The sequence below is a fragment of the Salmo trutta genome, chromosome 26 (assembly GCF_901001165.1).
Source record: "Salmo trutta chromosome 26, fSalTru1.1, whole genome shotgun sequence".
In the NCBI taxonomy this organism is placed as follows: domain Eukaryota; kingdom Metazoa; phylum Chordata; class Actinopteri; order Salmoniformes; family Salmonidae; genus Salmo; species Salmo trutta.
The window spans coordinates 15,636,650-15,780,828 of record NC_042982.1 but is presented as its reverse complement, the minus strand read 5'-3'; the positions used below and the strand labels follow the sequence as shown (position 1 = coordinate 15,780,828).

The 144,179-nt window shown below is 42.5% G+C and overlaps 7 protein-coding genes, 1 long non-coding RNA gene and 1 pseudogene across 11 annotated transcripts in view; 5 read left to right on the top strand and 4 right to left on the bottom strand.

The window, feature by feature from the left end:
- Window positions 1-25,303: 25,303 nt before the first annotated feature.
- Window positions 25,304-60,924, bottom strand: LOC115162809 (sorting nexin-19-like; annotated as a pseudogene).
- Window positions 60,925-74,170: 13,246 nt separating this feature from the next.
- On the top strand, window positions 74,171-75,284 carry LOC115163247 (L-amino-acid oxidase-like; the record flags this gene model as incomplete). The annotated part of the gene is made up of 3 exons (XM_029714971.1): window positions 74,171-74,398; window positions 74,590-74,702; window positions 74,914-75,284. Coding segments are annotated over 3 exons (591 nt in total), but the record flags the coding sequence as incomplete, so codon positions are not given.
- A 190-nt stretch (window positions 75,285-75,474) lies between these two features.
- Window positions 75,475-77,414, top strand: LOC115163246 (L-amino-acid oxidase-like). The gene is made up of 3 exons (XM_029714970.1): window positions 75,475-75,761; window positions 75,926-76,062; window positions 76,165-77,414. Exons 1-3 carry the CDS (start codon window positions 75,705-75,707, stop codon window positions 76,931-76,933), a joined length of 963 nt encoding a protein of 320 aa, XP_029570830.1. The 5' UTR covers window positions 75,475-75,704; the 3' UTR covers window positions 76,934-77,414.
- LOC115163248 (mitochondrial import inner membrane translocase subunit Tim8 A) lies at window positions 77,015-78,271 on the bottom strand. Of its 2 annotated transcripts, none has more exons than XR_003869712.1 (2): window positions 78,007-78,246; window positions 77,015-77,755 (listed from the first exon to the last, which is right to left on the bottom strand). XR_003869712.1 is itself a non-coding variant. In XM_029714972.1 (2 exons), exons 1-2 carry the CDS (start codon window positions 78,103-78,105, stop codon window positions 77,587-77,589), a joined length of 252 nt encoding a protein of 83 aa, XP_029570832.1. In that variant the 5' UTR covers window positions 78,106-78,271; the 3' UTR covers window positions 77,015-77,586. The 2 variants fall into 2 exon arrangements, 1 of the variants encoding a protein (XP_029570832.1); XM_029714972.1 differs by having other exon boundaries at window positions 77,015-77,739; window positions 78,007-78,271.
- A 1,699-nt stretch (window positions 78,272-79,970) lies between these two features.
- LOC115163245 (succinate dehydrogenase [ubiquinone] cytochrome b small subunit B, mitochondrial) lies at window positions 79,971-88,456 on the top strand. Its single transcript, XM_029714969.1, has 4 exons — window positions 79,971-80,075; window positions 81,021-81,131; window positions 83,428-83,578; window positions 86,811-88,456. The coding sequence occupies exons 1-4, from the start codon at window positions 80,027-80,029 to the stop codon at window positions 86,974-86,976; spliced, it is 477 nt and encodes a 158-aa protein (XP_029570829.1). The 5' UTR covers window positions 79,971-80,026; the 3' UTR covers window positions 86,977-88,456.
- A 124-nt stretch (window positions 88,457-88,580) lies between these two features.
- LOC115163244 (uncharacterized) lies at window positions 88,581-92,776 on the bottom strand. 3 transcript variants are annotated; one of them, XM_029714967.1, is made up of 6 exons: window positions 92,557-92,776; window positions 91,429-91,524; window positions 91,245-91,256; window positions 89,982-90,119; window positions 89,385-89,542; window positions 88,581-89,041 (listed from the first exon to the last, which is right to left on the bottom strand). In XM_029714967.1, exons 2-6 carry the CDS (start codon window positions 91,496-91,498, stop codon window positions 88,820-88,822), a joined length of 600 nt encoding a protein of 199 aa, XP_029570827.1. In that variant the 5' UTR covers window positions 91,499-91,524; window positions 92,557-92,776; the 3' UTR covers window positions 88,581-88,819. The 3 variants fall into 3 exon arrangements, with proteins under 3 accessions (XP_029570827.1, XP_029570828.1, XP_029570825.1); XM_029714968.1 differs by having other exon boundaries at window positions 91,480-91,524; window positions 92,557-92,775; XM_029714965.1 differs by lacking the exons at window positions 91,429-91,524; window positions 92,557-92,776 and having other exon boundaries at window positions 91,245-91,412.
- Window positions 92,777-102,260: 9,484 nt separating this feature from the next.
- Window positions 102,261-108,149, top strand: LOC115163243 (beta,beta-carotene 9',10'-oxygenase-like). Its single transcript, XM_029714964.1, has 12 exons — window positions 102,261-102,685; window positions 102,947-103,136; window positions 103,276-103,487; window positions 103,604-103,719; window positions 103,952-104,054; window positions 104,225-104,362; window positions 104,604-104,764; window positions 104,937-105,104; window positions 106,893-107,030; window positions 107,191-107,373; window positions 107,523-107,633; window positions 107,738-108,149. The coding sequence occupies exons 1-12, from the start codon at window positions 102,664-102,666 to the stop codon at window positions 107,858-107,860; spliced, it is 1,665 nt and encodes a 554-aa protein (XP_029570824.1). The 5' UTR covers window positions 102,261-102,663; the 3' UTR covers window positions 107,861-108,149.
- A 1,342-nt stretch (window positions 108,150-109,491) lies between these two features.
- Window positions 109,492-110,353, bottom strand: LOC115163961 (uncharacterized). The gene is made up of 3 exons (XR_003869847.1): window positions 110,264-110,353; window positions 109,842-109,947; window positions 109,492-109,603 (listed from the first exon to the last, which is right to left on the bottom strand). It is a non-coding gene; the product is annotated as an uncharacterized LOC115163961 (long non-coding RNA).
- A 9,041-nt stretch (window positions 110,354-119,394) lies between these two features.
- The window catches only part of LOC115162808 (sortilin-related receptor-like), a 52,540-nt gene continuing 27,755 nt past the window's right edge, over window positions 119,395-144,179 (top strand). The window contains exons 1-5 of the mRNA XM_029714229.1: window positions 119,395-119,754; window positions 126,139-126,255; window positions 127,689-127,823; window positions 141,257-141,418; window positions 142,081-142,148. Coding sequence (XP_029570089.1) covers window positions 119,413-119,754; window positions 126,139-126,255; window positions 127,689-127,823; window positions 141,257-141,418; window positions 142,081-142,148 — 824 coding nt within the window. The 5' untranslated portion in view covers window positions 119,395-119,412. The remainder of the gene's footprint in view (window positions 119,755-126,138; window positions 126,256-127,688; window positions 127,824-141,256; window positions 141,419-142,080; window positions 142,149-144,179) is intronic.

Here is a 144,179-nt window from a genome sequence, read left to right as displayed (position 1 = left end):
CTTAAATAATAATGCCAATAGGAATGGCTGTCTAAATGCTGAGCTGGCACATGGGCATAGGCACCGCCTGTTGCTGCACGGTGTTCCAAAACCAATCACTCTTTAATAGAACAGCTGATTCCTATGGTCTCTGACTCCTATGAGACCATAGTATAGTTGTAAATGGGTATAGATGTTGTAAGTAGCCTCTTCATTTCCTATTCCGTCCACCAATGGTAACACAGCAATGTCATCCTGATATAGGAAAAGTCCATGATATAACTTTTGAATCAATATCCTCTGCTTAGATTGGAAAGCGATTGGGAGGAAGCATATGCTTCCTAAAGCTATGGCAGCTACAGTATGTGATGTTTATGGTGAAGTAGCTTGCGAGAGCCTTGTAGCATTAGGTCAACTGACTTGGTGGAGAAGTTAGAGCATCACCTCATCAGATTGGGCAGCCAAATGATCCAATGTGTCTTGGTCCTGTATAGTCACGATTCAACTGCCAAGGAAAAACACTACAAATATGGTCTGGATGACACAACATAGTTACATGTCATGAATATTGGAGTAAATCAGCACACAATGGATTCCAAACACTTGACAGATGCAAGCAGAAATGCTGGACACACAAATACAGGATTCAAGCTTTTTGATTTTTGAAGAATGTTTATTAGCTCCCCAAGCTAATATCTAGGCTTTTGCTTCGAACCCAAATATTGAATGACTGCAAAAAAAGCTTTTGCCATGTTTTCTGATGAATATGGAGGATTATTAATGGTTATTTTAAGGTCTTATTCTACGGGACTGACAAGAAAAACAGAATCTGTAACATTACAAATAACTGCCTAACCAGTCTGCTACCCTGTCACTCATCAAGTGTAACAAGAATTTAACTCTTTCTCTAAACTTTTATGTCATTTCCTGCATTACTGACCCCATCATGAACAACAGCAGGATTAGCTGTGTCACTCCCTGATCTGTTTCACCTGTCCTTGTGAATGTCTCCACCCCCCTCCAGGTGTCACCCATCTTCCCTATTACCCTCAGTGTATTTTACCTGTGTTCTCTGTTTGTCTGTTGCCAATTTGTCTTGTCTTGCCAAGTCAACCAGCGTTTTTCAAAGCTCCTGTTTTTCCTAGTCTCTCTTTTCTAGTCCTCCCGGTTCTGACCTTTTGCCTGCCCTGACACTGAGTCCGCCTGCCTGACCATTCTGCCTGCCCCTGACCTAAAGCCTGCCTGCCGCCCTGTACTGTTTGGACTCTGACCTGGTTATGAACTCTTGCCTGTCCTTGACCTGCCTCTTGCTTGCCCCTCGTTGTTCAATAAATATCAGAGACTCGAACCGTCTGCCTCCTGTGTCTGCATCTGGGTCTCACCTTGTGTTGTTATAGTACGAACTGGCCATGACTGACCCAGCAGACTCGGACCAGCTCCGTCACGCTGTCTCCCTGCAGGGAGCCACCATTAGAAAACACGAGGAGCTACTTCAGGACCTTATGGAAGGGTTCCAATCTCTGGCAGAATGCCACGACCAGGGGTTCAAGGCGTTAATGGAGCAGTTCTGTGAATTGTCTCTCAGGCAGCATGCCACATCTGAGACATCCCAGTTGCTCAGTAATGCCCCTACCAGTGGTGGGTTTGTTCAGCCTACCCCGGCTCCCCGAGAACACCGCTTACCTCCTCCGGAGCAATATGCTGAGGATCCTGGAACATGCCGGGCGATTCTTTCCCAGTGCTCCCTTATTTTTGAGCTACAGCCATCTTCGTTCCCTACGGATCGGTCGAGGTTAGCGTATCTTATTACGCTAATGTCCGGAAGGGCGCTCTCCTGGGCTACGGCCGTTTGGGAGTAACAATAAGCTGTTTGCTATTATCTGAAAGATTTCATGGTGGAGGTGAGGAAGGTGCCCGGTAGAGAGGCGGTCCGAAAACTACTGAAATGACATCAGAACTCCCGTAGTGTAGCAGACTACGTGGTAGATTTTCACACATTGGCCACCGAGAGTGCCTGGAATCCAGAGGCCCTGTTTGATACCTTCCTTCACGGACTATCAGAAGAGATAAAAGACAAGCTAGCAGCTTGGGAGTTACCTTTGGACCTCAATTCCCTCATCACCCTTACCATTAGGATTGATGGGCGTCTACAGGAACGCTGGAGTGAGAGGAGTTCTCGGTCGCACTCGCTCATCCGCTGCTGCTTGCGCACCTCCAAAGGAATCCGGAAGTCCCCGAAAGGCTGCATTTCTGAGAAGATCCGAAGCCACCAGAGTTCCCTCGAGAATCATCGGCGATGGGTGAGTTGGACACACTGGAACCTATGCAACTGGGCAGAACTAGATTATTGCCTAGGGAACGTTCACGTAGGCTGAGTTCCAACTGGGAATTCTCTAATTACCATTACCCGTGCTCCTTTTTTTGTGATCCTGCTGTGGAGAGACCAGTCTAAGTCTCTCCGGGTGTTCATTGACTCTGGGGCAGATGAGAGTTTTATGGACGCTACCCTGGTATCGGAACTAGGTATGCCCACTCAACTCCTCTCCATTCCCATGGACGCTAGGGCACTGATCGGCCGCTCCATTAGAAGAGTCACGCACAGTTCCCATTAATCTGAGGTTATTTGGCAATCACAGTGAGTCTACACAGCTTCTCCTCATTGAATCCCCTCACGTCCCTGTTGTGTTGGGATTTTCTTGACTCCAAAAGCACAATCCCGTTATTGACTGTACCCCGGGTTCAATCCTGGGTTGGAGCCCGTTCTGTCACTCCCACTGCCTTAAAGCGGCGCAGCCGCCTTCGAGATGTCCTCCTCGGGGTATAAGTAAAGCCTCGGATTTCTCTACTGTTCCTGCAGAGTACCATGATCTCCTGGAGGTATTCAATAAGGCTCGTGCTACCTCTCTTCCTCCGCATCGTCCCTACGATTGTGCCATTGACCTCCTCCCGGACACCACACCGCCTCGAGGTCGGCTATATTCCCTATCCGGCCAAGGCCAAGGCCATGGAGGAGTACATTGAGGACTCTCTGGCTGGTTTTTCTTTGTGGAAAAGGACAAGGCCCTGCGTCCATGCAATGACTACCGGGGCCTCAATGACATCACGATTAAGAATCATTACTCCCTGCCACTCCTCTCCTCTGCTTTCGAACCTCTCCAGGGGGCTACCATCTTTTCTAAGTTGGACCCTCGGAATGCCTACTATCTTGTTCGGATACGCGAGGGGGATGAGTGGAAGACGGCTTTCAACACGGCCAGTGGACACTATGAGTATCTAGTCATGCCGTTTGGGCTCACCAACACTCCCGCTGTTTTCCAAGCCCTGGTCAACGATGTGCTCCGTGACATGCTGAATCGTTTTGTGTTTGTCTATGTCGACGACATCCTTGTCTTCTCCCGGGCTACCCAAGAACACGTCCTTCAGCACCTCCTGGAGAACCAGTTGTTTGTGAAGGCTGAGAAGTGCGAGTTTCACCACTCTACTATCTCCTTTCTGGGATATGTCATCGCTGAAGGAAATGTCCAGATGGATCCTGAAAATGAGAGTGGCGGTGGATTGGCCCCAACCCACGTCTAGAGTGAAATTGCAACGTTTCCTGGGGTTGGCTAATTTCTACCGCCGCAAATCCGGGGCTACAGCACCCAGGCGGCTCCCCTCTCTGCACTCACTTCTCCCAAGGTACCGTTCACATGGTCCCCAGCTGTTGACGGGGCTTTTGGATCTTAAGCATTTGTTCACTACTGACCCAACCCTCGTCCATCCAGACCCGTCCCGTCAGTTTGTGGTTGAGGTCAATGCTTCTGACGTTGGAGTGGGGGCCATCCTATCGCAGCGATCTTCCCAGGACCAAAAGCTCCATTCCTGTGCCTTCCTGTCCCATCATCTCAACTCCTCTGAGAGAAACTACGACGTAGGTATCCAGGAACTTCTGGCGGTCAAGATGGCGCTGGAGGAGTGGAGGCACTGGCTGGAAGGAGCAGAACATTTCGGTTTGGACCGACCAGAAGAATTTGGAATAGCTCCACACTGCCAAGCGCCTTAGCTCTAGGCAGGCCCGTTGGGCTCTGTTATTCACCAGGTTCAACTTCACCATCTCCTACCACCCAGGGTCTAAGAATGTGAAACCAGACGCTCTCTCTCGCCTGTACAGTTCCAATGCCACACCCTCTGACACTGAGACCATCCTCCCTACCTCATGCCTTGCGGCTTGAGTTGTTTGGGGTGTTGATACCCTGGTCTGCAAGGCACAACAGTCCCAACCGGACCCTGGAGGAGGCCCGGCTAACCAGATGTTTGTCCCTGATCCGGCCCGGTCCCAGGTCCTGGATTGGGCTCATTCCTCCATGCTTACCTGTCATCCTGGCTCCCGTCGAACCCTGGCCTTCCTCCGAGAACGCTTCTGGTGGCCCACTATGGTTCCTGATGCCTCTTCCTTCGTCACCGCATGCACGGTATGTGCCCAGAATAAGACTCCGCGGCAAGCTCCGTTGGGCATTCTTCAGTCACTGCCCGTTCCTCATTGCCCTTGGTCCCATATTTCCCTGGATTTTGTCACTGGGCTTCCTCCGTCTGAAGGCAACAGCGTCATCCTGACGGTAGTGGCTCGGGCGGCTCTTCTCAAGACCAACTCCAAGTATTGTCGACAAGTGGACCGCCACCGGACTCTGGCTCCCCGCTATCATCTTGGGCAGAGGGTATGGCTATCAACACAGGACCTGCCCCTCCAGGTGGAGTCCCGCAAACTTTCCCCCCAATTTCATTGGTCCCTTCCCCATCTCTAGGGTCCTTAGTTCCACTGCTGTTTGTCTTCTGTTACCCCGTACCCTCCGTATACACCCTTCTTTTCAGGTGTCCAGGATTAAGTCTTTGTCTCACAGCCCTTGGTCTTCTGTTTCCAGGCCCTCCCCGTGTCATCGATGGCCATCCAGCGTGCGCGGTGAAATGCCTCCTGAGTGTTCGACCATGGGGCAGGTGTTTCCAGTACCTGGTTGCCTGGGAGGGTTATGGCCCAGAGGAGAGGTGCTGGGTCCCCGCTAAGGACATCCTGGACCTGGCTCTCATCGCCGACTTCCATCGCCGTAAACCAGATATTGGCACAGGTAGGACACTAGTTGACGCATACTGTCACACCCTTATCTGTTTCACCTGTCGTTGTGATTGTCTCCAACACCCTCCAGGTGTCACCCATCTTCCCTATTACCCTCAGTGTATTTATACCTGTGTTCTCTGTTTGTCTGTTGCCAAGTCAACCAGCATTTTTCAAAGCTCCTGTTTTTCCTAGTCTCTCTTTTCTAGTCCTCCCGGGTCTGACCTTTTGCCTGCCCCTGACCTCGGGCCTGCCTGCCGCCCTGTACCATTTGGACTCTGACCTGGTTATGAACTCTTGCCTGTCCTCAACCTGCCTCTTGCCTGCCCCTCGTTGTTCAGTAAATATTAGACTTGAACCATCTGCATCTGGGTCTCGCCTTGTGTCGTTATGAGCTGTTAACACAGTGAATGGATCAGCTGCACTGTTTACGAGACTAGAGCTGTCACTATAACAATCTCTCAAGCACACATACTTCATCTACTGTACAATAAACTGTACATGATTAACTGTACAATAAACTGTACATCAACAGCTTTTCAGCTCTCCTCCAACTCAAACAAGCACCTCAATCAAACCATAGATGATGTTGATACATTTTGTTATTGTTTTCTTTTTTGCTCCTTTTCACTCACACGTCTTAAAATTTGCAGAAGCGTTCACATGACTGCCATTGTTGATGTGTCTAATGTGTCTGTGGACGGATCGGTTAACTTTCCCACCGAAAACTGTCTCTCTGTGCCTCATTGCCTCACTGGCCAACAATGTGATATGCAGGAGCTGTGATGGAGCTGCATCTGTTTAGGCCACTCAGGATTAGTAGGAGGGGGAGAGAGAGAGATCAAATTGTATTTATTACATGCGCCAGATATAACAGGTGTAGACTTTACCATGAAATGCTTGCTTAAGAGCCCTTCCCAACAATGCAGAGTAAAAAATTGCTTACACACTAAAAGTGGTATTTGAGGCACACTCAGTGAAACCATTAACTCATGTACCTAATCTTCAGACCAAAACTGCAAACACATTATCTGCTTTACACTCAGTTTGCAATTGTAAAACACACTTTTTGCAAAACACTAAACAGTTCTCTACATTAGGCACATTCAAAACTAACAGGTCTTGTGTTTCGTTTGGAAAACACTGCCATTCAAAATGCCACACTCATTTACAGATTACCTACACCCAGTGCTCACGTGTGAAAACACTTATAGCTCATTTCTTGACTTAGAAATCAGAGCTTAACCACTATAAATAGGCTTCAGGTTGGCTTTTTTTGGTTTGGACAACAATGGAGGCCAATTTTGGAGAGAGAGGAAGAGGAGTGAGAGTAAGAGGGGGACGAGGACAAGGAGGAGGCCTGTGGTGACAGACGAGGGGGCTTGACAGGGCTGGATACGCCACTCCAGACGCTACTTCCCTCGCTGTTTAGCCAGAGAGAACATCGCTTGTGATGTTGATGAGCTGCTGTGGCCAGACCCAAATATGAAACAGGATGCACTCTGTGTTTTTCTTTATAGTAACAAGCCTATTTGTTTATCTTCTACTGTCTTTTTTTGTCTGTTACTGTTCATCCCAAAATCTGGATGAAAATACAATGTTTTGAGAAAGAAATACATTTTATTTTTCCCCCCCTTGCGTTTCTGTTTATAGTGTAAATAAATACTGAACATGCATACATACTGTATATATTTGTGCACAAACATGCATGTGTGAGTGTTATGACAAACTGCCATGGACTCGTTGGCGTGTACAAGAGCTAATCATTTAACGGTTTGTGTGTAGCGTTTTGATGCAAAAACACCATTTTGAGAAGAGTTAAAGTAGTTTTGAATGAAGTGTTCGGTTTTGCAAGAGATGTGTGACGTTTTGCATGTTGTGTGTGTGTTTTGGGGTTTTGTGTGTAGAGTCAAGAGAAAAGGAGCCATAGATTCAGAAATATTGTGTAAGCAATTGTCAAAAACTGTAATAATAAAATAGTAACACAAGAAGAATAAAATACACAAGAATGGAGCTGTATACAGGGAGTACCAGTACCAGATCTATGTGGAGCTATATACAGGGAGTACCAGTACCAGATCAATGTGGAGCTATATACAGGTACCAGTACCAGATCTATGTGGAGCTATATACAGGGAGTACCAGTACCAGATCAATGTGAAGCTATATACAGGGAGTACCAGTACCAGATCTATGTGGAGCTATATACAGGGAGTACCAGTACCAGATCAATGTGAAGCTATATACAGGGAGTACCAGTACCAGATCAATGTGAAGCTATATACAGGGAGTACCAGTACCAGATCTATGTGGCGCTATATACAGGGAGTACTAGTACCAGATCTATGTGGAGCTATATACAGGGAGTACCAGTACCAGATCAATGTGGAGCTATATACAGGGAGTACCAGTACCAGATCTATGTGGAGCTATATACAGGGAGTACCAGTACCAGATCTATGTGGAGCTATATACAGGGAGTACCAGTACCAGATCTATGTGGAGCTATATACAGGGAGTACCAGTACCAGATCTATGTGGCGCTATATACAGGGAGTACCAGTACCAGATCTATGTGGCGCTATATACAAGGAGTACCAGTACCAGATCTATGTGGAGCTATATACAGGGAGTACCAGTACCAGATCTATGTGGAGATATATACAGGGAGTACCAGTACCAGATCTATGTGGAGCTATATACAGGGAGTACCAGTACCAGATCTATGTGGAGCTATATACAGGGAGTACCAGTACCAGATCTATGTGGAGCTATATACAGGGAGTACTAGTACCAGATCTATGTGGCGCTATATACAGGGAGTACCAGTACCAGATCTATGTGGAGCTATATACAGGGAGTACCAGTACCAGATCTATGTGGCGCTATATACAGGGAGTACCAGTACCAGATCTATGTGGAGCTATATACAGGGAGTACCAGTACCAGATCTATGTGGAGCTATATACAGGGAGTACCAGTACCAGATCTATGTGGAGCTATATACAGGGAGTACCAGTACCAGATCTATGTGGAGCTATATACAGGCAGTACCAGTACCAGATCTATGTGGAGCTGTATACAGGGAGTACCAGTACCAGATCTATGTGGAGCTATATACAGGGAGTACCAGTACCAGATCTATGTGGAGATATATACAGGGAGTACCAGTACCAGATCTATGTGGAGCTATATACAGGGAGTACCAGTACCAGATCTATGTGGAGCTATATACAGGGAGTACCAGTACCAGATCTATGTGGAGCTATATACAGGGAGTACTAGTACCAGATCTATGTGGCGCTATATACAGGGAGTACCAGTACCAGATCTATGTGGAGCTATATACAGGGAGTACCAGTACCAAATCTATGTGGCGCTATATACAGGGAGTACCAGTACCAGATCTATGTGGAGCTATATACAGGGAGTACCAGTACCAGATCTATGTGGAGCTATATACAGGGAGTACCAGTACCAGATCTATGTGGAGCTATATACAGGGAGTACCAGTACCAGATCTATGTGGAGCTATATACAGGCAGTACCAGTACCAGATCTATGTGGAGCTGTATACAGGGAGTACCAGTACCAGATCTATGTGGAGCTATATACAGGGAGTACCAGTACCAGATCTATGTGGAGCTATATACAGGGAGTACCAGTACCAGATCTATGTGGAGCTATATACAGGGAGTACCAGTACCAGATCTATGTGGAGCTATATACAGGCAGTACCAGTACCAGATCTATGTGGAGCTGTATACAGGGAGTACCAGTACCAGATCTATGTGGAGCTATATACAGGGAGTACTAGTACCAGATCTATGTGGCGCTATATACAGGGAGTACCAGTACCAGATCTATGTGGAGCTATATACAGGGAGTACCAGTACCAGATCTTTGTGGCGCTATATACAGGGAGTACCAGTACCAGATCTATGTGGAGCTATATACAGGGAGTACCAGTACCAGATCTATGTGGAGCTATATACAGGGAGTACCAGTACTAGATCTATGTGGAGCTATATACAGGGAGTACCAGTACCAGATCTATGTGGAGCTATATACAGGCAGTACCAGTACCAGATCTATGTGGAGCTGTATACAGGGAGTACCAGTACCAGATCTATGTGGAGCTATATACAGGGAGTACCAGTACCAGATCTATGTGGAGCTATATACAGGGAGTACCAGTACCAGATCTATGTGGAGCTATATACAGGGAGTACCAGTACCAGATCTATGTGGAGCTATATACAGGCAGTACCAGTACCAGATCTATGTGGAGCTGTATACAGGGAGTACCAGTACCAGATCTATGTGGAGCTATATACAGGGAGTACCAGTACCAGATCTATGTGGAGCTATATACAGGTACCAGTACCAGATCTATGTGGAGCTATATACAGGGAGTACCAGTACCAGATCTATGTGGTGCTATATACAGGGAGTACCAGTACCAGATCTATGTGGAACTATATACAGGGAGTACCAGTACCAGATCTATGTGGAGCTATATACAGGGAGTACCAGATCTATGTGGAGCTATATACAGGGAGTACTAGTACCAGATCTATGTGGCGCTATATACAGGGAGTACCAGTACCAGATCTATGTGGCGCTATATACAGGGAGTACCAGTACCAGATCTATGTGGAGCTATATACAGGGAGTACCAGTACCAGATCTATGTGGAGCTATATACAGGGAGTATCAGTACCAGATCTATGTGGAGCTATATACAGGGAGTACCAGTACCAGATCTATGTGGAGCTATATACAGGTACCAGTACCAGATCTATGTGGAGCTATATACAGGTACCAGTACGAGATCTATGTGGAGCTATATACAGGGAGTACCAGTACCAGATCTATGTGGAGCTATATACAGGGAGTACCAGTACCAGATCTATGTGGAGCTATCTACAGGGAGTACCAGTACCCGATCTATGTGGAGCTATATACAGGGAGTACCAGTACCAGATCTATGTGGAGCTATATACAGGGAGTACCAGTACCAGATCTATGTGGCGCTACATACAGGGAGTACCAGTACCAGATCTATGTGGAGCTATATACAGGGAGTACCAGTACCAGATCTATGTGTAGGGGTACGAGGTATTTGAGCTAGATATGTACATGAAGGCAGGATAAAGTGACTAGGCATCAGGATAGATAATAACAAGAGTAAGAATAAAGAACAGAGTAGCAGCAGCAGCAGATGGTGTGTGTGTGTGTGTGTGTGTGTGTGTGTGTGTGTGTGTGTGTGTGTGTGTGTGTGTGTGTGTGTGTGTGTGTGTGTGTGTGTGTGTGTGTGTTGGCTATTTAGCAGTCTTATGGTTTGGGGTTAGAAGCTGTCATGGAGCCGGTTGGTCGGAGAGCCGATGCTCCGGTACCATTTGCCGGACTGTAGCAGATTGAACAGTATATGGCTTGGGTGGCTGGAGTCTTTAACAATTTTCTGGGCCTTCCATTCACACTGCCTGATATAGAGGTCCTGGATGGCAGGGAGCTCTGCCCCAGTGATGTACTGGGCTGTCCACACACCCCTCTGTAAGGCTTTGCGGTCAACGGCAATGCATTTGCCAAACCAAGCGGTGATGCAGCCAGTCAAGATGTTCTCGATGGTGCAGCTGTAGAACTTTTTGAGGATCAGAGGGCCCATGACAAATATTTTCAGCCTCCTGAGGGGGAAAAGTCAGTGTCATGCCCTCTTCACGACTGTGCAGGTGGACACCAAGGAACTTAATGCTCTCGACCCGCTCCTCTACAACCCAGTCGATGTCAGTGTGGGTGTGCTTTCCCCTCTTTCTCCTATAGTCCACGATCAGCTCCTTTGTCTTGCTGACGTTGAGGGAGAGGTTGTTGTCCTGGCACCACACAGTCTCTGACCTCCTCTCTGTAGGCTATCTCATCTTCGTCGGTGATCAGGCCTACCACCGTCTTCTCATCAGAAACTTGATGATGGTGTTGGAGTCGTGCGTGGTCATGCAGTCATGGGTGAACAGGGATTACAGTAGGGGACTAAGCATGCACCCATGCCTACCCTCACCACCTGGGGCCGGCCAGTCAGGAAGTCCAGGATCCAGTTGCAGTTGGAGGTGTTCAGTCCCAGGGTCCAGAGCTTGGTGATGAGCTTGTCAGAGACAATGGTGTTGAATACTGAGCTGTAGTCTATGAACAGGATTCTCAAATAGTTATTTCCCCTCTTGTCCAGGTGGGAGTAGGCAGTGTGAAGTGCAATTGAGATTGCGTCATCTGTGGATCTGTATGCAAATTGGAGTGGGTCCAGGGTGTCTGGTATGATGGTGTTGATGTGTGTCATGACCAGCCTCTCAAAGCACTTCACAATTACAGATGTGAGTGCTAGAGGGCGATACTCATTTAGGAAGTTTCCCTTGGAGTTCTCGGGAACAGGGACAATGGTGGTCACCTTGAAACGTTGGGATTATAGATTGCGACAAGGAGAGATTGAAAATGTCAATGAAGACACTTGCCAGCTGGTCTGCGCATGCTCTGAGAACGTGCCCTGGAATTCTTTCTCCTGGTATTCCGAGAGAGAGAATGAGGGAGAAGTGAAGAAGAGGACACACATCAACACTCACAGTAGATGGAAAGACTCCCATCTGGACAGACAGCAGGACAAGAAACACAGACATGAGACATCCATCAGAGGAGGGAGACAACTACGCTCTATGACATCAGAGAGCTACTATGGCTTGTTGACCAAACTTCCCCCTGTAGGTGTGCCAGAGAAGATGAGAAATTCTTCAGTAATCACTGAAACATCTGCCCCTCCTCTTATATTCCCCCATAGAGAATATAACTGGCTTTTGACTGCTGAAACATGCTGGTCAAGTCAAGCTAGTATTATTGATGTATGGTCCAACTTCCAAGCTGTCAACGCTGTGTTTATTCCTGACGTCTTGCACTTCTGAGATTTTAACGATTATCTATGATCATGATGACAGTCTCATCTGATTACAAGTACATTGAGTGTAATAACACTGGCAAGGTATACAGAGTTCATAACGGCTTTGCTCATATTGTCTGCGGTACTACTTTGGGTAACTGCCACCAAAGTATTTCTCCAGCGAATAAAAGAGGGAAAGAAGCAAATTAGGTTTCTGTTCAGGCTTTGTTTTCAGTTAATGGATGGGAAACAATCCAGGGGGAAGAGAAACTAAATTGTTTATTTTGCATAATCACATACTTGGAAACCATTATGTGGATAATCAGTTTGATTTAAACTGAAATATGTATCCCTCCCCGTTATGGATCCAGAGATGTATAACAGATATTATGTAAGACAACTGCCTTCATTCAACCTGAGTTCCAAACTGTGTGCGGAAGAGAATGGAGTACTGCCTAGAACGGATGGTCTGTTCATTAAAATAGAATCCCCATAAGTCCTCCTGGAAAATTACCACAGTCTGAGGGGCTTTGTCCCTTCTAGTAATTATTTTCTAAGGGTCTGTTACTCAACTGTCTCGACACATGATGTATATAAACCCTGGATTGCTGATCCTATGTATTGGCCATTGAGAGGCTTTGAAGCCACGGGTCGGCCATATTGGCACTCCCCAGTAGGAGCAGTCCTCTATAAGAATGAATGGAATTCTACAGTATTTCAATTAAATGTTTCAAGTACAAAATGACATGTATTTAAGTATTATTTTGTTGTAGTGGGGATAGTAACATAATTCTTTTGAATTTTATTTAAATTGTACTTTTTTTTATTTAGCTCACATAATATAATTTAAACGTATGCAATATGGTGTCTGTAGTAGAATAAATGTGGCAAAAACGAAAACAAATGTAGACATTAATGAATACATTTCTATAGCTTCCAAAATATTTTTACAATGGTGGAAGTGCCAAGATGGAGGCACTGTGGCTTCAACACAGCACCCCTATCAGTCATCTAGTGTATATATAAATCATTGGTCTTACTCAATCTAACTTTAACATCTTAAATAACAACCCAATACTTCCAATTATTTTCTGTGATTGAAACTCCAAGGCCAGCTGAGCCTATCCTGACCTGTCTGTTAGAGGAGGATGATTGAAAAAGACAGCCGCTGCAAGACAAGAGAGTGCCATTAATCGGGAATTCAATAAACACATAGCAGACTCCTGAGAAGCAGCAACTCCACCCTTGCAGATGGTCTTGTCAGTGGTGAGACTATAGCCATACAGTGATATACCCTTTGGAAGTGGGTATCATTTTGCCTGGTCCCAGATTTGTTTCTGCTGTCTTTCCAAACTCCTGGTGTGATCAATGGCCATAGGAGTTGGCAAGACAACACAAACAGATCTGGGACCAGGTTAGGTATCATTGCATTTTGGGTAAATGATGAGTGATGGTTTGGGTGAATGGTTAAGGGTTACTTTGTAGGATGATATGGGAAGTAGAGTGGATTTCAATGCAGCAGGTCAGGTTTGATTAGACCATCCGTCACCAGAGGAAAGTGTCTCGCCACAGCTTTTGAACTGCCAGAACCAAATCTTTCCTATTTTATTAAATCAATTCATCACTGCTGCCAAAAAGTGGCAGCATGCAATTTAATTCCCTCCATCTGAGGGGGAAGATTTCTACCTTCTACTAAGTTAAATTGATTAACTTCTAAATGAACGTTTTTTTTCCCCTTGTCATGCAACTCACAACAAATTATAAATTGTACAAAATGCCACTGACTTATAAAGAAAGCAAATCTCTGCTATTGTTTTATAACAACTCTGGACCAAGCACAGAAACATAGGATTTAGCGTCTGCTTGAGGACATGCCAATAGGAGTTCACTTGACAATAAACTCATGACAGCACTGTGCAGTATTTGCTCTTTGTCGTCCGTTGGCAGATAACAAGTAATGCTCTGCTCAATCTTCTTTTAAATGGCCGTATGTAAATCTTTGCTGAGATCAAGCTGCAGCCTGACAGGGTCAAACAAGGTTCAGGCTTTGATCATCGACCAATCAGAAGCACCGTACAATCAGCTGCCATCTAAGAAGTCTATCTGATAGCCATCAGGTCTTCCTATAAAAGAGACATTTTAATAGGAACAAATTATATCCAAATAAGTCCCATTTTCTTTCCTTCGGTTGGCTCTGGGGTCACAGTCATTTGGGGTCACAGTAATGGCACCACTCATACATGAGTTAACCCCTTCTTTGCCTTCTCCTATTACCCCTACTCTGATACCTTAACTTGGGGAGGAGCTGCACGATGGAGCAGAGGTAACTCAATTTTGTGAAATGGATGTCAATTCTGAATCATTGTGTGATCATTAATGTCTGGGTTTTTTATCCTTAAGGTCCCTTACGAGCAATAAAGAGATGGAACAGAGATGAAATTAACCAGTCTTCTCTAAGACAAATGAACTTGAATTGAGATGACCATTTGAGGAGTATGATGAACAGAGATCTTATCCTTTTCCACCCAAGATTCCAATCATGTCTGATGCATTTCTCTTTAACTGACTAAAGAGCAACAGCTGAGACATCATGAGGAGCTACAGTATATTAACATGGTATCATAAATCAACAACTCACGGGCACAATAGTATAGACAGGTACAACTGGATAATACCCTCAATGGAAGTTGTCACACAAATTTGCAAACATCAGGCTATATTATGTCACTTCCAGCTGTATTCAATCTGACCTATGAAATTGTAACACATGGAAAGTTCTGTTGTATTGTATCTCTAGCTAGCAATAGTGAACACTAAACTTGTAAGTTAGAGGACACATTCTTCCAACACAGGCAACTACCTCCGATGACAGCCAAAAACAGACCCACAGATACCTGCACGAGCACAGTCACCGAATCCTGACACTGTATTCTTCCACTGTGTTGTACTGTGCTGCGCATAAAGTTAGCATTGATTGTGTTTCTGGAATGTCTTGACTATTGTATATGTATTATAATTTTTATTGGCAGCCATGTTAGATTTCAAATTTCCTTGAGCAGACAACCCACAGGGAACACACTGGTTGAATCAACGTTGTTTCCACGTCATTTCAATTAAATGACTTTGAACCAATGTGGAACAGATGTTGAATTGATGTCTGTGCCCAGTGGGAAGCAACTTTACCAGAAGAAACTGTTGATTTAATGTGAAAGAAAACAAACCTGAGTACAGCTGCATACTGGGCTAAATAGAATCCCACGTGTAAAGTGCAACCACAAATACAAAGATGGATGAAATGAGTCAGATACTTAGGTTATTCAGGAGAGTAGTAGGTTTTTGTTTCAGCATGGTATGACTAATGAGCTGTATGATCATTAGCACCAAGATCTGTGATTTGTTTGGGGCTTTCGTCCAACATTCGTTGCATTCTATGCACCTGTTAGATTTGGCAGCAATAGTGATAGATTCCATTCCAGACCGCCACTGTTGATTATAACATAACAATGTTCAGACAAACCTAAGGACAGAAACTAAATTACCATCTAATGATCTGTTATGAAGGAATATTGAAATTGCTGAGGGCATTTTCAACACCACAGTCATCAGAGCTCTCATTTTGTTGGCGCAATCAAAACAAACATAGTCCATTCGAAAAGACAGGTGCCGTCAATTATAGGAAAAAAAGAGACACGATTTTGGTCACAGCTGTGAGTGAGAGCATTTTCTCAGTCTATGATTTCCGGCCGCATTGCGACACTGTCAAGCTGATATTTACATCTGAATCCTCTGAACGAAACGACTGTATTCCTCCCATCGTGTGGTCAGCCCTTTCTCGTCATCAAACAAAGTACAACATACAGAGTACAGTGATGCTTATCTGACTGCACACGCAGAAACTAGAAACTACTAAATGAGTTGTACTACTACAGGTAGCCTAGTGGTTAGAGAGTTGGGCCAGTAACCGAAAGGTTGCTGGATCAAATCGCTGAGCTGACAAGGTACAAATCTGTTGTCCTGAGCAAGGAAGTTAACCCCCGGGTGCCGTGGATGTCAATTATGGCAGCCCCCCGCACCTCTCTGATTCAGAGGGGTTCGGTTAAATGTGGAAGACACATTTCAGTTGTACAACTGACTAGGTATCCCCCCGTCATGTACTACTACAAAAGTATTTGTAGGCCCAAGGAGGGGAATCGACTAAGAGTATAAAAAGGTTCTAAAAGGAGGTGACTGATAGAAGAGATAAGAAGTTATGGTAACAGGTGGATCCCAATGTTTTATGATAACACCTCCCCGTGGTTGATGCATAAATCCTGTGCATTTGCACTAAAACTCAACTATTTGGCTAAAGCTCCACCTAGGGGCAAATGTGCGCACTTACAACCAATAAAAATGATATGAACATAAAGATGGGCATAAGTCATTTATTTTTATGTAAAAAGTTTAAGTTGTTGCTTAAACTCTTGTGATACCAGGGCAGAACTAGTGTTTCATTAATTACCAAGATAACTATCAAACCAGCACACTACAGAGAATCACACCCTTCTGAATTTTCGAGTTGCAATGGAAATTATTTGCACAGCGTAACCTGAATATCTACACTGACATTGGAAAAGATACACTGGATACTATTTGTGTAGCTACTACGGATATAGAGCAGGTAGTTTGTCCTTGAGAAGCGAGCGACATACTGTACCTTGACCATATGACAGGAACATGATAACCACCTGAGGGCAATGTTGTACAGCAAAGTGACCCTCCTGACCCTCTAGTGCTGCCACATAGTGTGCTGAACACCCACCCAGCCAGGAATCATACCAGTCAGAGTGTGTGGCTCAGTAAAGACACAGTCATGGTCTCATGGATGACTGAAGTTTACAGTTTGAACTAATGGTATAGTGTGTTTCATCAACATTTCAATAACATTTAGTAGGAGATGTGTGGTATGGTATGCAGCAGATGTGACTCTGGTATGCAGTGGAGTCATACGTTAACCATGTTAAGTAAAAAGGAAATCATTTTCTGACAATACGGTGTAGGATTAAAGGTAATGTATATGGTAAACTATGTATACATGTTTATATTTAAGCAATAAGGCCCGGGAGGTGTGGTATATGGCCAATATACCACGGCTAAGGGCTGTGTCCAGGTTGTGTTGTGCTTAAGAACAACCCTTAGCCGTGGTATATTGGCCATATATCACAAACCCCAGAGGTGCCTTATTGCTATTATAAACTGTTTAAACTGTAATTAGAGCAGTACAAATGTGTGTTTTGTCATACCCTTGGTATACGGTCTGATATACCACGGCCGTCAGCCAATCAGCATTCATGGCTCGAACCACCCAGTTTATAATATAGCATATATCATGCTCATGGATTCTATGTATAAAGTCACTATAACAACGAACAGGAGAGAGGTTAAAATAATAGCCGCAATGTGAGACACATTATACAGAAAACATATAGGTTACAAATAAGTCCACATTTGTGGTATTACTAGTAACCTAAGCAAGCTTAAAAGAATCATCTTGAACTTCCTTCTTTTTGTGTCCCAGCAGGAATTTCTGCCAGGCACGTGTTTCTACATAAAAGAAAACAAAAGAAAACAGGCACAATGTGCCTTTCAACACTGCCAAAAACCCAAAGCGTGTCAAATACTGTTGGAGATTCAAAGTCTAGAGATTGCGTAACTTTCACTGGAAACATATGTTTTCGATGTAAATGAGGACATGAAGACTGGTGGGGTTCCTGCTGATCTTAAACAAGTCTTTCTTTTATTTACTGTATTAAAACTCGATGCTGTGTGCCAAAAACAAATACCTGTGGGCACCATCCATCTGGAGAGCCCCATCCATGCATGCATGCCTTGCATCAATGCTATGGCCTAGTCACACCCAGAACCTGAGCAACTAACTATACGGATGATCAAATTGTGTTGCGCCACTGAAAAAGTTGTGTAGTCCGAATTGTTCTTTCTTTTTCAACTTACTGTTTGCTCTCTTGGGGAAATAGCTAAAGGGTGAAATAACATAAAAGTCACCTTTGGAACTGAGTGAATTAACCTTAAAAATATACACTGTATATTTAAAAGTCAAAATGGAGACATACTATTCTATATCCTCTCCTCTCTAAATTGTTGATTTTTTCTCTCTCCTCTCTCCTTTGTTTTTTCCCTCTCTCGAGGAAGTTATTCCATGCTGGGAAACAGACATATATTTTCTCTCCCAAATGTTCCAGCTTTCTGCGTAGCGCAAATCTGACAATTTTTAATACCCTTGCTTTCCTTCTCAATGTCCCTCCACAGTAATGGAGCTTCATCTATTCACTTGTTCCACTCTCCTGTGAAGAAGAAGCTTCTGTATTGTGGTGCGGGGGGGGGGGGGGGGGGGGGGGGGGGGGGTTCACCCCAGCAACCACAGGCTTTGCTCTGGATATGTGTGTGAAGATAGGTTGGCCTGAAAGCCTGCTTCCTGGGGCCTACATTTCACTGACATATAAGTCTCTGACAGCTAAAAGCTTTTACCCTCTCAGTTGCCACAGCGACCCAGTCCTGACAGTCTGTAAATGTGACGTTATGGTGTATCCATAAGTATCTCCTTTCACCCCAACACTGAGGCTGTGTCCTAACGGGCCCTGGTAAAAAAAAAGTAGCGCACTAAATACGGAATATGGTGTCATTTGAGACGCACTTATGATTCTCTGCAACCAGTGCACACAAAACAACGCAAAATCAATCTCTATTGCACTCGGTTTCTGATTAAACGAGGCACAATTTTACAAATTCCTTCTAAAGAGTGGGAGACGTGAAAAAGTGCAGTCGTGAAGTGTAGCCTGCAGAGGCATGTACTATACGTACTGTAGATAGTCAAACTGTTCCCTGGCTCACAGCCACATCACAGAACCCCCCCCCCACAGATTGATAAAAGAAGATACTCAGCGCCGGTCAAAAGTAGTGAACTATGTAAGGAATAGAGTGCCATTTGGGACACAGCCAGCATATCTCTCCAGGAATAGCTGGCCCATTCAATAGAACAGGGCCTCTGAAGGAATAATCCAATTCAAATGGCTGCCACCTTGCATAAGACAGAGAGCATACCGAGATCTTAAGCTCACTCAATCATCATACTGTAGCAAACATTTACAGAGCTGAATGTTAATATGACATCTTTGTAACTACATGTAAACCTTAACATAGTTCACATTGTTTGTTCGATGGACTGACACACACACACACATACACCGATTGTTATGTTTGTATGAGGGACAGCTTATTTTCGGTCCTTTGTGTCAGTTGGACAATCAGAACCCATTGGCTTGCATAATGCAGTTCGACCTTTAAGTTGTATAACACACAGTTATTTGCCTTTCTGTGAAAACTAAACACGGGTTCTGCTTCGCTGGAGCCATTGTCAAGGGTAGCTAGGCTACACTAACCAGCTTTTTCTGTCCATGACTATTGTGTAGGGGCTTGTCCACCCATTTGCGTCAGATCTTTGAATGGGAACTTTGACTTTTGTGATGTACGTACCCCTATAGAAATATAATTATGCATCAGAATACCATGTCTGTCATATTGAGTGTACCCATGAGTGTTCCAGTCAAATTGTGGTGGTCTAAGGGTCGTTGTCCCTTCTGGTAATCCTATTTCTATGCATACCACTTCCCCTGGTGTGTATAGTATGTATAGAGTGTGATATACCACTAGATAGCCTCTGTGTATGTTTAAGGAGGCAAGCCAAGCCTTAATGGTTCAGAAAACCGCCCTCTTAACCACAGTTCCAGACCAGAACTACTGTGTATAGCCTAGTCAGACAAAATGATTCCCCTTTTATAATCTCCACTTCACCCAGCTGTTACGTAAGCATTCATTCTAATCAAAGCTGTTACTGAAACGTTCACGAGAGTAGAGGGAGAGAGAAAAACAGTGGAAACACGATATAGATCAGTTGATGTGGATCCCAGGCACTTCATGGAAACATTGACAGAGAAAATCTATCTAAACATTTGCCCTTGGTTGGATGGGAGATTTTCATGATAAACAATCATTTAGACCATCTCCATGTTGGATAACAGACGCAGTGATGATGATGATGGTTTTGGGTGAAGCTGGAGGTGTGGGGAGTTGCAGCTCTCTCACATAGAATGATGGTCAGAGAGCTGCAGGGTCTCTAAGGGGTCTCTGGCAGCATTACAGCATGTCCCTAGACGCGGCTGCTTGGTCTACCCCTGCCATGTAAAACAATTCACCGTTTCACAGGTTATCAATAAAAAAAGGGGGGCTTGGATTTGACGATCGTGTTTAGTATGTGTAGTTTGAGAAAAGATCATTAATGAATGAAATAACTCCAAAGGAGGTACCTAAAAGACCATGTGACAATGACCCTGTTCGTTATCAGGTTTGACTATAGATTTTAAGAGTTAATCGTTTATCGCCATTGGATTATACTTCATGGTCATATAATGCCATTCGGTATAAAACAGTTGGTATTATACAAGCAAGAACAGAACAATCGCTTCCAAGGGTCTGTTCTGATTTTAATTATGGGAGGTCTACAGGTTTCATCCATTTTACTTGTTGCCGTTGGAAGAGAACCAGTTGTCTTCAGGGCACAGTTGGGAACTTGGCAAGGCGCTTCGGCTGATTAGAATCATTTTTTTCACACTGATCTATAAGACAAAATGTTGAATTGTTGGGATATTTGGTTTCACATATATACGCAAACTTCAACTCTCCTTCTCACAGCGGGCCACAAAGCAGTGTGTGTGCGTGCGTTTGTGTGACTGTGTGCATGTTTGTTACAGCTATCGTTTCATAAGAGATCACTGGAGAACATGAGAACATGCTGAGGCTGCGAGACCCACACCCTAGAGGGATTGTTTCATTAGATGAATCAATAAATATATTGCTTTGGCCACTATCATCCCAACAGTGCGTGCAACATTCACCCAATGTTGTGTCTAGTATAATATTACATTGGGCTTTTAGACTCCAGAGTAGGCCATGAACATCAGAATGTCCCACTCCTTTGGAGACAGCAAATCTGTACCAAAATATTTGGCTCTCATTGGTTGGTGGTTGCATGCAATTGGTTTTGTAACTTAAACAAGGGACCAATGCTAAGAAGACCAGGGTCATGTTCATCTGGCACCAAACAGAAGAGTAGGCTGAAACTGGGAGGGACTACCTAGACTGAAGAGCGTCTGCTAAATAAATTAACTGCAAGCCACTCATTTTTATTCCCGTTGCGAAACTTTAAAAAATTGTTTCAGATGAGTGCCGTAATGAACACAGACCAGATTTGTGTGTTCTAATGAAATGTTCCTTGATAACACGTAAATATAAAATAGTATTGCTATGGGCAAAGCAGACCCTGCACAGAATACCAGTGTTCTCCAGTCAACAGGTGCTCCTCCTTGACTCACCATACGGCTTTGGTTAAAAGGCGGCGTCATCGGGATCAGGGCATGGACGCCTTGCAGACAGTGTTTTCTCTCTTCACACCTGTGGTAATTTATGGTATAGCCTCTCGTTTGATCAACACAGAGAGACAAAGACCAATAGAGCTCTCAGGTACAGAGGCGATGACTGTGTTTGATGTTGCAGCTCTGGGCCATTGCCTAACGAAGATGGATTACCTATGTTCTAGTCATGAACACATTCTGGCTCTTCTTAATGGGGCCATGTTGGCTATATGGCTATGAGTTGTAAATGATTTAGCCAATGAAACGCTCAAATCAAAACAAACTACTGGGCCTCAGCCTCAATGACCTCACTGTTATGGTCTGGAGAAAATACGTTTGCATTCATGTTAAATGTTGATAGCACTTTAGCCGACGCTAAGAAATAGAATGCATTGGGATGTGGTTTAAATGCATCGTAGAGTTGTCGTCATAAACATGCGTGACCACCTTATAAAAGTCTCCTCATAACGATTCAAATGATTAACAACCATTTTGTGTCATTGAGGCAAATCTGCTACGTAGAGAGACATAACATATAACTAGCCTTGTAATAAGACATTATAAAGGCTCGTCATCAAACGTATACATTTTTTTAAGCTTAGTTTGATAATAATTGAACAACAAATGATGTACACTAATCGGCTTTTGGTCATTTTATTGGTTTTGGAAATTATCAACACCAGCAAATGTAAAACCTTGTGAGTCCACTTATGTCCACACTGACAGAGTTACAAAGAGTCACATTCAAAGCATGAATATGTAAAATGGCACCCAAAGTCTGACTGGTGTAAACTGAATTGGGATTGTAATGTCAAATCAGACACGTAATTAAGTGGTAAATTGTGTTTTTCTCGATTCCTAGCTCCCTCCCCTCTGACCTTCTCCTCCAATGTGTTTTGAGGAGGCAAGGAGAGAGGACAAGAGGAATCGAGAAAATACAATTGAGGAAGCGCTTTGGTGTTGACAGAACGGAAGTTAGTGAGAAATGGCGAGACTTCAATGAAATAGCAGCTAGTAGCCATTGCAAGCAGTACCCTTCTGACGAGAAACCAAACAAATGACAAACAATACCTCTTCTGTAAGTTAGTTAATCACTGATCACTTATTTTTATCGTGAGGGTAAACATATTGTGTCTATAATGGCACCATACAGAGGACATAATATCATTTGACACAACAACAACAAAAATTGTAACAAAAGCCACGTAGCAAACTTTCAGATTTGCTGTGTGTTCCATGCGAGAACAGCACTCACAATCTTGTTAAATGAGTTACGTGTTGAACATGAACATTTCATGTGACATGATAAGACAGACGAGACCTCTTCCAGCCATGTTTAAGGCAATTTAAAAGCATTTCCTACAGGTATTCATTTCCTTCTCTTCAGTACTACTGGTATCCCTCTCATTATTTTTGATCAATATACATTTTCACAGAAAGCATTATTACAATCGAATAAATAAGTTAGACACAATCAAATAAGTCAATCACGTTAACAAGAATACAGGAATAAAGAATGACATATCTTATTTTAAGACAAAGATGAGTGCAACAGATTGTGTTGGACATATTGGCCCTCTGACATGAGATTTATGCTACTATGCTGCCTGCATGAGCTTTACCTGGCATCAGACCTACCGTACACAGTTAAAGGCATTAATAAGCATCAGTAAGAGTGGGGATTGTTAAACACGGTGAACATCTTGTTTCATGCAATGTTGAGAAGTCTTTATGCCAGTTTCAAAGACATAGGTTAGGTATAGTTAGGCGATTACACATCAGCATGGCCCAAAAATATTTTGTGCATCTCAGTTCTGGCAATTCTCACATAAAATCTGAATTGAGAGGAAGGATGTGTAACATGTTTTTTTGAGAAAATCATGATGAAAGTGGCCCTTTTAGGCCCTTTTTAGACCTACCTATACATGCCTCCTATAAGACCCTATGATCCGTAAACGGTACATGGTACAGACATCATGGTGTCATCATACTCCTTATACTCCTCTGAAATATTCATTATCAAATCAAATCAAATTTATTTATATAGCCCTTCGTACATCAGCTGAAATCTCAAAGTGCTGTACAGAAACCCAGCCTAATACCCCAAACAGCAAGCAATGCATGTGAAAGAAGCACGGTGGCTGGGAAAAACTCCCTAGGAAAAACTCCTGAGAAAGGCCAAAAACCTAGGAAGAAACCTAGAGAGGAACCAGGCTATGAGGGGTGGCCAGTCCTCTTCTGGCTGTGCCGGGTGGATATTATAACAGAACATGGTCAAGATGTTAAAATGTTCGTAAATGACCAGCATGGTCAAATAATAATAATCATAGTAATTGTCGAGGGTGCAACAAGCACGTCCGGTGAACAGGTCAGGGTTCCGTAGCCGCAGGCAGAACAGTTGAAACTGGAGCAGCAGCATGGCTATAATCTGAAATACAGTTTTTCACATTAATTGATTTAACATTAACAATAATATTATTAATATCTCAAAAGTGCCCTTTTTGATTTAGCTTATTTTTAAACATATTGTTTGAAACAATATACTCTTCAAAAACATCACATTTCCAGAGTGGGCTCTCTGCTACTTTGAAAGAAATTATAAACGCTATACATCGAAATTTACATTATAGGCCATTAACCAATCACAGCCCTCCAGTATGATTGCACATTCAGCAAATCACCAGCAGAGGAAGTTCCCTTTGAATTCATTTTCCCATTCACTGTGTTGGTGGTACTCGTAAAATGTATCAACATTTTAAAAAGTAGCAGAGAGACCACTGAAAATTGCATGTACTTGTAGAATATATTATTTAAAACAACCATGTCAGGCCCATGGGAAAAGTGGCTATCAAGCGCTTTAAAGTGCAGTGGCCTTCATCATAAGTTCAAAACGTGTGAGTGACCACTTTAACAGAAACATGTCAGTGGACCATATCAGTACGAGCCAGGGCTCAGGAGTAAGGGAGTACAGTATTAATGCAACACAGCACATGTGCAGCTTGGTGTAGAGCCAAGGGGATCAAAAGGAATAGCGGCATATAACGGGGAACACATAGGCAAGTCATCCCGAAAGGGCAAAGCACGACACAGTAAGCCTAACGTGGGGAAACAATCTAATTAGACTTCCACAATAGAATACGGAAAGACCACAAGGGATCATGTTGGTGTGGAGTCAATCTGAAATGAGTTTGGTCCAAAGCTGGAGGCTTTAGGAAGCAGGAAAAAGGATGGATTTGGGAAGTTTGGGAAGGCGGCTTTTCCCACACGTACGTGTGTTTGGGCTTTTGGAGATCAGACACGTATTCTGATCAAACAGAAAACAGGTGTTGGGTAATCAAAGCTGCTCCGGATGTGTGGCCGATGTTTGAGACCCACAAATGTTATGGACTAAATCAGAGACAGACCCAGATGACCTCGGGTCCAAAATGTCAGAGTTAAAGGTGGGGACACATGAATAATGGAATTTATCCAGATACATTAGGCTGGACTTTCATCGAGGACTATTCACTAACAGTTGATTAAATGTGTGTATACCCCAGTATCGCTCCCATGACTTTCATGGTGGTAGTTTCTCTGCGTTTTTGGAGAGACTTTCAGGGACGAGGAACTTGAGGAAAAGGTCCCAGATACAGTAGACCAGGTGTCTGTACAGGGTAAGAGTCACAGGTTAAAGGTCAGGGGTCTCCCAGAAATCAACTCTCCAACATTTCCTCTCTTCAAAAGTATCCACCATTTAACTATCGCCAGTTACAGGTGGACATTTTAAGTTTGTTTAAAATGTTGAAAACTTCGTAATTTGGGGCTTGCGAGTTTTACAATGGGCCAAATTACAACCTGATATTTCTGCAATTTTGTTGCAATTTCCCCCATTCACATCAAGGCGTGATTTAGGCGAAAGCATACAGCCCAAGAGGACCAAAACCTAAGCTCCTACGAGGTTCAACGAGCCAAATTACTTCAGCAATGGAATCCTTACAATTGGCCGTGTTCTTCGTTCCAGTGATGAAAATTCATGAGACAACTCTCTTGATTCTAACAGCATGTTTCAAACACTACAGGGACTTAGTTGAGTCGTAAATATATTATACTGTACCTTACGCACACACACCTTATTTGAACATTTCAATAAGAAGATTAGGGTGATGCATGCTGCTATAATCAAAACTGATGCATCTTAAGAACAAAGGGCTGGCAATGTATAAATCATCAGCTTGACCCAATGGAAACGTGTCTGGAAAGAGGTATATTATATGGAACACACTATAAAGCTTGGCTGATGCCCACTGATTCACAACCAGCTCATCACTTAGCTTTAGAACCCTTTATCAACTCCTCATGTCATGTTCCTTCATAATCTATTGTAAGACCATGATGTCAGACTCTTTAAATCATAGCCAGACAGACAGGCAGGTGACGTAGTGTATATGACTTTGTTTTTTTGTGTGTGGTCACCTGTTTATGTAAGGGTTCTGCAGAGATTCCAGCTTAGTCTGCCAGCTTAGTCTGTATTTGTCCGAGCCCAGCATTCCTGAGAGCAGATCTGTAAATACAGAAGAGTACAAATATAGAACTGAGAGGCCATATAGGACTCCACAGAGAATTCAGAACAGCCAAGGTCACCAAAAATATATTAAATAAAAACATAGCTAGTTGGATAAAGTAAGACCAGCAGACCCTGAAATGGCTTCTTAGAAAAATCAGTTCGTTTACAAAATTGAATTTACATGAAATGCCATTGTATTGCACATAAGCAATATCAACTACCGTAATACAAATGAATTGTATGTTTGCAGAGGTAGATAGGAATGAGTGAGTATGGGCCAGGAGTTTTTCCTGATCATTTTCTGTAATGGACCAAAGTTATAACCTAGTTTATTTTTCATGGTCAGGTCACAAGGTCAGGATAAAGTCCTGGGTCCTGTTTATTTGTAATGTTCATAAAATAGTACATTTGAACGTAAAAACTAAAATTAGCATTTCTTATTGAACATGTCCATAATCCCTCCCGGTTTCAGTCCATTTTCTTCCATTTGGTGCCTAATGAACATGAGCCTGCCTCTTCGTTATTAGTAATCACTTGTCTGGTAGTAGTTTCATGAGGCAGTGCAGGGATTGCTGCTTGGTGTCCTCCTTCTGTTGGTGGCTGTGCGCCGGGTGGGGCTGGGCTGGTAGGCTGCCCCCCAGCCACACCGCCTCCTGCAGCACCCGCAGGTAGATCACCCAATACTGGGTACAGGTCAGGTTAGCCACGCTCAAGTTAAGCCAACTGCAAGTGACAAACACACACATCAGGGATGTGATCAGGACAACATACTGTAGATATATTGAACAAAAATATGAACACAACATGTAAAGTGTTGGTCCCATTTTTCATGAGCTGAAATAAAAAATCCCAGAAACGTTCCATATGCATAAAAAGCTTATTTCTTTCAAATTTTGTGTACAGATTTGTTTATATCCCTGTTAGTGAGCATTTCTCCTTTGCCAAGATCATCCATCCACCTGATAGGTGTTCCATATCAAGAAGATGATTAAACAGCATGATCATTACACAGGTGCACCTTGTGCTGGGGACAATAAAAACGGCACTCTAAAATGTGCCGTTTTGTCACACAACACAATGCCACAGATGTCTCAAGTTTTGAGGGACCATATAATTGGCATGCTGACTGCAGGAACGGCCAACAGAGCTATTGCCAGAGAACTTAATGTTAACTTCTCTACCATGTTGTTTTAAAGAATTTGGCAGTACATCCAACCGGCTTCACAACCGCAGAACCCGCGTAACCACGCCAGCCCAGGACCTCCACATCCGTCATAAATGTCATCACAGTTCCTTTAGTTGAAATATCAACTTACTGGTGATGCACCGATATTACATTTTGGCCAATACCCGATATTTTACTTGCCCCCCCCAAAAGAATGATACCGATAACCGATATTAAAAATTTTTGCGGCCTTTTATGCATTCTAGTACAGTTAAATAGTTAACACACACGGACGCAGCGGTCTAAGGCACTGCATCTCAGTGCAACAGGCGTCACTACAGTCCCTGGTTCGAATCCAGGCTGTATCACATCCGGCCGTGATTGGGAGTCCCATAGGGCAGCGCACAAATAAGAATTTGTTCGTAACTGACTTGCCTAGTTAAATAAAGGTTACACACACACAGACACACACCACACTAACCAAAAAGTTATTTTGTTGGCATTTACATATGTCCCCATTACCAGTAAAACATCATCAAAACCTATTTCTTTCACTTACTTGCTGTGCTGTTTCGTTGTTCATTTGTTCAGTCATTTCATTCTCAACCAGGATTTCTATGGAACGCCATTTGGGTCTTTGCGCGTCAAAAAAGATACACGTCAAATAACACAAAATAATCTGTTTCAGTATCTAGCTAACTATGTAGTTAGGTGTCATCATCTAAAATAACCCTAATTTATAAGACAGTTCTTATTTGAATAATAGTGGTCGGACCCATCTATGTGAAGCTAGCCACAATAAGGATTAGCCACAATAGTGGACATTGCGGTTAGCCTTCAAAATAAAAGTATGGCATAATTCTACTATTTGTATTCATTGGCATCACTGTCAATGATACTTTTATTTTGAAGGCACACTGCAAATTCGACTATTGTGCCTAATCCTTATTGTGGCTAGCTTCACAACACATAACCCGGGCCGGTCGACCCTCACTAGCCAGATGAAGCTAGCTGGCTGCTTATAACGTTAGCTTTGGGCAACAGGGTTAAGTAGCTGGCTAGCTATTTATTTTCATGAACTGAAGTTCAATTTCAATTAGCCGAACAACAAGTGGCAACCTAGCTAATAAAATGATTGCAGTTTCTACTGGTCGTTGTTATCAGGCTGGTTGTATTGGTGCCAAGCTAAAGCTAGCTAGCTACCCCAGAAGTTGCGGTCGAACAAATATTACCAACGCGGTATTGTAAACACATCGTTCGTGGCCGGTGTTTGCTTGTTTGCATACTTTTTTTGTACAGCTTTGACAGTGCTACTGTATAATTTTTTTACACGCAAAGACCCAAACGATGAAATGTCGTGAAGCTAATAGCAGTGGCACTATTACTGTGTAACTCCGATAGGGCAACATCTGAAAAATAGCGCACTTGGCGAAAGCCAACATCACCCACAACAGAGAATGGTTGATTGTCAAGGGCAATGAATTCCATTATCTTGGCTTTAATGGATTTCGCCTTTGAGTTGTCGCAATTAAATGTTGTTACTCTTTCAAATGACTGCTCGACTTGTTGACTGCTTTATCCACACAGCAGACATCGTGTGGGCTAGGTTAGGAATGCTGTTGCAATTGTAGCGCAAAATTTTACGTGGTGTCATTAAGTTATGTACCTACTTTATATACACGGTAGCTTTGACATCGGTTTTTAACATCGGCGTTAAACTAGACATCGGGCCGATACCAATGTTGGCATTTTTAGCTAATATCGACCGATTCCGATATATTCACCGATATATCGTGCATCCCTACAATTTACTTCTGACAAGGTAAACAGTCCACAAACAAATGAAGACTTGTGTATGACAATGCTGTCACATGGAGAGGACATTTTACTCCCAACAAGATTAAAACCTGTTCGCAAAAAATACATTGAAGTAGAGGTCGACCGATTAATCGGAATGGCCGATTAATTGGTGCCGATTTCAAGTGTTCATAACAATCGGTAATCGGTATTTATGGCCACTGATTTGCCGATTTTGTTCTTTTTTTAATAATATTTTTTACTAGGCAAGTCAGTTAAGAACACATTCTTATTTTCAATGACGGCCTAGGAACGGTGGGTTAACTGCCTTGTTCAGGGGAAGAACGACAGATTTTTACCTTGTCAGCTTGGGGATTCAATCTTGCAACCTTACGGTTAACTAGTCCAACGCTCTAGCCACCTGCTTTACATTGCACTCCACGAGGAGCCTGCCTGTTACGCGAATGCAGTAAGAAGCCAAAGTAAGTTGCTAGCTAGCATTAAACTTATCTTATAAAAAAACAATCAATCAATCATAATCCCTAGTTAACTACACATGGTTGATGATGTTACTAGTTTATCTAGCCTGTCCTGCGCGGCATTCGCGAAAAAGGACTGTCGTTGCTCCAACGTGTACCTAACCATAAACATCAATGTCTTTCTTAAAATCAATACACAAGTATATATTTTTAAACCTGCATATTTAGTTAATATTGCCTGCTAACATGACTTTCTTTTAACTAAGGAAATTGTCACTTCTCTTGTGTTCTGTGCAACAGAGTCAGGGTATATGCAGCAGTTTGGGCCTCCTGGCTCATTGCGAACTGTGTGAAGACTATTTCTTCCTAACAAAGACAGCCAACTTCGCCAAACGGGGGATGATTTAACAAAAGCGCATTTGCAAAAAAAGCACAATCGTTGCACGACTGTACCTAACCATAAACATCAATGCCTTTCTTAAAATCAATACACAGAAGTATATATTTTTGAACCTGCATATTTAGCTAAAATAAATCCAGGTTAGCAGGCAATATTAACCAGGTAAAATTGTGTCAGTTCTCTTGCGTTCATTGCACGCAGAGTCAGGGTATATGCAACAGTTTGGGCCGCCTGGCTCAAACTGTTGCGACTTACAAATTGGTGCATTCACCTTATGATATCCAGTGGAACAACCACTTTACAATAGTGCATCTAAATCTTTTAGGGGGGGGGGTTAGAAGGATTACTTTATCCTATCCCAGGTATTCCTTAAAGAGGTGGGGTTTCAGGTGTCTCCGGAATGTGGTGATTGACTTCGCTGTCCTGGCGTCGTGAGGGAGCTTGTTCCACCATTGGGGTGCCAGAGCAGCGAACAGTTTTGACTGGGCTGAGCGGGAACTGTGCTTCCTCAGAGGTAGGGAGGCGAGCAGGCCAGAGGTGGATGAACGCAGTGCCCTTGTTTGGGTGTAGGGCCTGATCAGAGCCTGAAGGTACGGAGGTGCCGTTCCCCTCACAGCTCCGTAGGCAAGCACCATGGTCTTGTAGCGGATGCGAGCTTCAACTGGAAGCCAGTGGAGAGAGCAGAGGAGCGGGGTGACGTGAAGGTTGTGCAATGTAACAGGAATATTTAGACTTAGGGATGCTACCCGTTAGATAAAATACGGAACGGTTCCGTATTTCACTGAAAAAATAAACGTTTTGTTTTCGAGATGATAGTTTCTGGATTCGACCATATTAATGACCTAAGGCTCGTATTTCTGTGTGTTTATTATATTACAATTAAGTCTATGATTTGATATTTGATAGAGCAGTCTGACTGAGCGGTGGTAGGCACCAGCAGGCTCGTAAGCATTCATTCAAACAGCACTTTCGTGCGTTTTGCCAGCAGCCCTTCCCAATTCTTCAAGCATTGCACTGTTTATGACTTCAAGCCTATCAACTCCCAAGATTAGGCTGGTGTAACCGATGTGAAATGGCTAGCTAGTTAGCGGATGCGTGCTAATAGCGTTTCAAACATCACTCGCTCTGAGACTTGGAGTAGCTGTTCCCCTTGCTCTGCATGGGTAACGCTGCTTCGAGGGTGGCTGTTGTCGATGTGTTCCTGGTTTGAGCCCAGGTAGGAGCGAGGAGAGGGACGGAAGCTATACTGTTACACTGGCAATACTAAAGTGCCTATAAGAACATCCAATAGTCAAAGGTATATGAAATACAAATCGTATAGAGAGAAATAGTCCTATAATTCCTATAATAACTACAACCTAAAACTTCTTATTTGGGAATATTGAAGACTCATGTTAAAAGGAACCACCAGCTTTCATATGTTCTCATGTTCTGAGCAAGGAACTTAAACATGAGCTTTTTTACATGGCACATATTGCACTTTTACTTTCTTCTCCAACACTTTGTTTTTGCATTATTTAAACCAAATTGAACATGTTTCATTATTTATTTGAGGCTAAATTGATAGTATTTATGTATTATATTAAGTTAAAATAAGTGTTCATTCAGTATTGTTGTAATTGTCATTAAATAAAAAAAAAATTGGCCGATTAATCGGTAGCGGCTTTTTTGGCCCTCCAATAATCGGAATCGGTGTTGAAAAATCATAATCGGTCGACCTCTACATTAAAGAGACAGTATGACACACACACAAACACTCCACTCCACACTGTCTTACAGCATAAAGACACAGAACGCAACAACCCCCATCCACATGTGCAGAGGTATTTTGAGCACAAGGTAATGGCCGTACCACATTCCAATAGCCTTACAGAAATGCAGTAGATGGTATTAATCAATCAAACTAAAGTCGTCCAAAGAACGTGCCATGCTTGTAAAATGATCGGTGTGTTTACAGTCATACACACACAGGGAGAGAAGGTTTGCTGTTGGTCTCTTGAGTAGGGCTTACGCAAACAGTGTACACAAAAATAGTTTGTATCCAGACTGTATTCAATTGGATGAGAGACTTGATCAAAATCAATGAATAACACTCTGCAGATGTTACATAATACTGAAAAATCCACAAAAATATGGTTCATGGCACATTTCAAGGCCCTTAATTTAGTTATTTCATTACAGGTTTTTTCATTACACTGCTGAAGGACATGGACGGTTCTGAGAAAACGTGGATCTCGTTTTTGTTCTGACTATCTTATACCCTGTCATTGTTAGTATGTTTCATAACAGTGAGGCTGGCTTACCAAACCAATACATGATGACATCCGTGTGGAACCACGATGTGGGACTGTGAGATACTATAAAAGCCTATGAAGGACTGCCTGCTAAGAAACTCTCTCAAGATTGATGTGAGCAATTATTATCTTTGCACATACAGTATGTTGTATGCCTTGGAGGGAGAGAGATGATAAATTGATATTAAAAATACGTTCCAATGAGAGTCTACTTCGGAGTTCAACTAACAAATAACAATGATTAGGAGTTCTAATGAGAAAATACAACTTATGTGACACAAGTCATATGGATTCCGTCCTAAAATTTGATGCATATTGAACTCAATACTTGTGCTTGACTGAAGAAACTGCCATGTCTCACAGAGCAGCTATGAATTCTGGGAAGTGGACCTTGCATGTTTTTTTGCCACGGATCTCCTACTCTTCATGCCTCTGAAGATTTACTGGTTTATTTTAAAACCCTCATTAAAAACTCGGAATGTGGACAATGATGAGTGTCCATTCAACGCCACATACCGACCGGAGACAAGCGCATTAGCCTAAATCATGGTCGCTTACGACGACAGAACAGCAGAGACGAGTCGAACACACAAGCACGTGAGCATGAGCTGCCGAGACCAAACATACTCTCTTCCAGACAAACATTAAAAAAGTGCTTTCTTTTTTCCCTAATTTGGGAAAATCTTTGGACTTTTGGGCAGATCCTTTTTAAAGCATTGGGAACCTCCCAAGTCTCCCCCGTCTATAATGTCCTGGGAGGGCCGGTCTGGATCTGGTCTGACATGCGGCCGTGGTTTATGTCTTGGGGAAGCAGCAGTCACTCCAGCTCCTCCTACCCAGTCACTAGGGAGGTTTATAGCAGCCCGACTGCACTATTTCATCAGGAAACACGGAGGCCCTGGAAACACTCCCAGCAGGGCCTTGCACTCTTTGATAAGCTGCGATGTCTTTCACAGTCAGCATCAGAGTACGTCATGTTCACATTGAAATGACCTCGCCCTAACTTGGTGCACCCGGTGAAGGTCTCCTGCTGTGAGTAACGATGCAGGGAAACCAACCTAAGAAGTAAGCCTACTAAAGAATGGTATGTTTCACAGTGGGTGATGTTGACTCTGGAAAAGATCAGGCATCTTGATATATCGATGAATAGCACCCGTGAATTCCCACCACCACATACTATCTAAATATGGTATACAGTACAGTACATATTACAGTATCATTGATGAAAATGATGCAACACAAAGTGCAATAGCTAACCAGCCTCTCAATATTAGCATCGGTGGATGGAATGCTGGCCTCTCTGGGATAACAAGAAGACAAAAGCTGCACTTGTCCAGACAAACCATTTAAGGGCTGACGTTGGACCACAGCTAATGTAGGGTGATGGAACTAAAAAGCGAGTTGTTTGGAATCAACAGTAGTACATTTTATTTCGTACTACTGACCCGGTGTTCAGTTTATGAAGTGCAGCCCATTTTGACTGGCAGCGGCTTTGACAGGGACACGCAGCATTAGCAGGGAATACATTTCTCCACCTCAGAAAGAATGGAAAAAAAGGGTTACTACGCTCTCCCCGCAGCCAGCCATGTTTAAACAACCCCGTTTCAAATTCTAATAGGTGCTTTGATTTCTTCTGACACTGCAAAAACATCAACGTGATAACTATATTCCATTTGGAAAAGTGCCTAATTGACATGTGAAATTCGCTCGGAAAAAGTGACAGCCCGAGACGCAGAGTTGTTCGGGTAGGCAATGGAAAGGGGAGTGAGAAAGACAGTTAATTCATCGTCTGTGACAGACAGAGACAGACCGTGATGCACATGCTGGGAGGAACCCTTTAATATCAACAGATTTGGAGCATATTGGCTCTGCTAGTTGATTGTCATTTCTTCTCACTGGAACCCTTGGTGGAACTCCCTAGCTGCTTCTAAGTGACATGATAGTTGAAGAAGCAGTAGACCACTCTCTCACCTACATTTAATACCTTGATACACACAGGGTTGATGAAAAATGTATGGAAAAGCATCTTCTTGTTTTTGATGTAGACCAGGTGTCAAACTTGTTCCATGGAGGGCCTAGTGTCTGCTTGTTTTTGGTTTTTCCATTCAATTAAGACATGGACAACCATGTGAGGTGAGTTCCTTACTAATTAGTGACCTTAATTCATCGATCAAGTACAAGGGAGGAGCGAAAACCCGCAGACCATGGAATGAGTTTGTGACATGGACGATTATCAAAATGGACTTAAGGATTCAGAAGTCCATCATGAAGAATGCACTATAGCACTTGAGAATGAAGAACCTGTGCTTTATTGTTAGGGATATTCTGCCATGACTGTGGGCTGTGAGCCTGTCAAATCAGTTTAAAATGTGAGGCTTGTCTGGATTCAGGCTTTAACACTCATTCCATGTGATCCATGTAAAACCCTCCGGTGCCAATCACATAAACTGTAGTTATTATTCTGAAACCTTGGGTGAAAATAACACAAGGACTTGGCACTCGGTAGCCAATAGTGAAAACGCTTTTTCAAACAATAATGTGGAGGAGGACATGAAAGTGTTTTTACAGAGCTCAAAAAAATGGGGAAAATGAAACGACTACTTTCTCTAAGGTCAGACTCCAGCACAGCTGAATTAGAGTACTAATTTAAAAATAGCCGTTGGATTAAACACCCCGTCCAAATCCTGCATCACACTTCAGTTTAAATTACGACAACGCTTAAATTGGCTCGATGACCTAAGCAATATCTGATACATTTCCACTTCACTCAAGATTCAAAATTGTGTTGAGTTAATTACCAGAATCAAAACATCCAACACAAGTCAGAATGATGGATTTTAAGCATGGCAGGTGTTAGTGTATGCAGATGTACAGTGTAAGTGCACAGGGAAATTTAGCAAAAAAGGCCAACTGCTAGTTGAATTCACACAATGCTGGTGCCAAACAGAGCAAGATGCCTAGGCAGTCAAAAAGCTGAATTATATCAATCTATTTAGCTAGCAGAATAATCAAACTGGGAATGGAGGTCTGCAGCCAGCCTTTAAACAACTCATTACATGTTAACAGACTGTTCCACAAACCCAGAGGCACACTGGACTGAGACAAAGTGTTCCTCCTCAGGGCAACGTGCCCGCTTTAGCTCACAGTAATCATTTGCATCAACAATACTAAAGCCTGTCATACACAACAAGACCATATTTCTCCTCAACCACCTAAACCAAGGTTCAGGGAAAGATTCCAAGGGACTTAAAGGGATACTTTGGGATTTTGACAATAAGCCTTTATCTACTTCCCCAGAGTCAGATGAACTTGTGGATACCATTTTTATGTCTCTGCATGCAGTTTGCAGGAAGTTGCTAACTAGCATGAGCACAATGAGTTAAAGTATATGGGTATCTGCTAGCATGATAGTAGATACCGATAGACTTCCAGTCATTGCGCTAACACTAGTTAGCATTGGCTCACAAAACTACCTCTACCTTCCTTTATACTGAACACAGACATAAAAATAGTATCCACGAGTTCAATCCCGAAGCTTCCCTTTAATGGAGGACTTGTTTTTTGTCAAAACTAAACACAACCACACGGATGTAATAAAGATTGAAAGACAAACAAATAAACACTTATTTACAATACGGTCGGTTACACGAGAGCACCGTCTTTCTCCGCCGGCTGCATCCCCAAAGTGGTTCCAGATGGGCTGTGCTGCAAACTCTGTCAGATGAGAGCTAGCCTCATGAATGAACATGGCCTTCAGGTACAGACCAACAACACTGGCTGGAGAGGACAGCTGGGGATTATGTCTGACCAAAGAGACTACCATATCGTGCAACAACAAAATGAATGCTACTCCTCAGTCCAAAGACAATAGAAAATCGTATGGCTAGGCCACCGCTAACTGCCAATCACCTGAAACACAATGCCATTCTCCATGTATCAGAGCGCTAATGACACATCCACAAAACGTCTATTTGGAACTTTAACCCTAAACAAAAAGAAACAACTTAGGAGCTTGAGATAGGATAAAAGGGAACAGAAATGTCTTCCGACAGAAGGATGTCATGTCATCTGCGTGACGCCTTCCTTCCTCAACACCGGTAAAAGCACCTCTACTTGAGTCAGAGGCGCTGCGGCTTCATTCAAACTCTGATAACATCTCTGGACATCGATGTGAAGCCAAGAAATTGTTTACTCTGGGTCTCAAAACCACCTCTACTTCAGTAAGAGGCGCTGCGGCTGCATTTGAACCCTGATAACATCTCTGCACATCGATGTGAAGCCAAGACATTTTTACTCTGGGTCTCAATTAGTCTCGGCCCTCAAGGCCAAGGGCTACATCAGAGGTTTGTGTAAAGTACGAGAGGAGAGATCTCAGGCTTAATCAAAGTCAAGCCAGAGTTTACATCTCCGAAGAGGAGAACATTGGGCAGATGGCCTGTGAGCAATAAGGCGCATCATCGAGGGGCTCTTGAGAGGTCTGTCTGTCGAGTCCTGGTGGATGTCTGCTGTGAGGAAAGTCCTTAACTGTCTGTGTGTCCAGAGCCTGGGGCGGTGAGAGCGAGTGAAAGAGACAGATGGACAGAGAGAGAGGCACAGCTAAGGCTGATAGTTCTGTGTGAAGATGGGTGTGTGGGACAGGGGCACCAGAAGGCATCATTTCCAACTTATAAACAATCAGGATGTTGCCCCGCACCCGCACCATAAAAAAGCTGTGTCCTCTTCACTTGAGAGCTCTCAGGAAAGAGCACATATTTTTTTCTTATGACCCAACATCTTGAATGTCTATAAATTGGAAAGGACTTACAGGAAGTCTGCCGCTGAATGACTCATGTTAATTACAGGCACAGCAGAACCTCATAAGGGATAGAGGTTGGGGGGCTGACAAATAATGACACAGCAGAGTGGGGGCTATTCAGTGGCAGTGCTGGGGCCTGTGGCGCCATTATGAAGAGTGTCTTTAGCACTGCAGGCATACTATAGACACACACTACTGGGTTCACTGCAGCTCCCACAAAAGGGGCTTGGGAGGCAATACTATGAATCTCCTCTGGATCCGACAATGCCTTGGGAGGGAGGCTCGTCAGACTGTTAAAAACCGGGGATGAATATTGTGTGTGAAGTTCTGTGAACACGTGTGGTTGCACATTGGCCTGCCGGCAAAGTGTGCTCATCAGAAGGAGACTGATAGCTTGGTGAACACCTCAAATAACCCCTATTGACCTCAACAGAACACACTATGCTGTGCTTCTATGTAGATCTATTAGGCAAGCTTTTCAAATTGCGTTCAATCTGAATTGTGTAGTAGAGAGTGAGAGCATTTCATTAAAACTCACACAATGCAATCCAAAATCCCTTAACAATCTCCCTCTGTTCTTTGCACACAAGTGGTCAAGAGAGGTTAGAAGACCAAATGAACAAGAAAAAGATGGTACAACAACATACTAATAAAGATTCAGAAGCCTTTGTGAATTACTTTCATTACAGAACCATAGACTATAAATTGATGGTTCTAGCTATTAAAATACTATAGTCATCTTGTTGCCAGAGTTCTTTAAGTTTCTTAAATTGGTTATAATGGCAGTGTCCACTGTGATTGTTCATGGAATGCACTTCCTGAGTTGATATTAAAATAACCACGAGCCAGACTTGAGCTGTACTTACAGGGAACCACCTCCAAGAGTGGGAAGCCATTTGGATGGGACAAAATTAGTAGTTGGCCAAATAAGCCAATGTTTTTGTTATGAAGTGTTAATAACACATGATAATCAAGCCCCACTCAATACAGCCGACTTCCTGGTAAGAACGGAGGAGTGTGATCGTCTGGGGTGCATTTCTCTTGAAATAGATCCATCTCCACTGTGGTCTTTATTCTGAAAACCTTGTATGGTGTCTGGTGTCCTAATCATTCTGGCATGCCTGGGTATGTGACGAGAGCGCCGCATCAGAGAGCTAGTGCTTACCATACTTGGGTTCAAATAGTATTTGAAATATTTCAAATACGTTGACTGTTTGCTTAAGCCTGCTGGAATGTGAGAGATGGGTGGGGTTTGCACTCTCAGGACTATTTCATTGGTCCCATTCCGCCAGGCGAGCTCAATCAAACACGGCTTACATATTGGAAAGATTTCAAATACTATTTGAATGCAGGTCTTGTGCTAACACGTTCCACTGAAACCTCTGCTGAGCCAGTTAGCATCCAAAAGGTGTCTGGCAGACTGAGACCTCCAAGCAGCCTCCAGACTCCAGGCAGATTTTGGATTTTGATGGGAATTAATTGTTGGTCCCCAAAAAGTCCTCACAAATATAGTAAGACATAGCTGTGTGTGTGTGCGCGTGTCGGGGGATGTTTTTATTGGGAGTATCGTGGCGCCTCATTCCACCGACTGGTCAAAATACTGACATCTGACGTTACCAAACCAGATCACGTGTGTGGCTGGGGCAGGTTTGCAGAAAGGCTGATTTCACAGTCTAGTGCATCGCATCCAGGACAGTTAGAGGCCATGTATTTATCCAGCATCCATCTCAAATCGCCCTTTTCCTGCTAATTGTCCTCTTTGATTCACTTGAGCATACGGCAGACTCCCTTGAACCGATTTCTGGTGACAAATGGCATGTAATTCTATACCAACGATTGTGGTCTAGAGGACTATGGCATTATAGCTACCATTAGAAGCACCACAATCATTTTCTCATTACAGTCCATCTAAAATATACTACTAAATTACTAAGAAATGGCATAAAGTTGATAAAGATTGGATACTGCTACAGTATGGGGTGGAAATCAAAGAAAGTATAAGGAAAAAGTTATACACCTAACATTCCAATAAGTGCCAAGCCAGTACCCAAATCCTAACACTCAATTACCATACATGGATCGGATGAGTTACTTTGCCAATAGCTTGTTTCATCGTTTTCATTCGCAAACTCTTCACTGCCATAGATATTAGTAAACGAGAGTGATTGAATATATGCAGCCTATGAGGCGGTTATAGAAGACATAGTAGCAGACCAGTCAGTCTGGGTGAAATACACGTCTCTCACACGAGAAATGAGAGGGGGAACCTGCCAGACAGTATTCCTCTCTGTTAGTAATTACTCTTGTGGGTTGGGGCTTGCCAGGAAAGAGCAATTTACGGCAGCAGGTGACATGTCATCCTGAAAAGAAAATCACCCGTCAGAATTTCCTTGCGGTCGGAGCGGCACACGACGAGAAGAATACCAGGAGTCATGAGCGACCGCCAGCCCATGATAAGCACGGACCGAGAGGGAGAAAGGGTGATGGAGAGGAGCTGTACTCGCCAAAATCTCACCCTTACGAAAAAAGATTGCTGTCAGAGTGCATTGCAGTCGGAGTGCAGTATAACTGCAGTTACAGTGTCGTATAAATGCAGTTAAACTGCAGTATACTGCAGTTATTCTGCAATTACTGCGTCTATAATACCACAGTCGACTGCAGTTACTGCACTTTACTGAGGTTTCAAAACGGCAATATTTTTTAGTAATAAATAGTACCTCAAAGCTCAGCAGACAACTATAATCAAATCCAAGATGTTAATCAACCCGAGTGACATTTTCAGAAAGATAGCCTAATCAAACTGTCAGGCCATAAACACTTTATGGCAGGGCAACTATAAATACAGTGCATTCGGAAAGTATTCATACCTCTTGACTTTTTCCACATTTTATTAGGTTACAGTCTTATTCTAAAATTGACTTAAAAAACATTATCATCCATCTACACACAATACCCCATAATGACAAAGCAAACACAGGTTTACACATTTTTGCAAATTTGTAATTAAAAAAAAAAAAAATATCACATTTACATAAGTATTCAGACCCTTTACTAAGTACAATGTTGAAGTACCTTTGGCAGCGATTACAGCCTCGAGTCTTCTTGGGTATGACGCTACAAACTTGGCACACCTATTTTTGGGGAGTTTTTCCCATTCTTCTCTGCAGATCCTCTCAAGCTCTGTCAGGTTGGATGCTGCACAGCTTTTTTCAGGTCTCTCCAGAGATGTTAGATCGGGTTCAAGTCCGGACTCTGGCTTGGCCACTCAAGGACATTCAGAGACTTGTCCCGAAGCCACTCCTGCATTGTCTTGGCTGTGTGCTTAGGGTCATTGTCCTGTTGGAAGGTGATGCTGCCACCTCCATGCTTCACTATAGGGATGGTGCCAGGTTTCCTCCAGATGTGACGCTTGGCATTCAGGACAAATAGTTCAATCTTGGTTTAATCAGACCAGAGAATCTTGTTTCTCATGGTCTGAGAGTCTTTTAGGTGCCTTTTGGCAAACTCCAAGCGGGCTGTCATGTGCCTTTTACTGAGGAGTGGCTTCCATCTGGCCACTCTACCATAAAGGCCTGATTGGTGGTGCTGTAGAGATGGTTGTCCCATCTCCACAGAAGAACTCTGGAGCTCTGTCAGAGTGACCATCGGGTTCTTGGTCACCTCCCTGACCAAGGCTCTTCTCCCCCGATTGCTCAGTTTGGACAGGCGGCCAGCTCCAGGAAGAGTCTTGGTAGTTCCAAACTTTTTCTATTTAAGAATAATGGAGGCCACTGTGTTCTTGGGGACCTTCAATGCTGCAGAAATGTTTTGGTACCCTTTCCCAGATCTGTGCCTCGATACAATCCTGTCTCAGAGCTCTACGGACAATTCCTTCAACCTCATGCCTTGGCTTTTGCACTGACATGCACTGTCAACTGTGGGACATTACATAGACAGGTGTGTGTCTTTCCAAATCATGTCCAATCAATTATATTTACCACAGGTGGACTCTCCAATCAAGTTGTAGAAACATCTCAAGGATGATCAACGGAAACAGGATGCACCTGAGCTCAATTGCGAGTATCATAGCAAAGGGTCTGAATACTTATGTAAATAAGGTATTTCTGTTTTTTATCTTTAATAAATTCGCAACATTTTCTAATAAGCTGTTTTTTGCCTTAGCACTACACAGCTGATTCAAATTACCAACTCACCATCATCAAGCTTTGATTATTTGAATCAGCTGTGTAATGCTACGGCAAAAACCAAAACGTGCACCCAGGGGGGCCCAGGGGAGATTTTGGGAAACCCTGGCTTAACCTACTGGGGTAATCCACCATTTCAATACACATGGCTCTCTTTTACTGAGCTTTAACTAACACATTGTTGTAAATCGTAACTCAGATGAAATACCAGTGAAGGCAATTACAATCAGTGCCCAGAGGCGCCCCAATCAAAATACCTTAAACTAAGGAATTTAACTAATTTATTCAACAGTTAAAGTGAATATAGACTGAATACTTGGCCGGGAATCAGTAATGATGAATACTAGCCTCTCGGTCAGGCTAGTATGCATAAAATAATGTCAAGTTCGGCCTGAAACTATTCACGTGTTGTTGACATTGGGCTGCATTGCTTTTAGCTGAACACTACTATTTTTGGTCAAAGGAGCATTGATAGGACCTCCATTTGAACTAAAATTACCCAACAACTCTTTTGAACCCAAAGGTCACAGAACTATGCCTGTGGTTTGTTGTAACAGAGCACGTCGTCCCCATGCAGCTCAGTTGGAAGAAAAAGGATAGCTGAAGTATGAACAGAGGCATTAGCCAACCGCTGACTTCATGTCACTGACTGTTTATGACAAGTGTGTTTATCGCTTATCAGGGCTAATTCTACCCAGCCTCAGATCGTGTTGCTGGTTGCGCACTTTTCAGGAATCAAACAATATCTCCCCTGGACACTTTTGGGCTGACCGTGTTGACCAGAGTTGACTCCATTATGTCCTTGATGTCCACTGTCAGGAGCACAGGGGTGAATGCCACTAAATGGTGCAGCTTAAAGGGATACATCACTCAAATTAGAAAATTACATAGGCATTGGCTTAAGATGGTTTCCTGACCCTGAAAGAAGGACGAGATGAGAGCGCAATCCACACTTTGGATTTGCTTACCTAGCCATTGTCCCCAACAGCTAACGTTCGCACTTTTGAACCAAAAACCAACAGAAGTCAATATGTCCGATATAAGCATGTTTTAAATTGCAAGTATTCTCCAGACACAGCTAGCTGACTGCACTAGGGGGAATACAGCGTTGATAGAACAATGCATTTCATAACGTTTGCTTTGGCAGAAAAAACCCTCACCAAGACCTGATCCTTGCCTGGCACATCACTAGAACCCATAGAGCGTGTCTGGACACTTTCCTCCAGCCAAGACGTTAAGCAGTGGTGGGTGACTTGAATGCAACATAGTCACGGGGAACCTTCCCTCCATCAATGGCCTTCCCATTGGGTACTAGTTCAACACTGATATTGCTCATTATTTTGATCACACCGTTGAAGAGGGTGCCGTGTTACAAAAGGCTGTTCAGGATGTCACACCTCCTCAACAGAACAACGAGTGATAGGGTTACATAACAGGGCTCTTTTCCATCCCTGCTATGTCAAATCTGCTGGAAACGAATGGCCTGACCACCAGTGCAGTTGACTCAAACAAAAGCTGGGCGCCTGCAATGGGGTCTTCCTCCACCGCTCCGACACAGCTGGGTGAACAGCTCATAACTCACAGAGTACGAAGAACAGAAAGACCCTCTGTGCAATGAAAATAACCAGCACCACTGTTAGAAACCACCATCTCGGAGGGATGTCTATTTGGGGCCAATCATTTAGGCTGAACAGCTGAACTCGTCCTGGCTGTCAATGAAAAGCATTCACCATTAAAGAACAACAAGGCACAAGGCCTCATACTTTGTTAACTCCTGATGAAAAATTCAGCTTTGACACCTCCCCAAAACGACGACGGCTAATGAAACATTTTAGTTGAGAGGAAGAAAAAGTGTGTCTTCTGGGACAAGGCGGAATCCAAGCCAGGACACCAACAGAAAAACATTGCCATGAAACAGCTGGTGTTTTTTTAAGTTCTCAATAAAAATAATTCAAACAAACTATTGGGTAACAGTAATACACATCTGTAACGTTTCGGGCCTGTCCACCAGTATACTGGCAGGACCCATCATTCCATCGTTCCTCTCCGAAAATGGATGTTGGCTGTGGATTCAACATGTTGGGGAGCCCTGCTGTACACTACAGTGCAAATGACCCATTTGACATGGTTAAACATCTCACCGCATGGATCTGCTCCACACATGGCAGCAGAGCTGGAGAGCCGGGCTGTACAAGCTGTGCTCAGACTCGTCCTCAGCAGAGTGCAGACACTGTCTTTAAAGGCAGGAGGAGGGAGTGGAATAAGAAGGCCAGGCTGAGTCGAAGACACATAAACAAGTAGAGACGGATCCAGAAATATATAGATGCAATTAGCCTACCGAGATGATCATATTTGTCTTTAGCACTGCATTGTGTCATTGTGAAAATAAGGGCACTTAAACGTGTCTTTTCCAATTTAACAAATAAGAGAATGCAGTGTGATCATTATAATGTGTGAGTGTTTGTTTAGCGTGTTGAAAATACACCAACACTGCTATTTTAAAGTTATCATGACATATTAGGCCAACGACATCGTTAAATCTGGAAGTCTGACCAGAGAGTTCAAAGGCTCATTGCATCCCTGAACATGTGCGGTCATTGCTAAATTAAGCAGACACTGAAACTCCTTTAATTAAAGCCAAACCACATGCTATCCCCGTGGCTGAAAGCAAAGCTCCACGGCTGCAGCGCCACGGCTGTCCCAGGGCAGATATTAACAAAGGCTAAAGGGAACAGGGGAGAGGGGGGACACTCCCGTTGACAAGTTTAAAACGCACAGTCTACACTTCCTTCATCAAGCTATCATCGGGCCCCGAGGCCCCCGGCTCACATTGTTTATGAAAAGTATTCATATTCCAATCAAGGAATAAAAATAAAGAATTGTGTCATTGCACGACAGGTGCAGCGAGGCAGAGGGGGAGGGAGGGGAGCGAAGCCGAACAGGGTTAAAGATGTGAAAAGTACAGCAGAGCGATTAGCCGCCACACCTCCACCACGAACAAGTGCTCCATTCAAAGCCCTGAGAAAGAAGGTAGTGTGCTGACGGACTTGTAGGGTATTTCAGGTGCTACTCCAGCAGGGAACACCTGTACTTTGTCTATTCTGTCAAGGGTCATATTTGGCTTGCTGGTGACGCTGTCGATGCATTACCCAAATACTGAATGACGTATTTTCTGGACTTGGAGAGCAAATGTTCCACACTGGAATATGTTATCAACTATGCTCAGCTCAGGCAAAAGGTTGCACCAAAGTTAAGCTACTTCATCCAACTTGACTACTAGGAGGTTTAATCATCACTTCTTTAATCACTGTTATGTCATGCCAATAAGACTGTGACATTCAATGCTGGGACAACAGTCCCGTGTCTCACAAACTAAACTAAAACTACAGGTGTCAGAAGTGGGATCCAGAATTACCAAAAAGAGAAAACTATAATTCTATTGAACTGATCAGACAGGGGCTAAAGGGTGGAAATGAAATAGAATGGAAAAACAGTACAGGCGATATGATACAAAGAAGGAAGTGGAGAGGACACAGACACCTAATTGTCAACACCTCTTCTCACCTTGGGAATGCATCTGGACAAATTTGAGAGCAATGTCATGCAAAACAGATCTCAGATTCCCTTGGCTTAAGATGGTCCCTTGAGTACTCTGATGACTGAAGGATACTGCACATAACAAAACAAGCATATCATCACCCTGTGAGACCACCTTATGGGGAAATGTGTTATATTTAAAGCTTACGTCATTACTCACTTTTCTGAGAGGAGTGTTTGTGTGAAGGTCATATCTGCGCATATGAAATTGCTGTCATTCACAAAGCCTAAAGAAAATGTTGCTGCTGTTCTCTGTGTGAGGTTATACAGTATATAAAACATGTCACTATGAAGATGATTTTATCCAAAAAGACTTACAAAATGTATGCACTTAATGTTTTGTATGTGTTTTTGGATTCCCTGCAGGAATTTAACCTATGACCTTGGCGTTGCTAGCACCACACTCTTACCAACTGTACCAGACAGTATATGAGGAATATTGTTCAATGAGATTAGGTTTTCAGTCATTCCTTCGATGCAGTTCCTCTGAAGAGTGCGCTTGCTTCATGTACAGACAAAAGACACAAATCTGGCCTCGAGTGGATTTTCCAGACTTCTGTCTAAGGGTGAATATTTTCATCTTAGATTGTCCCAGTTTCCAGTCTATAAAATTATGCATCTCCCTAACCAATGCCTTGGACCCCATTTACGAGAGCAAGTCTCCAGCCAAATTCTTCACACAGACCCAGACGTTGTGTGTTGGAGGCCGGCTCCATCACTCGTGGTTCTTGATTAAAGCAGAGCAGACATGCAAGCGGTGCCGTTTACTGGCATGGATCGGGTTTCCATAGCCTGCATCTCCTTTGCATTTTACTAAACGCTTATGTCATATTAAATAGGTTTAGCGCTGGTTTCTCGGCGTTTTCATATTGTAAATGTAAGTAAACAACTCAAATACTCCTACTGAAATGAAGTCATCGATGCACTGCACTGAGAAGTACTGTGAACCTTTAATCAAATACGGTAAGGTCTTGAAAACCTGAACAAATACAGACAGTAGTCAACAGTAGCCAAAGCTATAGGCCTAGTAACTGTTTAGAATAGCTAACCTTGAGGCCAATCCTTTCCCTTGTGTTAGAGAATTTAAAGTGTGAGAGAATTTAAAGCAAATTTGTTTGCCTCTACTGCCATCTCCAGAAGCATGGGGGTCCTTAGGGCCTGTCTGTTAGGGTAGAGTTAGCATAGCTGAGCAACGTGTGAAAAGATGAAGAGAGGACTGGTTGCCACAGTGAGAACGGTCTCTGCTGACAGACTGATGCTTTAAATAGTGGGGACCAACAACACTGGGGCCACTAATACAGGGCCCTCTGTCTTTAGGGAGGGTTAGGTGACTTAGATCACACAAACCCGAGAACATTGTACGCATGTTGGGTTTACTGCTACAGGGTCAGCTATACTTGTCTATGACCAAACTTCTGTGAAGTTGTTGCTGAAGGCATTCTCTGAGAAGGGAAGCCAACCAAACATATCAAATTCAAGAGTCAGGGGTACCTTTATGACACCAGAAGAACCTTTCTTTCCATTCAAGAAAATATGCTTAATGAGCCTAATTCAAAATTTCAATAACCGAAAAAATGTACCTTTATCAACTATCATTATATTAATCAAAATCCTTATTTTAATCTTAAAGAGAATCACAGTTTTTACTCATAGAACTGGAATGAAAAATAGGAAGCTTTTACTTCATAAACAAGATTGGTCTTTGAATGCTGTATTTAGCACGTGGCCAATCACGTCCCAGTCTGGCAGATGCTCAGCTCACACATCAAAGCCCAGGGGCCCCTGTGATACGATATTTTCCGATGCTCCCGACGAACGAAAACCCTTGTAAAAGTCGTCTGAGCGGCAAGAGTCATTGAGGAGAAAATCTCATTAGGAAAACAAATTAGCCTAAGCATTATCACAGCATCACCAATATTTATTTGAATGGAACTAGGTCAAGCTTTTATACACCATCCTTCAGGCTTAATCCCAGAGTAGGAGTGTTAATGCTAATATAGGATCAGTTTTGCATTTTAGATCAGATGAATACGATTACAGTGCATTCGGAAAGTATTCAGACCCCTTGACTTTTTCCACATTTTGTTACGTTATAGCCTTATTTTCTAAAATGGATTAAATAAAACATGTTCCTCATCAATCTACACACAATACCCCATAACGACAAAGCGAAAACAGGTCGAAGAAATCATCCATAGAGCTCCGAGACAGGACTATGTTGAGGCACAGATCTCGGGAAGGGTACCAAAAAATGTCTGCAGCATTGAAGATCCCCAAGAACACAGTGGCCTCCATCATTCTAAAATGGAAGAAGTTTGGAACTACCAAGGCTTTTCCTAGAGCTGGTCGCGCACCCAAACTGAGCTATCGGGTGAAAAGGGCCTTGGTCAGGGAGGTGAACAAGAACCCGATGGTCACTCTGACAGAGCTCCAGAGTTGCTCTGTAGAGATGGGAGAACCTTCCAGAAGGACAACCATCGCTGTAGCACTCCATCAATCAGGCCTTTACGGTAGAGTGGCCAGACGGAAGCCACTCCTCAGTAAAAAGCACAACAGCCCGATTGGAGTTTGCCAAAAGGCACCTAAAAGACTCTCAGACCAGGAGAAACAAGATTCTCTGGTCTGATGAAACCAAGATTGAACTCTTTGGCCTGAATGCCAAAGAGGAAGGAGGAAACCTGGCACCATCCCTACGGTGAAGCATGGTGGTGGCAGCATCATGCTGTGGGGATGTTTTTCAGTGGCAGGGACTGGGAGACTAATCAGGATCAAGGGAAAGATGAACGGAGCAAAGCACAGAGAGATCCTTGATGAAATCCTGCTCCAGATCGCTCATGACCTGACTGGGGCAAAGGTTCACCTTTCAACAGGACAACGACCCTAAGCACACAGCCGACACAGCCAACGCGGGAGTGGCTTCGGGACAAGTCTCTGAATGTCCTGGCCTAGCCAGAGCCCGGACCTGAACTCCATCAAACATCTCTGGAGAAACCTGAAAATAGCTGAGCAGCGACGCGCCACATCCAAACTGACAGAGCTTGAGAGGATCTGCAGAGAAGAATGAGAGAAATTCCCCAAATACAGGTGTGCCAAGCTTGTAGTGTCATACCCAAGAAGACTCGAGGCTGTAATCGCTGCGAAAGGTGCTTCAACAAAGTACTGAGTAAAGGGTCTGAATACTTATGTAAATATAATATTTCAGTTTTTTATTTTTAATAACTTTGTAAACATTTCTAAAAACCTGTTTTTGCTTTGTCATAATGGGGTATTGTGTGTGGATTGATGAGGGGGGAAAAACGATTTAATACATTTTAGAATAAGGCTTTAACATAACAAAATGTGGAAAAAGTCAAGGGGTCTGAATACTTTCCAAATGCACTTTATATAGGCAGGTCGGATCTGATCCTAGATCAGCTCTCCTACTCTGAGACGCTTAGTGAATGCTGGAAAAGTTCTCGAAACTGCTTCTAATATCCACTGACTCCAGAAATAAATGTCAATACAGATTAAATGCATTATCAAGTTACTATCATTAGGTCTATCAAGTTTTAGGATACCTTGGTAGGCCTATTGATCACAGCAGAGAAGAACATACTGTTTCAAAATCAGTTTCACCCCCCAAAAAAATGGAAACAGAAGCAACTAATCGCATAACATAGGCCTACTGTAGGTAAAGAGGCACAGTGGACAGTTATAAAGCAGCAGGTTGAGGAAACTTGAAAAAAAATGATTTCCAAAGTGATTAAATATAAAATATTTACTTTTCTTCCAAATCACTGTAAACTTGCAATGTGAAATAAATAATAGGATTCTGCGAAATGTTCAGAAAACATCTGGCTCAGACCAAAAGGAATAACATTCCTTTACAACACGAGCTCCTGACAGATGGTATTGTGAAGCCATTTGAAGGGACCATGACAGACACATTTATAACTGCGTGTTCCCACACGTGTGTGTGTGTGTGTGTGTGCGTGTGCGTGTGTGAGTGTGCGTGTGTGTGTGTGTGTGTGTGTGTGTGAGTGTGTGTGTGTGTGTGTGTGTGAGTGTGTGTGTGTGTGTGTGAGTGTGAGAGCCCTGAGTGAGAGCATGTCGGACTCGGACAGTGGGGAGAGGCAAAGGGTCATTGGAGAATTGGAGAAAAATCTCCCCCTGCTTGAGATTACCCTGTCAAATAAATGACTGTGACACACATCGAAGCATGCACAGTAACAGGCTACTTGACCGCCAAAATAACGATTACCCTCCGAAGAGCCAACATACCTGTCCCATATGTGCACCAAACAGAGAATGTAAGCGGAGCGGAGCTGGAGTGGAGCGAGGCGTGGAGCATACCCAGTAGAGCTCACTTCACCAGCTCAGGGCATTCCCGGCCCAGCATGCATCTGTAGTCCACTTGTGTGCTGCTATAGCCCCTTGCTTTAGCTACTGTCATTGAGTTCACTAAATATTTTCATAAAGATACTGATAAAACACACAGGTGCTAAATCAATGTGACTTACAAAGATCAGGAGGACCAAGAGCAAGAGCAAGAGAGGGCGTGCGGTGATGTAGTGTCCACAACTGAAAAGACACGTATCCCGAGAGCATGATGATGTACTTACTATGTGCACATGCTAACAGAAAGGAATGAGGTGGGTAGCTAGCTAAGTGTGTCATTGTAGCAAAGTACACACTACCATTCAAAAGTTTAGGGTCACTTAGAAATGTCCTTGTTTTCCATGAAAACATACATGAAATTAGTTGCAAAACGAATAGGAAATATAGTCAAGACGTTGACAAGGTTATAAATAATGATTTTTAATTGAAATAATTATTGTGTCCTTCAAACTTTGCTTTCGTCAAAGAATCCTCCATTTGCAGCAATTACAGCCTTGCAGATCTTTGGCATTCTAGTTGTCAATTTGTTGAGGTAATCTGAAGAGATTTCACCCCATGCTTCCTGAAGCACCTCCCACAAACTGGATTGGCTTGATGGGCACTTCTTACGTACCATATGGTCAAGCTGCTCCCACAACAACTCAATAGGGTTGAGATTCGGTGACTGTGCTGGCCACTCCATTATAGACAGAATACCAGCTGACTGCTTCTTCCCTAAATAGTTCTTGAATAGTTTGGAGCTGTGCTTTGGGTCATTGTCCTGTTGTAAGAGGAAATTGGTTCCAATTAAGCGCCGTCCACAGGGTGTGGCAAGGCGTTGCAAAATGGAGTGATAGCCTTCCTTCATCAAGATCCCTTTTACCCTGTACAAATCTCCCACTTTACCACCACCAAAGCACCCCAAGACCATCACATTGCCTCCACCATACTTGACAGATGGCGTCAAGTACTCCTCCAGCATCTTTTCATTGTTTCTGCGTCTCACGAATGTTCTTCTTTGTGATCCGAACATCTCAAACTTAGATTAGTCTGTCCATAACACTTGTTTCAAATCAAATCAAATGTATTTATATAGCCCTTCTTACATCAGCTGATATTTCAAAGTGCTGTACAGAAAAACCCAGCCTAAAACCCCAAACAGCAAGCAATGCAGGTGTAGAAGCACGGTGGCTAGGAAAAACTACCTAGAAAGGCCAAAACCTAGGAAGAAACCTAGAGAGGAACCAGGCTATTCCAATCTTCCTCTGTCCAGTGTCTGTGTTCTTTTGCCCATCTTAATCTTTTATTTTTATTGGCCAGTCTGAGATATGGCTTTTTCTTTGCAACTCTGCCTAGAAGGCCTGCATCCCGGTGTTGCCTCTTCACTGTTGACGTTGAGACTGGTGTTTTGCGGGTACTAGTGAATGAAGCTGCCAGTTGAGGACTTGTGAGGCGTCTGTTTCTCAAACTAGACATTCTAATGTACTTGTCCTCTTGCTCAGTTTTGCACCGGGGCCTCCCACTCTTTCTATTCTGGTTAGAGCCAGTTTGCGCAGTTCTGTGAAGGGAGTAGTACACAGCATTGTTCGAGATCTTCAGTTCCTTGGCAATTTCTCGCATGGAATAGCCTTCATTTCTCAGAACAAGAATAGACTGATGAGTTTCAGAAGAAAGATCTTTGTTTCTGGCCATTTTGAGCCTGTAATCGAACCCATGCTGATGCTCCAGATACTCAACTAGTCGAAAGGCCAGTTTTATTGCTTCTTTAAACAGAACAACAGTTTTCAGCTGTGCTAACATAATTGCAAAAGGGTTTTCTAATGCTCAATTATCCTTTTAAAATGATAAACTTGGATTAGCTAGCACAACGTGCCATTGGTTGCTGATAATGGGCCTCTGTACGCCTATGTAGATATTCCATTAAAAAATCGTTTCCAGCTACAATAGTCATTTACAACATTAACAATGTCTACCCTGGCCTCCCGAGGGACGCGACCGGGAGGCCCATGGGGCGGCGCACAATTTGCCCAGCTTCGTCTGGGTTAGGGAGGGTTTGACCGGCAGGGATATCCTTGTCTCATCGCTCACTAGCGACTCCTGTGGCGGGCCGGGCACAGTGCACGCTGACACGGTTGCCAGGTGTATGGTGTTTCCTCCGACACATTGGTGAGGCTGGCTTCCGTGTTGGATGGGCATTGTGCAAAGAAGCAGTAGGGCTTGGTTGGGTTGTGTTTCGGAGGACGCGTGGCTCTCGATCTTCGCCTCTCCCGAGTCCGTACAGGAGTTGCAGCGATGAGACAAGACTGTAACTACAACCAATTAGATACCATGAAATTGGGGAGAAAAAAGTGGTGAAAAATAAATACAAAAAATACAAAAAAATTAAAAATAACAAATAAACAATGTCTACACTGTATTTCTGATCAATTTGATGTTATTTTAATGGACAAAAAAATGTGCTTTTCTTTAATAAGTGAGCCCAAACCTTTGAACGGTAGAGTATTTAAACAAAAAAATCAGATCTCTTAAAAGTGTGTTCCTTTTCGTTCAATTATCTATTCAATAGGCTATCATTGATTTTGGTCCAATAGGCCTGCTGACATATTACCTCTTCCAAGGAGCTTTCAGTTTTGATGGGGTTATTTTGCCTAAAAACCTTTAGGCCTACCTAGAGTATAATTTTTATTTTTTTTATGTCAACTCTGCATCTCTGCCCAGCCTGTCAAGAGTGGCCCGAAGGGTGTTTAGCATCCCAGTGGCTCTGCAAACACGGAGAGGGTATTCTCCGCTGCTGGCCTGCTCACCAGGCACCATTGCATCAGCCAAAGACTCTGGCCAAACTAGTGTTTCTAAAAGTGAATTCAAAGGCCTAATAAGGCATTTTTCGTTTCACAGCCTATATGCGCAATTTATAGATAAATACACTAAAATGTTGTTTAAATGCAGAGCGCTTAATGTTCATGCCAGCCTAGTGTGTTGCACTCGCCAATGTTTCACCATGTATTTCTTTGTAGGCTATAGCCTTGAAATAATAGGCTAATAATAATAATACAGTCATAATAATTCATTTTGGTTCCTTCTTTGGTTACATGTCTGGCTTCTGACCTACTTAGTGTTGCTGTTTAATACAACACGTAGCCTATTTAAAATTATGAGTGCTTTGTACTGTCACCTTGTATTGTTGTTCATTCAAATCTGATGGTTTGGTTTCAATACTTCACAACCAAATGATATGTCCAGGTAGTCACAGAAATAGATGGGTGTTGTTTCAATTGTGATTTTAATGAATGGAGCGAATTTGGAGCGGCAGTTTTTCTTCCTGTGAAGCGAGGAGCGGTTTTCACAGTGAGCGATGAGTGGGATTTCCGACCGCTCAACTCCGCTCACATGCTCTACCATCAACTACTGACCAGACGTTCCTTACAGCCAAGTACACAACATCGCTCAGGTGCAAATTCTTTACAAGGACAGAGATTGTGCTCTTGCACAGTAGACGGACAGTTTCCAGTTATTCAGAAGAAACCACCACAACCACGTTGGCCCTTTTTATAAACTCCTTGAGATATGTAAGACACCTTAGTTGTTGGACAAAATAATACTGGAACAATACTGTATCCACAGAAGCCTTTTCCTAATTGCTTATTTATAATAAGAGTTCGGGTGCACAGTAAATCTAAATTAAATCCACCTACACAGTCAATGTTCTGAAAAGGTCACATTTCAAAATGGTTAGGTTCCTAATTTCCATATGTTCTGATATACAGTACAAGATATGGGATGTCAGTGGCTGACTGGTGAGTGGTGACAGATGTGTTCTATGGCTGTCCATGCCATAGAAATAGAATGGAGTAGAGTAATAATTATATTTCTATGGTCCATGCATTAGTACAGTACCTGTCAATGAGGGTTCCAAACAGCAGCCGGATAGTCTTCGGATGTTGTCGGTGCACAGCCAGCTCCACTGGTCCTTCATCAGCAGACACATGATGTCTAGGGCCAAGTCAGCTAGGGCCGTCTCCACCACTGTGGACAGTGCCACAAAACACACACACACACACAAGTAAATGACACACAAGTAAATGACACGCATGCACACACACTTTACTAAGTAGCACACATGCTTAAAACAAGCACATTAAAAACCATAGGTTTGAAGCCTTGTTCATATATCACCATTTACCATGCATTAGCAGTGGTCCAAAGTAAAATCATTTAGAGAGAGCAACTGCATCTCAGTTTCAACTAAAAATACTAAATAGCATTCTGGCTATGAAATATGAAAATCTCAAAACAATAAAGCCTCATGTAAGTGTTAGATATCTACTGTATGTCTTCAACATTATTGACAAACATTTGTCAGAGGGAATCTGTCAAATAAGAAAAACCTATGATCCGCACAATGTCAAACATTGACACAACCTGTAACCTCTTGCTCCTGGACAGATTTCTCAACATAGACAATAAAGGAATTTCTCTTTTAAATACCCCCAACAAATGTTTGCCAAGACTTCCCTCTAGTGGTGACATTATAGTACTTCAGGAGTATGCTGGTTACAGCATTCAGGTTGTTTACCTTTCACCCTTGAAATGTTCAGGAGAGATCTGGAACAGGATGTTTCAGACCTGTCTGGTCAGCGAGAGGGAGCCAGACGGCTCACCATCAAAGTCTGGCCCACATCTGAAACACGTCTCCTTCAGACAAGACAATGAGCAGACTTTAAACATGGAAGCCCCAGCAATTTGGATTCAATTAAAAGGGTCATACTCATTCCAATGTCAAGTCTTGGGAGATTGTTTCCATATGAAGTCAATGGGATCACCCATTTTTGCTAAGGCCATTCACTGGATTGGAGACATACAATATCTTACAAGATCTTACAAGTTAGAGGACCTTAACCTTCTGTGCTGTTCACATTCCAAAACACTGCACATTCATAGACAGGGCCAGTAACTGAACTTAAACTAAGTAAGAAAAGTAGCAAATCCTGTTTTTATGAAAAAGTACAATAAAAAACAGCATTTCACAATAAATGACACATAGACAGACACTGCGGGGAAGAACAGGAAGCGGTCATGACGCAAACATCCACTATCACGAGCCAAGATTGATGTAAGAACTTAGTTCCTATTTTGAACTGATGGGCCAATGAACAATATTGTGAGAGGTGTCATCATGTAAGTTTACCCATCCACCACTGCTAAAATCCACATTCCTTGCACAGTCCTTACCAGAATCTTGAATGGATGCACCTGGTAGATTATTCTGTGGGCACCCACAGCCTCCCACATCTCCTCTGAGGCCTGGACTGCCTTTCCTCTCAGCCTCTGCATCACCGCAAGTTCCTGCTCCTTGATGAAGGCCTCAAGGCCAGCTACCAATAAGCCGTTAAACCCCTGCAAAAAGAGAAGCATGACATAAACATTCATGGGTTTAAGGAGTAAAAATACTGACAACAGAATTTCATGCGACAGACATCACTGTAGTCAAGAGACCACAGCAAAGCACAGTACTTACTGTGCTCCCCTCATCAAAGCAGAATAGCACTTTAGGTCTCATGTCAGAGACATTAAGGGGTGATTTTACTGGAGAACCTTAGCTAGGACCTGAAAACAGACACAAAAGCAGGTAAGACAATCGTTTGAATCGAATCGAACTTTATTTCTATAACAATGCATTTCACAACCCATTTCACATAAATGTCATGTGCATTTCATCATTAAATAAAAGTTTAACACTTTTTTGCTTACTACATGATTCCATATGTGTTATTTCATAGTTTTGATGTCTTCACTATTATTCTACAATGTAGAAAATAGTCAAATAAAGAAAAACCCTGGAATGAGTAGGCTGTGTCCAAACTTTTGACTGGTACTGTGCGTGTGTATACAGTTAAAGTCGGAAGTTTACATACACTTAGGTTTTTCACTCCACAAATTTCTTGTTAACAAACTATAGTCTTAGCAATTCGGTTAGAACATCTACTTTGTGCATGACACAAGTACATTTTCCAACAATTATTTGACAGATTATTTCACTTATAATTCACTGTATCACAATTCCAATGGGTCAGAAGTACATACACTAAGTTGACTGTGCCTTTAAACAGCTTGGATAATTCCAGAAAACTATGTAATGGCTTTAGAAGCTTCTGATCAGCTAATTGACATAATTTGAGTCAATTGGAGGTGTACCTGTGGATGTATTTCAAGGCCTACCTTCAAACTCAGTGCCTCTTTGCTTGACATCATGGGAAAATCAAAAGAAATCAGCCAAAACCTCAGAAAGAAAATTGTAGACCTCCACAAGTCTGGTTCATCCTTGGGAGCAATTTCCAAATGCCTGAAGGTACCACGTTCATCTGTACAAACAATAGTACGCAATTATAAACACCATGGGACCACGCAGCCGTCATATCGCTCAGGAAGGAGATGCGTTCTGTCTCCTAGAGATGAACGGACTTTGGTGCGACTCAATCCCAGAACAACAGCAAAGGACCCTGTGAAGATGTTTGAGGAAACAGGTACAAAAGTATCTATATCCACAGTAAAAAAGTAAGTCCTATATCGACATAACCTGAAAGGCTGCTCAGCAAGGAAGAAGTCACTGCTCCAAAACCGCCATAAAAAAGACAGACTACGGTTTGCAACTGGAGAAATGTCCTCTGGTCTGATGAATCAAAAATAGAACTGTTTGGCCATAATGACCATCGTTTGGTTTGGAGGAAAAAGGGGGAGGCTTGCAAGCCGAAGAACACCATCCCAACCGTGAAGCACGGGGGTGGCAGCATCATGTTGTGGGGGTGCTTTGCTGCAGGAGGGACTGGTGCACTTCACAAAATAGATGGCGTCATGAGGAAGGAAAATTATGTGGCTATATTGAAGCAACATCTCAAGACATCAGTCAGGAAGTTAAAGCTTGGTTGCAAATGGGTCTTCCAAATGGACATTGACCCCAGGCATACTTCCAAAGTTGTGGCAAAATGGCTTAAGGACAACAAAGTCAAGGTAATGGAGTGGCTATCACAAAACCCTGACCTCAATCCTATAGAAAATGTGTGGGCAGAACAAAAAAAAACCCGTGTGAGCAAGGAGGCCTACAAACCTGACTCAGTTACACCAGCTCTGTCAGGAGGAATGGGCCAAAATTCACCCAACTTATTGTGGGAAGCTTGTAGAATGCTTCCCGAAACATTTGACCCAAGTTAAACAATTTAAAGACAATGCTACCAAAAACGAATTGAGTGTATGTAAACTTCTGACCCACTGGGAATGTGATGAAAGAAATAAAAGCTGAAATAAATCATTCTCTCTACTATTACTCTGACATTTCACATTCTTAAATTAAAGTGGTCATCCTTACTGACCTAAGACAGGGAATGACTACTAGGATTAAATGTCAGGAATTGTGAAAAACGTAGTTTAAATGTATTTGGCTAAGGTGTATGTAAATTTCCGACTTCAACTGTATATATACACACTAGTTTCAAAAGTTTGGGGTCACTTAGAAATGTCCTTGTTTTTGAAAGAAACAGTGAAGAGGCGACTCCGGGATGCTGGCCTTCTAGGCAGAGTTGCGAAGCAAAAGCTATATCTCAGACTGGCCAATAAAAAGAAAAGATTAAGATGGGCAAAAGAACACAGACAATGGACAGAGTTACTCTGCTTAAAAGGCCAGCATCCCGAAGTCGCCTCTTCACTGTTGACGTTGAGACTGTTTTTTGCAGGTACTATTTAATGAAGCTGCCAGTTGAGGACTTGTGTTTCTCAAACTAGACACTCTAATGTACTTGTCCTCTTGCTCAGTTATATATACACTGCTCAAAAAAATAAAGGGAACACTTAAACAACACATCCTAGATCTGAATGAAATAAATAATCTTATTAAATACTTTTTTCTTTACATAATTGAATGTGCTGACAACAAAACCACACAAAAATAATCAATGGAAATCCAATTTATCAACCCATGGAGGTCTGGATTTGGAGTCACACTGAAAATTAAAGTGGAAAACCACACTACAGGCTGATCCAACTTTGATGTAATGTCCTTAAAACAAGTCAAAATGAGGCTCAGTAGTGTGTGTGGCCTCCACGTGCCTGTATGACCTCTCTACAACGCCTGGGCTTGCTCCTGATGAGGTGGCAGATGGTCTCCTGAGGGATCTCCTCCCAGACCTGGACTAAAGCATCCGCCAACTCCTGGACAGTCTGTGGTGCAACGTGGCGTTGGTGGATGGAGCGAGACATGATGTCCCAGATGTGCTCAATTGGATTCAGGTCTGGGGAACGGGCGGGCCAGTCCATAGCATCAATGCCTTCCTCTTGCAGGAACTGCTGACACACTCCAGCCACATGAGGTCTAGCATTGTCTTGCATTAGAAGGAACCCAGGGCCAACCGCACCAGCATATGGTCTCACAAGGGGTCTGAGGATCTCATCTCGGTACCTAATGACAGTCAGGCTACCTCTGGCGAGCACATGGAGGGCTGTGCGGCCCCCCAAAGAAATGCCACCCCACACCATGACGGACCCACCGCCAAACCGGTCATGCTGGAGGATGTTGCAGGCAGCAGAACGTTCTCCACGGCGTCTCCAGACTCTGTCACGTCTGTCACGTGCTCAGTGTGAACCTGCTTTCATCTGTGAAGAGCACAGGGCGCCAGTGGCGAATTTGCCAATCTTGGTGTTCTCTGGCAAATGCCAAATGTCCTGCACGGTGTTGGGCTGTAAGCACAACCCCCACCTGTGGACGTTGGACCCTCATGGAGTCTGTTTCTGACCGTTTGAGCAGACACATGCACATTTGTGGCCTGCTGGAGGTCATTCTGCAAGGCTCTGGCAGTGCTCCTCCTGCTCCTCCTTGCACAAAGGCGGAGGTAGCGGTCCTGCTGCTGGGTTGTTGCCCTCCTACGGCCTCCTCCACATCTCCTGATGTACTGGCCTGTCTCCTGGTAGCGCCTCCATGCTCTGGACACTACGCTGACAGACACAGCAAACCTTCTTGCCACAGCTCGCATTGATGTGCCATCCTGGATGAGCTGCACTACCTGAACCACTTGTGTGGGTTGTAGACTCCGTCTCATGCTACCACTAGAGTGAAAGCACCGCCAGCATTCAAAAGTGACCAAAACATCAGCCAGGAAGCATAGGAACTGAGAAGTGGTCTGTGGTCACCCCTTGCAGAACCACTCATTTATTGGGGGTGTCTTGCTTATTGCCTATAATTTCCACTTGTTGTCTATTCCATTTGCAGAACAGCATGTGAAATTTATTGTCAATCAGTGTTGCTTCCTAAGTGGACAGTTTGATTTCACAGAAGTGTGATTGACTTGGAGTTACATTGTGTTGTTTAAGTGTTCCCTTTATTTTTTTGAGCAGTATATATTCTGAGTGTACAAAACATAAGGAACACCTTCCATTTTGCCCTCAGAACAGCCTCATATCGTCGGTGCATGGACTCTACAAGGTGTGGAAATTGCTCCACAGGGATGCTGGCCCATGTTGACTCCAATGCTTCCCACAAAGCCCAGCAGCATTGCAGTTCTTAACACACTCAAACCGGTGCGCCCTGGCACCTACTACCATACTTCATTCAAAAGGCACTTCTCCCTCTGGATGAATCACATACACAATCCATGTCTCATTTGTCTCAAGGCTTACAAATCCTTCTTAAACCCGTCTCCTCCCCTTCATCTACACTGATTGAAGTGGATTTAATGAGTGACATTAATAAGAGATCCTAGCTTTCACCTGGATTCACCTGGTCAGTCTATGTCATGAAAAGAGAAGGTCTATATATTCAGGTTTGGACGAATTACTTAAAATGTAATTACGGTTTACTTGAAATGTAATTACAGATTACATGACAATTAAAGTAATTAGTAAAATAATCCATTGAATTAGTCAAAATGAGTAATGTAATCTGATTACTTTTGGATTCACGCCTTGGTAAAGCAGCATCTGCTTCGTCAGTTTATGTTGCAAACGATCAATTCCATCTCTAAAGCTTTAACGCATGCTTCCCAGTCGAAACAGTTTGTGCATATATTATGACAACATTTTGCTACGTTTTGGTTCGTTTGGTGATCGGCAGGAGTTTTTGGGACTGTTTGAGCACACAAAATGTTTTCTTGAGGCTTGTCGAAGTTCGGGAGCCGAAGTATACGCCCCTTTGTTGGTGATTGGTCAACAGTAGGGATTCTTCAATGAAGTGTTGTCATTCAAAGACAGACGACTAATTTTCATGCACATCTTTTCATTTGAGAAATACTGCATTCAAACATCTTACCTAGATGTCAAATTGCATGACTAAGACCTCCACTCCAAAAACATCCAAATTAACTACAGATTGAGTTATTTTAGATTCATTTTGACTATTTTGAGGAAGTGTACTGGCTATGTTGTTGTTACGGCGTCTCAAAGGGGATAAAAAAAGTAATATTGGCCATTTACGTTCTAGTTTTTCAAGCAAAGGTATTTTAACAGAGTATGCGAGCAGACGTTCACTTGGCCTAGCCGAGCTCTGCTGGGAGCAAACTGAACTTATGTATGCAGACGCCTTTAGTCTACCAACTCAACCCCAGAATCCTTGAGCAAGTGCTGGCTCAACTTCGTAATGCATATTCTTGATGAAATGGCATCACTAAAATGTCAGCTTTACTGTCAAGTTCCAGAAATAGCTTTTCCAACCCTCATTCTTTGATTGCGAAATTATAGGCTTACACCCAGCCACCAAACAGAATGTGGCCAGTAAAATAGGAAATGGTTATTTGAATGTCTATTTGAATCAGAACAAGTTGTGTTTCAGTAGCCTATATGAAGATACATATGTAACCTAGCCTTTTCAAACCAAAAACATGTCATGTTCTCCATACATCAAACAACAAACAGAGTCACCTTGCAATAATAACTCACCTTGACCGTGTAGAGAGTGTACGGGTGCGAGCCGGTGCCATGGTGCTCCTTGGCCATGATGGTCCCGGGGATGCGGAGGTTCTGGATGATGATCGGGCTTTCGGGGCTGCTGAGGGGCTTGAAGCTGAGGGAGGGCAGGGGCACCATGGGGGAGGTCTGCAGAGGGGCCTTGCAGCAATTAACAGGTTCAGCCAGTCTGGATCCGATAGTTTCGTAAAGAAGGAGAGAAGAACATTGCAAGTGATGAGCTCCCCGACCACAAACATTCCCGTTCGGGTTTCCAGGTGAGGCGGTGGGACAAGAATATGCAGCAGCAGGTCAACAATAGCCCTGGTGTAGTTCACCTCCATGGCCGAGCTCTTCACAGCAAGGTGAGGTGTGCAGACCCGGGAGTATGCTTTCCAGAGGCTGTTCTCTCCATCTGGTTGCTTCTTCAGCTCGGCCATGACATATTTGGCTCTCAGGTAACTCTGAAGGTGGCCGCCATACAGGTCCAAAACCCAGAGTCAGGACCTTACGGTCCACTCTTCTTGACCGACTCTTCAGAGCCATTGCCATGGAGTACATGGCACTTTGCACCTCGACCTCAAAGTCCCACTCTGTGGACACTATGCAGTACCAGGAGGACACAAAGTCTTCGATGATCTTGTGCACTGTGGTCTGTACATAGTGGTCTAGCTGCCACTCACTCTCAAGGGGAAGGAGGGACCCTTTCCAATGTGATGAACCTCTCCTGGTGAACAGCGCTGTTGGAGTCCAGGACAGCCTGAGATCCCAGCCAGCCCCTCATGACCACCAGGAGGCTGGTGAAGACACACAGCAGCCATAGGTTTAACAGTAAATGGAAGAGAATCAGCCATGTCAGAAGAGCTCCAAAGCCCAGTTGGCTCCGGCGTGGTCCACTGAATTGGGCCAACAGTCTCGGACTGAGTGTGAGAAATGGCTCTTCATATGACTTTTATATTCAGTGTCATTTTTTAAAATATATAAGTAACGTTAGATTAATTTCATATTATTTAGCTGGCAGCACATATGTGAATAGACAGCTAGTTCATTTATTCTCTGTGATAAACTCATTTCTTCCCTGCAACCTGCAGGAAGAATTTGTATTATTGCCTGGCTAGCTAGCTACTGGTGCTAAGTAGCTCAGGTGCTGAGTAGCTCAGGCTAAGAGCAGTGGAGTGGACCTAGCTAGCTAGTTAACGTTATACTAATGTTAGCTACCTACTGTACTAAGCTAGCTTGTTGCTATGTAAAAGTGAAAATGTTTCATCTAGCTTCATCTAACGATTTTGTAATGACACATTGACTTTACAATGAACTGATCATATGGTCTATTATATTATTGATATGATGGGATGTCGGGTCGCCTTTCCTTTCGTTAGCTTGCTACAGTAACTAACGTTAGCTACTAGCCAAGCATTCCAATACTTTAGGCTAAATTACCCTAGCTCAATTTACGTTAGTCAATGTAGCTAGCTGTATGTTTCTGAAAGTACAAGTGAAATTATACAAGCGGTCATAGCAACTGTATCACTTGCAAGAAGCAGGCAACGTCTTGTCTTTTTTTGACAGCTCCGGCATTAGTTTGTTTACTTCCTGTATCCCTTGGCCAGGTTTGCCCGGTCTAGCTAACATTTCTAGACAATGACGTCTCAAAACCTGCCACATTTTTTGGGGCGCAGCAAGAGAGGAGTTGCCAAATTTATCCAATGAACCCCTTTTTCAATAACGTTATGAAGCGAATAAAGAAGGAATATCGACGTAATTTGTAACTACGTAGGCTAAGATGCAAAATTCGGTTTTCCATCAAAATAATGATTATTCGGAGTTTCAGAATATATCGCAAGAAAATATAAAATATAATTTCATTTTATTAAACTCGACAGATCATTTTCCATCAATGGATGTCGATTTAACTTGTTTTGACTACTATGATTAAGCAAAAAGGCCAGATGAGGTGTGGTATGTGGCCAATATACCACGACTAGGGCTGTTCTTAAGACACAGCCCTTGGCAGTGGTATATTGGCCATATACCACAAACCCCCGAAGTGCCTTATTGCTATTATAAACTGGTCACCAACTTAATTAGAACAGTATAAAGTAATTGTCATACCCATAGTACAGGGTCATTGGTTAGAGTTAGCTAAAATCCTCTCAGAACCTGCTACAAAAAGTCACTTCCAGTCGTAGTTGTACTCCATGTAGACACAACCTTTCTAAATGGACACTAGAAGGGCCGGACATTGTCTAAAAATGAGTGAGAAGCAAACTGCTGCAAAAAAATGTTGCTCAAGGTTTTTGCTATACTTACAGAGTAGGGTTAAAGATAAAAACGAATTATTGATGTCAAGGTTAGCCAATAAATTCGAATTTCATTCAAGATAAAAAACAAAAGTGACATATTGTGGTCTAGGGTGAATATGGCAATTATTAATTTCATGCTGGTATGGGACCTCTTGCGCATCCATGAAACATTTTGATGGGCCTAGTTAGTAAATGTATGTTTTTTCACATTTAAAATGTATTACCTTTTCATATGTGGCATACTGGTAAGCAGAACTAGTCATACCATGTCCGTCTGATTGTAAAACAAATTACTTTAAAAGCTCCATAACTGCACAAGTTCATCCACTCTAAAATAATAATAGAATCCAAAAGCACACCAGCTATTTGATGAATGGAAAATGGACAGGGATGGCATAACGATAGTTTGACAGGGGGTGCACATTTTATTTGCTATTAAACTTCATTTACATATTTTCTGCTTATAATTTTTACATTTGGTAGGCTATTTGTCAGTCAACTTGTCTATAATTGGATAGGCTACATGCAGCTTCTCTTCTGTCATTACAGAAGAGGGATCCTGTAACAGTTGTCGGGAATAGAGGACCAAAACACAGCAGGAATGTGGATGCTCATCTTGTTAATTTATTTTAAATCAAGAGAACACCAAAATAACAAAACAAAGAACTCCCGAACAACAAAACTGTCTTGTCACGCTCACACAGGCAAAACAAGAAACAATCTCCCACAAACACTTAACCAAACACATACCCATATATAGGACTCTCAATCAGAGGCAACTAGAAAACACCTGCCTCCAATTGAGAGTCCAACCCCAATAAACTAGACATAGAAATACAAAAGACTAGAGACCACATAGAAATACAAACCTAGAACATAACCCCAAAAAACCCGGAAATAATAAATCAAACACCCTACTACATAAATCACCACCCCGAACCACATAAACAAAATACCCTCTGCCACGTCCTGACCAAACTACAATAACAAATAACCCTTATACTGGTCAGGACGTGACAGATCCCGAGTGGCGCAGTGGTCTAAGGCACTGCATCTCAGTGCTAGAGGCGTCACTAACAGACCCTGGTTCGATTCCAGGCTGTACCACAACCGGCCGTGATTGGGAGTCCCATAGGGCACAGCACAATTGGCCCAGCATTGGCTGGGGTAGGCCATCATTTTAAATAAGAATTTGTTCTTAACTGACTTGCCTAGATAAATACAAATTAATTACTTGATGCTCTAGAACAAGTATTCCCAAACTGGGGTGGGGGTACGCGCAATGCCGTCAGAGGTACGCCAAATAAAAATGTGATTCACATAAAATTAAAATAAACGTTACTTTTTTTTCATTCACATTTTCGAACAGTACATTTATATTTTCCAATGGGGCTATATATTTGGGTGAGGTTTTTTTCTCACCTTAGGGCACGGCACAATTGGCTCAGCAATTGGCCCTCTTATAATAAAATAAAATTAAACAAACAATCTAGTGTTCAGCAAAATAACAACACAATGTCAAATACAGGTAGCATAGTCAAATAATTAACATCCAATCACATTAATCGTTACTTTCTCACTGGAAACCTTCACTCTTGAAATGAAACATGACAATTTGAAAAATAAACCACAGGAGTTTTTTGAGCGAAAATTAAGACGACTTTTGAGTAGTAAGACATGTATAAAAGCAACAGATACCATTAATAAGAAGGGGCATTTTATATGGTGAGCTACCGAGTGGCTAGGACAGGCAAGCCCCATACTATTGTGGAGAACTTAATTCTTCCTGCTGCCGCAGATATGGCTGGGACAATGCTGGAGGAAAAGGCCAAAAAAACTATACCCTGCAGCATCCACTGAGAGGCTCTTGCTGCCAAGGGAATGCCTGACAGCTTGAAAGATGTTTTGGACACTACAATGAAAATGGTTAACTTTGTTAAAGCAAGGCCCCTGAACTCTCGTGTATTTTCTGCATTGTGCAATGATATGGGCAGCGACCATGTAATGCTTTTACAACATACTTAGAAGTGCACTGGTTATCAAGGGGCAAAGTATTGACAATTTTTTTTTAATTAAGAGACAAGCTTAAAGTTATCTTTACTGACCATAATTTACATTTGTCTGACCGCTTTCATGATGACGAGTTTATCACACGACTGGCCTATCTGGGTGATGTTTTTTCTCGCCTGAATGATCTGAATCTAGGATTACAGGGACTCTCCGCAACTATATTCACTGTGCTGGACAAAATTGAGGCTATGATTAAAAACCTCTTAAGGATCCGCCCCTTTTTTTCAATTGTCACCTAAAATTACATACCCAAATCTAATTGCCTGTTTCTCAGGCCCTGAAGCAAGGATATGCATATTCTTGGTACCATTTGAAAGGAAACACTTTGAAGGGTGTGGAAATGTGAAAGGAATATAGTAGAATATAACACAATAGATCTGATTAAAGATAATACAAAGAAAAACCAACCGTTCTTTTGTATTTTTGTTTGTACCATCATCTTTGAAATGCAAGAGAAAAGCCATAATGTATTTTTCCAGCCCAGGTGCAATTTATATTTTGGCCACTAGATGGCAGCAGTGTATGTGCAACGTTTTAGACTGATCCAACGAACCATTGCATTTTTGTTCACAATGTTGTAACAATAATGCCCAAATGTGCCTGATTTGTTTATTAATAACTTTTCATGTTCAAAATTGTGCACTCTCCTCAAACAATAGCACGGTATTCTTTCACTGTAATAGCTACTGTAAATTGGACATTGCAGTTAGATTAACAAGAATTTAAGCTTTCTGCCAATATCAAATATGTCTATATCCTGGGACATTTTCTTGTTACTTACAACCTCATGCTAATCGCATTAGCCAATGTTAGCTCAACCATCCCGTGGACAGGACGCCGATCCCGAAGAAGTTGTTTAAGAAGTTGGAGCTCTTTTCTGTCTGCATTAACAAGGACAACACACAGGTCTTTCCATCATTGTATGATTTTTTGTGTGCAAATGAACTCAAGCTTATGGACAATGTAAAATGTGATATAGCGAAGCACCTGAGTAAGCTGGGTGCGCAATTACACAGGTACTTCCCCAAAACGGACAACACAAACAACTGGATTCGTTATCCCTTTCATGCCCTGTCTCCAGTCCACTTACTGATATCTGAACAAGAGAGCCTCATCGAAATTGCAACAAGTGGTTCTGTGACAATTTAATTTAATCAGAAGCCACTGCCAGATTTCTGGATAGGGCTGCACTCAGAGTTTCTTGCCTTGGCAAATTGTGCTGTTAAGACACTGATGCCCTTTGCAACCACGTAGCTATCTGAGAGCGGATTCTCAGCTCTCACTAGCATGAAAACTAAATACAGGTACAGACTGGGTGCGGGAAATGATTTAAGACTGAGACTCTCTCCAATACAACCCAACATTGCAGAGTTACGTGCATCCTTTCAAGTATACCCTTCTCATTAACCTGTGGTGAGTTATTCACAATTTTTGATGAACAAATAAGGTTTTATATGTATTGATTATTATTATATTATTATTTGTGCCCTGGTCCTATAAGAGCTCTTTGTCACTTCCCACAAGCCGGGTTGTGTGTGTGTGGCAGGCTTACAATGATGGCAAAAAACAACATTTGAGAGTGCGCAGGCCCTGGTGCTAGAGGGAGTACCCAGCTGGAGGTTGAATGTTTGAAGGGGTACGGGACTATAAAGAGTTTGGGAACCCCTGCTCTAGAATACTAAATCAGCCCTGCTCACCAGAATAATGTGATAAATCGAAAAAAATGAATGCATCATCAAAAATCTATACTGAATCAAAATGTAAACGCAACACGCAACAATTTCAAAGATTTTACTGAGTTACAGTTAATATAAGGAAATCAGTCAATTGAAATAAATGTATTAGGCCCTAATCTATGGATTTCATATGACTGGGCAGGGTTGCAGCCTATGCCTTGGAGGGCATAGGCTCAGTCAGTCAGGAAAGCAAGGCTAGCTTTTTCAAACAGAAATTTGCATCCTGTAACTCTAACTCTAAAAAGTTTTGGGACACTGTAAAGTCCATGGAGAACAAGAGCACCTCCTCCCAGTTGCCCACTGCACTGAGGCTAGGTAACACGATCACCACCGACAAATCCCTGATAATCGAAAATCTCAATAAGCATTTCTCTACGGCTGGCCATACTTTCCTCCTGGCTACCCCAACCCCTATTACCAGTCTGTTCAACCTCTCTTTCATATCGTCCGAGATCCCTAAAGATTGGAAAGCTGCCGCGGTCATCCCCCTCTTCAAAGGTGGTGACACTCTAGACCCAAACTGTTATAGACCTATATCCATCCTGCCCTGCCTCTCTAAAGTCTTCGAAAGCCAAGTTAATAAACAGATCACTGACATTTCGAATCCCACCGTACCTTCTCCGCTGTGCAATCCGGTTTCCGAGCTGGTCATGGGTGCAGCTCAGCCAAGGTCAAGGTACTAAACAATATCATAACCGCCATCGATAAAAGACAGTACTGTGCAGCCATCTTCATCGACCTGGCCAAGGCTTTCAACTCTGTCAATCACCGTATTCTTATCGGCAGACTCAATAGCCTTGGTTTCTCAAATGACTGCCTCGCCTGGTTCACCAACTACTTCGCAGACAGAGTTCAGTGTGTCAAATTGGAGGGCCTGTTGTCCGGACCTCTGGCAGTCTCTATGGGGGTACCACAGGGTTCAATTCTCGGGCCGACTCTTTTCTCCAAACGAGCTTCAATGCCATACAACACTCCTTCCGTGGCCTCCAACGGCTCTTAAACGCTAGTAAAACCAAATGCATGCTTTTCAACCGTTCCCTGCCCGCACCCGCCCGCCCGACTAGCATCACTACCCTGGACGGTTCTGACCTAGAATATGTGGACAACTACAAATACCTAGGTGTCTGGCTAGACTGTAAACTCTCCTTCCAGACTCGTATTAAACATCTCCAATCCAAAATCAAATCTAGAATCGGCTTTCTATTTCGCAACAAAGCCTCCTTCACTCACGCCGCCAAACTTACCCTAATAAAACTGACTATCCTACCGATCCTCGACTTCGGCGATGTCATCTACAAAATAGCTTCCAACACTCTACTCAGCAAACTGGATGCAGTCTATCACAGTGCCATCCGTTTTGTTACCAAAGCCCCTTATACCAAACACCACTGCGACCTGTATGCTCTAGTCGGCTGGCCCTCGCTACATATTCGTCGCCAGACACACTGGCTCCAGGTCATCTATAAGTCTATGCTAGGTAAAGCTCCACCTTATCTCAGCTCACTGGTCACGATAACAACACCCACCTGTAGCACGCGCTCCAGCAGGTATATCTCACTGGTTATCCCCAAAGCCAACACCTCCTTTGGCCGCCTTTCCTTCCAGTTCTCTGCTGCCAGTGACTGGAACGAATTGCAAAAATCGCTGAAGCTGGAGACTTATATCTCCCTTACTAGCTTTAAACATCAGCTATCTGAGCAGCGTCGCCGGTCTTTTAGCCATCATTGATCCACTTTTAATTTTCCATTTAATTTGTCTTGTCTTCGACACACCTGGTTACAATTCCATCATTACATGTTGTGTATTTAACCCTCTGTTCCCCCCCATGCCCTTGTCCGGAATTGTTTATTGTTTGCATTCTTCTTGAAGAAGCTCAGCCCGGCGGAGCGAAACTATGACGTGGGGGACCGGGAGCTGTTGGCTGTCGTAAAGGCTCTGAAGTCGTGGAGACATTGGCTTGAGGGGGCAAAACACCCTTTTCTCATCTGGACAGACCACCGCAATTCGGAGTACATCCAGGCAGCGAGGAGACTGAACCCTCGCCAGGCAAGATGGGCCATGTTTTTCACCCGTTTTGTGTTCACCCTTTCCTACAGACCAGGCTCCCAGAACGTGAAGGCAGGCGCATTGGCCCGGCTGTATGACACAGAGGAGCGGCCCATGGATCCCACTCCCATACTCCCAGCCTCCTGCCTGGTGGCACCGGTAGTGTGGGAGCTGGACGTGCAGAGCCCGCTCCCGTCCAGTGTCCCGCTGAGCATCTGTATGTCCCGTCTGCTGTCCGTGACCGGTTGATCTATTGGGCCCACACGTCACCCTCCTCTGGTCATCCTGGGATCGGTCGGACAGTGCCTTGTTTGAGCGGGAGGTACTGGTGGCCTACCTTGGCTAAGGACGTGAGGGTTTATGTTTCCTCCTGCTCGGTGTGCGCCCAGTGTAAGGCTCCTAGGCAACTGCCCAGAGGGAAGCTACACCCCTTACCCGTTCCACAACGGCCTTGGTCGCACCTGTCGGTGGATTTTCTTACCGATCTCCCCCCCTCACAGGGTAACACCGTGATCTTGGTCGTTGTGGATCGGTTCTCTAAGTCCTGCCGTCTCCTCCCTCTGCCCGGTCTCCCTACGGCCCTACAGACTGTGGATGCCTTGTTTACGCACGTCTTCCGGCACTACGGAGTGCCTGAGGATATAGTGTCTGATCAAGGTCCCCAGTTCACGTCTAGGGTCCGGAAGGCGTTCATGGAACGTCTGGGGGTCTCGATCAGCCTTACTTCGGGGTTTCACCCCGAGAGTAATGGGCAGGTGGAGAGAGTAAACCAGGATGTGGGCAGGTTTCTGCGGTCTTATTGCCAGGACCATTCGTGCCCTGGGCCGAGATGGCACAGAACTCGCTTCGCCACTCCTCCACTAACCTCTCTCCCTTCCCGTGCATACTGGGGTACCAGCCGGTTCTGGCGCCTTGGCATCAGAGTCAGACCGAGGCTCCTGCAGTGGACGACTGGTTCAGGCACGCGGAGGAGACATGGGAAGCTGCCCGTGTTCACCTTCAGCGGGCCGTGCTGCACCAAAAAAAGAACGCAGACCATCACCGCAGTGAGGCCCCGGTGTTTGCACCGGGGGACCGGGTCTGGCTCTCGACCCTCCTCCTGCCCTGCCGGAAGCTGGGTCCGCGGTTTGTGGGGCCATTTAAAGTCCTGAGGAGAGTGAACGAGATTTGTTATAGGTTACAGCTTCCCCCCGATTACCGTATTAACCCCTTGTTCCATGTGTCTTTCCTCAGGCCGTTGGTGGCTGGCCCGCTCCAGGAGTCTGAGGTGCGGGAGGTTCCTCCGCCCCCTCTGGACATCGAAGGGGCCCCGGCGTACTCCGTTCGCTCCATACCGGATTCGAGGCGTCGGGCGAGGGGCCTTCAGTATCTCGTGGAGTGGGAGGGGTACGGTCCGGAGGAGAGGTGCTGGGTTCCGGTCGAGGACGTGTTGGACCCTTCAATGCTGCAGGAGTTCCACCGTCTTCGTCCAGATCGCCCTACGCTTCGCCCTCTGGGTCGTCCCCGAGGCCGGTGTTGGCGCGCTGCTGGAGTCGCTCGTCAAGGGGGGGGTACTGTCACAACTTCCGCCGAAGTTGGTTCCTCTCCTTGTTCGGGCGGCGTTCGGCGGTCGCCATTGCCGGTCTTCTAGCCATCATCGATCCACTTTTCATTTTCCATTTTCTTTTGTCTTGTCTTCCCACACACCTGGTTTCAATTCCATCATGACATGTTGTGTATTTAACCCTCTGTTCCCCCCATGTCCTTGTCCGGAATTGTTTATTGTAAGTGCATGTGCACGTTTATCTGGTGTGCGACGGGTTTTGTACCCATTGATTGTTTGTTCTGTTTCCGGTGGTTTTTATTATTAAACTGCTCCGTTGTAAACACAGTTTTTGCTCTCCTGCGCCTGATATATATATATATGTGTGGAAGTCACCTAGTAGGCAAGTGATCAAATATATATATAGGTGGATAGCCAGGGGTACACTTCAACACTAAGATATAATTTACAAACAAAGCATTAATTTGTGTTTAGTGAGTCCACCAGATCAGAGGCAGTAAAGATGACCAGGGATTTTCTCTTGATAAGTGTATGAATTGGACTTGGATCCTTTCAAAATGTAACAAGTACTTTTGGGTGTCATGGAAAATGTATGGAGTAAAAAGGGCATTATTTTTTATTTGCATCCATACCGACGGGAAAAATATTGTGGGAAGTGAGTTGACAACTGGAGGGTTGCTGGTATCAAATCCTAGATGCCATTGCCTGCCGTTGTACCCTTGACCAAGGCAACAACAGCTTCCCGGTTCCCACGGTAGCAGCCCCCCGCACCTCTCCAAAATCTGTATGTGTCTTTCGGAGGGGTTAGGTTAAAAGCGGAAGTCAAATTTCGGTTGGAACTTGTGTGCAATTTACCAATAAAGTGATCTTAATACATTTGAGAGTGGTTATATTTCGCCGTCGCTTTTTACTAAAACAGATGCGGGGTTCGCTTTGTTATTGCTTCAATTAAGTATTCTAGCTTTAATAAGGCTCAAATGCCAATCTGTCTACAACACCCAATATAATAAAAGCCAGGTGAACGTCAAAGTTTTACTGTTACATTCCAAATGATACCCTTTTCCCTTTGTAGTACACTACTTTTACCCATCCCAAATGACACCTTTTTTTGTTTTTGGTAGTACACTACTTTTGACCAGGACTAACAGCGGATTGTATAGAATAGGGTGCCATTGGGATGCATCATTAATGCAGTCAAGGAAGTACGAAACATTTGGAGAGATTTACTTTCGTCTTGTTCTTTTTCTGTTGATAATTTTTGTTATAAAGAGTAATATAGCAATCAAGTTATTATGCATGGTGAAAGGTGCATTGTGGAGCACATTCATTGCATTATCACAGTTAATGTGTTGCTGACTGTTTACGTCACATTAATTAAAAGTCTTATCAAGCGGCTTTTGATATGTATCCAATTCTCAATGAACGGAAATAAAGGAATTCCAATGATGTAACCCTTTTGAAACCTTCACGTTTACTTTCGATTGCACTCCTCCTGCAGTATAAACGAAGACAGGCTTATCATTTGACGTCACACTAAGGTGAGTAGACGTTCTGATTGATTTAACCTAACCGTCAATGTATGTATCCAATTAAATATAACTCACTTTAGAATCTTATCTTTGAATCTTAAAATACAATTTCTCTATCTCAGGTTAGGTAAAGCAAGGTGCACTTCAGGTGACACTAATATGCACTATAAAACATATATTATGTTGGTGGGAAGGGGGAAATTAGGTATGCTGGTGAATAGTAAACCTCACTAATCTAATTTCCTCAGTGTGGTTGAATCTCGAGCCTTTTTGGGAAAATATTTATTTCCAACCTCAGGAGCCCACATAGGTCTCTCATTAAAATACGTTGGGTGCAATTTCACACATAACATGTGTGATTTCCAGTCTTTCATGGTGAGACGCCAACTTGTAAGAATCCTAGAAAAGATTTAGGCTAAGTAATATAGCTAAGCTATATGCAGTGGGGGGAAAAAGTATTTGACCCCCTGCTGATTTTGTACGTTTGCCCACTGACAAAGAAAGGATGAGTCTATAATTTTAATGGTAGGTTTATTTGAACAGTGAGAGACAGAATAACAACAAAAATATCCTGAAAAACGCATGTCAGAAATGTTATAAATTGATTTGCATTTTAATGAGGGAAATAAGTATTTGACCACCTCTCAATCAGAAGGATTTCTGGCTCCCAGGTGTCTTTTATACAGGTAACGAGCTGAGATTAGGAGCACACTCTTAAAGGGAGTGCTCCTAACCGCAGCTTGTTACCTGTAAAAAATACACCTGTCCACAGAAGCAATCAATCAATCAATCAGATTCCAAACTCTCCACCATGGCCAAGACCAAAGAGCTCTCCAAGGATGTCAGGGACAAGATTGTAGACCTACACAAGGCTGGAATGGGCTACAAGACCATCGCCAAGCAGCTTGGTACGAAGGTGACAACATTTGGTGCGATTATTCGCAAATGGAAGAAACACAAAAGAACTGTCAATATCCCTCGGCCTGGGGCTCCATGCAAGATCTCACCTCATGGAGTTGCAATGATCATGAGAGCGGTGAGGAATCAGCCCAGAACTACACGGGAGGATCTTGTCAATGATCTCAAGGGAGCTGGGACCATAGTCACCAAGAAAACAATTGGTAACACACTACGCCATGAAGGACTGAAATCCTGCAGCGCCCACAAGGTCCCCCTGCTCAAGAATACATATACATGCCCGTCTGAAGTCTGCCAATGAACATTTGAATGACTCAGAGGACAACTGGTGAAAGTGTTGTGGTCAGATGAGACCAAAATTGAGCTCTTTGGCATCAACTCAACTCGCTGTGTTTGGAGGAGGAGGAATGCTGCCTATGACTCCAAGAACACCATCTCCACCGTCAAACATGGGGGTGGAAACATTATGCTTTGGGGGTGTTTTTCTGCTAAGGGGACAGGACAACTTTGCCGCATCAAAGGGACGATGGACGGGGCCATGTACCGTCAAATCTTGGGTGGGAACCTCCTTCCCTCAGCCAAGGCATTGAAAATGGGTCGTGGATGGGTATTCCAGCATGACAATGACCCAAAACACACGGCCAAGGCAACAAAGGAGTGGCTCAAGAAGAAGCACATTAAGGTCCTGGAGTGACCTAGCCAGTCTCCAGACCTTAATCCCATAGAAAATCTGTGGAGGGAGCTGAAGGTTCGAGTTGCCAAACATCAGCCTCGAAACCTTAATGACTTGGAGAAGATCTGCAAAGAGGAGTGGGACAAAATCCCTCCTGAGATGTGTGCAAAGCTGGTGGCCAACTACAAGAAACGTCTGACCTCTGTGATTGCCAACAAGGGTTTTGCCACCAAGTACTAAGTCATGTTTTGCAGAGGGGTCAAATACTTATTTCCCTCATTAAAATGCAAATCATTTTATAACATTTTTGACATGCGTTTTTTTCTGGATTTTTTTGTTGTTATTCTGTCTCTCACTGTTCAAATAAACCTACTATTAAAATTATAGACTGATCATTTCTTTGTAAGTGGGCAAACGTACAAAATCAGCAGGGGATCAAATACTTTTTTCCCCCACTGTAGCTCAGAGATATTTGTTTAATTTATGCATTATCGCTTTTGAGAAGTTTTTATGATGAAGGTGAGTGGTCCCAATGAAGGTAGTCTACCTGTATCTCAGTTTAAGTGTGTAGGCCTAATGATTTATTCATATATAGGTGTTTTAAGGTAAGTCGTCATGATATGTATGATTCGCAAATTAATGTTAATTTTCTTCATTTAATGAGCAACGAAAACAAATGTGTAACTTAAATTGGTGAGGTGGGGTTCAATATTATATAACATATATAATATTAGTAAAACAAAGTCAATCACATTATCTAGGCTAAAGTACTTGCCTCCACGTTTCGCTTTAGGTTTCTATTTCTCCGGTGGGCATCAGCATCACCAGAAAAGGGAAAGCAAGGACTCTGGCCTTAGGAGTCAAGATGATACAATATTTGCACAACGCCACATAGGGTAAGTATTTTCCTTTTTATTAAACACATCTTACTTTAGCTTAGTTATAATGACAAATTGACTTGTGGTCAAAGTTCATAGCCTATATTTTTGTTTATTTGAAGAATTTGTAAAAATGCATTGTTTCAGGGAGTCCAGACAAAATAACAAGTATTGTGTCACCTTATGGGGCAATGCAAATACAAATAAAAATGTGATTATCTATGTATAATTGCAAAACAATAACTTCTGCTTTTGTAAAAACTTGTTGTTGAATTCCTACAAATCATTGGAAAGTAAAAAAAGGAATGTTCAGGAACATTCTAAAAGTCATTCTAGATCTAGTTTTGTGATTTGGGGTGGAAATAAGAATAGCCCAGCAGACTGTATGCCATTCATGTATGTTGCATCTACTTTAATAACAAATCCCTCTGTAGTCCTTTTAAAAATACATTTATACATGTTTTTTTATATTGTAAGCCTACAGGCCTATTAAACATTTACTTTTGCTCTTTCCAGTTCCTGTCGCTATGTTGTGATCATAGTTTTCAGTGTCAATGGATACATTGAGGATCCTCTTTTTGAGTGCCTGCAAGATTCAGACTATGCAGAACTCCTTGAAATTGTGGACAGAGGTCTTCCCTTCACAAAGACACCTCATCATATTGGCATCATCGGTGGTGCTATTGCTGGACTGACTGCAGCAAAGTTTCTGGAGGACGCAGGGCACAAGGTACAGTATCTTTTGTATAATTTACTGTATCAATGTTAACACAATTAATATCATTGACATATGCTAATTGACTTATGATTGACATACTGAGAAAGGAATTTAGTGTCAGTATTGTAATTATCTGGTTATGACTAATAATAGGCCTACTGTGCAAAAGGGGGAAACTGATAGCTTTAGTTTTTTTGGACAAGGTGACTTTAATAGAGGCAAGTGATCGAATTGGAGGACGGGTGGAGACCTACATAAATAGAAGAGAGGGATGGTATGCAGAGCTGGGTGCTATGAGGATCCCTAGCTTTCACAAGTGAGTTAGGCCTATTGTCCTACCACATGAAATAAGTAGCTACCTCTTATCCCCTGTCTTCATATGTTATTGTTCAAAAGAGGTCAAGCATCCTATCTCAAATGAATCATTATCAGATATAGGTGCATGTCCTATAGAGTTGCATAAGAATGATAGCAAGTGTACTTTAACCATCAATACAATGTTAACTATGGCATTTTTAATTCAACAGAATTCTTTTATCATTTTCATCAAAAATGGGCCTTGGACTGAATCCATTTATCCAGAATGACATCAACACATATTACCATGTGAACAGGTTGCTGCAGAAAACATACAGAGTTAAAGAGAACCCAGACGTGCTGAACTATCCCTTGACTGACAAGGAAAGGGGAAAATTGGCTGGTCAGCTCTTTGACTTGGCCCTGTGGAAGGTGTGTGCAAAGGGAGGGGGGGCTCCCACCATTCGCGTTGCAAAATAAATGTACACACGTTATTCAATCATTGCACCCACACAGCTTTCGTACGTCAAAGAACATCTGTGTAGCCAGGCACTAAAATAGAACTTGGTTCTATTTGTGACGCTTGATGCGCTGCAAGTCCCGCCTCTCCCATCTCCTCATTGGTTTTTAGGAGCATATACCACGTGGGTGATTGAAAGATGAACTGAGGTCCACACTCCAGTCGGTGGTGGTAATGCACCATAAAGTTGGTTGCCAACCGCAATATAAAGTCCAAAGAAGAAGCCTGAAGGAGGAGAGATTACTAGAAACAAACTCTGTTTACCCTTTTATCTGTGGATTAATTGTTGGAGTAGAGGACCTTGTGCATTTCAGGTAAAATAACCCAATGTTTAAATTAGATGGCGCATGCGACGCACGCACGCGGTCTGGTCAGCATGTTCAGACTCCTGTGGTGGAACACTGTGTAATATGTTAAATGTTGTTATATACAGGTATGTGTCACATAACACAGTTATAACAAATGATTTATACAAATGATTTGTTGTAGATAAGGGATGATATGAAGACAGCTGGCTGCGAGGCCATGTTGAGAAAATATGACTCGTGCTCAGTCAAGGTAAGAAAACACTTGGTTGCTTATAGGTAACCATCAGACAAGATGCAGGATTATTGTCAGACTCTAAATTGGTATGCACTTTGCCACTTTCCTTACTAGAAATGGGAACAAATGTATTTAAATATCTTTATTCAGCCATTTTAATGAGTGTTGTTTTCTGACAGGAGTATCTAGTGAAGGAGGGGATCCTGAGTCGTGGTGCCCTGCGCATGATTGGAGATATCCTGAATGAGAACAGCTTCTTCTACACATCACTTACTGAGATGCTGTATACTCAGTCGGATATCAATGACAACACTGTGTAAGAACACCACTATGCACATACAATCAAATTAGACACCCCGCCCTACATCTAGTGTTTGTTAAGTAGTGTATTAAAGTAGTGGAATGTTCTGTTTTTCAGCTATTACGAGATCACTGGTGGGTTTGACCATTTACCGAGGGCATTTTACCAGGCCCTCAACTGCACTATCCTTCTCAACTCCAAGGTCCGACTCATCAGTCAAACCAGCAGCATTGTGACCGTATCCTACCAGGACTGGCGTGATCCATCCTCTCTGACCAACCTCACAGTAGACTATGCCCTGGTGGCAGCTACAGCAAAGGCCACCCTCTTCATGGACTTCCAACCCCCGCTGTCACCCCAGAAGATGGAGGCCCTACGGTCCGTGAACTACGCCAGCTCCACCAAGGTGGCCCTCAGCTTCAGCGAGAGATTCTGGGAAAAGGATGGTATCAAAGGGGGGAAAAGCATCACGGATCTCCCCTCTCGTTTCATCTACTACCCTAGCCACAGCTTCCCAGGCACGACTGGGGGGGGGGCTCTCCTTGCGTTCTATACCTGTTCCGATGAGTCCACTCTATTCCAGGGGGTCAGCGAGGATGAGCTGAAGGTGTTGGTGCTGGATGACCTGGTAAAGATCCATCGGAAGGCTATAAGTTCTCTCTGCACTGGAGGGTTGGTGAAGAAGTGGGGGCTGGATCCCTTCAGCCTGGGGGCTTTTGCCCTTTACACACCTTACCAGCAGACGGACTACGCCTCGGACCTGTTCAGGAATGAGAGCAGAGTCCACTTTGCTGGGGAGCACACGGCACTACCTCACGCTTGGATTGAGACTGCCATGAAATCTGCACTAAGGGCAGCCAGGAACATCAGTAACCTGGAAGGATAGACATCTGGGGCCTGGGCACATCGATTTTATTTTGAATAGCTTGAGAGGCTGAATGTTGACAAACTAAATGACGAAATCCAATGGCCAAACCAAAAACTATTTATTTTGATAAAACATTTTTAGTACTGTCTGATGATGTATTCGGTAGTATTCATGTGTTCTTCTCTACTCAATATGAATGGCACAACATGATGAGAGGAGTGTTGACGAAATGTTCAGCAGAACTGAAAATGTTTACTGGCCTATTTACAAGTCCTCTTCAGGGCACAATGTTCATACTTTTTCCCCTTTCTAACCTGTTATTTTTGTGTGTACTGTTTTAAAATGGCCATTTGGTTAAATAGCCTACAGTATTGTACAAAATAACTACGTATGTCAAATGATGTTGTCACACAGATGTTATGAGAAGCACTGCTGTCTAGGTGTAGTTCTTGGGCCTATTTTTTAATTTTAATTTTAATAAAGCAGTATTGCAACCAAATACTTTGATTCTCTAGCATGTCCAATTTAGGCCTACCTGTTGAATAATTGTACTGTGGCATATCATCATCTTAGGCAATGCTGTTATGGGTTCGATGCATAAGGGAAAACATAATGCACAGTTCTCTTACAAAATAAAACATTATAGCCTATTTTTCATAGTCCAGCTCCCATCAATGGGCACCCTTCTGCACCATCTGCGTGAACCGGTTGGTTATAGACAAGGTAGTGTCAATGAAGCTCTCAACACAGCTCACGAGGCAAGTCTGTCCGTGAATCCATTTTTGAACTCGGGCTCCTCTCCATGCACTTGTCCCAGCAGACATCTGTGAAGTTATGCACCTTCAAAAGAAGCAATGAATCAGCTAAGTCAACTTCCATATGGAGGTCTCAAACAGAAATCTAAGATTCCGTAATCAACTCGTAATTCGGTTTGTCCATTCTGAGAACACATTTGATTGTATAATAAAAAAAAACAAATGCAAGATACAGTTCAGAATAGTTAATGTACCTAGCTTTAGCTAGCTAGCTAACTAACTAACGGTAGCTAACTTCGTAGCATAATTTCTGATGTATGTAGCTAAACTACCTACCTGGGCCTGAAACTGCGCTTTCTGTTGTTCAATTGCGATCATCATTTGGAGCTCTGAAGCATCAGCCTTTTCTGACGAATTTAAATCAAAGCCGTCCATTACAGTACCTAGGATTGGTTACAGTCGGGTTAATTCAACCAGTAGAGCTCATAATGACCTTCTCTGTAGGCTCGTGCGTTTGTTGCTCAGTGGTTTGTTGTGGGTTTGCTCGATTACGAAGATAATTGACTAACACATGAGTCATGACTCTCCAATATTTTCAATGTTCAGCCTCTATTTTAAGTGAAATTAGGCGAACTATTCACATTTTTGCAAACAGGAAATGGCGGAGCATTTTCTGCATATTGCTCCTTTAATAAAACAATGTGAAAGTTTTAATAATAGGATACACACATGCAATCTAATGGATAGATTCTGTTCAGGGGATAGTTCACCCAAATTATATATTGGTTTCCTTACACTGTAAGCAGTATATGGACAAGGTATGGCATTTGAGGCACAAATTCAATGCAAGTCAATGGAACCTACAATATATTAGCATTTTCGCAGTGGTGGAAAAAGTACCAAATTGTCATTCTTGAGTAAAAGTAAAGATACCTTCATAGAAAATTACTCAAGTAAAAGTGAAAGTCACCCATTAAAATACTACTTGAGTAAAAGTATTTAGTTCTAAATATACTTAAGTATCAAATACCGAATATTAAGCAAACCAAAGCTCAACTTTTTCATGATTTTTAAAATGTATTTACGTATGCCAGGGACATACTACAACACTCAGATCTGATTTTACAAACGAAGCATTTGTGTTTAGTGAGTCTGCCAGATCAGAGGCGGTAGGGATGACCAAGGATGTTCTCTTGATAAGTGCATGAATTGGACCATTTTCCTGTCCTGCTAAGCATTCAAAATGTAACGAGTACCTTTTGGTGTCAGGGAAAATGTATGGGCGTAAAAAATACATTATTTCCTTTCGGAATGTAGTGAAGTAAATGTAGTCAAAAATACAAATAATAAAGTAAAATACAGATACCCCAAAAAACTTTTTAAGTAGTATTTTAAAGTATTTTTACTTAAGTATTTACACCACTGAATTTTCACGCACCAACCTAAAGTATCTCAAAATGGATTGTGTAACTCAATGAAGTCACTTACAGATGATTTGGATATGAAGGATGGAAATGCAAAAATAGGTGCCATTGACTTCCATTGGAATTGTGCCACAAATGCTTTATTTTAATTTTTATTGAAACAGTAGCCAGGTAAACAAAACCAAAGCATTGATTGCTGTCGTACCTTGTCCATAGACTGCTTAAATTGTAAGGAAACCAATATTCCATTGTTTAATTTGGGTGAACTATCCCTTTAATATAATCACTGCTATCTATTCAGATTAAAAGGGTAATCTGCAGGTGCTATATCCATTTTTTGATTTATAAATGAATGATGTACTCCGGTGTACTCATAGATTTTTTAAGAATGTAATTTATAAATGCCTCATGAGCTTAGTTCAACTGTTGTACCCATCAGAACCCAAAATATGAGCTTGTTTTCCTCCAATGTTTGTAAACGAAGTAAATGTAATCAAACACTGTATAGCCTCAAAACATAGTTCAAACTATACCTTTGATATCATGGATGGTCAGTCCATAGCTCTGTCTATGAATTTGGGAGTGGTTCGATTTCTCTAGCCCCATCCCTTTTACCGAAATTGTTATAATACATTTGGTAACATATTGCAATGTGCAGTCTTCTATTTTTGCAGATCAACATTGTCCATAACGTTTTCTCAAAATTGATGTATGTTTCTTATACTTTATTATTGGAAATAGCCTATTAAACCAAGATCAATCAAACATTGCATCATTGTTTGCATTAAAATGCAGTTTATGTGGCACATGCGAATAATACGAAAAAGCATCCACAGTCGACTATCACCCAGTGCTTATATACTCCTGATCAGCAGTGGACAAAACAGCAACTACATCCGGGTAAGTTGTGTGACCTTGGTTGGTTAATTGTCATGGCGGCCATCGTCAGGATAAATTCTGTCTGTCACAGAGGTGTCAAACGTAAGTGTCTTTGTGTGTAACTGTATGTTAATTCCACATTTGTGTGTATTTCCTATTGTTCTTGAGAATTACAAATTGTTACCAAAAGTAACGTTACATATTGTAATGTCCTAGTAGCTAGCCAGCTAACGTAATGTTAGCTGATGGATGAGCAAGGTACGACTTTTCAAATTCATAGTGACTTCACCTAGTCGGCTCGGGGATCTTTTGGTTACTGGCCTTCGATCTTAACCGCTAGGCTTAATGTGCGAGCTGTCACTTGGCGTCACTGCATTGGATCGGATCTGTTTCCGTATCTCGTAAAGTAGCCTGAAGCAGCTAAAATGATCAACCTCGATTCTGAACTCTTTATATCAGTTTTAGGCCTCATGCTTGTTGGGAATTAAGGCCATCTCAACATAATCTATCCACTTTTCAAAATATTCTATATACATGTTAGGCTATTCTTCCCCTATCAATCCCACATACTGTGGCATGAATCCAATTCAGCCATACTCCAACAGTATATGGTCTTTGGCTGCCAAAACGTCAGTTCCTCGAATATCTTCCATTACTATATGTGACCTCTAGTTGTACTTATACTAACTACTTTTAACAACTACCAAGACACACGATTCACACAAACAAGTTACCCTAAAAAATGTATAAACCAGACAGGCTACCTGTGATTGCTGACAACCACAATAATGGAATGGTTTGTTCATGATACTCCTTACAGTTTGAGGAAAGAAAGACGCCTCCTCTGATTTATAAAGGCCTATGTGTAATAATATTCACATTTTGGAACTGAGCCATGTGTGAACTGTCTACATTACAGTATAGCCTAAGCGTTATTGTTTTTTGTTGCTTTGCCTTATTTTATAGCCTACTTATAATTGAACAGTAAATATTGTGATTTAGTTGAAATATTGTTCATGACACTGATTTCTCGTCTTCTCCCCACAGCTCTGTTTTATCGTAGCTCTCTCCTCTCTCGACCCCTGGTTGCACAGCAAAAGGACCAGGACTGTCCCTACCCGTTGACTGCTAGGATTCATGGATCCTCATCTCTCTATGGTTTGTTTCCACAATATAAGAGCTTTGCCGATAGCCTAAAGTTTGCCTGTAGCACTCAAAGATTAATAATAATTGTATGTTTGATTTTTGTGACCTTTTTAAAGTAATCAATGTTCAGGCTAGGATACTTGTTATGTAAGGTGATAGTGGTAGGCCTATATTATAAGTATTAGAGCCTACATCCCTACACCTAAGGGGATTCAAGTATTTTTTTGGCTCTCTCTTGTATACTGAGCTGTCTCATGCAAGAAGGATTTAAGAGAGGGGGTTAAGTCATTTATTGGCAGGGAGCCGGTTAGTGATGTCCCCACTGACATGTTGTTTGTGTGTTTGGTACATACAGTCCATTCGTTAAGCATTCAGACCCCTTTATTTTTTACACATTTTGTTACGTTATAGCCTTATTCTAAAATGTATTAAATAGTGCCCCCCCCCCCAAATCGACACACAATAACCCATGATGGCAAAGCAAAAACAGGCAAATATATTTTTGCAAATGGATAAAACATTTACATAAGTATTCAGACCCTTTACTCAGCACTTTGTTGAAGCACCTTTGGCTGTGATTACAGCCTCAAGTCTTCTTGGGAATGACGCTAAAAGCTTGGCACACCTGTATTTGGGGAGCTTCTCCCATCCTTCTCTGCAGATCCTCCCAAGCGCTGTCAGGTTGGATGTGGAGCGTCGCTGAATAGCTATTTTCAGGTCTCTCCAGAGATGTCTTGGCTCTGGCTGGGCCAGTCAAGGACATTCAGAGACTTGTCCCAAAGCCACTCATGTGTTGTCTTGGCTGTGTGCTTAGGGTCGTTGTTCTGTTGGAAGGTGAACCTTCCCCCAGTCTGAGGTCCTGAGCGCTCTGGAGCAGGTTTTCATCAAGGAGCTCTGTGTACTATTCTCTGTTCATTTTTCCCTCGATCCTGACTAGTCTCCCAGTCCCTGCAGCTGAAAAACATCCCCACAGAATGATGCTGCCACCACCATGCTTCACCGTAGGGATGGTATTGGCCAGGCAATGAGTGGTGCCCGGTTTCCTCCAGACGTGACGCTTGGCATTCAGGCCAAAGAGAATCTCATCCAGAAAATCTTGTTTCTCATGGTCAGAGTCCTTTGGGTGCCTTTTGTCAAACTCCAAGCTGGCTGTCATGGCCACTCTACCATAAAAGCCTGATTGGTGGAGTTCTGCAGAGATGGGTGTCTTTCTGGAAGGTTCTCCCATCTCGACTGAGGAACTCTGGAGCTCTGTCAAAGTGACCATTGGCTTCTTGGTCACCTCCCTGACCAAGGCCCTTTTTATTTTTATTTAACTAGGCAAGTCAGTCAAGAACAAATTCTTATTTGTTCTTCTGCTCCCCGGATTGCTCAGTTTGGCTGAGGCCAGCTCTAGGAAGAGTCTTGGTGGTTCCAAACTTCTTCCATTTAAGAATGATGGAGGCCTCCGTGTTCTTGGAGACCTGCAATGCAGCAGAATTGTTTTGGTACCCTTCCCCAGATCTGTGCTTCGACACAATCCTGTCTCGGAGCTCTACGGACAATTCCTTCGACCTCATGGCTTGGTTTCTCTGACATGCACTGTCAACTATGGGACCTTATCTAGACAGGTGTGTGCCTTTCCAAATCATGTCCAATCAATTGAATTTACCACAGGTGGACTCCAATGAGGTTGTAGAAACATCAAGGATAATCAATGAAAACAGGATGAACCTGAGCTCAATTTGGATTATTTTCTCAGAACAAGGTTAGCCAACACGTGGCATGATGTTTGAACTGTGATATCTAGTGAACCATGAAACTTGAGAACCTAAGCAACAACTTATGAGAGCGGGCCACAGGAGGTTGGTGGCATCTTAATTGGGGAGGACGGGCTCGCGGTAATGGCTGGAGCGGAATCAGTGGAATGGTATCAAATACATCATACACATGGTTTCCATGTGTTTGATGCCATTCTATTTGCTCCGTTGCGGCCATTATTATGAGCCGTCCTCCCCTCAGCAGCCTCCACTGGAGCTGATTTGTATATTAAAGCCTCAAAGATATAAACCTCAGTTACGAACTGACTGGGATAATTGTTAAACGCAACAACAAAAATCCGTAGGCTAATAGACAAACGTAATTGCTTCTATGTGCTAAAAACATGTCAGGCCAACTCTAAATCTCTATCTGGCTAAAGGGTTATAAAATACATGTAAATACACTGTTTTCAATGACGAGTCTTTAAATGATTACCCCCTCTCTCCACAAAAGGTTAGTTCTGCATGTGGATGTATGATTGAATGTTTTGTTATTTGCCCTTTTGCAGCTGGCTCAGGGTCCAAAGCTGCCTCCCTGCATTGGACAGGAGAGCGTGTGGTAAGCGTACTGCTGCTGGCCATGGGGCCTGCTGCCTACTACTTCCCCGGACCTGCTGTTGACTACTCGCTGGCTGCCGCCCTCACCCTGCATGGCCACTGGTAAGACGAGTTTCCCTCAAATTGTTCATTTGTTTAAAGAGCACTGGCCAGCGGTCTCACTTCCTTATTCTGGTGAAATATTTTTACTTTCATATTTCCACAAACAATAATTTCCAGACTAAAATTGTTGTACGTGTTCCGATTTAAGCTCAGACCATAGTTATTCAGCTTGAGAAAATGACTTGTGTTGTGACTAGAGTCAGAAGCTTTTATGAAGGACAATGGTGAATAGAATAGAGTAGGCAAGTGGTTGGGATAACCAACCAAGTCTATGTCCACTACATTTCTGCTCATGCAAAAACAGTTTTGTTCTTAGCATTTATTTTAATTTCATTTACGAGAGCTTTTAGATTTTTGAAGAGGTGGGCTAAATGTCTCCCTGGAGCACTATGCCACAGCTAGACCACTGACTAAATAAGTGGCAGGTTTAAAGTACAAATCCTAGTCATGTGTGGTGTTAAAACCCCTTAGTTTTTCGTTTTGGGTACTTGCATATCCTCAAGGCATGTCCCTCTAATGAAAACCAGCTAATTCCCAGTTGTCAAACTTGTCGCCATCTTGTCACTGAGGAGTTGAAATGCACACTTGTATGATTTTTTAAAATATCAAGATTACAGTTAAGAATGCTGGTCATGTGTAATACACAGTGGCTTTTCCATTTGGGCTACTTTTGTTAAATGTCTTGGACTATAATGAAGCAATTTTTAAAACTGCACTCAGTACTATTTAACTTTGCCTTACTTGCTAAGGCTAATGTTTGAGTGCCACTATTTGAACTGGAGTCATGAAATAGCACCATTGTCCAGTTAACTGAGGAACACTATGAGCCCGCTTACGAAGCTCTGTCCTCCAAGGCCACTGCTATCTACATTGGCTTATCTCTTTAGGCATCATTCAAGGATTTCACCATTCCTCATCCCTTAATGCTTCCAGTTCTGTTTGTTCTCAATGTAATGGTGTTGCTTCCGTCCCTCTCCTTGCCCCGCCCTGGGCTCGAACCTGGGACCCTCTGAATACATCTACAGTCACCCACAAAGCATCGTTACCTGTCGCTCCACAAAAGCCGCAGCCCTTACAGAGCAGGGGAAACGACTACTTCTAGGTCTCAGAGCGGCGTCATTGATTGAACGTTACTAGCACACACCACTAACTAGCTAGCCATTTCACATGGGCTACATAAACAGGACAAGACACCCCACTCTGTAGTCTAAACAAAGAATAGCCTAACTAAGGTCGCATGAGGGTTCCTTGAGCTATTGGTGTGTTCCTCAAGGACTTAGTGCCTCCTTGGTGGGTCTTCAGCCATTCAGATTATGCATTTGTCCACTTCCCTCTGCAAAATATTACCCTGGGGAAGCCAATGATTATGAAGTCAGGACTATGTCCCATCATGACTATGAAGTTAGGATGGCTATAACCAGTGGTGTAGTGGAGGGTTAACGCCAATGTTCCCTCTAAGCTGCGCTCAGTTGCCCCGAGAGTGCATGCAGAAGAAATATCAGCCCACAGAGAAGCACGAGATGAAACTTCACTCAACGCAGCTGGAAGACATACCTTTGGTCAGTGGAGGAAAGGGAGAGCGAAGGGATGTTGAGAGGCGGACCTTCAGTCTGCTGCTATTTTCCTCCACTGAGACTGACCATCAGATGCAGGTACCATCAGCCCAGGAAAATAAAAATAAGCAAAAATATTTTAAATGTATGCTCACTCAGCTCAAGTAATACAATTGATCAATTACCTGTGTGATCATATAGCCTACCTCAAATGTTTTATATAAAATAAATTAAATGACTGAAGAACAATGCATTGGCAGAGCAATTCAAGAAAAGCCAATATGTGGTGATGGCTTACTGCACAAACCTCATTGCTACAGTACTGTTTTTAATTGGTTAATGTTGCATAGGCTTACGTTTTTTAAGTCAGGTTTAAAAAAAAAAAAAAACATCTCTGCGGTAGATCTCGTCTTGCAGTTTGACTCAGTGATCTTGACTCAGAAAAGGTTGGTGACCTCTGTTCTAGAGTTTTCCCTGTTAACACTATCAACCTTTCCTTTTACTGTGGAAATTGTGATAGAACCAATGCAATATTAGCCACTTTCAATGCAACATACCAAAACAAAACCAACTATGCAAGAGATTGTTGTATACAGAACACATCGGAGTAAGATTCTATTGCATTGACACGCACTACTCAGCCCATACTCTACACAGACCGGTGCGGCATAAACAATTAAAGCTGCAGTAGGCCTATATGCAAATAGCCCATTGCCATATATGGATCTGTGCCATTTACTTTGAAATGGACTGTGTTTACAGCATGAGCGGTCGTGAGTAGATGCGCTTGTTTTGAGATCAGAGCGAGAGCTGCATGTAGCCATGTTTGCACATTTTGTTCATATCCTTTGCTAGTTAGTGAGTTATCCCAGTTATAGATCATTTGTAGTCAGCAATAGGGGAGTGATTTGCTTCTTACAAGAGAACAAAAGTTGTACATTTCTAGACATTTGAAAAACGAGTCAGATAAGCTTTTTTTGTCTTAAAGGGGCAGTGTTGTATTTGAAAACAGGCTTGAATAAGCTAAATTGGAAGAGGGTAGCATAATTTGTCTGATTCTCTATAATAATGGTTTGGGAATAATAATAATGCATTTTATATATATAAAGTGGTTTCTTGCATCAAACAACAAAACATTTTCAGTCACTTCATGTCTGACGGACAAGTGGATAAAAGGTTCATGTCAAGCCCTGCATGTTTTTTTTCAACAGTCTCATGGAATGTAGGCCTACATTGAACATCACACATTGACTGCTACTGTAGGCTGAGCGATAGAACTGCTATTTCCAAGTTAAAATGTTATGGGATGCATTTTCATCCATTGTTTTTGATGGTAGGCCATGCTGGTAGGTCTACATTATGATCATATAGTCACAGTAGCCTACTTGGCCACCGCTAAATGTAAATTAAAGCAGTTACAGCCTCTGTTCACAGTAAACACGTTCAAGTTTGCAATTAACAGACCTGAGAGAACATTGGTTAACGTTGTTTAGCCACTTCTATTTTGCCCTACCTTTTGCGCAAAAATACATTGAAGGTATATGGAGCGTTACTTTGCCCACCACGATTATAGTTTACCCAACTATTATTCCTTTTTTTTGTCATACATCACTGGCTGTTACGTAATATTGTGGTTTTAAGCCGTCTCATACATTTCTTGTATTGTCTTCTCTCTCCAGGGGGATTGGACAAGTCTTAACGGACTACGTTCACGGAGAACCGAAGATCAAGATGGCCAACGCAGGCCTCTTCCTGTTGTCGACTGTCACCTTTGCCGGTCTCTGCTACTTCAACTACAACGATGTAGGCATTTGCAAAGCGGTGGCCCTCTTATGGAGCAAATGAATGGATTGAGGTTTGGGATGGGTGGCGTGGGCACTGGGATATCAGCCGTCTTGTTCTGGTATGATTGTGAACATTCAAGGGATTATATGTACATTTCTATAAATATATAATTTCACAATATTACCAGTGATTCACAAGTGTCATAAATCATGTTGAGTCAGGATTTTGTAGGGGAGGAAGTGGGAAATGAACATTTGTTTTTTGCTCGTTTGTAAGTTCTGGAGGTTTTGTGTTGTGCATCAACAGGTCTGTTTTTGGCATGTTAATAATCTGCTCCTATTGATTTATGTGGACTAAACTAAATAAGTAGTCCCCCTGACCCCTACCAAACACACATGCTGCAGTTGGTTAAATGTTATACTGTTAAGGAGGGTGCAATTTTACAGAATGCTTAGATAGAAATGCATTTTGTAGAACAGATGTGATGATATAATAGGGAAGTGTCAGGTTTATTCAATGCATTTCTAGCTTCCTCTCACTGAGTCCACTTGTTATCAAACTGCTAATATTCCAAACTCTTGTGTATTGATTATTATCTGAGGAAGTATCCACAGTGATTTACATATTTGACCTGAATTTCAGATCCAGTATGGCAAATGACTTCATCTCCTCTGTACTAACTTCATTTATGTAGACGTTGCATTCTTATTTGTGGTACGTTTTGTGTCTGTCACCAGTCTGTAAATACCAGCTAGTGCCCTTCAAGACCATTGCAGTCAGCTTAGTGCCACACATTTAGTCTGTTTGACCTTGCTGGTCTGGTTTGATTGACATGAGCAAATGGATGTGACCACTGGCAGTATTTAAACCCCATAGCCATACTGTTCTGGACTTCAGGGGTCTGTTCAGAAAGGGTGCAACGTTATAGAACATTGAGATATGCATTTTGTATAACTGATATGATTTGTCATGTGGAATTGGGCATCACCACAGCTCTATTCATTAAATGTCTAACTGCAATGTTTAGAACGTTTCACCTCACTGAGCACATCCCAGGAGCATGTAGAAGAGTAGCCATACTGATCTGTACACCATTGTACTTCCTCCTTTACCAGGCCGTGTTTTAAATTAGTCAGTCAATAATTATCCTATGACAATGTCCTGGTTTTGTAATGTGCATAATTTACTTTCTCAGCTGTGCCTGGCATCATACTCTTGCTTGAATATTTAGCATAGTACAATCTTGTTGGCAGGAATTTCACTTTCCATTTATCTGATCAAGTGTGTGTGTGTGTGTGTGTATGTATGTATGAACAGCTGCTAAACGTCAAGTTGAGTACAGCTAGCATCAAATATTAAGTCAAGTCAACAGCGGGCGCATGCACTTAGTCAAAATGGCAGAGCTTTGTTTTTGTTCTGTTGGGAGTGTTGGCAGAAACAAGTAAGAGTTGTCCTTGTTAAATATCTAAGAAAGATGAAGGTATGTCTTTGTTCTCATATTACTCAAATGTCTAAAAGCTAAAATGGCTTTGGAAATTCAGCTGTGTTGTCTGTTTATTAGTTCTCGTCGATTTATACATCAATCTGTTCAGATTGTTACTCACAAATTAGCTTTGGGAAGAAAAATGCACCTTAAGCCTCTTCAGAATAAAAGTGGATACGGATTTGATTATGTATTAAAATCTGTTTAATACAGAGCATATACAGAGGACGGTAGACTACACAGGTAGAAACTGTCTAGTAACTGGTCAGAATGACTAAGCAATCAAACTTAAGAGTATACTATTTCTACTCTGTAATAGGTATTTAAGCATTAAAACTAGAAACCATCCCACTGGAAAAAATAACTTTCTATTCTATAAACACTGAGTATTTACAGTGGCTTAACAAAAGTACCATAAACTCAACATGTCAGTAAGTCCATAGAACAGTTCTCATCCACATCCTTATGCACCTCCCTGAGAACTAACTTCATGAGCGCTGCTTCTGGTCCATCCTCAAAGCTCAAGTACCAGCTACACCACAGCGATGAGTTAAATCTGTACTGAGATGTACCAGGAATTAGTTCCATGTAGAACACAGCCTCATGTTTTGAGCGGCCAATTTGGTCAGGCAAAGGTTGATCCTGGGGGAAAATAGAAGGGAATGGGGATTACCTTTTCTTGTCAGTGTGAAGTTTGTTTTTGCAAACAGCTGGTATGAAGGTACAGTAATAATCACACCTGGGTATGTGTTCAGTAGGGAGAAACTATGAAATGGCAATGTACTTCCTGATCTCGTCTCATAAGGAGAACACCAATTTTTGTTTTTCTTGGAACAACTGTTTTCTTGGAACAACCCAACCCAGTTGTCAACCCAAACTAAGGCTAAAGAGACTGTTAAGAGTGTGTCTATTGCTTTGTGGGAAGTTCAGCTATATGTTAAATGTAACGTAGATGTAAGCACTTAATTTCAAAATGTATGCTTACCAGTGGTTTGGCAGAAACTCCTTTTTGGTCCCCATTCTTCTCGCAGCACACCATATAAGTTTGCTTACAAGGTGATGTCACAGAGAGAATAACAGCACTTCCTCTGGGCCTGTCAATGTCATTGGTTCTATATACTTGGATATTGAACCGGCAATCATCTAGAAACAACCAGATAACAAGAAAAAATATGCATTCAACAAGAGGGAAATACGTCTTGCAGCAAAATGCTTAAAGTACTTTTGCATGTTTTTGTCATATGGATGTCACATGATCTTCCCTGATGCATGGGGTTGTGATATGCAGCAAGCACATCAGTAGCCTAATCTCTGTATTATACTTTGAGGGCTAGTTTACTGGACACAGATTCAGGGGTTAAAGCCCCCCCAAAAATCCCATGACTTAAACTTAGAGGTAGACTCAGTGAAATGACGTTGCCACGAGCAACACCGCAGATTTGAAATAAGCGAGATTCAAGACTTCATTCTCATCATTTTGAACATGTATTAAACCGTGAGTGGCCAATTCCATATGACAGAAATCCTTCACAGTGATGGAGAACTTTAACCCCAGCAAATTGGGTTCACTAGGTATATTTACCTGCTTTGCATTGCTCCTTATTCCGCTCTTTAAACTTGAGACCTTCTTCATCTACAACCAGGAATCTGTTGTTCTTGATTTTGATCATTTTTTGGAAGCATTTTTTAGTCTCCTTTTTAAAATCATCCAACTCGAAATCTGCAGACGAGGAGGGAATGTGTGAACACAACAAAAAACATTTCACAGAGTGATATACACAGAGTATACAAAACAGACTGACCAGGTGAATCCAGGTGAAAGCTATGACCCCTTATTGATGTCACTTGTTAAATCAACTTCAGATCAGTGTAGATGAAGGGGAGGAGACAGGTTAAAGAAGGATTTTTAAACCTTGAGACATGGATTGTGTACGTGTGAATGGGCAAGACAAACGATTTAAGTGCCTTTGAACGGGGTATGGTAGGTGCTAAGTGCACTGGTTTGTGTCAAGAACTGCAAAAGACATCCAGCCGACTCGACACAACTGTGGGAAGCATTGGAGTCAGCATCCCTGTGGAACGCTTTCGACACCTTGTAGAGTCCATGACCTGACAAATTGAGGCTGTTCTGAGGGAAAAACGGGGGTGCAACTCAATATTAGGAAGGTGTTCAGTGTACATGTTTTAAAGTAACTGTCCAGTGTTTTCAGATTTATATGAAATATGACCTATAGTTAATTACAATACGAGTTAATTAATATTATTTGGAAGAAAAACTAAAGTATATTAAAAAGCAACTTATCTGTGTTGGAATGGTGTGGGAGTACACCAACAACAGAATGGTATGGGCATATACTGGTCCTCAGGAGGATGACATCAGAGAGGAAGAGGCTGAGAGAAAGGATCTACTCCTGTCAAAATCTGTCCACGTGGGAATACAGCGATAAGCAGACCAGTAAGCAGACCGCCTGCCTTCCCGCCTTTAGGACAATGACTCCCATTGTTAGGGTGGAGACAAGACCATCTTGTCATTATATACAGCATCTCTGATGGCATCATCCTCTATGAGGAAATAGAAGGCATTTTTTAAATGTTCTGTTTGAGATACAAGTTTGAGGTGTTGTTTTTTAAGTGTTTTTTTTCCCTTCTCCAATTTATGCTTTGGCCACAAACACGAGTATAGCATGAGTTAACAACATTATTTGGGTATGAGCTAACAGAATGTGAGATTTTCACTGGAAAGTTACTTTAACATTCTATGTTTTCAGCTGGAACTAAATAGCACATGGTCTAGGTAAGACGAGCCACATCTACATGACTTGTAATTGTTAGAAATGTATATTACCTTCATGTTCGACTTTACAGGGAATCAGTCCACACAGATAACATAAAGAAAACACAAAGACACAATGAGCAGAGGGTGACATCCCTGACAAAGCTTTGAACATAATTCACATTTAAAAATCGGTAGTTTACACGTGTGGGTATAAAAAACAAAGTTCAGTCAACCTTTTAAAGATCCACTTTACCTTGAAAAAATATGTCCTCCTTGTCAACTATCGCAAACTCAACACACTTACATTCGGAGTTGCTTGCCATCTTCTCAGAATCAAGCTTGAACGTCACTAGAGGCAAAAATATGTTATGAGGCCTATATTTATGACAATAGTGTCATACATGTATTTATCCACTCACTGGCCATGTGCCCTTCATACACACACACACACACACACACACACATACATGTAAGTAGGCTAGTTAAATAGCCTACTCAATTAGCCTTAAAAATACTATAATATAGCTTATATAATTTACATTTAATAAAACACTACTAATTAGAATAGCCTCTTCTCGTACCAATGCAGATGTGGGATTTTCTTTCAAACACCAGATGGAGACATTTCACCTGATTATGCCATGAATCGAGCTGCACTGAGGACCACCTTCCCTTTCCAGACGGACCAGACGAGGGGTGCAACTCAATATCAGGAAGGTGTTCCTAATGTTTTGTACACTGTAATCGCCATTCCAGGACTACAGTTTGCGGTATCCGGGATCATTGGGACGTCCCTACCCTAAACCCTACATTTACCTTAACCATTATAAAATGTACACTTCAAATGAGGTAAGGATGTCCCAATGATCCATCATCAAGATCCATTGGCAGATAGTCATCCGATCATACACATAGCACTACTTTTAGTGATAGGAAACGCTGCCAACTCAGTAAACAGATCCCAACATGATTATCATACACTCATATTATTGTCATTATCGTTGAATCAATGTACAATATCTTAATAAAGCTACCCAATTGGCCTACTCTCAGGCTACATGTGTTTTGTTCAACACCTGTTTAATGCCGTGTTCAAAACAACTGGGAGCTCAGTACTCAAAACTCTGAAATCGATTTGAAACAGTCATCCAACTCGACATTCCTACTCGGGAACTCTGGCCTCTTTTTAGCGCTCAGACCTGAAGCTCACTAAAAAGTCATGATTTGATCTCGTATTTTTCCGAGTTCTCAGTTGTTTTGAATGCGGCATAAATGCCCGGCAGGTAGGGCACAACCAGGAAGTGGTTTCAATCATAAACCATTTAGATTTAACTTGTCAACTCTACAGTATTCTTAAAGATGAAGTGTGGCTATATCTTACCTCGGAAATGTCGCCTTCTGTAGGCTGTTCAGTCATGCCTTGAACTTAGAAAAGTTTCTTAAATCTGTTATTAATCTTCCCAGAGATAGTTTGTACAGACAGATGTAGCCTATTCATGTGTGGCACCTCCGACACTCGGTCGCATTGTAGCTAAACCCAATTTATGCTTTAAACAATAAAGATTCGGAGGGTGTGATGCAATCGCGGCGCCTCCGGAGGCTTGCAGAGGCCAAATCGAGCACCACAACGCCATGCGCCTCCCAAATTTTGTAACGCAAAAAGTAGAAAGGGGGCTATAGACTGTTTCTCTAAATTAAACTATAAGCGTTTGGGAATATGATGACATTGCTAAAGTAGGCACGTATCAAGTTGCACGGTCAATCCGCAGGGTTGGGTAGGTTACTTTCTAAATGTAATCCTTTACAATTTTTACTTTTAGAAATGTATGTTACCAATTGACAACATATTGCCGGATAAATCAATGTTCAAGTTTACATAGCTGGCCATGATTTTCTTGTCATGGAGGACTGATTGGGCTCATTGATTCGATGCTGCGCTCATGGAATGGCATGCTTTGAGCACTACTGAAAAGTGCTATTTACATGTGAAAAATTAATGCCATATGCTGCATTTGCTATAGGAATATTGTTTACCTTTTTGTTGGTGACACTTTGATATCCTGATAATATGCAACTGTTTGAAGGGCAAATCATCAGATGAAATAATAAGAAAACATTCACCCCGCCTCTGTTTTGGTAAAAAAAACTGAGGGATGGGCCTGGAGAAATGTAACCCCTCTCAGATTAATAGACAAAGATATGAATGCAAGGACTGATCATCCATGCTATCAAAATTATTGTTTTAACCATGTTATGAGGCTATACAGTGTTTGTTTACATTTACAATGTTTACTTACATTGGGGTAAACATGTGTAAACAAGCTTATATTTTTGGTTCTCATGGAGTATGACAATTGAACTAAACTCATGAGGCATTTATAAAAGTTATATTCTTCAAGAATCAATGGATATATACAGTACCAGTCAAAAGTTTGAACACACCTATTCACTCAAAGGTTTTTCTTTATTTTTACTAGTGAAGACATCAAAACTACTATGAGATAACACATATGGAATCATGTAGTAACCAAAAAAGTGTTAAATAAAATATTTTATATTTGAGATTCTTCAAAGTAGCCACCCTTTGTCTTGATGACAGCTTTGCACACTCTTGGCATTCTCTCAACCAGCTTCATGAGGAATGCTTTTCCAACAGTCTTGAAGGAGTTCCCACATATGCTGAGCACTTGTTGGCTGTTTTTCCTTCACTCTGCGGTCCAACTCATCCCTAACTCAATTGGGTTGAGGTCAGGTGATTGTGGAGGCCAGGTCATCTGATGCAGCACTCCATCACTCTCCTTCTTGGTCAAATAGCCCTTATACAGCCTGGAAATGTGTGTTGGGTCATTGTCCTGTTGAAAAACAAATGATAGTGGGACTAAGTGCAAACCAGATGGGATAAGGTATCGCTGCAGAATGCTGTGGTAGCCATGCTGGTTATGTGTAAATCAAATGTATTTATATAGCCCTTCTTACATCAGCTGATATCTCAAAGTGCTGTACAGAAACCCAGCCTAAAACCCCAAACAGCAAGCAATGCAGGTGTAGAAGCACAGTGGCTAGGAAAAACTCCCTAGAAAGGCCAAAACCTAGGAAGAAACCTAGAGAGGAACCAGGCTATGAGGGGTGGCCAGTCCTCTTCTGGCTGTGCCAGGTGGAGATTATAACAGCACATGGCCTAGATGTTCAAATGTTCATAAATGACCAGCATTGTCAAATAATAATAATCATAGTAGTTTTTGAGGGTACAACAAGTCAGTAACACAAGAGTAAGTGTCAGTTTGTTTTTTCATAGCTGATCTTTGAGAGTATCTCTACCGCTCCTGCTGTCTCTAGAGAGTTGAAAACAGCAGGTCTGGGACAGGTAGCACGTCCAGTGAATAGGTCAGGATTCCAGCAGGTCTGGGACAACAGGTCTGGGACAGATAGCACGTCCGGTGAACAGGTCAGGGTTCCATAGCTGCAGGCAGAACAGTTGGAACTGGAGCAGCAGCACGGCCAGGTGAACTGGGGACAGCAAGGAGTCATCAAGCCAGGTAGTCCTGAGGCATGGTCCTAGGGCTCAGGTCCTCCGAGAGAGAGAAATAAAGAAAGAAAGAGAAAGAGAGAATTAGAGAGAGCATATTTAAATTCACACAGGACACCGGAAAAGACAAGAGAAATACTCCAGATGTGACAGACTGACCCTAGCCCCCCGACACATAAACTACTGCAGCATAAATACTGGAGACTGAGACAGGAGGGGTCAGGAGACACTGTGGCCCCATCCGATGAAACTCCCGGACAGGGCCAAACAGGTAGGATATAACCCCACCCAATTTGCCAAAGCACAGCCTCCACACCACTGGAGGGATATCTCCAACCACCAACATACCATCCCGGGACAAGGCCGAGTATAGCCCACAAAGATCTCCGCCACGGCACAGCCCAAGGGGGGGCGCCAACCCAGACAGGAAGACCACGTCAGTGACTCAACCCACTCAAGTGACGCACCCCTCCCAGGGACGGCATGGAAGAACACCAGTAAGCCAGTGACTCAGCCCCCGTAATAGGGGTAGAGGCAGAGAATCCCAGTGGAAAGAGGGGAAACCGGCCAGGCAGAGACAGCAAGGGCGGTTCGTTGCTCCAGCCTTTCCGTTCACCTTCACACCCCTGGGCCAGACTACACTTAATCATAGGACCTACTGAAGAGATATGTCTTCAGTAAAGACTTAAAGGTTGAGACTGAGTCTGCGTCTCTCACATGGGTAGGCAGACTATTCCATAAAAATGGAGCTCTATAGGAGACACTACCTTGTCACAACACAACTGATTGGCTCAATGTAACGCCCTGGCCATAGAGAGGGGTTTTTGTTCTTTATTTTGGTTAGGCCAGGGTGTTACATTGGGTGGGCGTTCTATGTTCATTTTCTATGTTGTCTGTTTCATTGATTTTGGCCGTGTGGCTTCCAATCAGGCACAGCTGTTGTTGGTTGTTGCTGATTGGGAGTCACACATAAGTGCCTGTTTTTCCGTTGGGGTTTTGTGGGTAATTGTTTCTGTTTAGTGTTTTGCACCTGACAGGACTGTTTGGCTGTCGGTTTTCTTGTTTTGTTTTGTGTAGTGTTCTTTAGTAAATTAAACTTCAATGATGAACATGTAAATGTAAAAAATGAACACTAACTCCGCTGCGCCTTGGTCTACTCTCTCTCCCGACAGCCGTTACACTCAAACGCATTAAGAAGGAAAGAAATTCCACAAATGTACTTTTAACAAGGCACACCTGTTAATTAAAATGCATTCCAGGTGACTACCTCATGAAGCTGGTTGAGAGATTCCGTATGTGTTATTTCATGGTTTTGCGGTCTTCATTATTATTCTACAATGTAGAAAATAGTTTAAAATAAAGAAAAACCCTTGAATGAGTAGGTGTGTCCAAACTTTTGACTGGTACAATATAAAATAAAATATGTTGTTTTCTAAACAAGGCACATTTGTTTTGAAAGCATGGTGTAATTTGTACCAAATTTGAAATTAAACAGATTGAGGTTATGATCAAGTTGTTTCCTGTTAGGATAATGGCCATGGATATAAAAGGAAACTTTATTCTATATTTAGTTTTTTGTGATGAACATAATTAGCATAACTGATCAACTCAAATCTGTAGTCCCAAGGCTGTCAATTTAGTATGGCATAAACACCATACTATTACATTTACATAATTGATCTCTAACAGACATGTCTGTGGTATTGACCAAAATGGCAGTTATAGTTAGTTTGTAACTATTAAATATTTCTTACCTGCTAAATACTGTAGAGGGTTTGCTGTCTTGTGAACATGTATTATCAAAACTCACTGCACAGTACACTCATCATATGATTTATCATCAAACATGTGTACCGACTTCAAGGTGAAAGTGAGAAGATATGAAAAGATGTTTGTTTGAGAACTAATACTTCATAAAAAGTCATTATAATAGTAGGAAACCATGATAGTCAGTTGATTTAAATAGCACAGCTTATCCTAAATCCAGGGAAAAGAGGGTTATCTCACATTGCAATATTCCAATAACTTGCATTCAACCTATGGTCAGGAATTCAACATTACTTAAAGTTTGTCAAAAACCCCTGGTTTATCTTTGCATTTATGATGATATAACATTGAGCGGTTTCACATTCATGTCCCATATATGGTTTCCCTATTCATCTGTGCCTAGACTGTATAAATCAGCGCTCATAAAGTCAGAGATGGGGTGACATGAGGGGAAATGGTTTATCTACCTACACCAGTTATTGCATTAACTATTTTAACATGATCGCCTACGAATTATTTCCCTGTCAAGTTTGTCAAGGCATTTGTCCTCGTTTTGACAAACAGACAGTTTGGTTCAATTTAAGTGGGACATCGCAGTAACTGATGACACAGGCAGGCTATGGTATAGTTTGGCCTCACTGTGAGAGGATGTGAGTAGAGTCAGAAAGAAAACATGCTGGAATGACTGAGCTCTGCATCACTGCATATTTAGTATTTTTGATGAATGTCCATGGGGGCCAGAGTGATGCCACTGGACATAAGAAAATGTACAGTAACTGAAAGGATTAGGAAATAGCTCTCAGTTTTAGACCACACATTGCTGAAAGGACACTGTAGTTATTGTACAAAAATAACTATGTTGTATGTTAGATGATCGGAAATGCAGAGAGCATTTAAATTCAGACCTGGGTCAAATACACATGTCAAATGTGTTTGATTTAACCGTTTGCACTTTGGGGACTATACTATTGGTTCCATTGTACTGGCTAAAATTAATCAAGCACAGCTCAAGTATCTGAAAGTATTTGGAATACTGTAGGTCAGGGTTCCCCAATAGGCCAAATTAAGAAAAAAAATCTCTCAACTAAAATCACCAGGAAATCAGCTCAAAGTGATTTTACTTTAGGAAATCTGTTCCCAAGTATTCCCACGCATATAAGGAGGCATATGTGATCGTATCCCAATGTAATCAAGGTTTGAAGTGTTCTGTTTTTGTCAAATATATCTGTTTGGGATTCTTGCAGTCAATTTGCAGTGTACAAATTATTTATAACTATGTGCCGCCCCATCGGCCCACGGCTGAATGTAATTGGTGACCCATCTATATCATGCGATAATGATAGTTTATAAATAATGTGACCACAGTTTAAAATTATAACTTAAATGAATACTACTAATTTGATGGTTGTAGTCATCAAATGTCCCATTAACAACCACCCATATCAGCTAACTTTTTAATTTCACATTTCTCAAGTATAGGCAAATTATCATAATGAATGATAACAGCAAAATGCCTGTGATAAGTGATTGTAATGTTCGGTTTATCGTTCCAGCTACAGGCTACTGGCTAAAAAAATTATGTGAACCCTTTGGAAGTACCTGGATTTCTGCATAAATTGGTCATAAAATTTGATCTGATCTTCATCTACGTCACAACAATAGACAAACAGTCTGCTTAAACTAATAACACATCAAACAATTATATGGTTTCACACCCCGTGTAAACATTCACAGTGCAGGGTGGGAAAAGTATGTGAACCCTTGGATTTAATAACTGATTGACCCTCCTTTGGCAGCAATAACCTCAACCAAACATTTTCTGTAGTTGCAGATCAGACCTGCGCAACAGTCGGGAGGAATTTTGGACCATTCCTCTTTACAAACTGTTTCAATTTAGCAATATTCTTTGGATGTCTGGTCTCTTGAGGTCATGCCACAGCATCTCAAAATCGGGTTGAGGTCAGGACTCTGACTGGGCCACTCCAGAAGGTGCATTTTCTTCTGTTGAAGCCATTCTGTTGTTTATTTACTTCTGTGTTTTGGGTCGATGTCCTGTTGCATCACCCAACTTCTGTTGAGCTTCAATTGGCGGACAGATAGCCTAACATTCTCCTGAAAAATGTCGATAAACTTGGGAATTCATTTTTCCGTCGATGATAGCAAGTTGTCCAGGCCCTGAGGCAGCAAAGCAGCCTCAAACCATGATGCTCCCTCCACCATACTTTACAGTTGGGATGAGGTTTTGACGTTGAGGTGCTGTGCCTTTTTTTCTCCACAAGGTGTTTTGTGTTCCTTCCAAACAACTCAACTGTAGTTTCATATGTCCACAGAATATTTTTCCAGTAGCACTGTGGAACATTCAGATGCTCATTTGCAAACTTCAGACGTGCAGCAATGGTTTTTTTTGGACAGCAGTGGCTTCTTTCCGTGGTGTCCTCCCATGAACACCATTCTTGTTTAGTGTTTCACGTATCGTAGACTCGTCAGAGATGTTTGCATGTTCCAGAGATTTCTGTAAGTCTTTAGCTGACACTCTAGGATTCTTCTTAACCTCATTGAGCATTCTGCGCTGTGCACTTGCAGTCGTCTTTGCAGGAAGGCCACTCCTAGGGAGAGTAGCAACAGTGCTGAACTTTCTCCATTTATAGACAATTTGTCTTTCCGTGGACTGATGAACATCAAGGCTTTTAGAGATACTTTTGGAACCCTTTCCAGCTTTATGCAAGTCCAGCTTTATGCAAGTGTTTTTTATAGGGCAAGGCAGCTCTAACCAACATCTCCAATCTCGTCTCATTGATTGGACTCCAGGTTAGCTGACTCCTAACTCCAATTAGCTTTTGGAGAAGTCATTAGCCTAGGGGTTCACATACTTTTTCCAACCTACACTGTGAATGTTTAAATTATGTATTCAATATAGACAAGAAAAATACAATAATTTGTGTCTTATCAGTTTAAGCACACTATGTTTGTCTATTGTTGTGACTTAGATTCAGATCAAATTTGATGACCAATTTATGCAGAAATCCAGGTAATTCCAAAGGGTTCACATACTTTTTCTTGCCACTGTACGTCAGAGGGACTGTTTCAATTCAGACAGTTTCACCCGCATATAACAAGAGATATGATAGGTGCTATCGTCCCGTTGGTTTAAGCTTATCCGTCATGAACAGGTCATTAGAAATCTGTGGTGTGTTATCTCCAGACATTTTACTTCTCTACACTGCAATAAATTACATTTATCAAGGATGATACAATTAACAAGGATTAACAGGGAGGAGCTTGTTCAGCGACCATTCAATCTTGGAAGGCGAAAGAATGTTTCCATGCCGTATATAAGAAACGTCTTATTGGCTAAATGAGGAAAGTCTCAAGAGTTAGACTAAATATTCCAAACTGATAGGTTCGTAGAAGGTGACCACCACTGACCTGGCTCGAAAGGGAAGATGAGGACAATGATCTCTCAAGATAAAACATCATAAACACACATAATTATGGATACATGGAGAAATACATACAAATATCTCAGGAAATGCCCTATAATGCTGTCAAAAACAGCTGGAGTTCCCCTTTTAAACAGACTCATTCCACAATTTCAGTGTATAGAGCTGGAGGGTATGTTCAATATTATGAGTGCATGAAGGATTTTTTTGTCATAGGAATGTCCTGTACTGAAATGAGCTAATTTAACCAATTACTTACTTTTCAAATGTAGGGACAGCTAGAGAGTCAAAAAATCATAAACCCACTCTAAAAACACATGCTTTATCGACTGGGTTGGCTAACAACTTCCAGATTGTAATAACATTAAAATTGGGGGTAATATAACACAGTAAATTCACAGTTCAGCGTACTGCAGGGAAAATAACACTAAACCTACATTTAAGTGATAATGCCAGAGAAGCCACTCAATGGGCACAGACGTCAGGTCAACATCAATTTTTGTCAACTAAGGTGAATTCAAAGTGAAATAATCAAACATTTTTACCATGTCAGTGGATTTACGTTAAAAGATCAGTTAAAGAAAAAAGGAAAAAAAGACAGAAATTCACTAAATTCCTTTATGTTGATGACTTTTGCCCGGTTAGAGTCTGATAAAGGTTCCAGGCATTTTAAAAATAGTTTTACCAAATAAAGTGAAACCACAAGTCTTTTGTTAATCTCCATCTTTTCATACATCTGTCCAGTGAGGATGTGTTTGAGCTGTAACATGACATGTAATAATGATGCAAGTTTAACAGCAGCTGTGCGACATGCTTCATGGGATTAACGGAGGGACAAGTTCAGGGGTCGTTATCATACAATCGTAGTTCTTGTTTTTGTAATTTAACATTTACGGTTCATGACCATAAACGTACCCTCGTCTCAAACTTCAGCACTGTGCTATTGAGGTCAACTCAATAACACCAAGGCACGTATTACACCAATCTCTTTGGTATTGCTCTTGCCTTGGCAATTTTTTAAAGGGTTACATACAGTAATTGTTATGCCAAATATGGCCACTACAATATTTAATAACACTATACTGAAAAATATTATAAAGTGTATTATAATAAAGATACAAAATATTTAATAGAATAAGGATAGGATCAACTTTAATGTCCCTGAGGCATCTTAGAAAATTGGATGAAACTTTTAAAAAAGGTGAGGAACGTGATCTCCAAGATGGATATCAGTTCACATAAAGTGTGCATAATAAAAAAAAGCTCCATATTCATTGTCTGGAAATTATTGTCTCTGAAAATCCCCTGACACAAATAGCTGTTGTTGTTTTATTAATAAAACAGCCTAAGGATACAGAGCTGGAGCATGTCAAATATTATGACTGGACGGTTTGTTCTGTTGGACTTTCCTGGTCTAGAAACAACACTGTAATAATGAGGTCTGCTGCTTTATCGTAGCCTTTTCCTGCAATCAAATTTCATAATTAATAAACATTATTTCAAAAATCCGCCAAAATCCAGTGTTTCCTTTACCTTTTTCATACATAGGCAGCCGCTAAGGTAATAGGTCGATAGCGACAATTGATAACCTTTCAGACAGTTAACAAAGTGCCACATCAGAAGCATCTGTACCTTTTCAGACAGTAGATCTCTGCTCCTGCATAGAATGTTCAGTAGTTCAGTAAAAGTTGGTGATCGATGTGCTGCGTTGTATTTCTGCTGTTTTCTTTTATGGTAAGGTAGATTGATGTTTTTTTTCTACTAAATGTATTAGTACGTCATTGTATTTACAAACTTCAAAGTACTTTTCTTAGGAGAGAGTGGTCTGCAAGCAGGCAGGCAGCTCGAGATCATTTGATTGTCTATCTCCAGAGAAAGTTGTGTGTTGGCATTTAAAAAGCTGTAGTGTATGTACCCTTTCAGACAAAACAAACATACCATAGCCGAGGCGCTTTCAAGGCGCCACATTCCATGTCTGAAAGGGGTATAGCTCAAACGGTTTGGTAATATTTCAGTCTTCTGTGTGTATATAGTTTAATATTGGGATGCAAACTCAAAACTGAATACATTCCACTCTATATCTGACATGGTACAGGTATATGCTCTTTTTAAGCCCATAACCATGTGTGTGAGGTGTATACTTTTGTTTCAAAGTAGATTTGTTTAAGACTACCAAGAAACACTGTGTGACCTTGATTTAGCCCACGGCAGTAAAAGGTTAAATAACAAATAATGTACCCAGATCTCTTAAATATATAGACAGCTAATGAACACGCTCCAAAATACCATGTTTTATACAGTGTAGGTCCTACTGTGTTAGTTTACAACTTCTGGAGCCGATCCAGCGATCATCACCCTGATTGGGTTATCAGAGTTCTTTTTTGACCGCAGAGGAAGATGTTTGGCGTTGGGGATGCTGCAGTTTTTTCACTGACAGGAAAATTTAGGACTAGTAAATGCCCAGTGCACTACTTTGAGATTTTTTTATTACATTTCTTATTCATAAATATTTTGGGGTTTAGATTTTTCAGGGGGTGCGGTAGAACCCTACTTCTCGCAGCTATGCTTACAGACCTTCTGTTCTACAAAGACTTATGTAAGAACCACCACGTGGTCTAAAGGGTTGTGCTACAGCTACAGTATAAAGCTCAGCAAGTTACACTAAGTAGCACACAGGAGCTTCACATGAGAAGAGTCCTATCACTTGCACTCCCATCAAGCAAGACAGCCACAGACATTCTCAATTCTGACAACCATGTCACCTCCAAGCAATCCAGGTATGTTGATGTTTTCCAATGAGGGTTAAAGCGTTTTGCAGTCATACTGTATATTGCCTAATTTATTTTCATCTCATCTTTAAAACATATGACTATTCAGTTTGTAAAAAGAAATCTAAGAGTAATTTATTGTAGGTCTATTAATCCCACAAGATCCTTTAATACAATTTCTAGTTCTGCTTTGATATCTATCTGCTGTTTTGCTTTGTAGGTCTTCAGATGTTTTGGGGTAGTAATATTGTCTGGACTTTGCCCTTGCAGACTTGAAAAAGAAGAGTAAGGATCATCATTACACAGACGTGCACGGCCTGCCATGCATTGAGAAGATCGTGGCTTCTGTGGATGAGACCCCAGAGGCCATCAGCACTAATATCAGTGGAACTATCCCAGAGTGGATTAGTGGCAATTTCCTCAGAAACGGACCAGGAAAGTTTGAGATTGGTAATAATAAGTGAGTATATTTTAACAAGCTATATATGTTTGACCAGAATCAGATGAGGTGTAAATGGCTATTTATGCATATATGAAATGATTTTTTGTAGGTCTCACCAAGTCAAAGTACTACATGAACTATTTCTTCTGCTTCTCAGATTCAACCACTGGTTTGACGGAATGGCCCTCCTGCATCAGTTCAAAATCGCAGGGGGTCAAGTGACCTACAAGAGTCGCTTCCTGGGAAGTGACTGCTACACAGCTAACAGTGAGAACAGCCGCATCGTTGTGTCTGAATTCGGGACTGTGGCCATGCCAGACCCCTGCAAGAACTTCTTCCAGCGCTTTCTGTCCCGGTTCGAACTGCCACGTGAGTTTACCGTTCAAGTCTGCAGTTCAAGAGTTTGAGGTAAAAGAGTATTGAATATATGACAGAGAATTGATTTGCGTTGTACTAACCACATGAAAACTGTCTTTGGTCCACAGAAGCGTCAGATAATGACAATGTGAGCTTTGTGACGTACAAAGGTGATTACTACGTGAGCACGGAGACGAACTTCATGCACAAGGTGGACCCTGAGACACTTGAGACAAAGGAAAAGGTAGGCCTTAATAAAATATTGCATCAGAGCTACTAGAGTGCAGCCTTTTCTTTTCTTTTTAAAGGCCTACACACACTACCTACAGTAGCCTTTATACACAAAGGGTTCCATTCAGTCTAAACAAATAGCCAATTGATTTGGTTGAAATATTTAATAAGAGCCCTATTGCATTATAGGATAGCATGATTGAAGGGCTATTAAAACATTTCATTGTTGTTGTTGCTCTCAACAGGTGGACTGGAGCAAATTCATCGCTGTCAATGGAGCCACTGCCCACCCCCACACAGACCCTGATGGTACAACATACAACATGGGGAATTCTTACTCTGCTAAAGGTAAGTAAAGAACCAGCCCCTGTCCATTCACTAACCACCTTCACTAAAGTCTAACATCTATTACAGATTAAGAATGACAAAACACAAACCACAAACCTGAAATCTGCCTGCAAAAAAAATGGCCAAAGCTTAGTTTTCCACGTTCCAAATAAAACCTGTCTTTTTATCAGGTGCAATTTACAATATAATCCGTGTGCCTCCGACAAAGTCAATGCCAGAAAACCCAGAGGAAACCCTGGAGGGAGCTACTGTGGTCTGTTCTATTCCCTCAATGGACAAGGCAAGACCTTCATACTACCACAGCTTTGGTGAGCAGACCACACAAAGCCTCCACAGGCTTCATAGCTAATGACACATTTAAAAGTAAACAGCCTTTCATGTAAACCCTCTCACGAGTAGATGGCTCACTCACACAACCATGTTCAAAGCAAAATGGTCATGTTCCATCCTTTAGCTAATCAGAATGCACAGCAATGATCTGTCAATACTGATATGATCTGACTCAACTCCAAAAGAGTGGCAATTGATATACTGCTCATTTGATTTCAGCAATGTCGGAGAATTACGTGGTGTTTATTGAGCAGCCTATAAAAATGGACCTCTTGAAGATTGTTACAGGCAAGCTGAGAGGAAAGGGTATCAGCGATGGGGTCTACTGGGACCCTAAACTTGAGACCATCTTTCATTTGATTAACAAGCAAACAGGCAAGGTAAGACCTTGGTATAGAAAGCCCTGGAACTCTTGGAGTCTCTCAATTAGTTTAAAAGGTTTTGGTAAGAGACAAGCCAGGAACGAGACAACAAAGGATACTAAGCCTACAGTAAATACTTGTAAGTTACACGCTTCATTTCTGATGACTGACATCCTTTATTCTCTTCCAGCTCTACTCAGTCAAGTATCACGCCAAAGCACTGTCCACGTTCCACCAGATCAATGCCTGGGAGGAGAATGGCTTCCTGGTTATGGACCTCTGTGCCGCAGATGATGGCAAAGCCATCAACAACTACATGATTCAGAACATGCGCAAGTCAGGAGAGGCTCTCGACGAGGTTAGTATCAGTCTAAATTGAAGGGTATAACACTTCATAACTTTAATGAATAAGCATTAATAAACTAAAAAAGACTAATACTAACTACAAATACTTATTTCAGTATTTGTAAACATTTATCAAATTTTGTATATTTTATAAAGCATTTATAATGGCTTATTCATTAAAGCTATACAGTATACTATAGTTTTGGCAAATCGGTTGGGACATCTACTTTGTGCATGACACAAGTAATTTTTCCAACAATTGCTTACAGATTATTTCACTTATAATTCACTGTATCACAATTCCAGTGGGCCAGAAGTTTACATACACTAAGTTGACTGTGCCTTTAAACAGCTTGGAAAATTCCAGAAAATTATGTCATGGCTTTAGAAGCTTCTGATAGGCTAATTGACATCAGTTGAGTCAATTGGAGGTGTACCTGTGGATGTATTTCAAGGCCTACCTTCAAACTCAGTGCCTCTTTGCTTGACATCATGGGAAAATTAAAAGAAATCAGCCAAGACCTCCACAAGTCTGGTTCATCCTTAGGAGCAATTTCCAAACGCCTGAAGGTACCACGTTCATCTGTACAAACAATAGTACGCAAGTATAAACACCATGGGACCACGCAGCCGTCATACCACTCAGGAAAGAGACACGTTGTCTCCTAGAGATGAACGTACTTTGGTGCGAAAAGTGCAAATCAATCCCAGAACAACAGCAAAAGCCCTTGTGAAGATGCTGGAGGAAACAGGTACAAAAGTATCTTTTTCCAACGAGTCCTATATTGACATAACCTGAAAGGCCACTCAGCTTGGAAGAAGCTACTGCTCCAAAACTGCCATAAAAAAGCCAGACTATGGTTTGCAACTGCACATGGGGACAATGATCGTACTTTTTGGAGAAATGTCCTCTGGTCTGATGAAACAAAATTAGAACCGCTTGGCCATAATGACCATCGTTATGTTTGGAGGAAAAAGGGTGATGCTTGCAAGCCGAAGAACACCATCCCAACCGTGAAGCACGGGGGTGGCAGCATCATGTTGTGGGGGTGCTTTGCTGCAGGAGGGACTGGTGCACTTCACAAAATAGATGGCATCACGAGGAAGGAAAATTATATGGATATATTGAAGCAACATCTCAAGACATCAGTCAGGAAGTTAAAGCTTGATCGCAAATGGGTCTTCCAAATGGACAATGACCCCAAGCATACTTCCAAAGTTGTGGTAAAATGGCGTAAGGACAACAAAGTCAAGGTATTGGAGTGGGCATCACAAAGCCCTGACCTCAATGCTATAGAAAATTTGTGGTCAGAACTGAAAAAGTGTGTGCAAGCAAGGACGCCTACAAACCTGACTCAGTTAAACCAGCTCTGTCAGGAGGAATGGGCCAAAATTCACCCAACTTATTGTGGGAAGCTTGTGGAAGGCTCCCCGAAACGTTTGACCCAAGTTAAACAATTTAAAGGCAATGCTACCAAATACTAATTGAGTGTATGTAAACTTCTGACCCACTTGGACTGTTATGAAAAAAATAAATGCTGAAATAAATAATTCTCTCTACTATTATTCTGACATTTCACATTCTCAAAATAAAGTGGTGATCCTAACTGACCTAAGACAGGATATTTTTACTAGGAGTAAATGTCAGGAATTGTGAAAAACTCAGTTTAAATGTATTTGGCGAAGGTGTACTGTATGTAAACTTCCGACTTCAACTGTAAGTGTAACCAGCCGAAGTCACTAGGATCAGGAATCGTACGTGTGAACTGGTTGAGGTTGAAAATATATATTTTTAAATTAGGTGTACAACACTATGTGCAGAGTGTTCCCCCGGCGATTTGTCTTGCCTCTCAACGTGGACATGGAGACACCCTGTGGGCAAAATTTGAACACACGCCCCGACAGCACTGCTACTGCCACCAAGACTGCTAAGGACAAGGTGTGTGTACAATAATCATGCACAAGTCTTCTGTTATACATCACTGCTGCAATACATCACTCATTTTCCAATCAAGTTCATTAAACAAAAAGTTATGTGATTAGCCTCCACATTATGTGAATATTCAGCATCAGAGCCTCACTAAACACTCTCTCTGCAGGTGTTCTGTACACATGAGGATCTGCACGATGAGGAACTCCATAAGTACGGAGGTCTCGAGTTCCCACAAATCAACTATGCCAAGTACAACACCAAACCATATCGCTACTTCTACGGTTGCGGTTTCAGACATCTAGTAGGAGACACTCTCATCAAGATGGACCTCCAAGGCAAAAGAATGAAGGTTGGTTCAGTTATATTGATTCTTCCTTCCTTTTTAAAAACACTGAAGAATATCTGCATCTATTGCGATGAATGATGTAGGCCTAGGTAATATTTGGCAGTTTGATGTTAGGAAGTTCACTGCTGACCTTCACACTACTGTGCTTTAAGGTGTGGGAGCATCCTGGACTGTACCCTTCAGAGCCTGTCTTTGTACCCTTGCCTGGCACTACAGAAGAGGATGAAGGTGTCATTATGTCTGTGGTCATCACTCCAAATAAGGTCAGTTCCCCTTTAAACACCTATGCACGTTGGTAAACAATTGTTGTCTCCTAACTCCCAATGTTAGCCTCCTAACTTAATTTAAACATGTTCCCCTTCTCCAGGACAAAAGCACGTTCCTGTTGGTTTTGGACGCCAAGACATTCAAAGAGTTGGGCAGAGCTGAGGTGCCTGTGAACATTCCTTATGGTTTCCATGGGACATTCAACTCCACTATGACTCATTGAAGGCTTCTATCAGTAAAAATTTAGGAGAGGCCCATCAGAGTAACAACACAAACGCGTGAATTGTACTTTGTTCTCCATTTTTCATTTCTTGTAAAGTATATCCTTTCTGATGGTTGACTAGATAGATAGCCATCAAAGCACCTTATTGTGAAGTTTACTTTAAAGCACTGTGAAAAACTTGTTAGTTCCATGCAAACAAAGAAAATGTGTGTCCACTCCTGTTTTGTGAATATATCAATTCTCTATATAAACAACTTCTAATAAAAATATGTATTAAGAAAAGCCATGAGCAAATGTTTTATAATTTGGCTCACTCACCACCAAAAAGGTCCTAATAAATCTTTAAAAAAATACTATTAGAAAAAGTGAAATATAGGCTATGATAATGCCACGCAATATTCCATATGATACACAGATGAATTAGTCCTAGTCTGAATGGAATCCATTGACTCGTGTGGTCACTCACACAACACAGTTACTTCCTAAAAGTGAGTTTCCTGATTGGTAATGGTTAGGCTATATTTTACTGTCTCAAGTAAAAAAGATAACTCATTATATACATTTTCAAAGACGAGTGCTTAACTTTGAAATTACACACACTGAAACGTCAATCTTTTAAACCCATTTATTGTTTACAGTAGGCTACATAGGCCTAGAGCAACAGTATTCCTAATGTTTAAATACAAATAAATAGCTCATATATAAAGATATTAACCACAATGACACTCACATTGTGTTTGCCAGTGTGGGATTAAGAGTGAAGACAGTCAACATAAAAAGCATACATACAGGTAAAAATAAAAGTACTGACATGTTACTGATTGAGATCCGTGCGGAAATATTTACAAATGTCTGTAGCACGCAGGCCTATGTAGCTTGTCTATCCCTGCAGTTTGTCAGAAATAAGAGCCAAGGTACGCCTCAAGTGTTCTTTCTTCTCTTTCAGGTGTGACTCCAAGTTTCTGGCCTCCATCAATATGTCTTCCAACTCCCTAACTTGTGAGGCATCTATTGCAGCCCTCTCACTGTAGGAAACAAAGGCACTACGTAGGATGGACATGACAGTGTGTACAGATTATGGCAAGAGAAGCATATTCACCTAATGCTTGTTTATCATAATAAAAAACTGTGTGTATGCAGTATGCTTGCCTGGGTACTTAACGTAATATGTGATGTGATATGTGATGTACTGACATTTAAACTACAAAATGTGTTGTGACATTACAAAGAATGGAATGAAAACCTGTTCTCAACACGTTTGTCACATTACCTTTGTTGTACCTACCTCAACACTTCAGAGTATTTGGAAAATAGCATGTTGACCTCTCTATTTGCACCTATCATTTGAAGGAAAATAAAAAGAGCAGTAATGTATATATCAATACAAGCTATTTACCAGACACTTTTATCAAAAGCAACTTAGTCATAAGCGCATTATTTTTTTGTACTGGTGGGACTTGGGAATTGAACCCACTATCCTAGCGTTGCAAGCTCCATGCTCTACCACATGAGCTACATTCTATTGTTAGATAAATATTTTTTCTTGTAAATGGTATCAATTGAGCCAAACATGTATAATTCTTATCTATGAAACATAGAGATACAAATGATTCCAAACCAAATGTGCATACCTGCAAGTTCAGCCTCAAACAAATCTGAAGAGTATGAAGCTGGTGTTTTACTACTGTGTGCTTTTTTCTTTTTTGCTGGAGAATTGTCACAATATGCAGATGTTTGTTCAACCTATTGCAATGAAAGAGAAAAGACAACTCAAATACTGCAACACAATCAATATGGATTTGCCTGGACTAACGTTAACTAATAAGAAACGGACATTGATATGGTTGAGTTGAGAATAGTTGTAAATACGTAAATTAGCTAGGCTATCCCAAAGGTGAATGGAATACTTGTTTTTCTAATGGCTCTGGGGAGTTTATGTACTTTTCCAGCAGATGGCATCAAAACTGCAGCATTTCCTGACCTCTTGTGCCAATTTTTGTTTTGGGCCTTTGTTGTCCATTCCCCTCCCTGTCGGTGGCATCACTCTGCCTGGCATTGGTCACTTAAACGTTTTTTCACACTCACTGCTAAAAAGTTACGTGTAGAGATACCTGCGGTTAGCTACAATGGCTGATGAGAGACTGCATTTTAACACCGTGTAACATGCTAACGTTAGCTAATGTTTCTTCGCCTGTCTAACTGAAAAATTGCAGCTAGCGAACAACAAGCTATCAGCTGCAGAAACAGCGCAGCTGACCTCGACTAACAAACCCTGCTATCTGCGTTAGTTAGCTAGAATGTTTTGCTTAAACACATCCTTAATTGATTTCAAGGTAATTTACAAAAATGCGTTATGTAAAATTGAGTAGCTAGCTACCTAAAACATTAGAAAAGTAGACGTACTTTTGCGTATCCGTTTGGTTTGCCAAATTCGAATTCCGATTGTTTTGCGCGAGCCAATCCGAAAGTTTCATAACATTTTACGAACCTACTGTTCCAAGTATTATTATTTTATAAATCCCTCAAACTTGTGAAACTTAAAAAGTTTGAAAAAATATTAAAGTCATGTCTCTGAATGTCTGTTAAAAAATCACGTCGTGAATTATTATTTTTTGGGGGATTTCGCCTGGTATTTTATTATTTTCATTGTATTCACAGGAATGTCCCTGTATTGATGTGTAATATTGTTATTATTGTTGATTACATTTTTTTTTTTAAACACTAAAATAGAAAAATAAAATACAAAAAAGGACTATTATGATATACCGCTACCTACTGTCTAGACAGTGAAGAATATTACAGACAAATCCTAAATCCTGTACCCCAAAATATTCAAGTATCTTAATGACAGTGTCTGATTATGCAATGAACCTCTGGTACTTTATATACAGTAAGTGTAACAGTGTAGGTTCCGTCCCTCTCTTCGCCCCAACCCGGGACCCTTGCACACATCAACAACTGACACCCACCGAAGCATCGTTACCCATCGCGCCACAAGAGCCACGGCCCTTGCAACGCAAGGGGAAACCCTACTTCAAGTCTCAGAGCGAGTGACGTCACTGATTGAAATGCTATTAGCGCGCACCACCGCTAACTAACTAGCCATTTCACATCGGTTACATAAGTACTGAATTGGTTGATTTTATACTTGTGCGTTTTCAGTCCATGTGCTGCCTGGCTGTCTTGTCTATAATAAATGCAGTTTTAATTCCCCTATGTTACCTGTTAATGTATTTAACTACGTCTGTATTTGAAGATAAGTGTGTTTATATGAGAAAATGAATTGCCTTTAAAATGTGTGTCTGCTGTATGAACACAACAACGACCGTCCTGATGGCTGTTTCCGAAAAACCTGTGCCTGGTCAGCACAATTGGTATAGAGTAGCTGCACCTCCCTTTATCCTCAATGGCACAGAACCACAGATAGAACAATGAGCTGTTGCAGACCAACCCAGCCAGAGCTAGTTATAACAATATTTGACATAACTACTGAAGATTTCCTCCCCTTGCAAGATTTATGTGCAGGCCCCTAGGGATCTAGGGGCAGGCCTGGTTTATGTGCAGGCCTGGTTCACCAACTACTTCTCAGACAGAGTTCAGTGTGTCAAATCGGAGGGCCTGTTGTCCAGACCTTTGGCAGTCTCTATGGGGGTACCACAGGGTTCAATTCTCGGGCCGACTCTTTTCTCTGTATATATCAATGATATAGCTCTTGCTGCGGGTGATTCCTTGGTCCACCTCTTCGCAGACAACACCATTCTGTATACATCTGGCCCCTCTTTGGATACTGTGTTAACAAACTTCCAAACGAGCTTCAATGCCATACAACACTCCTTCCGTGGCCTCCAACTGCTCTTAAACGCTAGTAAAACCAAATGCATGCTCTTCAACCAATCGCTGCCCGCACCCGCCCGCCCGACTAGCATCACTCTGGACGGTTCTGAGTTAGAATATGTGAACAACTACAAATACCTAGGTGTCTGGCTAGACTGTAAACTCTCCTTCCAGACTCATATTAAATATCTCCAATCCAAAATCAAATCTAGAATCAGCTTCCAATTTAGCAACAATGCCTCCTTCACTCACACTGCCAAACATACCCTCGTAAAACTGACTATCCTACCAATCCTCGACTTCGGCGATGTCATTTACAAAATAGCCTCCAACACTCTACTCAGCAAACTGGATGCAGTCTATCACAGTGCCATCCGTTTTGTCACCAAAGCCCCATATACCACCCACCACTGCGACCTGTATGCTCTCGTCGGCTGGCCCTCGCTACATATTCGTCACCAGTCCCACTGGCTCCAGGTAATCAAGTCTGTGCTAGGTAAAGCTCCGCCTTATCTCAGCTTACTGGTCACCATAACAACACCCACCCATAGCACGCGCTCCAGCAGGTATATGTCACTGGTCATCCCCAAAGCCAACACCTGCTTTGGCCGCCTTTCCTTCCAGTTCTCTGCTGCCAATGACTGGAACGAAATGCAAAAATCGCTGAAGTTGGAGACTTATATCTCCCTCACTAACTTTAAGCATCAGTTATCTGAGCAACTTACCGATCGCTGCAGCTGTACACAGCCCATCTGTAAATAGCCCATCCAACCACTGCTTTGCTTTATCTTGGCCAGGTTGGAGTTGTAAATGAGAACTTGTTCTCAACTGGCCTACCTGGTTAAATAAAGGTGAAATATATATTTTTTCCCATGGCAACATCTATGTTCCTTTCCACACCTCTCTGTCTGTGGGGAAATAATGAGCAATGTGCAGTAGAACAATCTGTATGTGTAGCAGTAGAACAATCTGTATGTGTAAGGATCTAATTGTGAGTAAATTATTCCAAGCGGCTATGTCACGACTTCTGCCGAAGTCGATGCCCCTCCTTGTTTGGGTGGTGCTCAGCGGCCGACGTCACCGGTCTTCTAGCCATCCTTGATCAGTTTTTCATTTTCCATTGGTTTTGTCTTGTCTTCCTACACACCTGTTTCCAATCCCATTAATTACATGTGTATTTAACCCTCTGTTTCCCCTCATATCCTTGTTGGTGATTGTTTATGTTATGTACGTGTGGATTATGTATCGGTGTGCGACGGGTTATTTTGTACGTTGGTTTTGGAGTTTGTTTTTGTAATAAATACTCCAGTTTAACCACTTTGGTTTCTCCTGCGCCTAATTTCCCTGCCACCTACATACACGGCTATGACAGGCTAGTCTTTTTTCAAGTCAAAAATCTCACACAGATATTACTGGTGACCACAAGATCAATTCAGATTATTCCAAAGGTGTACCTATAACCAACTCACTCCCGTTTTTATAATAATTACCCATGTGTAGCCTGTTGTCTCTAAGACACATTTATTTCACAATCTATTGTGCCAGTGTATCACCGAATCAATGAAGAAACACAATGCAAAAGCCCCCATATCCACTTTACATCATATAAAATTGTGTTTTTAATGTACTCAAATCAAATTTTATTTGAACACATGCGCTGAGTACTACAGGTGTAGACCTTACAGTGAAATGCTTACTTACAAGCCCTTAACCAACAATGCAGTTTTAAGAAAACACCTTAAAAAAGTAAGCAAATCGTGTTGTTAATGTCCTCGGTTGGAGACAACTATCATGTTAACTCTACATGTGATATAAGCGCAGGTTGTGTTTTGTGCATTTGCAGTACAGTAGGTTATGTTGTGTGATTTGTCATGTCTGCCTATTGTCCAGTGGTAGGAGTGAGACCTAAGATCCTTGTTTGTGTGAACATAGCTGCTCTATTCCATTCTGATCTATTCTATTCCCCTTGTAGATAATGACGATAATGGTGAATCAAATACAAGGAAAAGCTTTGCTTTCTGGAGACATGATAATCTAAGCCACTGTTTTAAGGCTATGCGGTTTTAAAGCATTTTGCCCATAAACTATTTGCCCATAAACTAAATAAATAAGACAGTTGTGAATTGAATGCAATTTCCCATGTTCTTTGCTTAGCTTATATTTGTTGACAATTTTAAACACAAAACACCACACATGTGGACACAGTACAATGCCATTAAAAGCATAGAGGATAACACAAAAAAGTGTAAAACGTATTTCCATTCTGGTTGTCTTGAAAATACATAAAAACAAAAAATATACACAAGATTATAACATGAAAACAAAATGAATCTCAAATACATCTCATCAATAGGGAGGAAACCGTATAAGGAATATGTCACGTCCTGACCAGTATAAGGGTTATTTGTTATTGTAGTTTGGTCAGGACGTGGCAGAGGGTATTTTGTTTGTGGTTCGGGGTGGTGATTTATGTAGTAGGGTGTTTGATTTATTATTTCCGGGTTTTGGTCTATGTTCTATGTTTTGTATTTCTATGTTCTTTCTGGTTTGTGGCATTTCTATGTGTAGGTTAATGGGGGTTGGACTCTCAATTGGAGGCAGGTGCTTTCTCGTTGCCTCTGATTGAGAGTCCTATATATGGGTAATTGTTTGGTGTACTATTGTGGGAGATTGTTTCTTGTTTTGCCTGTGTGAGCATGACAAGACTTTTGTTGTTTGTGAATTCTTTGTTTTTGTTATTTTGGTGTTCTCTTTATTTTAAAATAAATACAAGATGAGCATCCACATTCCTGCTGCGTTTTGGTCCTCTATACCCGACGACAACCGTTACAGAATAAAATAGATGACCAAATAACGTTAGTTGAAACAATTACACTTTCTTTAACCTGTACAGGATCGGTGTCCCCCACCCGCGGGATGGTTGAGCTAACGTGCGCTAATGTAATTAGCATTAGGTTGTAAGTAACAAAAACATTTCCCAGGGCATAGACATGGCTGTGGACAGAACTGCAGAATCTCCACATGAGACCTGGACAAAGTCTGAGGACAAAGTGAGGGAAATGATCTCTGAGAAATTGAAGATGGACCACAGGAAGACTGAGGTGGAGAGCTCCCACATGACTGGAAAACCCATCGCCGGCCCAGGTAATAGGCTCAGGTCGATAGTGGTCAAGTTCCTGAGGTTCAAGGGCAAGGTAGTTGTTCTGGAAAGAGCCAAGAACTTGAGAGGAACGTATTTCTTCCTCAACGAGGACTATCCTGAAGCTGTGAGCCAGAAGAGGAGAGAACTGATCCCAGCCATGAAAGCTGCCAGAGCGCGTGGGGACATTGCTTACATCCACTATGACAGGCTCATTGTCCACCCTCCCTCCCAGAAGGGATAAGAGAGCCAAGCCTATGGGTTTGTAGCTTTAACCCCGCAGCACACACACAAATTGATTGATGGACTGCTGAATGTATATCTTTTTTTATCTTGCTTTGTTTGCTCTTTTCAGTATTATGTCTATCTCTGATAAGCTACCCAGGAAAGGGCTGAAAGTGGCTCATATTAATATATGTAGCCATAGAAATAATGTTCATGAAATCAATAACTTGCTAACATCAGATAACATTCAGATATTAAACATTTCTGAGACTCAGTTAGATAATTCATTTGATGATACATCAGTAGCAATACAAGGATATAACATCTATAGATGATACCTAAATGCTTATGGGGGAGGTGTTGCTGTATATATTCAGAGCCATATCCCTGTAATGCTTAGAGAAGATCTTATGTCAAGTGTTATTGAAGTGTTGTGGTTGCAGGTTCACTTGGCACATCTAAAGCCTTTTCTTTTGGGGTGTAACTATAGGCCACCAGGTGCTAACAGTCCGTATCTAAATAATATATGTGAAATGCTTGATAGTGTATGTGATATAAACAGAGAGATCTACTTTCTTGGGGACCTGATTATTGACTGGTTTTCATCAAGCTGTCCGCTCAAGAGGAAGCTTCTTGCTATAGCCAGTGCCTGTAATGTGGTTCAGGTTATTAATCAACCTACCAGTGTGTTTACAAACACTACAGGAACAAGATCATCCACATGTTTCGATCACATTTTTACTAATGCTGTAGAACTTTGTTCTAAAGCTCTATCTGTACCCATTGGATGCAGTGATCACTATATCCAGGAAAGCCAAAGTTCCAACAGCTGGACCTAAAATAGTGTATAAGAAATCATACAATTCTTTTTTCTGTGACTCTTATGTGGATGATGTTAAAAATATTTGTTGGTAGGATGTGATTAATGAGGAGCATCCAGACGCTGCACTTTATGAATTTATGAAATTTCTTCTTCCAATTATTGATAAACATGCACCTGTTAAGAAACTGACTGTTAGAACTGTTAAGGTTCCATGGATTGATGAGGAATTGTAAAACTGTATGGTTGAAAGAGATGGTGCAAAAGGAATGGCTAATAAGTCTGGCTGCACATCTGACTGGTTGACTTACTGCAAATTGAGAAATTATGTGACTAAACTCAACCAAAAGAAGAATAAACTTTATTATGAAGCCAAAATCAATGATATAAAGAATGATGGGAAAAAACTTCAGAGCACTTTAAATGATATTATGGGCATAAAGACAAATTCGACTCCATCTTTCATCGAATCAGATGGCTTATTCATCACAAAACCATTTGATGTTGCCAATTATTTTAATTATTATTTTATTGGCAAAGTGGGCAAACTTAGGCAGGAAATGCCAACAACGAACAGTGCGTAATTGTATTCATGCATAAAAAAACAAATAATGAAAGAAAAACATTGCAAGTTTGAATTTTGTAAAGTTAGTGTGGGAGAGGTGGGAAAATTATTGTTATCGATCAATAATGACAACCCTCCTGCCATTGACAATTTAGATGGAAAGCTACGGGGGATGGTAGCTGACGCTATATCCACTCATATCTGTCATATTTTTTATCTGAGCCTAGAGGAAAGTCTTTATCCTCAGGCCAGGAGGGAAGCCAAAGTAATTCCGCTACCCAAGAGTGGTAAAGCAACCTTTACTGGTTCTAACAGCAGACCTATAAGTTTGCTGCCAGCGCTTAACAAACTGTTGTAAAACATTGTGTTTGACCAAATACAATGCTATTTTCTGTAAACAAATTAACAACAGACTTCCAGCATGCTTATAGAGAAGGGCATTCAACATGTACTGCACTGACACAAATGACTGATGATTGGTTGAAAGAAATCGATAATAAGAAGATTGTGGGAGCTGTACTTTTAGATTTCAGTGCAGCCTTTGATGTTATTGACCATAACCTGTTATAGAAAAAACTTATGTGCTATGGCTTTTCAACCTCTGCCATAATGTGGATTCAGAGCTATCTATCTAATAGAACTCAAAGGGTTTTCTTTAATTGGAGCTTCTCTAATGTCAAACATGTAAGTGTGGTGTACCGCAAGGCAACTCTCTAGGCCCTCTACACTTTTCTATTATTACCAATGACCTGCAACTGGCATTAAACAAAGCATGTGTGTCCATGTATGCTGATGATTCTACCATATACGCATCAGCAACCACAGCTAATGACGTCTCTGAAACCCTTAACAAAGAGTTACAGTCTGTTTTGGAATGGGTGGCCAGTAATAAACTAGTCCTGAACATCTCTAAAACTAAGAGCATTGTATTTGGTTCAAATCATTCCTGAAGTGCTAGACCTCAGCTGAATCTGGTAATGAATGGTGTGGCTGTTGAACAAGTTGAGGAGACTAAATTACTTGGAGTTACCTTAGATTGTAAACTGTCATGGTCAAAACATATAGATTCAATGGTTGTAAAGATGGGGAGAAGTCTAGCCGTAATAAAGAGATGCTCTGCTTTTTTGACACCACACTTCAAAAAGCAAGTTCCGCAGGCTCTAGTTTTGTATAATCTTGATTATTGTCCGGTCGTGTGGTCCAGTGCTGCAAGGAAAGACATAGTTAAGCTGCAGCTGGCCTAGAACAGAGCGGCACATTTTGCTCTTAATTGTAATCAGAGGGCTGATATAAATACTATGCATGCCAGTCTCTCTTGGCTAAGAGTTGAGGAGAGACTGACTGCATCACTTCTTCTTTTTATAAGAAACATTAATGTGTTGAAAATGAATTGTTTGCATAGTCAACTTACACACAGCTCTGACACACACATTTATCCCACCAGATATGCCACCAGGGGTCTTTTCAGTCCCCAAATCCAGAACAAATTCAAGAAAGCGCACAGTATTATATAGAGCCCTTATTGCATGGAACTTCCTTCCATCTCATATTGCTCAAATAAACAGCAAACCTGGTTTCAAATAACAGCTCAACGCCTCTCCCCTATTTGACCCAGATAGTTTCTGTGTATGCATTGACATGTAGGCTACAGGTGCCTTTTAAAACATGTATGTAGTTCTGTCCTTGAGCTGTTCTTGTCTATTGATGTTCTGTATTATGTAATTCTGTATTACGTTTCATGTTTTGTGTGGACCCTAGGAAGAGTAGCTGCTGCTTTTGCAACAGCTAATGGGGATCCTAATAAAATACCAAAAATACCAAATCCAACTCGGAATTGTACATCGGGAACTCTGGCCTCTTTCTTGAGCTATGACCTGAAGATCATTGACGTCATCATGATTCAACCTTTTTTTCTGAGTTCCCAGTTGTCTTGAAAGCACCATAAATCCAGAGAATGCCAGACTTTGATGACAAAGTATGATGACAAAATTTGCCCATGAAGGACCGCCGCGCCACCTTCCTATTCAAGTGAGCACAGCACAACAAGGTGAGTCCAAAAACGTTTTATATGCTGCTGCATAAATTACGTAATATGCCAGGGAGATATGTATACTGTAGCTAAGAAAGTAATACTAAGTGTATGTTGTGTAGTAAGCTGTTAGTAGCCTATGTGCCTCACCCTAATAATTTGATATATTTTCACCTCTTAATTTCGCCTTCTGTTCTGACTTGGTGGTGCACATGTACCTATAACCTGTTTTGGAGAAATCATAGAATATTGCAAGAGCGTTCATTGTCTGCTTAAATGCTCCTTTATTTATCCTACGGTTCTGACTTTGTGTACAGGGAGAACACTATAAGAACCGCTAAAACAAATAGTTATATTGACTACGTCCATCCTAGCTCGCTCATTAATGTCTTAATCGAAATTGCCTTTTATCAGCTCGTCGTCCCCTTATGCCATAGTTTGTACATCTCAATTGTCAGTTGAAACCACATTTGTTTAAGCAAGTCAGCCATTTCAGCTAAGGCAGTAAATGAGGCTGAATTAACTGTTTCACTGCCAGACAAGGCTCTGTCTGATAGCCAGTTGTAGCAGTGGTATAATGCAATTAATGTATTGTTTAATGTGGTGTAGTGACTTTGCTGGCATGCATCCCACATATTTTTCATAATTTATATATACAGAATTGGTTGTATATCATGTTGGATATTTTTTAATTACATCCACTCATTCAAGATACAAAAAAGTCGCTAACAATGGGCAAATTCATTTTCCTTTGCTTGGTGCCCGGTGTGAGCAGAGTTAATCATTATTTATACATTCCATTGGTCCTTAACAAAAATCTCCACCAACCCGAGGCTCCGGGCCATGCAAAACGAGCTCGACCAATGCCACTAGCAGAATTTGCTTAGGGAGGTGGGTGATGGGGGACGTGCCTCCTACGCTTACTCCAATCGCCACTCGAATGAGCTCTTCTCGTTACCTAAACGAAACATACACAAACATGGCGACAAGACAGACAGTCAAGATGCTGTCTCCTCTTAGGTTTACAATATATTTGTTATTTTTCTTTTCTCCCGGGACATTTTCTTCCACCCTTCGTCTGCATCGAGACCAGCGTTTCTTGCTACCGCAGGACAGGGGGTTTTCTACGGTTAACGCAAAGGAAGAATTTATCCAAGGAATAGGCGCGGATGCGAAGCGACGAGCTGCACGTAGTGCAAGGGAAGACATAGCTCCGGGCATGTATCAGCATCGCAATCGGCGGAGTGCAGTCGAACCACCCGTGCCAAAGGTGTATGGACAGGTAATGCACTACTTCTCCAGTAGTAACTACAATTCTACTGAAAGCAGGTCTCACGTCACAATCGGAAGGCTATCCTAAGTTAACTACAGTAGCTAGTTAGGTTTAGCAGCTAGCTAGTTTAGTAACGGACCTCAGCAGCCTATATGGCTTTCTCATTTCATGCGCGACCCTTGCCGAGGAGAGGTGAAGAGCAAATAACCAAAGCCAGGCTGTCGAAGTCAGTCTAGCTTATTGCCAAGTGTGTGATTATCAGTACCACTAGCTAGGTAGCTACTATACTTTTTTAGAACAGACTGTCCCCTTTCAGCATATGATGCCATGGCGGACTCTTTCTTCCCAATGTAAGGCTTGAGCTACCACAGAATGCTCTGGCATAATCTATTAAATTACGCCACTCTATCTAGTAAACAAACCCTCCGTTTTAAAGTCTACCTGCAGACCGACACGCATGTATTGCACAAGGTCTTTGAATTATCTTCTTGACCAACCCAATACAGTATTTTCTTTTATCTGACCAGTTTTTCTGAAACCTGGTGATCATAGCATATCATCACAATCACACAGTTTTGTCTGGAAAATCCAAATTACAGTATACATAAACTTAGCAGTAACACACAATCATAGCTGGGGGACAGACATCAACAACAACATCATTCTAATTAGCCAAGACTGACACAATAGTCTTCCCAATGTGGAGATGCATGCCTTATTGGAGGGTGCAAATGTGAAGAGCCAATAGTGGCAGTCTTTGCATATTTGATTTTTGTTATGGTTGATTTTTGTAAGACGTTGAAGCCTCTTTGCTGAGTATCTCTATAATGTGATTTGTTATTTATCACGGTAGTCTGCTCTTCAGTATTCCCTGCATTCCACACATCCTCAAATTGGATCAGAAATGGTTGCTTATGTGATCCGTTTTGGATATAATATTTAGCCACTTTGGGATTCCTCTGCTGGTCAGATGTCGTGTTTTGTTCTGGAGGGTGTTCATTGAATCAGATGTGTATTTAGGTTAACTGTAGGCAAGATGATGTCTTCTTGGAATGAGAGTAAGCTGTTGTTTAGCCCCCCCCCCCTTCAGAAATCCCAAAAAGCACACTGTTTTTTCCACCGAACAGTAAATAAACACTGACAGTGTCTCCCCACACACCCATTTCCCAAACTATGAAAGCCAATTTCTTCAGGGATTAAATGGCTTTTTTCATTAGATAGGGCACCCATGGGATTCAGCCTAGAAGTTTCTAAAGGTGCTGCAGCGAAAATTCAGAAAATTCACAGAAAGGTACATACTTTGTTTATAAATAAATTGCTTTTTGTAGCAACTGTAGGGCTGTTATTTTGGCATTTAAGTTCAAGTAAGCTTCCAGTCCCCCGTCCCTAACCATACTGAGCTATATAGATCCCGATATAGATGTATTTCTCCCTTTTAAATTGAATTGTTGTACAAATCTGTACCGGATGTTGTCAGTGTGTGTGTGTGAAATGTGGATACAGTTAAGCAATTTCTTAGTTTAAGAACTAGGAATGTGGCTTTAGAGTTCCAGCTAATTGACCAAAGATTTAGCCATCATTCCTGATAAGTAGAAAAAATAAACTCTGAGACATGACTTCCAGTAAAAACCCTTAGTCATACGGTGGAGGCAGTCACGGAGGGGGCTGTATTGTGAAATTCAAGCAGGGAGTGTGACTGAAACATGCCTTGAGCATCTGCCAGTCGAGATTCTCACTCAAAACAAACAAGAGAGCCAGGCCTCTAGTCTAGACCTCGGTCCTGTTCAGCAGATACAGAACGTCTTGAAACGGAGTGAAATGCAGAGGTCATACCTGAACTTGTCCAATAGTGGTTTTGTGTTGCTTTGCAAATTGTTTTGCTAGTGCGTGCCCTACTCAACACACCCCTGAAGTCGCTCAATCTAGCCAGTCAACAGTTTCCCACAGTTCACAAACATCTCCAGGGAAATAATATGGCACACTCTAAAGGTGTGTTGCAAGCAGGATCTGGTTCCCTGCCACATGACCCATAGTAAACAGATCGAACAGGGTTTGTGCATAAGACCACAATACAAGTGTCATGTGCCATGGTGATGTTTGGCTTGGGGAATTCTTGGCTGTACTCATTTTCCTCATTAGTGTTCATAGGGGTCATTATGTCACACGTAAGGAGCCTAGTCAAATATATTCATCAATACTACTATGGTGCCTGGACTTGTTCTGATGCATGTCGTCTAGCCTAATTCTATGAGCCTGTGTGAGCAAGAAGGATACATATGTTTACAGTTTTGTGTCGAGTTTCAATAGATTAGGCCTAATGTAGTAGGACAACTGATACTGTTTGCTAACTGCAGCAAAGCGAGTGCCGGGTAAAAATAGGTGCCATGGTAATCAATGAGAATCCTGATAATCTTTGATCATCATAAAGAAGTCATGGTTGAATATCTGCAGTTTTATTGCTGTCTCATTCATTATTTCGGCGTGTGTGTGTAAGCCGGCGAGCGATAGAACAAGCATTGGCAAGTTATACCAGCTAGGTCCCCTTCAAACATTTCATTGGTTTCTTTTGGGTTTGTATATCATTTACTACAGTCTGTCACAGTCTATGACAGATCCTTTCAGGACTACAATTAGACTAGTTTTTGACCCTTCAAACACACACTTACTGTTTCGGAGTGAATTTACTGCGAGTTGCAGTAACGAAGGTGAACAATGCAGATATGGAAAAGGTATGTCCAAACGTGTATTTTCTCTGCTGTGTGTGTGTGTTTGTAAGTTGCATTTCAGCTGACTAGTCTCTCAAGGCCAGATGATAGACGTACTAAATCACCTGAATGAATGAGCTGAATTAATGTGTTTGTGCAGGACCAACTTAACCTCCCGAAGAACACACACACACACACACACACACACACACACACACACACACACACACACACAAAGCTCACCTGAAGTCTCACTTCAAGCTTGTTTCTCACATTTTACCCCAACAGAATGTGCCAGGCACTCATTAATGTTTTGCTATCTGGCTACTCTTCAGCTGGCAACAGCATCCAGACATTCAGCACGATCTGCCATGTTAACCCACTTATCATTCAGCCTTGTGAAGAAGGACTCTAGTCTCTGTGAAGGAGGCTATTTCAGAGATTCCACAGAGCAGAGCAGACCTTTACATAACATAGCCGAGCCCAGACTACACCATGGAGAGATAAACTAGCCTGTAACACATTGATATTAGGGCCTGTCACAGCTAGTTGGTCATCATTCAGTGTATATAACAAAAAAAAAACTATTGTGCGGCATGACTGTCACAGACAGTGGTGCGATTGGGCTGGATCCAGCCATAAATACACACTGGTAGATTGAAAATGTAATGAATGCCAGTTCTGCAGCAGGCGATGATGTCATTGTCGGTTCAGCTCCGCTCCAACGGTGACACTCTGTCAGCAGTTGTTCATTCTGCTCTCTTGAATAATGAAGGAGAACATGGTGGGGGAGATGTAAATACTCTCCCTATTTCACAGGGGGTTTTCTTTGCTTGTTGTTCTTGTTGAGGAAAACAGATTGAAGTAGTAGAACCAAGGTTGTGTTTAGTAGGGCACAAAACCATTTTGTCACCGGAAACGAAAATGAGTGTTTCTTGGACAAGTTCAGGTATTAGCCTACCTTCCCGTTTCACTCGTTTCAAAACAATTTCTCTCTACTGAACACACCCGTGCTTCTCAAAGAAGGGAGGGTACATGAGGGGAGAAAAGGAGAGAAAATATTTTTGGGGCACCACAAAAGCGTCTCCTGGATTACCAATGAAAACAATTTTGAGGAGAGTCCAGATTGATGTGACTGACGTGCCTCGTTGATATTGTGCTTTTGAGTTTGGACTGATGGAATCAGCATTGACCAGTCTCCTTCAGACACTCGGCAATGGCTTTTGTAAAGCATGGTTTGCGTACCTCCTTTTCCATTCTGATGGGGTTTTGCAACTGACATCAATCTAGCTTTGTCCGGATAGTGCCAATAGAGCATGAGCTGTGAGCTATGGACAGATTAATTTACTGTTCCTCTCTGGTGAGTTTCAAGGTTTGTCAGAGATAATAATGTTGAATAATTTGGGGCTTGTTAGATGCTTCCAGAGCTTATGTCAATGCACTAGTGCAAAGGACTGAGTAGTGTTAGAATCCCTGGCACTTGCTTGGTAAAGACTGCTGGTCGCCCGTCCTAATGCCCCAGTGACCAACATGCTGCCTAATAAACAGATGTGCTGAGTCACTTCTTTCTTTGCCACTTTTAACTATCACACTAGCAAACTCAACATCTGGAATCTTGACTATCTATGCTAAAACCGTTTGGCAGAGCTAAACAGGACTCTATCGCTATGATCAAAGTTAGGCACATTTTCAGGCCCAACATTTACATTTTCAAGGCCTCAATTGGAGCAGTACTTTCAGAGTTTCTTAACCTAGAGGTGCAACGTCGCAAGACTCCTGGGAACGAAAACAACTTTATATTGAAGGAGTGCCTTTGATTTGACGGCCTGCACGCGCAGTTCAGCGCTAGACGACCGTTTGACCCGATGACGTGTTTCTACGCCTGAGCTTAGCTAGCCAACGTCTCCATGACATCACCTACAAGTGTGATCAGGGATTTCTATTGGAGAAGCAGTTTTAGGCCATCTTCATACTGTGCTGTCTTTGGTAGTATCGTCAATCACTTGCAAGACCACAAGCAATAGGAGATGTCATTGTGCTCAAGCCCCAAAATGTCTCCACACAATGATTAGACCTATTATTCATTTGATCACAAATCCAAATAGGATGCAGTTAGTCAGTCCCATCTACTCTAAAAGCTGTATTATGAGATATAGCTAAAGGTAGCCAGACCTTTTGGGACCCAACAGACGACAGTGAGTTTTTGAGGCCCTAACCCCAAGTATAGTACAATGCTTCACCTAACTGGAGATGGTTGGAGTGAGGCTCATGTCATTACCTGATGTTAATGGCCGGTTTTGTTGTCGAGCTCGGCTAGAGGAATAGATTGTGTCTCATGCTGCCATTTGCAGCAGTTTACCAGTGCCATCACTCTCCTGATTCAGCTGTGTCAGGAGGACCACACCGCCCCCCTTTTACATGGTCCGCGGGCAATGAGGCTTAAAAGGCTCTGAGATTTACCGCAGAGTCATCTCAGCCTTGAAGAAGGCCTTGCCTTTGGCTCAGCTGACCTCCTGGGATGCGTTCAGTAGGGCCCGCCATAGCGAAATGTTTTAAAACCTTCTGAATGAGCGTTTCGTATTAGACAAGTCCAGTTAGTTGAAGTGGTCGACTATTTTGGAACTCTGTTTCTCAGGCAATGAGAATGTTATATGACATGGAACGAGTTACCTTATTACAATGTTCATGCTGAAATCATGCTTTTTAAAACAACAAATTCTTGTAGGCTATTTTGTAGCAATTTGCAGCAGAAATCACATTCCATTACTAAGTCTACAAGCCGTAGTACCAACAGATGGTGTAAAGTTACCACTGAAAGAAGAGGAGCGTTTGTTTATCATTTATACAGAAATGACGGTCTTTGTGTTGTCCAAGTCTGAAGAAATACTGTAGTGTAGGGAGAAAACTGAGCTTTTTGAAGACTCATAGCCCACTGCAGAATGATAAATTAAGAATGAGAGAGGGGAGCGCTCGGATGAGAGGTAAAGGCAGTGGGATTTAAAATGACATACTTTTTGGGGATTCACACTTCACAGACTTATTTTCAGAGCTGCACCAATGGAGCATTAGCGTTTGATTGAGCTGTGCCTTCTGCTTTTACACTACTACGTCTAGCACAAGCACTTAGTATAGCAGCATTGTGTTGTTTCACACAGTGAAGGCCTTTGACAGTGGGAAATGTGATGTAAAGCTGGTCACTGCTTGTTTTCACTGTCTCACACACACACACACACACACACACACACACACACACACACACACACACACACACACACACACACAAGGAGGGAGAGGAGCCTTTAGCAAGGTGCTCCTCGCAAGGTCATAACAATAAGACCACGAAGTGCGTTGCCATAGTAACGTGCATCAGTAAGCTTCCCCGGATAAAAGGATGAATAAAGAAAAGCACGACAGCTCTGTTCAATACACCAGACACAGCCAGGCAAGGTACAGCAACATTTCACAGAGGGATTTCTACCAGCTAAGAAGATTCCGGAAACCCAGCAAAATCATTACAATGTCTAGCTGATATCAAATTTGTTATGAAATGCTATTATGGTCCAAGGACGTTTATCGGAGATAAAAGCGACTGTAATCTATCAGATATTGGCCTCGTGTTGAGCTGCATTTTGATTAAACAGAACAAAAATACATCAGGTCAGTTGAGAGATTGTTCTTTTGTTTGCAGGCCAACCTGAACGATTCCCATAACCAGATGGTGGTGCACTGGGCCGGGGAGAAGAGCAATGTCATCGTTGCGCTGGCCAGAGACAGTGTCGGAGCCACAGGTCCCAAGACTAGCTCGGTGAGTACACAGTAGTACACTTCCTGCGACTACAGGAGTACACTTCCTGTGAGTACACTAATGTAGTAGCCTACATTTCCTGTAAGTACATTAACACACCTTGTGTGCGGGATGGGGATCCACAATCACGCGACACAAACATATCCATGAACCTATCCACCACTACATAGCATAACGCCTGCATGTTGCTTTACAGCCGTGCTGTTTTCAGCTACTTTGAATCTTCTCCTTCCCTCTCAGTTCACATTGCCCTCTTTTCAATCTTACTATGGACTGTACAGTTCAGATTTTTCCCCCATTCAAATGAAGACTCCTTTGTTCAAGGTACCATGGCAGAAATGACAATACTGGTTTAACCACCGTTTGGTTGTGTAATGTAGTGTTTGTGTATCCATGTGTGTTTGTGTGCGTGAACACGTGCATGTTATTGTGTGTGCGCATGGGAGCCCATTGGTCAGTGACAGGCCACATGATGTCAGTGCTGCGAGGCCCAGACCTGTTCCACTGTGCTAATATGATGGCCTCTCCTGCCTGCCAGCCGTGTGCTTCCACTCCACTCCTCGATGAGATTCACTGAGCCATGGATGAATCCCTCCATCTGTTACATCTCTCTCTCTACTCTTTCTGCTTTTGATGATATCAGCTTCCTATGCTGTCTGATACTCACGCTCAGCCTACAGTAACCCACACAACCCCCACTGCTTTTGTTCATAGTGTAAGAAGGACCTCCCGTGCTCCTCAAGGGGTTAACTTTAGATGTTTGAAAAAAGTTGTTTAAACTAAACTGCAGAGATACCACTGGTGAAGGACAGTTTGTTTGAACAAGAATTGTTAGTTTTGTGTCTCTCTCTCCACTCCCAGTTCAGTACGTTCCTCGACATGACTTCCAGTCGGCGTTGTGGGTTCAGTGGGTTTTGTGTGCTGTTCTCTGTGGTCTGAGCTCCTTGGTCTCTGGCACTCTGATGGGAATCTGAGAGCTCTGACCTCACTCATGTATTGTCTTGGGTAGAGTCTGCAGGACAGAACAGAACAGCGCGGAACACTAAACGCCTCTTAACATTCTGGATTGGAGTTCTCTCTTAAAGGAACTACAGTTCCACTCTGTAGTCACTTAACATGGACAAAGCTTTTTCCCAAGTATTGTGTTTCTCTCCGTAGATGGAAAGTCTAGCTACTGCCTAAATGCTTTGATTCCTTTTAGAGTCAGTTAATGGCCTCCCTCCCAATACACCATTCTAAAATCATTTTGTCCTCTACTACAAACGTGTCCTTCATCAAAAAGCATTCAGAAAATCGAACTTGACGAAGCCTAATCTTTTTCTGTCCATAAAGCATCACATCAAAAAGTACTGTGATAGCGGATTTCACTTGTTTACCGTGTACCATCACTTCCATGTTCTCACCTCTTTCCTCTCTCCTCTGTCACATGGTAGGTGTACGTGTCTTACGACTATGGAACCAGCTTCTCCCCCATCTCAGAGAGGTTTCAGCTGAGTGGGGAGAAGGAGAAAGAGGGGAACAAGCAGGTCATCTCCCAGTTCTATCACAGCCCCGCTGACAATAAGAGGGTAAGTGGCTGAAGACCATAGAGGTACCTACACTGAGTGTACAAGGCATTAGGAACACCTTCCTAATATTGAGTTGCGTCCTCTTTTGCCCTCAGAACAGCCTCAATTTGTCAGGGCATGTACTCTACAAGGTGTTTAAAGCGTTCAACAGGGATGCTGGCCTATGTTGACTCCAATGCTTCCCACAGTTGTGTCAAGGTGGCTGGATGTCATTTTAGTGATGGACCATTACACATTAAAAATAAAATAAAAAATTCTCCCATTTTTCTCCCAATTTTGAACTTGTTACATTGTTGCAACTCCCCAACGGGCTCGGGAGAGGCGAAAGGTAGAGTCATGCTTCCTCAAACATGACCCGCCTAACCGCGCTCCTTAACTTCACTAGGGTAGGGGGCAGCATTTGGAATTTTGGATGAAAAGCGTGCCCAAATTGAACTGCCTGCAACTCAGGCCCACAAGCTAGGATATGCATAGAATTGGTAGATTTGGATAGAAAACACTCTAAAGTTTCCAAAACTGTTAAAATAATGTCTATGAGTATAATAGAACTGATTTGGCAGGCGAAAACCTGACAAAAATCCATCCAGGAAGTAGGATTTGTTTTTATTTTTGTAGTTTTCTATTCAATGCCATTACAGTATGCATTGACTTCGGACTGAAATTGCAGTTCCTATACCTTCCACTAGATGTCAACAGTCTTTAGAAATTGTTTCAGGCTTGTATTCTGAAAAATGAGGGAGTAAGACCAGTCTGAATGACTGGACCCTAAAGTGTCACAGAGCTTTTTCATGCGCAATCCTGAGAGCGCGCCTTTCTTGTTTACCTTTTATATTGACGACGTTATTGTCCGGTTGAAATATTATTGATTATTTAGGCTAAAAACAACCTGAGGATTGAATATAAACATCGTTTGACATGTTTCTATGAACTTTACGGATATAATTTTGATTTTTTGTCTGCCTGTTGTGACTGCGTTTGAGCCTGTGAATTACTGAAGAAAACGCACAAACAAAACTGAGTTTTTGGATATAAAGACACTTTTTTCGAACAAAACGAACATTTATTCAATAAATGAATGTCTTCTGAGTGCAACCATATGAAGATCATCAAAGGTAAGTGATTCATTTTATCTCTATTTCTGACTTGTGTAACTCTTCTACTTGACTGGTTACTGTTTGTAATGATTTGTCTGCTGGGCGATGTTCTCAAATAATCGCATGGTATGCTTTCGCCGTAAAGTCTTTTTGAAATCTGACACCGTGGTTGTATTCACAAGAAGTTCATCTTTAAACCCATGTATAACACTTGTATGTTTTCTGAATTTTTATAATGAGTATTTCTGGTTTTGAATTTGGCGCTCTGCAATTTCACTGGATGTTGGCCAGGTGGGACGCTAGCGTCCACAAGTGAGGTTAACACCCGTCAGCTTAACCCGGAAGCCAGCCGCACAAATATGTTGGAGGAAGCACCATTGAACTGGCGACCGAGGTCAGCCTGCAGGCACCCAGCCCGCCACAAGGAGTCGCTAGGGCGCGATGAGCCAAGAAAAAGCCCACCCGGCCAAACCCGGAGGATGCTGGGCCAATTGTGCGATGTCCTATGGGACTCCCGGCCACGGCTGGTTGTGGCACAGCCCGGGAATGAACCCAGGTCTATAGTAACGCCTCTAGCACTATGATGCAGTACCTTACATGCTGACCAAACCGCTCGCGTCCAAAATAAATGTACAAATACATGTTATTCAATCATTGCACCCACACTTCTTGCGCGTGACAGCGAGCGTCTGCTTGGCCAGGCGCTAAAATAGAAGTTTGTTCTATTTGTGACGCTCAACGCATTGCAAGTCCTGCCTCTCAAATCTCCTCATTGGTTTTTTGAAGCATATACCCACGTGGGTGATTTGAAAGATGAACGTAGGTCCACACTCCGGTAGGTTGTAGTAATGCTGTAAAGTTGGTTGCCAACCGCCATATAAAGTCCAAAGAAGAAAAATAATCCTTAAGGAAGGAGGAGAGATGACGAGAAACTAATTCGGTTTACCGTTTCATCTGGATTAATTGTTGGAGTAGAGGACCTTGTGCATTTCAGGTAAAATAACAACCCAATAATTATATACGTTAATGTTCCCTGGCTGCTGGAGAGAGAGGTCATGAGCAGATGAGCTCCCGCATTTTTCAGCATGTTTTTACAAAAAAAATAGATTTATGCAGGGACATATACAGGATGATACCCTCACTCCAGATCAAAACTCCAAACCTACAACCTAATTTTGGACAAGATTACCTGGAAGGATTAATACACCATCCAACCTGGAACTGAGACAGACCAGACAGACCAGATACAACTTCAATTAGCACTGAGGTGTGAAGTGAGAGGTGTCGAAGCCTTTGAGCCCAACAAATGGCAGGCTACTCCACCCAAATCCAGAGGCCTTGAAGCCAACTTCTGCTGTTCAGACCATCCACTGGTACTGGTACCCCCACCACACACCCCCCCTCTCTCCAGAGCTTTCACTCACCTCCAGCACACAGGCACTGTTGGAGCGAGTGACTCTGAACTTACAATGGCTAGCCCCAAGTTGTTATATATATTTTTTTACTTGATCTTGTTGCCATTTTAATGCACATTCAAATGTCATAAATCAACACTGCAGAGCTCTCCCTGTCCTCTGCTGTGCCTTGATTGTATTACTGTTGATGATATCTGGAAATGCGCATGTACACCCTGGCCCATCTACTGTTGCTAGCCCCAATTCTGACTTGTGCTCTATCTGTTTCACTGATTTCTGCTCTAGTAAAAACCTGGGTTTTCTGCACGTTAACACTAGAAGCTTATTACCTAAAATGGATCAATTGAAAGTGTGGATTCACAGCTCCAATCCAGATGTGTTGGTCATTACTGGGACGTGGTTACGAAAGAGTATCGAAGACGCTTGGACCTTCTTTTTTGATATTTTCAGTGATACTGTTAACAAATACACCCCCATAAAGAAAATGAGAATTAAAAACAGGTTCAGACTCTGGTTCGACTGTGATCTTTCAGAGTTACTCCACCTCAAGAATTGCATTTGGCGAATGGCTTGGCACACGCATACTCAGGTTGACTGGCTCTCGTTCAGGCAAATAAGTGCATTCAGGCTATCCGGAAGAGCAAAGTTAGTTACTTTAAGGAGCAGTTCTCTCTCTGTGGGTCTAAACCCAAGAAGTAATGGAAAATAGTTGAAGACCTGGAGAATAAACCCTCTTCCTCACAGCTGCCCGTCCCTTAAAGTTGATGATGTGGTTGTTACTGACAAGAAGCACATGGCTGAGCTTTTTAATCACCACTTCGTTAAGTCAAGATTCCTATTTGACTCAACCATGCCTCTTTGCCCGTCCAACATTTCATCATCTCCCACCCCTTCTAATGCGACTAGCCCTGATGCTCCTCCCTCTTTTTCCCCTGCCCCGCTACAAAGTTTCTCACTGCAGGCGGTCACTGAGTCCAAGGTGCTAAAGGAGCTCCTTAAACTTGATCCCAAAAAAACATCTGGGTCAGATGGCTTAGACCCTTTCTTCTTTAAGGTTGCTGCCCCTATAACCCCTTTAACCTCTCTCCTCTCTGGGGAAGTTCCCATTGCTTGGAAGGCAGCCACGGTGCGTCCTTTATTTAAAGGGGGAGATCAAGCTGATCCTAACTGTTATAGGCAAGCCTATTTCTATTTTGCCCTGTTTATCAAAAGTTTTGGAAAAACCTGTCAATAATCAACTGACTGGCTTTCTTGATGTCTATAGTATTCTCTCTGGTATGCAATCTGGTTTCCGCTCAGGTTATGGATGTGTCACTGCCACCTTAAAGGTCCTCAATGTTGTCACCATTGCCCTTGATTCTAAGCAATGTTGTACTGCTATTTTTATTGACTTGGCCAAAGCTTTTGATACGGTAGACCATTCCATTCTTGTGGGCTGGCTAAGGAGTATTGGTGTCTCTGAGGGGTCTTTGGCCTGGTTTGCTAACTACCTCTCTCAACGAGTGCAGTCTATAAAATCAAAACATCTACTGTCTCAGCCACTGTTGTCACCAAGGGTGTACCCCAAGGCTCGATCCTAGGCCCCACACTCTTCTCAATTTACATCGACAACATAGCTCAGGCAGTAGGAAGCGCTCTCATCCATTTACAATTGAAGTCGGAAGTTAACATACACTTAGGTTGGAGTCATTAAAACTTGTTTTTCAACCACTCCACAAATTTCTTGTTAACAAGCTATAGTTTTGGCAAGTTGGTTAGGACATCTACTTTGTGCATGACACAAGTAATTCTTCCAACAATTGTTTACAGATTATTTCACTTATAATTCACTGTATCACAATTCCAGTGGGTCAGAAGTTTACATACACTAAGTTGACTGTGCCTTTAAACAGCTTGGAAAATTCCAGAAAATGATGCCATGGCTTTAGAAGCTTCTGATAGGCTAATTGACATCAGTTGAGTCAATTGGAGGTGTACCTGTGGATGTATTTCAAGGCCTACCTTCAAACTCAGTGCCTCTTTGCTTGACATCATGGGAAAATCTAAAGAAATCAGTCAAGACCTCAGAAAACAATTTGTAGACATCCACAAGTCTGGTTCATCCTTGGGAGCAATTTCCAAATGCCTGAAGGTACCACGTTCATCTGTACAAACAATAGTACGCAAGTAGAAACACCATGGGACCACGCAGCCGTCATACCGCTCAGGAAGGAGAAGCGTTCTGTCTCCTAAAGATTAACGTACTTTGGTGCGAAAAGTGCAAATCAATCCCAGAACAACAGCAAAGGACCTTGTGAAGATGCTGGAGGAAACAGGTACAAAAGTAACTATAACCACAATAAAACGAGTCCTATATCGACATAACCTGAAAGGCCGCTCAGCAAGGAAGAAGCTACTGCTCCAAAACCACCATAAAAAAGCCAGACTACGGTTTGCAACTGCACATGGGGACAAAGATAGAACTTTTTGGAGAAATGTCCTATGGTCTAATGAAACAAAAATAGAACTGTTTGGCCATAATGACCCAACCGTGAATCACGGGGGTGGCAGCATCATGTTGTGGGGGTGCTTTGCTGCAGGAGGGACTGGTGCACTTCTCAAAATAGATGGCATCATGAGGCAGGAAAATTATGTGGATATATTGAAGAAACATCTGAAAACATCAGTCAGGAAGGTAAAGCTTGGTCGCAAATGGGTCTTCCAAATGGACATTGACCCCAAGCATACTTCCAAAGTTGTGGCAAAATCGCTTAAGGACAACAAAGTCAAGGTATTGGAGTGGCCATCACAAAGCCCTGACCTCAATCCTATAGAAAATGTGTGGGCAGAACTGAAAAAGCATGTGCGAGCAAGAAGGCCTACAATCCCGACTCAGTTACATCAGCTCTGTCAGGAGGAATGTGTCACGTCCTGGCCAGTATATAAGGTTAATTGTTTTGTAGTTTGGTCAGGGCGTGACAGAGGGTATTTGTTTTATGTGGTTCGGGGTGGTGTGTTTGTGTAAAGGGTGTTTGATTTAGTATGTCCGGGTTTTGGTTTATGTCTAGGTAGTTCTATGTGGAGTCTAGTATGTCTGTTTCTATGTCTGGTGAATTGGTGTTGGGACTCTCAGTTGAAGGCAGGTGTTTTCTATCTGCCTTTGATTGAGAGTCTCATAAATGAGGGTGTGTTTGTGTTTGAGTTTTTGTGGGTGATTGTTCTGTGTAAGCACTATGCTTTGACAGACTGTTAGTTGTTCGTATTTTGTTATTTTTGTATGTTCATTTTTGTAGTGAATAAAAATCAAGATGAGCATTCACGAACCTGCTGCGTATTGGTCCACATTTTCCGATGACGATTTCGTTATATCGTCTGAGGACGAAGACAACCGTGACAGAATCACCCACCACTCAAGGACCAAGCAGCAGAGGAAGGAGCAGAAGGCGTTCGAGTTGGACTGGCGGGAGAAGTGGACTTGGGAAGAAGTTCTGGACGGGGCCGGACCTTGGCATCAGGCTGGGGAGTATCGCCGCCCGCAGTGGGAAATAGAAGCAGCCAAGGCAGAGAGGCGTTGGTACGAGGCCAGAGTGGACGCGCTGAAGGAGATGCACGAGAGGCACCCCCAAGAAAATTTTGGGGGGGGGCACACGGGTAGTTTGGCTAGGCGAAGGAAGAGCCGGAAGCCAGCTACCCGTGGTTATATGGAGGAGCGTATGAGGTTGGGAGCGCCATGTTTCGCTGAGAAGCGCAATATCTCACCCATACGCACGCACAGTCCGGTGCGAGTTATTCCAGCCCCTCGCAGGTGCCGTGCTAGAGCGGGCATCCAGCCTGGTAGGAGGATGCCTGCGCAGCGCATCTGGTCGCCGGTACGCCTCCGAGGACCAGGCTACCCAACTCCCGCTCTACGCACGGCTACCATCAAGCCCCTGCACAGCCCAGTCTGCCCTGTACGAGCACTCCGCTCGTGCAGGGCTACTAGTTCCATCGAGCCAAGGCGGGTTGTGCAGGAGGTAAGATCTAGACCGGCTGTGCGCCTCCATAGCCCTGGGTTTCCAGCTCCTGTCTCTCGTGCGGACCCGGAAGTGCGTCCACCCAGTCCGACTCGTCCTGTTCCCGCTCCCCGCACTAAACGGCAAGTGCGTAAACCCAGCCTCGCCAGTCAACAGTCGTCGGAGCTGCCCGCCAGTCAACAGTCGTCGGAGCTGCCCGCCAGTCAACAGTCGTCGGAGCTGCCCGCCAGTCAACAGTCGTCGGAGCTGCCCGCCAGTCAACAGTCGTCGGAGCTGCCCGTCAGTCAACAGTCGTCGGAGCTGCCCGTCAGTCAACAGTCGTCGGAGCTGCCCGTCAGTCAACAGTCGTCGGAGCTGCCCGTCAGTCAACAGTCGTCGGAGCTGCCCGTCAGTCAACAGTCGTCGGAGCTGCCCGTCAGTCAACAGTCGTCGGAGCTGCCCGTCAGTCAACAGTCGTCGGAGCTGCCCGTCAGTCAACAGTCGTCGGAGCTGCCCGTCAGTCAACAGTCGTCGGAGCTGCCCGTCAGTCAACAGTCGTCGGAGCTGCCCGTCAGTCAACAGTCGCCGGAGTGGTCAGACTGCGCTGAACTGCCGGAGTGGCCAGACTGCGCTGAACTGCCGGAGTGGCCAGACTGCGCTGAACTGCCGGAGTGGCCAGACTGCGCTGAACTGCCGGAGTGGCCAGACTGCGCTGAACTGCCGGAGTGGCCAGACTGCGCTGAACTGCCGGAGTGGCCAGACTGCGCTGAACTGCCGGAGTGGCCAGACTGCGCTGAACTGCCGGAGTGGCCAGACTGCGCTGAACTGCCGGAGTGGCCAGACTGCGCTGAACTGCCGGAGTGGCCAGTCTGCCCTGAACTGCCGGAGTGGCCAGTCTGCCCTGAACTGCCGGAGTGGCCAGTCTGCCCTGAACTGCCGGAGTGGCCAGTCTGCCCTGAACTGCCGGAGTGGCCAGTCTGCCCTGAACTGCCGGAGTGGCCAGTCTGCCCTGAACTGCCGGAGTGGCCAGTCTGCCCTGAACTGCCGGAGTGGCCAGTCTGCCCTGAACTGCCGGAGTGGCCAGTCTGCCCTGAACTGCCGGAGTGGCCAGTCTGCCCTGAACTGCCGGAGTGGCCAGTCTGCCCTGAACTGCCGGAGTGGCCAGTCTGCCCTGACCTGCCCGAGTGGCCAGACTGCCCTGACCTGCCCGAGTGGCCAGACTGCCCTGACCTGCCCGAGTGGCCAGACTGCCCTGACCTGCCCGAGTGGCCAGACTGCCCTGACCTGCCCGAGTGGCCAGACTGCCCTGACCTGCCCGAGTGGCCAGACTGCCCTGACCGTCCCGAGCTGCCAGACTGCCCAGACAGCCTGGAACGGCCTGAGCCGGAGCCGCCTCCAATATAGGTGGGTTGGGGAGGGGGGGTGTAGCACAGTGCCGTCGTTGACGGCAGCCACCCTCCCTTCCCTCCCTTTAGTAAGGGGGAATTTTCTTTTGGGTATTGTTTGGGGGTAATTTTTTTTGTGTTAAGGTGCTTCTGGGGTAGCACCTTTAAGGGGGGGGTACTGTCACGTCCTGGCCAGTATATAAGGTTAATTGTTTTGTAGTTTGGTCAGGGCGTGACAGAGGGTATTTGTTTTATGTGGTTCGGGGTGGTGTGTTTGTGTAAAGGGTGTTTGATTTAGTATGTCCGGGTTTTGGTTTATGTCTAGGTAGTTCTATGTGGAGTCTAGTATGTCTGTTTCTATGTCTGGTGAATTGGTGTTGGGACTCTCAGTTGAAGGCAGGTGTTTTCTATCTGCCTTTGATTGAGAGTCTCATAAATGAGGGTGTGTTTGTGTTTGAGTTTTTGTGGGTGATTGTTCTGTGTAAGCACTATGCTTTGACAGACTGTTAGTTGTTCGTATTTTGTTATTTTTGTATGTTCATTTTTGTAGTGAATAAAAATCAAGATGAGCATTCACGAACCTGCTGCGTATTGGTCCACATTTTCCGATGACGATTTCGTTATATCGTCTGAGGACGAAGACAACCGTGACAGAATGGGCCAAAATTCACCCAACTTATTGTGGGAAGCTTGTGGAAGACTACCCGAAACATTTGACCAAAGTTAAACAATTTAAAGTCAATGCTACCAAATACTAATTGAGTGTATGTAAACTTCTGACCCACTGAGAATGTGATGAAAGAAATAAAAGCTGAAATAAATAATTATCTCTACTATTATTCTGACATTTCACATTCATAAAATAAACTAACTGACCTAAGATGGGGAATATTTACTAGGATTAAATGTCAGGAATTGTGAAAAACTGAGTTTAAATGTAGTTGGCTAAGGTGTATGTAAACTTCCGACTTCAACTGTATATGCAGATGATACAGTCTTATACTCAGCTGGCCCCTCCCCGGATTTTGTGTTAAACGCTCTACAACAAAGCTTTCTTAGTGTCCAACAAGCTTTCTCTGCCCTTAACCTTGTTCGGACGTAAATATATAAATCGGCATGTAAGGGTGCTCTCGAGCGTCTATATGTTCTTTACCATTCGGCCAATGCTCCTTATAGGACACATCACTGCACTCTATACTCTTCTGTAAACTGGTCATCTCTGTATACCTGTCGCAAGATCCACTGGTTGATGCTTATTTATAAAACCCTCTTAGGCCTCACTCCCCTCTATCTGAGATATCTACTGCAGCCCTCATCCTCTACGTACAACACCGGTTCTGCCAGTCACATTCTGTTAAAGGTCCCCAAAGCACACACATCCCTGGGTCGCTCGTCTTTTCAGTTCGTTGCAGCTATCGACTGGAACGAGCTGCAACAAACACTCCAACTGCACAGTTTTATCTCAATCTCTTCATTCAATCACTCAATCATGGACACTCTTACTGACACTTGTGTTTATTGTTGTCTCATCCTTCTTGCCCTTTGTGCTTTTGTCTGTGCCCAATAATGTTTGTACCCTGTTTTGTGCTGCTACCGTTTTGTGCTGCTACCATGTTGTGTTGCTACCATGTTGTTGTCATGTTGTGTTGCTACCATGCTGTGTTGTCAGGTGTTGCTGCCATGCTATGTTGTTGTCTTAGGTCCCTATGTAGTATTGTCTCGTCGTGTTGTGTGTTTTGTCCTATATTTTTTAGTTAATTTTTAATCCCAGCAGGAGGCCTTTTGGTAGGCGTCATTGTAAATAAGAATTTGTTCTTAACTGACTTGCCTGGTTAAATAAATACAAAATAAATGTCATAAAAATACCAGGACAAAGCTAGCTAGCTAAATTGCCATAAATGTTTAATTATTTTTGACCTGTCCCCAAATTAATATATTTGGTTCAGAGTTTGTTTTGATATTTCAACCTGCGTGTCCTGATCGCATCTGGTGTGGGTGGACAAAGTCAACATGCGCGCGATGGCGCGCGCGGGGCGCGTCCCGTTTGGTCAGCATGTTAGGCTGCTGCGCTACTCGGGAGGACCATTCTTGATACACACGGGGAAACAGTTGAGCGTGAAAAACCCAGCAGCATTGCAGTTCTTGATACACTCAAACTAGTGCACCTGGCACTTATTAACATACCCTGTTTAAATATTTTGTCTTGCCCATTCACCCTCTGAATGGAACACACACACAATCCATGTCTCAAGGCTTGAACCTCCTTCTTTAACCTGTCTCCTCCCCTTCATCTACACTGATAGAAGTGGATTTAACAGGTCAATAATGGATCTTAGCTTTCACCTGGATTCACCTGGTTAGTCTATGTCATGGAAAGGGCAGGTGTTCCTAATGTTTTGTGCACTCATTGTGCAGTATGATAATTAAAGGCCTGTCTCTATATTGCAAACTGCCCTGATACAGTAGGGTTTTATTACATTTTCAAAGTATGAGTGTATAGCTCTTTTTCATGTGTTCTCCTATCTCCACAAAACCAGCAGAAGGCACATAACGTCATTGAGCTTGTGGTTTCTAAGGGTTGATTTAGTTGTATATAGTGTCTGTGGGTGTGTGCTTGTGTACATGCGTAGTTATCACTCATGAGCTCGAGATTGTTCGATGCAGTGCCGTGAGGTTTGGTGCGGTGCCGTGTTCGATTATGTCTCACTGTGTGCCAGTGAGTCATAGCCCTGGCCACGCACCCAGCCTTCCCCCCTGCCACTCATCCCAGTGGAGTATTTCCAGGTGTAAGGGTGCATGGGAAACGCAGTTTGCTCCGTTAGCAGGCGGGCACTTGCGTGTGGCCTGCCTTGTGAGCCCTGCAGCGGCGTGCGTCTCTGTATTTGCTGCAGGCTGGGGCCATCCGTCTGCAGACAGGTGGGCTCCAGAGAGCGAGGCAGGGCTGCCTGGTATAACGGCAGGAGGATTTCACCCTCTTAGTCTGCAACATGCTCCCAACATGCTCCCAACATGCTCCCAACATCATGGAGATGATTACCATGGGAAATGAGTGGTTTCTTCTCATGTGCACACTGAGCTGTGAATTCAGGGCCCGTATTTAGCAAGCCTCTTCAGAGCATGAGTACAGATCTAGGATCAATTCATCTCTGTCCATAATAAGCGGATTCATTATGATTTAAAAGACAAAACTGATCCTAAATCTCCGTCTCTAGACGCTTGATAAATATGGGTCCGTCTAGCCTCCCCTTATAGAAGCATATGATGAAGTGTCTGAGAGAGAAATTGCAGTGATCACTTTAGGTAGTGATTTATGAATTAAGCGGGATCCGAGATAATGAGTGGTTAGTCTATAGCATAACCCGCTGCCTAACATTACATGTAGGGCCTATCTTTATACACCAAGTCTGACTGGTTATGGATTTGCCTATTTATAACATCTTCTTCAAAGAAAGTTTCACCCATTTTGATGTTATATAATTGTTGTGCATCTCTGAGCGATGTTTTATCTATTCCCGGGGTCATTTCATGTTTTCATGTGTATAAGTATTCACACCCCTTAGTCAATACATGTTAGAATCACCTTTGGCAGTGATTACAGCTGTGAGTCTTTCTGGGTAAGTCTCTAAATGCTTTGCACACCTGGATTGTTCAATATTTGCACATTATTATTTTTTAAATTCTTCAAGTTCTGTCAAGTTGGTCGTTGATCATTGCTAGACAGCCATTTTCAAGTCTTGCCATAGATTTTTAAGCCGATTTAAGTCAAACTGTAACTAGGCCACTCAGGAACATTCAATGTCATCTTGGTAAGTATCTCCAGTGTATATTTGGCCTTGTGTTTTAGGTTATTGTCCTGCTGAAAGGTGAATTGGTCTCCCAGGCTTTTCTCTAGAATTTTGCCTGTGCTTAGCTCTATTCAGTTTATTTTTATCCTAAAAAGATCCCTAGTCCTTGCTTATGACTGTCATACACATAACATTATGTAGCCGCCACCGTGCTTAAAAAGTGGTACTCAGTGATGTGTTGTGTTGGATTTTCCCCAAACAAAACGCTTTGTATTCAGGCCACATGTTTTGCAGTTTTACTTTAGTGCCTTGTTGCAAACAGGATGGATGTTTTGGAATATTTTATTCTGTACAGACTTCCTTCTTTGTCTTTTAGGTTAGTATTGTGGAGTAACTACAATGTTGTTGATCCATGCTCAGTTTTCTCCTATCACAGCCATTAAACTCTAATTGTTTAAAGTCACCTTGGCCTCATGGTGAAATCCCTGAGCGGTTTCCTTCCTCTCTGCCTGTATCTTTGTAGTGACTGGGTGTATTGATACACCATCCAAAGTGTAATTAATAACTTCACCATCCTCAAAGGGATATTCAATGTCTGCTTTTATTTTACCCATCTACCAATAAGTGCCCTTTGAAAGGCATTGGAAAACCTCCCTGGTCTTTTTGATTGAATCTGTGTTTGAAATTCACTAAATTCACTAATCGACAATTATCTGCATGAGTGGGATACAGAAATTAGGCAGTCATTCAAAAATCATGTTAAACACTATTATTGCACACAGAGTGAGTCCATGCAACTTATTATGTGACTTGTTAAGCAAATGTTTACTCCTGAACTTATTTAGTCTTGCCATAACAAAGGGGTTGAATACTTATATATATATATATATATATATATATATATATATATATATATTTGTTATATTAATTTGTCAAGTTTCAACTTTTTTTTCTCCCACTTTGACATTATACTGTATTGTGTGTAGGCAGTGACACGACATTTCAATTTAGTGAATATGAAATTCAGGCTGTAACACAACAAAATGTGCAAAATGTCAAGAGGTGTGAATTCTTTTTGAAGGCACTGAATATGGTGGTATAACAGTGCAGCAAGTCCCTGAAGTTTCTCACTGTGATGTGCTGTACATGTGGGACCTACTATGTTCTAGTCGTGACTCATCTACAGTATGAGATATCATTTCAGCTTTGGATCGTCATCTCAGAGCATCCATCTATTTCACTACCTCCAGCTCAGTGCCTTGCGCTGCAGAGCTTTTGTTCTCACGGGCTCTGTCCCGTTTCCAAATGGAGGCCGTTGAGAATAGAGGAGTTATCGGGAAGGCAGCTAAAAAATAGATCAAAGGAAGCAGTGACAAAATGGGATTATAGCTCTGTATAATTGCGTAATCTAATTAGGCATTTCAAATTAAATATCTCTGACTAGTTCTGTGAATATTTTTAGTTTGGGGGGGGTTTGCAAACTGTCTTTTGAAGTAGCTAGACTAGAGATATCTGGAATTGAGATATTAGGCTGGTTCTTGCTATTCTAGTTTGTTGAAATCAGTCGGCTTCAAGTTTTGCCACGTCAGAGGTGTTTTCAGTTCAGAAAGCTGCAGGTACAAATAGAAATGTTAGGTATAGAGCAATAATGATTCCCTGTTCTACAGGACAGAATGAGTGTCCTATCTATTCTACACAATATATTTCTAGCGTAACACTCATGAACAGACCCCAGTGGGTATTTAGCCTAACCTTGGCCTGTCTTGTCCTTCTCTCATTCCAGTACCTCTTTGCAGACAGCACCAACAGCTACCTCTGGAACTCCTTTGACTTCTGCAAGACCATCCAGGGGTTCTCCATCCCCTTCAAGCCCACAGATCTGCTGCTGCACAGCAAGAGAGCCAACCTGGTCCTGGGCTATGACAGCTCCCACCCCAACAAACAGGTATTCAACTGACTGCTATAGAAATGCTGCTTCACTGTCTTGAAAATGGTCTCGGACAGAAACGTAGACAATTAACAACATGCAGAGGTAAGCATGTTTTTAAAAAAAAATTAAAAAATGAATTTAACCAGGAAGTCCCTTGAGATCAACAGTCTTTTCATGATGGAGATCATTGCGTAGGAGGAGTCTATTATAATAATCAGGCCTATAGTACTGTAAGACATCATCAGGCTCCTCCTTTGTCAGTAGCTCTGTGGCCACCACTTGGTTCGGGGTTAGATGCCTATGTGGACAAATGGCTCTACTCCATATGCTGGATTACCGTACCATAGCCCCACAGCATTTGATTTATAATACACTGTGACTGTTCTAGAGAAACAAAGCCGATATTTCTGAATGTAGGACAGTTGCATAATTGCAAATAGAATGGTGCATATTTAAATACTGGTTAAGTGTCACAGCTGCATCTACTAAACTGTCTCTCTGAAAAATACAATACGGAGGACATGTTGTGGAATTTTCCCCGAACTAATTATTCACATTTCAGCTCAACTGAAATGATGGAAAACGGTCGACTCTCAAACACTCTGCCAGTTTATATACAGCCTGGAGTCAACATGTGACCATTTACTCCCCACCCCCCGCCTCTGTTATTTTTGCAGCTATGGAAATCTGACGATTTTGGAGAGACATGGGTGTTGATCCAAGAGCACGTGAAGGCATATTTCTGGTAAGAGCAATGCCTCTATATATATAAAGGTGATGATTGTGTGAGGAGAGGCAGAATGCACAGTCATAACTAATTGTCGCTGTTGAGTGCCAGACTGTCTCAAAACATTAAAGCAACGATCTGTGAGGGGGATGGGTGGGTTGTGTGTGTGTGTCTTCATTTCCTGTTTACTTCCTGTTTTTCTTTGTTCTGTGACTGCTTGCCTCCTCAATCTGGCCCTCACTAGACCTCAGACACTGGAGAGATAAACATGTCTTCTGATCGCTGTATGCTTACCAAGCATGCAGCTTGTGAGCTAACTCCCTGCCTCTCCAAGTTAAATACATAGATTAGATTGGCCCTTGTAATTGAATGACAATGCAAAGAAAATGCCACTACGGTCCCTGTGGGAGAGAAACACTGATTACCTGATTTGTTATTTGGGGCTCACTATGTGTGAATGATTTTGAACCCTCCTATCAACCAGATCTCGGTTCAAATAGTGTTTGAAATCTTTCATACTTTTGAACGTTTGCTTGAGCCTGGCTGAAGTCCCAGATGGGCAGAGTTTGCACAGACAAAGTCAATCAAAATAACAAAAACAATCTGATACCGCTAATGATGATTGCGACACATTCAGTGCCTTGTGAAAGAGATCAGCCGTGTGTCTCTCACCACGTAAAGTAGGCCTAGGCAGGAGAGTGGCACACTCAAACATAAAATAAATATGTTTTACTTTCAAATCCCATCCATTCAAGGATTTGACCGATCTGTTAAGAATTTAAAGGTGTGGATGCGGAGGGTTAGTTTGGGTTAGACATCACTTTCATTCCCTCACAGAATCTCTGCCTTTAGTAGATGACAACAAGAGGCTGTCATTCTCCCCTGCAGATATGTAATGCTGCTTGTCAGCTACAGCAGGGGTCTGTTAAGGAGGGTGCAACATTTCAGAGCGTTCCCATTTGAAATGTATTGTGTAGAAAGTATAAGCTTGTCTGTCAAGTAGGATTAGGAATCACGTCTGTTCTTTTCAGTGTATTTCTATCTGCATCGTTCGGAACATTTTCACCTTACTGACAGCATTTTCATCTCCCCAGACTATTTGTACACACATGTGCACACATCTTCTGGTGGCAGAGAGAGACACATAGCCCTCCTCCCTTTTGATTTTTCTCGCCCTCCTGCGTTCTCCGACGGTGTAGGTGGTCGTATACGTGGCGACTTTGAGGGGCATCTGACAGACTGGCTTCTTTCTGATTTAATAAATGATTGTCTGCCAGTGCCCGGGCCCCACTTAACTCTGCCTGTTCAAGTGGCATCATGTAGTCAGTAATACCAGGCAGCGCTGCAGATAACATCGCAGCTACCGCTGCAGTCTCACCCCCCCCCCCCCCCCGTGCTCTTTCCTGTGTTTGGGAGATGACGCCCCTCCCCCCTACCAAGTGTGAACGTAGGAGAGCCTCTTAGATCACGCTTCTGAGCCTCAGAGTCTCAGGAGACTGTTGCAGAGGGAGGATTTTGACTGCAAATACCCATACATCCCAACAACGAACACGAACAAACCATTTCATCCCAAAGCAGTAACTATACGCACGAAGCTTGAAAGTCTTTGCGGACTTCTGAGGAAGAAAGCAGCTCCAGAAGTGTGTACTGCTGCACTCCTCCCCACATATTTCAAAGCATTTAATTGGTGTAAACATTGGCTAGAAGGAGTGATTTTTTTTTTTTCTCCGGCATGTTTTTTCCACCAGTCATTTTCGTTTTAAATCTGGACACAGCTACTGACTCTGCTGTGTCTAACTGCTTCCGCATCAACCAGCTGCATTGAGGTCTTTCTCTGGTGCTTCTTCCTCTTCGGCCTCTATGGACAGTTTCCCTTTTTAACCATGTGTGTCCAGTTCTTTGCCGATTATGGGCTTTCCGTGTCTAATCCGTTTGCGGAGGCCACAGAGAAAAAGGCCTGCGCTGCAGATCAGGCTCAGAAGGCTGTAAGCCCTGGGGTTTTGTCTGGTTCACATCCCACTGTTGGACGTGTTTAACCAGCATTTGTCA

Bases quoted from the DNA above. Each gene is read 5' to 3' on its own strand.
- LOC115163246 (XM_029714970.1), top strand. From the start codon at position 75,705: ATGAAGACAGCTGGCTGCGAGGCCATGTTGAGAAAATATGACTCGTGC. The intron at 75,762-75,925 runs GTAAGAAAACAC...GTTTTCTGACAG, and splicing joins ATGACTCGTGCTCAGTCAAG to GAGTATCTAGTGAAGGAGGG. The intron at 76,063-76,164 runs GTAAGAACACCA...TCTGTTTTTCAG, and splicing joins GATATCAATGACAACACTGT to CTATTACGAGATCACTGGTG.
- LOC115163248 (XM_029714972.1), bottom strand. From the start codon at position 78,105: ATGGACGGCTTTGATTTAAATTCGTCAGAAAAGGCTGATGCTTCAGAG. The intron at 77,740-78,006 runs GTAGGTAGTTTA...ATAACTTCACAG, and splicing joins AAGCGCAGTTTCAGGCCCAG to ATGTCTGCTGGGACAAGTGC.
- LOC115163245 (XM_029714969.1), top strand. From the start codon at position 80,027: ATGGCGGCCATCGTCAGGATAAATTCTGTCTGTCACAGAGGTGTCAAA. The intron at 80,076-81,020 runs GTAAGTGTCTTT...TTCTCCCCACAG, and splicing joins CTGTCACAGAGGTGTCAAAC to CTCTGTTTTATCGTAGCTCT. The intron at 83,579-86,810 runs GTAAGACGAGTT...TTCTCTCTCCAG, and splicing joins CTCACCCTGCATGGCCACTG to GGGGATTGGACAAGTCTTAA.
- LOC115163244 (XM_029714965.1), bottom strand. From the start codon at position 91,347: ATGTTCAAAGCTTTGTCAGGGATGTCACCCTCTGCTCATTGTGTCTTT. The intron at 90,120-91,244 runs GTAATATACATT...CCTCGTCTGCAG, and splicing joins CTGTAAAGTCGAACATGAAG to ATTTCGAGTTGGATGATTTT. The intron at 89,042-89,384 runs GTAAGCATACAT...ATTTTCCCCCAG, and splicing joins GAGTTTCTGCCAAACCACTG to GATCAACCTTTGCCTGACCA.
- LOC115163243 (XM_029714964.1), top strand. From the start codon at position 102,664: ATGTCACCTCCAAGCAATCCAG. The intron at 103,488-103,603 runs GTGAGTTTACCG...TTTGGTCCACAG, and splicing joins GTCCCGGTTCGAACTGCCAC to AAGCGTCAGATAATGACAAT. The intron at 103,720-103,951 runs GTAGGCCTTAAT...TGCTCTCAACAG, and splicing joins CACTTGAGACAAAGGAAAAG to GTGGACTGGAGCAAATTCAT.